This window comes from Pagrus pagrus (assembly GCF_965226575.1).
Source record: "Pagrus pagrus genome assembly, chromosome: 3".
NCBI lineage: Eukaryota > Metazoa > Chordata > Actinopteri > Spariformes > Sparidae > Pagrus > Pagrus pagrus.
In genome coordinates this window covers 4,004,025-4,125,920 of record NC_140187.1, presented here as the reverse complement: position 1 = coordinate 4,125,920, position 121,896 = coordinate 4,004,025, and the positions used below count along the sequence as shown (strand labels likewise).

Below are 121,896 nucleotides of genomic sequence, written 5' to 3'. Positions count from 1 at the left end.
CGACTTTGCAAGCAGCTTATTACTCCCCACATTTTTGTTTATTGTTAGGCAGCGACCTCTAGTGGCCTGAGTAATTATTACAGTAGCAAAGGAGGAAGTCACGTCACCTGGTACAAAGGGCAACAAAGTCTGCATGAGGGGTGGACTAAATGTCACTTATGTTACATACTTGAGGAGACTTATCTTACGTTCCTTACTTATGTTCTGCACCTCTTTAAAGAAGTAACGTACTTATTTCAACCTAAACCACAATGTTTTTCCTAAACCTAACCAAACTACAACAGTACAATGAAGGTCCAGTTCGCCTGGTGGGTGGCGGGTTCTGTTGTTTTAGGAGTCATTGCTCGTTGATCCTTTCAGTCGTTCAGGTATGAGGAAGTGTTGCATTTACTTCAGAGGATTTGTTGAGCTAGATTTCATTCAAATGTTCTGTTTATGAGTGATGTGTGAGAGATTAAAAACACAATTTTATCCTTCAGGATAAAACTTAAAAGTAGTTTTCATCAGTCTTTCATTTAAAATCCTGCTGGTGAGTCACGTGTCCTTCCACATATTGTAAGGGCTTTCAGGTTTGAGTGCAATGGACACGATGTTAGCTGCCGTTACACAGCAGTGCAGCGGCGAGTTAATAATATCTGTGTGTGTGTGTGTTTGTGACTCAAGGACTTGTTAGTGGGTCAGAGGCTCATCTCTGAGGAGCGGCGGCAGGACACACGGACATTAACTGGCTATTTGTCATGGTAATGTGTTCCTGCAAAGTCAAAGCCAAACGCTCAGAGGTGAACTCTGAAATAGAACCAGCGCACGGCCAATGACAACAGTCGGGGGGACAATACATCAGGCACATGTTCGTATTTCTATACTGTATATATAGCACTGACATCATGCATTCACTGACCACAAAGGCAAATGAACTAAACACATGTACAGTACATTCACACACTTCACAGATACGCGGACACATGCAGAGCCCTGTGTGGGTCAAAACATGTGCGGTGTCTCTTGTTACAATGAAAGCTCGTTATCCAGACCAATTAATATATCAGAGAGTCGGCCTGTGGAGCGACTCCTCGCAGCAGAGACCAAACAGTTATTGGCCAGGAGGGCGACACAATGAAAACTAATGGAGAGCAGCAGCACGTCTCCACGGAGCAACGACTCCGCTAACACGTTCATTCATCACCGAGCCTCAACCAGGCGCACGTGTCCTGATGAAGAAAAGATTAGTTATGAATCAGTTTATAAATACCGTCTCACCTTTTGAAAGACAAAGAGTTTTCTTTTTGTATTTGCCAAACATTGAGACCACCACAGTGTATGTTAGGATGAGGGTGGACGGGCTCTGATGGTAAACTAATAACAAGAAAACACATTCAGCACTGGAGGGTTCATAATTTGAGCTTGATGGGCAAAGTTCCTACGGAAACAACAGGCACAGAAAAGACTTGTTAAGACTGAAAAAGTGACACTAGTAATTCTGGGAATAACAACTTGTTTGCCTTTACTACAACCTTCCTCTCTCTATTTTCTACACCTTATTGTACCTTATGCTGCTTTTTTTTTTCAGATCCAGTTTTACTCGAGGAAAAATAAGCCAGTCTCAGGTCCGCTGAACGCTAGATTTTTGGTGCCTTTATTTTGAAACAAGAGTCTACAGCCATGCCTGCAGTTTTCAGCTAAATGCTCAGATCTGAACAACTGGATAGTTGTCAGCATCTCCCAAAACAACATGGCGCTTGAAGTGTTACAGCAGTAACAGCGACACACATGCCGGACTCGTTGTACGGCTGCTGTCTGGTCAGGTTTTGGAAAGAAAACTATACGATCAAGATTAGACAAGAACATTACAAAAATCATCATGGTATGGGCTTGAATCACTGCGTTACTTGTTTAACTTCGGTTATAAACGTTGCTAAGTAACTGAAACCACAGCTGAGGTTGATCAGAGTTTCATACGTTTCTTAGGTATACTGGGTCATAATCGTAATTGTTAATATTGGATAAAGTGATGAATTAAACTGATGATGGTCCGAGAGAAAACGTTAAACAATCGCCAAAGTTATTAACTTTCTTCCTGGTGGACTGGCCGCCTGACGCTGCCGTCCACAGAACCAAAACATGAGCGCGTCGTTAAACACGTGTTGGCTTTTCATCTGACAACAACCATTCATCAAACAAACGCACAACAGCAGCAGTATTTTAGTCCATTTATGTAAAAAACAAACAAATCATTTATCTCAGGTTGCGTCGGATAAAACCCACCAAAACAATGAGGACGGGCACTGATCCAGGAGACGTCTGACGTGAGAGCCCCTCATTAAAAACAGAGCGATGGTGTCCGATAAGCACCACAGAAGAAGAGGCTGCACATGGCTGTGCTGTAGCTGCACATGATGAATATATTAAAACCACATTTGACAGCAGCAATATTTTTCTGTGCAGTGGAGCTTGTTGCAGAATGAGAGGATCATTTATTACACAGCTTGTTAGACCAAGAGCTGTTGTTACTACCCGGCCTGCATGTAATCTGCATATATCGGGCTGTGTAGTGTACGCTGGGAGCCTCTGCAGACATCGTCCCCTGTGCATTAGGTCACACTCTCATTACAAGACGATGAGTTAGCAGTATGTCCTGCCTTTCTTTTCACAAGTTTTCACTCAGTTTTTCAAATAATATGCAATGGTCAGTTGTTTTTTAAAGAGCGGTAATAAAACTGAAATGTTATTGATGTTTTCTAGCCAATTAAAACTGAGTGTGGCCGTCCAGGAAATGTATCAAATCTATATATTCCACATTGTGTAAAGAAAATCGAGCTGAGGACGGCATTATCCCGCTCCATCACAATATTAGCTCCATTATCTAATGGGCTTGGATATGACTGCACTGCTGCACTTACAGCCAGTCTGCTTCAACACTGTGTGTCATCAAAAATATCTCCCACCATTACAGACTCACTTATTGGGTTGATTATTGCAAGAGAAGGAGGGAAGAAATGAGAGAGAGAGAGAGAGAGAGAGAAAAGAAAGGGGGAGGGAAGTGATAAATGTTGGCAATACTGTTTTCTAATATCATTTATTAATCTCCATTATAAGAATGCAGACTCATTTTCCTTGTTATCACAACAGCGAGACGGGAAATGGACGGAGCGACAGGGTGACGAGGAAGAGAGGAAATGGAAGACAAATGTTTGCTGGCAAACTGGTGCAAATGTCACTTAACTAACTGAATTTCATGGAAAAACACTGTTCAGACGTGTTATCATGGCTAGTGTGTGTGTGTGTGTGTGTGTGTGGTTGCACCCTTTAACCAGACAGGAAGCTGAGGTCGGACAATTCTGCAAAATCCTGGATAAAGTCTGTTAGTCTGGTGCCGACCAAAAGATCTCACCAACTGCTGGTTTGATTGCCCTGAACTTTAGTCCACACCTTCATGGTCTCAATAGGATGAATCTTTATGACTTTGTCCATCCTCTGACTTTTCATCTTGTGCCACCAAAAGGTCAAACTTTTCACCTATTCTGTTAAGTATTTCAAGATCTAGTTGATGGATTAGTTAGTAATTAATGGCCCTGTTTGCACGATATATGGTGCATGGCATAAAGTCTATTTCGCAAGTTGATTTAGGGCGTCGCCAAACTATAACTGCGTCTCTCCGATAAGAGAGATGATAGGCACATTTTTGCACGAGGCACAGCAGCTTAACTTCATTGATTATTTAGATCTCCGGACACGACGACGGGATCAATCAGGATCTAATGTTTGTTAATGTTTTATGTTCTCCTACAAATCCAAACACATACAGTGACATTTTTTTTGGGAGTAAAGCCGCTGTCCTCCTGATAATTTCCGAAGCTAAAAGTTTCTGCTTCCTCTGGTGAGTTTCCTCTGTCCCGTCCAGATAGAGGAAACATTTGTAATTATTTAAAGAAGCCAACAGTGATTGTTGTTCTGAGACAGGATGCAAACTCTGGTCCCTGGCGTCTTAGTAGAGCGTGAAGCTTAGTGTACGTTCACTGTGGCTCACTGTGTCCACTATTGCTTACGACCTTCGGCCTAAGATGGAAGCTCTTCAGAAAAGACGGAGAAAAGACCCCACAAATAAAAAAAAAATCACATATTGTCGGCACTGCAGTGAAATTCAGCACAAACAGCTCAGATGGTCCCCCCCAAAAACAAAAAAAAAAGCACATGTCCCGTGTGTGACTGCTAATACCCCTCACATAAGTCTTATCTGAGCCCTCTGCACAGCTGTTCACCTACTTTTCACCATCCTCCACAAAGGGCACAGGAACGAGGAGATAAATAGGAGACGAGGGAGAGGAGGAGAAAGATGGGGGGACATGTTGGGAAGATTGCCGGCGATAACGCACTTCATCACGGGCCGGGAAGTTTTTGCAACTGCATTACAAATATCTATCAGCCACAGCACGGAGGTCCAGCGGAGAGCAAGCTGTGCAGAAATAATGGCTAATGTATAAAAGAGCAAGAAAAAAAGACAGTCATGCAGAGAGCGTAAAGAGGCATACAAATCAGTTATATAGCGGTTTATTGTTGCACGCTGATAAGGAAGCATAAAAAAAACGAAAATAATGGAGAGAGAGGAGAAACGGGAGGAAGAGAAAGATGGGAAATTAATAAAATAGCAGAACAAATGTATTAGTCCGCTGTGCTGACGCTGCAACAGAAGAATTTAATAACAGTTGAATAAACAAGTCGAACAAATCACCGTCTGCATTGTCTGCTCCATCGCGTCAGTAGTTAGGTTGCATTGGAGACGACAATGGTGAGATGGTAAACCTCTTTAATCGGCTTTACTTCGCCTATAGCGGGAAGTGAGGACACGTGGCTGGGTTTTATTTCAACACACACATGCACACACACACACACACACATACACTTCAAAGAGAATCTGTGCGTAGGTGCGTTGGTGTATTATCAATCGACATAAGATTGAAGTTGACTGATCCTATTAGGTTTCTTTGACGCACCCGAGTGAATCCACACACACCTGAAAGCGCTTCACATACACAAACATGCATGCACACACATTAACTAACTCTCTCTGTGTCACACGCACGTCGTTGTGTGACTCAGCTGTGTCATATTCACAGTTGACGGGGAACAGAGCGAGGAGTGCAGAGCTAAAGAAACGCCTGTCAGGTTTATTTCTGTCTGTTTCTGCCTCTTTCCCGGGCGACGGTGCGGCTGTGAACGGAGCTTCGTGCTCTGATCTGCTGCTGTCCCACTTCCCCCGTCCCCCTCTCTCTCTGCTTTCCTGCATAATGGCAAAAATAAAAAAACTATTAACAATAGACGAGTGCTGCGGCATCCAGCGACGGGAAGCGTCAACTATTTTGTCCTGTTTGCACATTTCTTGACCTCTTGTAGGACTGAAGGCATTTAAGAGATAAGAGTCTGCTGTTAACCAAAAACAAATAATTTCCCTGCTGTATAAAGACAGAACGCAAATAAGTTCCTCCCTCGTCGCTCTCTGTTGACTTTGTATTGAGTGACGGTGCCTCCTTGACATTTCCATCTGCTAGCAAACAACAGAAAAAGGCCCCAAAAAGCTGCTACGCAGAGGTTTTTGCACTAGCAACAGGGTAAAGAACCCAGAGTAAAGTTTTTATATGCTGCCAAACTGAAAAACTGAGCTGTGAAGACAAAGGTGAAGTAGGCAAAAGGCATCAGCAGGAAGAATTGGAAAACAGAGGGGCATCACGACACTCAGCATGCGAACATTATGTGTCCAGGAGCGTGACGATATTTTTTAAATTACTTTAGAAGGTTTGCTTTTGTAGGTAAAAGTGTTATTTCTGCAGGAAATATGATATCAGATGCTTTTGCGATGATATTGGGTTGTTTGATATGTTGATGGATTCATTCGTTGAACTCAACACTTCATTGAAATCTCAAACACAAAGACCCTAACCCTTAAAACAAAAGCTTTAATCCAAAGTCCAATGATTCCAGATTACAAGAAACAGAAAGGCAGGCAGCAAAAAAACAAGAAGCAGGCGTCGGCAAATCCAGGAATTAAGAAGTACAAAAATACTGGACTATGGACCGATGTCAGGAAACAAACAAAGAGTAGGCTAATAGAAAAACACAGGCTTTAAATAACAGGGATTAATTAATGAAACACAGTCGAAGAGGGAAAAAGGTGGAAAAAGGGCAAAGGGAGGAAGTGAAAAGCAAAACATGACACAGAAGGAGAGAACTACAAAATAAAACAGGAAATAACTAAACCTCTGAAGTATTCAAACCACAACAGACTGTGAGAGACCTAACGAATATGTTTTGTCGCTGTGCTCAGGTTTAAAGTACGAAATCCACTTGGTTAGGGTGAGGAAGACATCATGGTTTGGTCGCCAAGATCCCGGATGGGGATGGTCCGACTTCCCAAGAAAAATAGCCAGTTTTGGTCGTCATAAAAACGGCTGGAAATTGTCCACAGGTCTTCTTAAAAATGTGAATGTGGTAACCTTGGACGTGTCCGGTGGTTTGCAGAAACCTCATCTACCTACAAGACCGAATAGAGATCTGTCGTTAGCAGAATAAACAGCTGTTTGGAGCCAGAAAGAGAGACATTGTACATTTTACCAGCATTTTGGTACTGATTCATTTTAATACGTTTGTGATATTGTGCTGCTGATTGTTTGACTCGCTGCAGTTAATATATTTGGTCCAAACCTCGACCAGTCTCTGTGGTTTAATACACAATACGCTGTACACATGCTCACAGTCACACTCACAGTTATTTCTTTACATGTTAGGTCGATGTAACTGTGTCTAAAGGGACCTTTTAACAAACAGAACTTACTCAGCAGTACAGTGAATTTCAACATAAAAGTCACTTATTGCAATAAAAAAGACAACAAAGGCAAGTTTTCAGTGTGTGAGCTGTTATTTTTGTTGCACGCTGTAGCAGTAACAGTTTCCTCTTCTGATCCAGCCTGCAGAGCGTCCAGAGCCAGAGACAGTTGCTCTTTTCCACCAGAGACAGATCACAAACACATTGTTCATCGCCGCGGCTGCGCGATGATGTCACCGTCATCACGGGCAGCCAGAAAAACGTCCTCTTCTCACACTGACTCCAATCTGTTTTCTCACAGTCGGACTTGGACAAGCACATAAGCGCGTGTGTGTGTGTGTGTTTGTGTTAACCTACTCCCTGCATGTATGTGTTGGTTCCTGTGTCTCTACACTGATTTAAAAACATTTTTGGGAAGCGACTTCACATCTATAAATGGTTATTTGAGGGTCAACGCTTACGTGTAGCACTGATATTAGAAGAGCTATAGGTTAACGTAAGGGGGTTAAATTTATCCGTGTATCTGTGGTGATCGAGCTTCGGGCGATGTGTGAGGGAACGCGTTGAGTCACCGACAGCCCTCACAAGTATAGAAGTGTAAATGTGTGTGAGAATGTGAGTGTGTCACAGGCTGTGCGGTCGCAGTGTGTGTGTGTGTGTCTCGCTCTGCCAGGACTGACACTTGGCCGGGCCAGAAGAACCAAAACCCAGTAATGAGATCTCACTCCTGGCTCTCCTTCCTGCAGCCGTGGCGTCAGCACACACAGAAAAAGACACTCTCCAATTAGACACAAAAATATCCATTATGCAAGAGAGAAACACGCAAGGCAAAAATATAGACACTGTGATCGGTGTGAAAATATGTTTTGTTAGTGAAAGAAACGCTCGTGGATGATGAGTTTTGAAAATGAACAGGTTTTTGGGGGGTAATAAAATCCTCCCTTACTGTTTTTCCTCCTGCTGAGGTGAGGACGGATAATCAGGTCAGGAGCGTAGAAGTGTCTGCAGCTTTTCAGCATTTTCAGTGTACAATAAAAACTGAACGAGGGCAACAAAAACTGACCACATAATAGATATTTAAGAATGGTAGAGACTAAAGAAGGTCTGTACAACTCACGTATTCTGAGTTGTAACCAGTAGAAATAGAGCAAATAAATAAATATTAAATGAATTATGTGTAGTAGATGAATTATACGCCTGTATATCGATCAGAGATGTGGAGTTTGTCCACTCAAGTCACTGATTTTGACAGAAAAGACTCTTGACTCTTTAAAAGTGAAGGGAAGGGAACATTTTTGTAGTGAGAGGAAATTTCAGTTTCTTTGTTTTATTACAATCGTTTCACTGAGTATCAGGAAATAAATTCAATTCTTAGTCACACCTTTTGAACAGGATGTATAAAGTGGTTAATAATATCATTATCATTAATCTTTTTCTGTATAAAGACCAGATGCTGCAGGTTAGACTGAAGTTTCTTGTGTAAGGAAAAAATGACTTGGGACTTCACATGTCTGTTGTTAGTACATCATGCACAAAATGCAGGACTTTTAATGACAATGAATGAATAAAAAACTGTATTTTAACTTTTTATTGACACTGTATGACTATTTCAACTTTTTATAATGTTGCAATAACCGTGATGTGATGTCATGAGTCCATGTTTTTCTCCATGTGTCACTCTATCTCTTTAGAAAGATGTGTCCAGTCACCAAAAATTAAGTTTCATGAAATTTTCTATTTCTATTATTGTTTATTTTATTATTTTATTAATGCAGGTAGCAGCTTGATTTTGTCTTCTATAACTGCCCTTATATTATCATCTTTCTCACACATTGCCTGACAAATACATTCAGATAGCTGAGTACAAAAGTTTTACAGTACTTTTAGTTTTTGCTCATTTTATTATTTAAAGTTATTGAATATGTCTCCGGTGTTAGTCATGGACCTGGACTGAGCCAGTGACTTTAAACTGGAGTACAGCAGGTACATGGGATATGTTTTTTTATCTCTACATTTCCTGGTGTGACACCTCCCACGTGAAGTATGTGTTGAGAAATAAACATAAATTCATGAAGGAGTGTCTGTGCAGCTAATAAGAGTTGTGAGGTATGAGGAGCTATTTCAGGCGACTCTGGAAATAAACCTCTCATTCATTTCGAGTCGTATGACTCACTGTTGGAGCGCCTCTTACGACTTGGATCAGCGTGAAACTCTCTGAGTGAAATCATCAATACAAATGATTAACAACGGTGTTAGAAAATATCTGTTTCGGGGGGGTGTGAGTCTGAGTACATAATAACTTTGATGTGGAACTTAACTCCGACTCCCGAGGAGCCATTTGGCAGGAAACCCTGAATCACTGAGCCACCTCTGGAGCTGGCTTCAGACATCAGATATCAATCTGTCTTGAATGCTTTAACGCTCAGCTTCTTTTTATTAAGGATCTGATTCACTCTAGAAACGTAAAGCAGCTGGGAGTGCTGCCTGTAGCTATGAAGTCAGCAACAATGACGCTGCGGCAGCCGATGAAGATCTCCCATCAGTCTTCACTGCAGCTTCAGGTTGTCATCGGTTCAGTCACGTTAAGGAATCTGACAAAAGAAACAATGAACTCCTGACGTCTGCCGAGAGAGACTGCAGATGGATTTCACACGCTCGCACTTTTCCAACACCGCAACATTTGAGTTCGGCTCATAAATCCTCTCCCTCAACTACAATAACACCGGATCAATCGGTCTCTGAAAACTTCAATCCGCGCAATACTCCAAAGAATGATTGATATTTTTAAAAGTTTGTTTTGCACATAAACGTCCTGACTTGTTATTCCAGCCTGTAAACCAACAGCTTATCATCATGAGTCTGAGCAGATGGAGGCCTGGCTCTGTGAGATTAGAGGAAAAGAAAGGAAAAGATTTGAAACCCCGTTTTTACGACCAAAAACTCCAGTCAGTGTTTTATCAAATACAGCGTGTACATATACGAGTATTGTGCTCCTACGGTGTGTAAGTTAGTAGCTTTAATACCAGTATTTTTGTGTTCTTTCACTTGATTTCTCACCTGAGGAGCTCGTCTCTCCAGCCCAACAGAATTTAGGTCTTATTTAATGCACAGTTTTCTGCCCTGAGCACTTGTGGACTCTAAAAATAAATTAAAATGGCACCAGCTACCACCTCAGAGGGCACTTCCTCATGTGTTGTCCGCTCAAAGGGCACCCCAGAGTGCACTTTATCACGTTTAATCTGCCATTGGGGCATCCAAGGGGACAATCTTCACCGCTTCTTTCCCAAACATGAGCGTTTTGTCCCCCCCCTGAGTCCACCAGTGGCCGTGAGGAGTCTGTCAATCAAAGCAACACAAAAGACACGAGATAAGCAGCTTGGGATCATGGGAGATGCTGTCTTCAAACCACCATTGCCAAGGAACATTTATCAACTTGAGTCAGACTGAAATGGTCATGAAGGAGGAAATGTTTTACAGTTTTCTTCACGTTACTTTTAGTCACGTCACCGACTTCCTCCAGACTCTCTCCCTAAAGTTGAATTAAATTACAAATTTCTCTGGTTTGAACATTGTTGGAAATATGAATGTCAAGTGTATTATTTAAAAAATCTGAGAGAGTGGTTTGTAAAGGTCTGTGAATCATAACATCTCAAGTTTCACCTTGTGACAGCTTCTTTGCTACAGAAAACACGGAGAAAACCTTCCTGTGCGAGATGCTCCCTTCAATGAAGCATATGTCAGGTTTAACACAAAGGGACCCACCTGCAGACAGGTAAGGAGCAGAAAGCGAGCTTTAATGTAACCAAAGCTGCAGGCCACGAAGTCCAAAAAGTCCAAAATGCAAAATCCAAAGCAAAAGCAGGAAGATGGGACAGGACGATGCAGGAAACACAGAGGCGAAACAGCCAAACCAACACCGGCTTAAATACACAGAGGGTGATTAACTAACGAGACACAGGTGTGCACTGAAGAAGGGGGGGAAAACAGACAAAGGGAGGAAGTGGAAAATGAAACATGACACATGAGGAGAGAACTACAGAATAAAACAGGAAATAACTAAACCGAAAACTCAAAAAAGACAGCGCTATATTTTGTTTCTGTGTGTGGATCCACGTAGAAAAACAACATGAACAGCTGTTGTGAAAAACGGGATCATATTTCAAAAAGATGAGACATTTTAAACGCCGTCACATAGTTTACAAAACTCTAAGAGATGCAGAACTGAAGAAACAGTTCCTACATTCAGTTCTAATTAAACATGAGCGAACACAGAGAGTTTTCCTGCAGGGACGGACCGAGTGTCCCACATTATTGTTATTCAGCCGGTGACTCGCTTGTTCACACGCGGCACAAAAAGCCACTTTTCCTCTGATGAAGTCACGTTTAAATACTCGTATCATTACACACGGCGCTCTCGCACCTTTCTCATTGCTTCCGAGCGCCAGGCACGTCTATTTCTGTGGGAGCCTGCCGTGCACAGTGGGGAGCGGTGGGAGCGTGCACGTGAGGCAGCTGCTGGCGTGGGACCAGGGAACCTGAAGCACACACACACACACACACACACACACATTTCTATGGCAGAAACCTGAGCTGGCGACGGCCCTTGGTTGGTTATTTTAGTCCGCAGAGACGCTCTTTCAGGCTTTGTCTGGCTGCACACGGATACAAATGTTTTATCGGTGCTGAAAGATATTTATTCTCATGATCCAACTATGCTTTGGTTTGTCAACTGCATCAGTGATACCTGAAGTGGCGTGTATTTACATTATATTTTGTGTATGACGCAACTAAATGTCGTGATCAACACCTAAAACAACTAAAAAAGCTTCTTCATGGCTTTTCAGACATGTTTCTGCTCTACAAGGTTTTATTAAGAACTATAAAATACGTGCATAAAGGTGACAGCAGCAGTAAAAAGAAAAGAATTAAAGCACGAATTAGAGCCGTAGTTGGACGTTAACTCAGATTTCTTTGGTGAAGTGTCTCATTTAATCCTGTTTAATGAACACTAAGGAGGATTCTGCTAATGAATCACTTAATCGCACGATAAATCTCTCAGTCATTCTGTCGCCCGATCGACAGTCGGTGCTGGTTTTTTTTAATACACCGTCCTCCGTGTTGACTGTCGCTAATGAGCTCTGCCGAGAAAGAAACTTACATCACACTTTTACATATTATGTAACGAGGCAATATGAGAGTAGATCAGTGGGGAATATGTGCTGAAAAATAAACAGGTTCATTAGTTTGTGGGAGAGACTCTTTGTTCCTAACAAACACAAACAGATAAAAATACAGAAGCAGTCAGTTTATGAGACTTACATATACTTGATATTTATATAACATAAATTAATTTGGTTCCAATCTAAGATGATTTATGGGGAAAAAACCTGATTATTTCATGTAAAACATAATTAAATGTAAGCCATGGCCTCTGTACATTTACTCCAGAGTGTTAGAGAGGAGAGTTTGTTCTGTTTCTTGAGTGAGACTTCAGGTTTTAATGGTCAGACCTAACATCTGTATTTTATCACTCAATGTCTAAACTGAGGGGGGGAAAGCAGAGTAGTTCAATGTCATCTTAATGATCTAGAAAATGGGTTTCATCTTATTTCCCATGTCCTTTTTATTTTATTTCATCTCTTTCACTGGGAGCTATTTCAGCTACTTGACTGAACAGAAACTGATTTTTGTGATTATGGAAGATGCACAGAGAGAGTTGGCTGTTGTACAAACAAAACATTTAAATTAGACAGTTACTTTGAGAAAAACACTAAGAAATTAGAAAAAAATGATAAATGTCTGGCTTTTTGCTAGTATTTATTTTCTTGTTTTTGGAATTCAGTGTCCAAATTATTGAATATTCCTGCAATACGGTTACTAATAAATGTGTCTGAGTACAACCTCACAGATGGTGCACAAGATACCACAACCACAGTTCAACAACACACAGTCAAACAAGCAACAATCAGTCAATGAAAAGAATAATTAAAAAGAAAACATAAAAAACATCAGCTGAGCGCAGAGAATAAGCAGTTAAACGCATTTCAAGCCGATATGGAAACAGCTGAATTACACACAGAGTATGAATCAATGATCCATCTATTATATATGACTGTTTATCTTTTTAGAGGGTTGTGGAGGGTTCAAGTCTAACCCAGCTGTTTTAGGACTGTTGGAGGAAACCGGAGCACCTGGAGCAAACCCACACAGACACAGTGACAACATGCAAACTCCACACTGAGACCCAGCTGGCCGGTGGTTATAAACATTGTTGCTGAGAGGCGACAGTTTCAACCCAACCGCCAGAATAAATGGTTAGCGTGAGGAAAACTTCATGGTTTGGCTTAAAATATCTGTTTTGGTTGCCACAAACATGGTTTGAAATTGTCCCGAGGTTTAGTGGTATACTGCGCACAAAATTTAAAACGTCACTTGTCCCTCGTCAAAGACATCCAGTTGGTTCGCATTTACAAAAATCGAAACGTAGACGCGAACTGCGCTGACCGGTTTGGCAGCCTTTTCACTTTCCACCACCTTCATCTGTGGACGTATCAGTAACATTTCATCCTGGCGAGCGGGCTGCAGTTCAAACCGTTGCACCACCGTGCTGCCCTACATGAATCATAGTCAGATTTCACACTTACATATTGACAAATATACACTGAGACGGAAATAGTTGCAGCTCTGCATGCACAGACACGCAGACAAACACACACTCCAGACGCCTGGTGTGTGACCCACAATGTAAGAACTCACACTCACACACATCGAAGTGATCACAGCATTACGGGTCGAGCCACAAAGGAAAGTTGTGTATTTGGATGATAACATCCCTATATATACACAATGAACACATACAGTACACACACACAGGTCCCTCAAGTATAGCAGGCTGACTCAGAGCGATGGCCTGTTTGTGTTTCAGAGTATTTGTGTGTAAGGACAGAAACCTCCGGGCTAAAAACACTGGACACCTGTTCCCTGGATCCCACTGGGAGAAATTCCACTCCTCAGTCACCGTGTGTGTGTGTGTGTGTGTGTGCGTGTGTGTGTGTGCATGAACCTGTGTCAGTAACAAGAATGTTGACACCGGACTTTTCTGTCTCACGTGGACGCCATGCGACATCACTTCCTTTACGACCCTTCCCTATTTAAAGGCCGGTGTGGAGCCAGAGGGGCTTCATCAGGGGGATTAAACCAAAGTCCTCTCACTCTTCACACCAGCCGCTCACCCACTGACCGACTGACGATCTGGAAGGCTCCGGATGTTTCTGTGAGGAGATGAACGGACTTGTTCGAGTGAGGAGTTCTTGAGATTCAAGTCCGGGACAAAAAGAATCGAAATATTCATTCAGACAAAAGTGTTTTTGCCTGAGCCAGTTTTAAACAGTCACAGTGTGACTTTGGACTTTTCGTACTTTGGAGACGTGGGAATACTTTGCAAGGTTTTATCAAAAACTTTCAACAAAGATATACATTTCTGGCGACTGTCCCTTCTAGTATCCCGTCACCATGAGCAGCGCTGGGACCACCACAGTTTCACCGAAGGAGCCGCAGGCTTTCAAACGAGCAGTGCGGAAGATAAAATGTGCAGCCATGGTGGCCAACTTGGCCAAGAGCTGGCAGGGCTGGGCCAACGATCACAGCAACAAACAGGAAACCATCCCGAGTGGCTGGATGCCTTCATCGGTTGAAGAGGAAAACAAAAAAGACCATGTGGTCAAACTTACCGTCACCCCGCGTGTCATCACAGTTGACGCCGACGACAACAGCGGGGGTAAGATCCGAGCCTGTTCTGTGACCAAGACCATCCAGCCCAAACGCAGCGAGTGCGGCAGCCTCGACTTGGTCAACGCCATCCGAGGCAAGATGGAGTCCGGGCCCGAGGAGAGCAAGCCGTTCCTTGGAAATGAGTCGCCAACAAGGCGGCGCCACATGAGGGCTCTACAGAGCGCAGGAGGTGTAGGGGTCATCCAAGACAGAAAGCTGATGCTCCAGGACAAGAAGCTGGGGTCAAGGAGCAGCAGTGTTGACACAGAGGACAGCGGGCTGGGAGAGGAGGTCGGGCTCAGCGACAACGGTGAACCGAAATCTGAGCAGGGCGACATCCAGCCCAAGAAACTGAGCAACAGGCCCAAGGTAGAGTGACAGAACCTCTCAGGAGCCCGTGTGTGCTTTGTCCATTTTGGGCTGTTGTAGAAACAAACATGGCCGTGCAACATGGTGGGAAGTGACGGCTCCCCCTGCAGATATAAAGTACTCATTCTATACAAGAACACAACAAATCTTAGTATCAGGTCATAAAACACTCATGAAAATATAATTATGAATATTATATCACATTTCTGCCAGTAGATCTCCCTTTAATCCTGCACAGTGGACCTTGCGCCAATCATATTTTTATACTAAAGGTACAATATGTAAGAACTGGTCCCCTGTCAAATTCACTCTCTCAAACGTACCAAGATATCACCAGAGTAACTGCTGACTCCTGTCAACTGTAGCTTCTAAGCTAAGCTTAGCTGGTTAGCCCAGTTAGCCATGCAGCTAGCAGTTCTGACTGGAAGCACTAGTGTTTACACCGCTAGCAAGAGAGCTTTAGACATGGACAACAAGATATCTCTGTTTTAATTCACATTCTGCTGATAATTTTATGATGTGATGTTTTTTAATGTTTTCGACTAAAATTCTTACATATTGCACCTTTAACAATGCGTAAAATAATTGTGGCTAATGCAAAAGAGGCCTCTCGATGATCCTACAGATAATTATAACCCAGTTTTTTAGCCTCTTTTAACTTATTGTTTTGTTTTTACAGTACAAGTCACTGTTGGCTTTGGTCTCTGCGCTCTTATCAACATGGCTTCCATCAACAAAAGACAAACATACCAGTTTAGCACAAAAACAGCAACTAGCTTCTGATCAGAGTGGAGAATGTAGCTGCTAAAGAAAAAAAAGGAGCTAAAACGAGAATGAATATTGGACACAACTTCGTATAAACAATGATATCAAACCTTAGCTGCTAGATTTAGTAAAAAATAGGCAACTTTGTAGCTGCTGATAAGTCAGTGTTGTACTCTCAGTTTGTTCCGCTGCAGCTTTAAATGAACTTAAAATAGCACTCATGAAAAAGTTATTTAATACTAGTGAATATGAGACAAGAAATTAACTAGCCGGCCTGACGAAGACACTCAAGCATGATTTATATTTGTTCTGTCCTTCAATTTCCAATTAGCATTTTCCACTTTTGTAGATGTGCCAGCATGTTCCAGTTATTTGTATTTAAAAATAACACTGATGACGTTAAAATGAAGTAAAATAGAGTAAAAAATATTCAACATCTGTCAGCATGCAGCTCATATCTGCTGCAGATTTCACTGATGTGCCTTTAAAATATCCAAGCAGTTAAAATAATAGCTGCAGAGGGTGAAAGCTGCTCGAGGCTCCTTTTTGCAATTTGTCCTTACAAAGAACAGAAAGACGAGTGGAGACACAGCGATGGCAGAAAAGGCCAAACACTTCATCTCTGGCTAACATCCAAACCTCTTATACTGTGATAGAGGTCGTTAGAGAATTGGTCCTTTGTACAGTTCAGTGTTGTTGATGACAGGCTTATAGACGACCTGAAGAGCACAGCTACAAAAGTCAAGCCTTATATAATTCCCCTTTCATTTTTTTTAAAAGTATGAAACAGTGTTTTGATCAGACACTGCCTGCTTTCTCTACAACCGTCATAAATAATGCTCCTGTCCCTGAGTCAAACACACACAGTGGAGGACAAATCCCTGAAATTAGAGCATAAATATTCACACAGTGTGAATAAACAAGTTTCAGCAGAAGTCTCTTTGATGTCACCTGAAGAAATCCGAAACCAAAGAGCAGAACAGTTTCATAACTCTGACTCTAAACCGTCTCCTAAAAAAGGCAGAGGAGTCCCGTACACAGGTTGAGGGGATCGCCAGAGTCCAACTCGTAAAAGCACGAGCTGGACCGAGCAGCAATGCAATATACGTAAATAAAAATAGTCACGCTCTCCAACGTGTCCTCCAACCTGACCTTCAGGTGGAACAGGGTGAGGGCAGAGAGGGACATGGACGAGAGACGTAATCCGAGAGACCGACACTGTGACGAGAATAATTCAGAGAAAGACGAGAAACCCTCGACAGAATCAAGACAGAATATAAAGACACCCAGAGATGAATTTTTATTCATTTACATTTACATTTACAACTGATGCATCAGAGGATGTTCTGACACGTGAAAACCGAGACAGTGAGATGCGGTGAAGTTGATGTATAAACAACCTTACGATGGAAATACCCAAGTAGAGTACCTCTGAACTGCACATGAGTACAGTACTTTAATATATGTTACTATCAGCAGAAAGATCACAGCAACAAATGCTGAGAACTAAAGATGGTGGCTAAATAGATCATTATCACGCTGAAGGGTTCACAGAGTTTCGACAAAGGTCTTCACTTTCACAGAGCAGATTCCAGAGAGGTACGGTGACACTGAGCTGAAGTCCTGGCAAGCTGTGGAAAATACCAGGAGAGGCGGGAGGAGGGGGGAGACCGGAGGAGGAGGTGGAGGACAGAGGGGGGTCGGGGTGGGAGAAAAGATTAAATAGGAAGGAGAAGAAGATTTTGATGAATGATGGCATGGAGACAGAACAGAGGACAGGGAAGACAAAAGCACACAGGGATGGGATCTGAGATCATTTAAAGTTACAACAGTGCATGAAAAAGGGGCTAACGAGCCCACAAACACCCCGCTTTGCTTTTTAAAAACCTATTAATGGACTCCAGAGGATGTAAATATGTTTGAGCTTGCTTGTGTGTATGAACATAGACAGTATTTTTCCATTACTGTATGTGGCTGGGTGCAAAGCAAAGGCCAACATGGGGATCAATTACAGCAACAAGTTTATTTAAAGATCGGGGGGTCATTTATCAATGTTTATACACAGGCAGAGGGGGCGCGGTCAATGCAGACTTTTTAAGATGATCTCAAAGAAATAAAAGCAAAATAGTAAGTAAAGTAGTTAAGTACAATTGTCAGAAAAAGATAATGTTGACGTTTTTGCAGCAGAGTCACAGATATCCTGAATGTTAAGTCTAATTTACGGCGGGGTGCTCGACACTTTCGATGAGAACCTCTCGGCAGAAATTGCATTTTTGCTGCGACAAAAGGTTTCAGCCGTCTCCAAGATTACCAGGCTGCTGGTTTGTTTAGTTGCATTATATCATCCTGATTGGTTTATATATCCGTTTGACAGCTGTGTTTGTAGTCCTATCACATGCCCGACAAAATATGGCGGTATTCGTGACATGACGAAATTCTTCAGATGCATGACTTGAAAGAAAACGTGGAAAGCGACACGCCTGGTGAAAAACCGCCATTTCCATCAAGCGAGCGCCCTACAATAATTTTCAATAAGTCCCTAGTATGGGTAAAGCCCCAGAAACACTGGAACCTACATTTCCCATGATGCAACTCTCTGTCCTTCATCAAACTCCCCCCGCTATGTAAATGCACTCTAAGAAAACACAAAGACAGGAAGTGGAAACACATGGGAAGAGAGCTCCAAAATAAAACAGGAGATAAACAAACCAAAAACCCCAAACCGTGACAAGACAAAATCCAGCTGTTTTCACAGGTTAAGTGATTCTCAAACTGATGTTTTCGCTTTGCAGGTTTGAACACAGTAATAATAAAATGATCAGCTGCTCTTTAAACTCTGATGTTAACCTTCCCGCCATCCTTTATCTGCAGATTAAGATTGCCACTACGGGTGACATCAAAAACCGCTGGCAGCAGTGGTCCGTGCAGCACATGGAGGGCCAGAAGCTCAACCCCTTCAGCGAGGAGTTCGACTACGACTTCTCCATGGCCCAGCGCCTCCGCAAGGGCGACTCCGGCTACGGTCGGCCCAAAGAGGGGTCCAGGACGGCGCAGAGGGGCGACAGGGCGCAGAAACACATCCACAGGGAGATGGAGGAGATGGTGTGGATCATCAGAGACATGGGCTTTAAGGACAAAGAGGGGAGGACCATCATAACCTTCGGCCGACTCTTCGATCGCTACGTGAAGATCTCGGACAAGGTGGTGGGCATCCTGCTGCGCTGCCGCAAGCACAAGATGCTGGACTTTGAAGGGGAGATGCTGTGGAAAGGACAGGACGATCACATCATCATCACACTGAGGGACTGAGGACGGACAGGATGTCTTACAAACACTTGCACGTGCAAACACGCCACACAAGCTCGTCTGCAGAAATACTGCTATCAGTGCTAACCACAATGATGCTACACAGGAGAAATGGGAGGAAGAGAGAGAAATCCTGAAGGAAATTGTAGTTTTATTAGCAGAAACAATGGAAACAAAATCTCTAAAACTAGTCATGCATTATTAAAAGGCATGTGAGCGTACACGTGGAGGCTACACACACACACACACAGACACACACACTCAGCAGACTCATTAGTTCTTCTCATATACCTGACAGGTCATCCGGTGAAGGGCAGCTATCTTTAGCATGCTAACCATGCTCGCCTTGCTAACCACGCTACATACTAGAAGCCACGACAATCCTCCACCATGTCGGTCACACTGGAGAGCTCGAGTCAGACCGTGACTGAAGAAACTCATAAATCACAGACAGACTTTAGCTACCGAGTCTCTGTTTTGTCCTCTATGCTAAAAAAAAAGTCCTTGTTACAGAATATCTAGACTTCCTGGTGTTTCAGATAGATGAAAAAATGAAGCAGCAATGTGACCAATGTTTTCTTTTTTCTTCCTCTTTTTCCTCCTTTTTGGTTATTTGTGAAAATTGGTAGAATAAATGAATGAATGATAAATTAACACTCAGTTACATTTTCATTTTTATTATTATTATTACATGCACATTTTGTGGGATTTAAATGTATGTTTACCAAATAAAAAATTTTTAAAAATCACCTTTTGCCAAAATATTGTTTGACTACACAATCTGAAGTGAAATCAAATCAGAGGGTTAAGCTCGCAGTCTTTGGAGTTATACTTTTTTTACGGGGGTTCGCAGTACATTTAGTTAAGTTAAATACTTAGATATATAATTTTTACATACTTGAGGATTCCCAATTTACCTCCATCACATTCAAACAATACTTTATTTTGCTGCATTTTCTTTGACAGGTGTTATTTTCTATTTACTTTCATTTAAACATTAGAAAGTGATGCATTATTAAGGGTTAAATCAAGGCGATGCATATCCACTCAGGTGTTTTCAGCTATGTGGCTGTTTGGACCGGTTCAGGTTGAAAACTGTGCACAGCTGTGGGAGTTATGGGATGTTTATGAGGTCAAGGATCAAGTTGCAATCCCTCTCACAACAAAACCAAAAAAACTTTTAGTGCTTTAACTACACTTTGCTCATAATATCTTTTACTCAAGTACAATTTTGTATGCAGGTATTGCTACTGAAGGATCTGTGTACTTCTTCCACCACTGACACTTCGTCTGGTACTGATGGTACTGATGAGAAGCTTGAGCTCAGTAACAGAAATCTTAACTGTTAATTTATATATGAAAACATTTTGTCTCTTGACTGTATGTGTGACATAAATGATGTATAGCGACATTTTATTTGACCTCATTTTAACATTTTGGACATGTATACACTGCATTATTGTTGGAATTGTGTTAAATTAAACTTAGAGGTGTCTTTAAATATCTTCTTCTTTCAAAGTGAAAGCCCCGCGCGTCTTCTTCAGAAGAACAAAAAACTGTAGCAATAATATACATGTGTCGTTTAGTATTGAGACTGTGAAGTCCTGTTATTTTGCTGTGGTTTTAACATAGGCTACATGTACATCAATAAAGAAATTTACATTAAAATTTAAATTCTGACATCCTGTTTTCCTTTTTGAGATTGCTTACAGACGGCTGCCCTCACAGGATCCATCGGCAGAGGAATAAAATACATATAAGATGCCTCATTAAGAGCTCTGACTTTACATTTCTACATGGTGGGCTTGATATATACTTCAGTGTCTTGGATGCGTCCCCGGTGTTCTCATTTACTGATGTCACTGTTGCAATGAAATACGGGGCTATACACTCTACAGAGAAGTCTACAGAGTTGTAAAAATCCTCAGGGAAGTCTCCAGAAGTTCGTGCCAGAGCCCTTAAGCGCTTGCTGATACTGCAGTGAGACGCTCTTAAGCCCTTGTGGACTCTGTGGCTGTCAGTCCAGACACTGTGAGCAAATCGCAGAGGTTTTTTCACCAACCGCCACCATCGCTACACTCCCCTCTGCTACCGGGGCGTCCCTTGGCGGAGACCGTGGGGAGGAAAAGGAGGTGGTGAGGGATAGTGGAGATCATGTGGGACAGTCCCGATGTGTGCTATTGACTGAGTGGCAACATCACACCTGCAGCAGAAAGTAGCAATGTTTAATTATGTTGTCGTAACATGTCTGCAAGTTTTTCACAGCTTAGAGTGCAGGTTTCATTAAATTTACATTTACACATTTCAACAGCAGCTCCAGCATCAGAGTCCACTTTACATCTGACACATTCAGGTCAAAGGTCAAAGTAGCATGTCGCTGTCATGCCGCAAAAAGTCCTTTTAATTTGATATGGTGAATTTGGCAAATGATTCCCTTTTTACACAGAAACACAGCAGCATTATCATTCATTAGAAGTTTTTTCTGGCCACCTGGCAGTTTTTTCTTTTTCGTCCTGAGGGAAATATTTGGCTCTTTAGCTGTTTAACGCTCCACCGTGTTCATCAGTGTGTCTGCCTGCTGTTAGGTGTGAGACTGGTAGTGTGAAGTTAGTGAAAAATCATATAATCCTAAAAACTAAGAAGAGCAAAAATACCCAAAATACAAAGTAGCAACACAAAAGCTTAAACAAAGTATCAACCGAGAGGGGCAAATAAAACTCAGGAAAAACAAGAGGAATAAAGCAGAAACATAAAGCCAGGAACAAAAAACAGAAAGACATCACGGGGAGACACAGGAACAGACTCAGGAAATAACACAGGTGAGTAACACAGGACGAACTGACTAAGACAACTACACACACTTAGGACTAGGCTAGTTAAGGCTGCTGTAAGCGTTGTCGTCGTTTGAGCTAACTTCCTGCCTGTTTTGCAGTTAACAATCCCCTCCCTTCTCTCTAAGTCACCACAGTAGCAGCGAACAGGAGGATCCCCTGATTGGATGGGGACACCAGAAAATGTATTTCCTCTTTTACTGCATCAGCAGGGGATAAAATAATTATAAAAAATATCACTTACAGCTGCTTTGAATCCCCCTACAAGTTGCTTGGATATGAAATAGGAGTGGTGAAAAAAAAGTAAAAGAGTGGAGGCGTGTGTAGAGGAGGAAGAGAAAGTGGATAAGAAGTATTTAATTTGCAGTATTTGTGCAAAGGAGCGGACACAGAGGGACGATGGCAGAAGAATCCTCCTCTTTTTTCTGTGTTCAAAACCTGTAAATGTCAAACTAAGCAGACAGTAATGCAGCAGGGGGCGCTACAGCGACAGCCTGTCGGGCAGAGGAGCGTGTGTGTCGAAGCACAACTCTTTCCTGTATGGTGTCGGTGTTCGAGCGAGGTGAAACATGCTGTTGTTTGGAATTGTAATTTCCCCCGTCGAGAAAATGATTTATGTCTCAATTTGCTTTTTGCACCATCTGAGGGGCCTCCTGCTGCTTCATCCAAATTTAGTGTGCGAATTTGTCTTTTCTAGCTTTGTGCATGCAAGTCACGCTAGCACTCGCGCATGTGTGTGCGCATACGTGTGTGTGTGTGTGTGCGAGTGTGTGATATGGTGTCTTCTTCGACTGTCAGTCTGCGCATGTGCATGCAAGTCATGCCTTTGCCTCGGTGAGTGTGTGTGTGTGCCTAGTGTGACCTGACTTGCTGTCACGCAATTGCTTTGTGTGTGTGTGTGTGTGTGTGTGTGTGTGTGTGTGTGTGTGTGTGTGTGTGTGTGTGTGAGAGAGAGAGAGAGAGAGAGAGAGACCTTAATACAAGCTGATCAGTTCGGTCGCCAGGGAGTCTGGACGTCTGCCAGAGAGCGAGAGAGACAGTGGGAGGGAAAATAGTGAGTGATGGGAGGAGAAAGATTGAGAGGCAGAGAGATACCATAGAAGAAGAAAAAAGAGATAGAGAACGAGCTAGAAAAGGAGAGAAAAGGAGGTGGAGAGCGACGGATGTGGAGACAGAGAGTCCTCCATCTATACAGACAGGCTAAAGCTTCACACTTCACGTCGTCCTTAGCTGCTGACTGTCAAACAAAATGAATCCCTCCTCTCCTCTGCTTCGCTCTCCAGCTCCCCGTCTCATTCTCTTCCTCCATCTTTGATATTATTGTGTTTTTCCTTTCTCCTCCCTGATGTCTGTCTTCTCTTTTTTTTTTCTTCCTTCCACTCTCATCCGTTCCCCACAGGAGGTTTGTAGCTTATTGAGGTTTCAGGAAAGTTTGCAGCCGTTGGTCAGTTAACTGTTCATTTATGAAGGCGGAGAATGTTTGACAGCACAAACACCAACAGTGGTGAAATGTTTTGAAAGGTTTTCAACGCTGCTGCATGACTAAAAAGTCATCTTACTCATGCGCAGTATATTTATAGACAGTTATTCTGATGTATAAGCAGTTCAGTGTGGTGTCTTCGACAACCTTTGTTTTCAGTTTTTACCAATTTTTGCTCATTAGTTTGATTAATGCCAGTCTTGCAATATACGCAGATGACGCTATAATATGCCCATCAGCACAAAAGGTCTTAAATGAGAAATAAAGACTGTGTAATGGTAAACAAATGAGTTTGTTAATGTAGAAAAGACTGTGTGGTGTTTGGAGCAAAACCTGCATTAAAATCCAACACGTTCTCGCTCCCAACTCGTCGAATACAGTGCTGTGGCCTTAAGCTTCAAACTATGACGCTCTACTTACCCCTCAGTGTCAGTTTGAAGGGCTCTGTGGTCACGTTAGCACTTGTATGTTATATGCAATGACTGGTTAAACTTTCCATATAAAGCGTGCTGACATATGGTTTTCGGGTTTTGTTATCAACCCTGCAGTTTGGTCAGGTTTAGGCACAAAAACTACTTGGTTAGGGACAGAAAAAGATCACTTTCGGTTTAAATAACTACAATCAGTCTCATAATGTGACGTAACTCTTAATCACAAACTGGATCCAAAGCCTGGTCTCTGAAGGGAAAGTCAACAATATGTAGCCAAAGACAGTCGATTGTTGACTCTCATTCCCAGGTTGTCAAATGCCACATTTTGGGTTGGTGTCAGACCCAGTTGACCCACATCAGCAATCAACTATCTTCTCTAGAAAGCCACATATTGTTACTTATATAGTCGGTAATACAGTCCAACAATATGAAGACATATTCATTGGTCTTGTGATTACTCGTGCTCGTACGTCGGATCTACGGCTTTGCTAGCTTCTGTAACTTACTGGATTTTCTCATGGAGGGGTTTTTATCAGCTTTTCAAAAGTGAAGGTTTCTTGAGCTTGGATGGCAAAATTTGGATATTTGTGTTTGCAAGCATTCAACAACAACATCTTCCATTAATCTCAGCCATGTCTCTGTTGTCTCTTTTGAAAAATAAGAAGAAAAACAAACATTTTAGCATCATGATGGAGTTAAACTATTTTATTGACAGCTGGAATAGAATAACAATACACCAAATTGTGCATTTACTCAACAATATAACAGTTTGCCAAAGAATCTGCAAATATACTTGTGTTTTTAAATGACAGTGCGGTGAATAAAACTAAAGTTACACCACTTTGTCACTCTTCTGATAACATTCAGGTTCCTCAAGGCAGTAATACATGAGCAACAAATGGAGAGCAATGCAGATGGGCATCTGCTGCTTAATGCTTTGCTAGTGCTGCTTAGTTTATGCTAACATTCCTAGACGCTAATCTACAGATGGACTGAAAAGATACTGAACACTCCAAGAATTAATTGAGATCCTTAAATGGCTCGGTGACTCTTAAAATGTGGAGTTTAAACGATGATGCCGAATACAGTTTGCTTATAAAACCAATTCCCTGGATGAATTCTTATCACTGACGGTTTTTCCATCAGCATTGCCTCCAACAGTTGCCCATATTGCATGTTCCTGACAGCATGAGAAGGCCTGTTAAACTGTCCCATCCAGTATCCCAAAACCAAAACATCACCTTCTTCTTAAGTAGTATTTAGGGGGGATTAGGAACATGTCATGTTTGGGAAAATTTGTCCTCCAAAGGCCTCAAATGAGGAGAATTTAAGGCTGTGAATGCTGTAGATAAATTACTAAACCAGAAATTAAAGGAGAATTTGTTCAAAAGATTTTAAATTAGGGACCAAATGAGTTGAAGCCAGTGATTCACAAAATGTGAACTCGTAGAGAAAGCAGAACGGTGCCGAGAAACACGAGTTATGAAACTCCACGGCACTCTGATTCACACTGGGGTCGCCCAACCTAAAAATGTATTCGCTCTATGTGGGACACCAGATGGCATGTTGGGGGGAGCACTTTCATGAGGGTTGGGTTGGGGGGGAACGGCCTCTGAGGGGGGAAAAAGTTTGGGAAGCGCTGCCTCTGCAGCACAGCAGACCGGAGGAGATGTGTTGCTTTTGGGATCCACCAGCCACCGTTTCATAACATCCGCAGAGGAGCTGCATCTTAGCCTTTCATCCTCCCACTCCTCCACCTCATCCCCCTCCTCCCCGGAGAGAATATGATATGATATGTGTCCTGAAATGTACACACTGTCACTCCAGAAAAGGAAAAAAAAGGACACAAACAGTGCTCTCCTTCTTACTAATTAGTTAAACCCGTGAAATTAAGAGGAAAATGATATGAACGATTTAAGCTCAGGTAACAGGTTTTCTTTGTAAAGAACTTCAAAGGGAATTCTACCCAGATTCACTTCTGAGGTCGATCTGCAAAAACAGACAGAAACTTTACAGCTCAGTCGCTGCAGCCTTTGTGTGAATAAATATAAATATACCATCCAAAACCCAACAAGATCAAAAAGGTAAGCTTTTCAGCCATTTTGCATCAATGAATCAATCAATACATGGGGACAAAAATGTGGTTTGCGGTGTAATGTGGGTGATGGATGTGAATTCATAGGAGAAGCAGCTAAACGTACTTGTATTTAGCTTATGTACTCGTAAAAACAAAAATTTGGATCCAATAAAATTTGAGAAGTCTCAACGAGCCACATCAAATCTTTCACGCCCCCCAAGACTTTATAGGTCCAATCATTTGGAGGCCAAAGGAAGCAACTTTCATTCACTTTCATTGGAATAATTGGGATGCCATCTTGGAACATGGTTTCCAGTTGTCTAAAGGAAATTAGTTTGGCGCTTTCAGTTACGGCTGTTTTACATCTGTTTGCCTGTTGATGAAGCTGCCTAGTCACCAGACTAAAATGTTGGCATTTTACGTCCCTGCACACCATGGATACACTCAAATGTTTCCGTGTCCATGTCATGTTGGGCGGTGGAGTAGATGGCAATGGCATTACAGCGGGACGAGAGACCACTGCTCGAGACTGCGTTTCAACACTGGTAAGCATGAAACCACTGGATATTTCTGATGAGATGTCTGCACATTTTTCAGCTTTGTTCGTGGCGACAATACGAAGTATTTTAAGCCAAAACATGATCTTTTCCTCACCCTAACCAAGGGGGTTTTGTGCCATATCTTAAAATTTTAAATTGAACCTAAAGAAATAAGGTTGCAACGTAATCAAAAAAGTATAAATTTGCAGTAACACTCAATGCCAATCTTCATTCTGGCGACTGAGTTGTGATTAGGTTGTCCCTAAAACTGTGGAAAGCCCATCTGTCAATGAAATGCCTTGACAGAGATGGCTGAGGGAAATCCTTCGGGACAGACATCTTACCATTGTTTCACATTTAGAAGCTATTAGCTAAACACAGAAGCTGTTCAATAAACGTAGCACGACTGTCCCCAAGAGTTTTCTCCTGTATCTCGGTCAATGGCTCTGTAGAGTTGAGAACAACTGATGAGGGAAAAGGGGAAAATGTCTGTTTTTGCAGAACGTCAACCTAAAAGGCAGTTTGGGTGGAAAAAGGACTCCAGTACATTTCTTACAGATGGCTAAATTGCGAATATCCTTTTTGTATTTATCATTTATTCTACTTGATTTAAACCACAAAGTACCATTATGTGCATTCAAACATCAATAAATAAACACTAGTGTGACATAGTGTTAGAATCTAAGTTTAGAAAATAAGTCTTGTTAAGAAACAGGTCAGAATGTTTCAATATCGACTCTGCAAAAATGTTTTTTTTTCTTTTTTGTTTTTTTGCTCAGTTTGTTCAATTAAGCCCACATGAAGGAGTGGGGGAGAATACACAAATAGTCAGTTGAAATATCAGAAATTCATTAAGAACATACGTAAATATAATTATTTCCTTAGATGACACTTAAATTAATAGTAATGGGGTTGAAATGGCGACACTGTAAAACTTTTTTTGCGTCATTTTGATTACTTTATGTGACATTTCTTAGTCCTTAGCCCTGACAAAATGTATATCGGTGTTTTTAAGGCCTCTACTTACATTACAATTGATAGTAGTACATAATTAAACATCCATGTGGCAGACACAATCAAAAACATGGGTGAATGCAAAAAAAAAACATACATTTTTTTGGTGCTGAACATGACGACTATAACATCTATATAGCTCATTCGTTTGCCTTCAAGGTTACAAAAAAAATGTCACAAACAGATTCAGACCGGTGAACAAGAAGCTTTTCGATGAGCGAAATTACACAATCAGTTTTTAATTAAACAAACATTAATTACTCTTATTCCTGCTAGCAATGTTGGCATATATTTTGTCTCTCTCCCGAACAATTAGAGCAGAACATTTTCTTGCGAGGTTCAGCTGTGTACATGTTTTACAACAAGACGCCTGAATCTGCACCTGTAGCCATCATAGAAAACCCATCGGTCGCTGCATGCACGCCTCACTGCTGCTGCCATGCTGCTCCACCCTCGAGAGGAACTGTAAGGAATGTTATTTTTTTATCTCTTAAATGCTACAATGAACAATAAGCTCTTTGTTAACATTAATTAATACTTAACGACACTTATGTTGCACAGGCAGCCGCTGCAGCTTAGATGGAAGTAGATGGGAAACTTCTATGATGGTTACCACTGCAACTTTATATTTCAAACTCACTCTGATCTCTCGTCGCTAAATCTAGATCATCATCATGCAATATTACTTCTGTCTCAGCCACAGAGTTCTTCTTCTTCTTCTTGGATGCAAAGTAATTTCTTGAGAACATGATGCACTCTGTTTGTGGGTCGCTGAAAGCAAATTTTATGCCAAGTGTGTAAACTTTCCTCTTTCATTGGTCCTCGGTTGGGAAATCAGCCCTCAAAATATGTTTAAATTTTGGCACAAAAGAACACTGACAAAACATTCCTCCGGTCACAGTAAGAGTTAATTATTTTTAAATAGATTTTTTTTATATTATATATGTATATATTTGATTTGTACAACTCGTCTAACATCACCTCATTTTTAAAAACAGTCTTCGTTTTGTTCTAACTACCAGGCAGTCGTCGTCATCGTTAGATTTAAATCCATGCGATTCAAGGAAAATTTTAAGGTCGTGAAAAATGATCCTGCATTTTTCACATCAGAATCTTAAATGTTACTCGGGCTTAAACTCCTGCTCCTTCTGTAAACAGAGATTCCTCAGAGACTACATGACACTCCCCTTGGAATAAGTGATGGAAAATAAACACAAACGCTGTGTTAAAATGACCTTAGAGATGTTACCAGTGATTTTCACTTCCTGTGTTCAGATGCTTGAGTTTTTTTTTTTTAAATCAGGACATGATGACTTGTGTCAAAATGAAAGGACGCCCCTTTCAGTATTTTGTTCGTCATCATTGGAAAAACGACCATATAGGTCGACTGCAAAAGCGACTTATTGAGACTCGTATTTTCGTTTCTTGTTAAGCGGCGATCTCTATTGGTCATAATAGTTATTACAACAGCAAAGGAGGAATTCAGGTGAAGTCCATGTTCTGTAGGGATGAGTTTGGGGGCGGACTTTCACCCAGGAGACTGCTGTAAATCAACGGTGAGTTATTTTAACTTACCAACGTAGGTATTTTAAGCCAAACCACAATGTTTTATTAACTTTACTGGTAGTTTTAGTGCCTAAACTTAACCAAACTGCAACCGTACAATGACGGTCCGGTATGCCTCTCCCAGGGTCATTGGCCGTTGTATTGGGAGTCACTGGCAATCGACCTATTTCGTCATTTAGGTATGAGGATGTGTTTGGGGTCAACAACCTTTCTAACTTTTTGTCTGTAAAATAATAAATTGGTGACATTAGTGAACTTTGTCCAGAAGATCTTCCATCATTACATCTTTTCTACGATCAATGTTGGAAATATCCAAAATATATTTCAAAAATTATGTTGAACTTTATGATCAATACATCTGACAGGAGTGAATAAATCACTGGCTCAGCTGGTCATTTCCCACAGTCTCCACTGAACAACATAAACTGCAATGACTGGATGTTTTTGTGATTATTGCTTTGCAGAATGTAGCTAATTTTATTTGGAAATAAATCCAGTATTAATATCCCTGCAACACTGCTACCGGCAAAACAGGGGCCTGTTTTGCTTTTAGTTTGTTTTTAGAGTAAAGTTACTCCAAATTGTCTGGTATATTTAAAATATTGATTTATTTAGTATAAGAGAAATTTGATTTTGTTCTGAAATCTTGTCTCAACATCAAAAAAAAGCAAACATAACATATCATAAGAGATCTCAGTTGCTGTATTCTGTGAAAGGAAAAGCCCAAAACGAAAATTCAGTAAACTCAGAATCTGAATTAATTTGCTACATATGTATCCGAACGCTCTGATTTTCACTTCTCCTCTTTCTTTCGTAGCGTATAGCTCATGCTTAGTCTTATCAAGTGGTCTGCTAATTAATTAGAAGTTTTTAATCAGTCATGCGGATGCTACCAGCTAATGCTACAATCTTACGGTAACTAGCAAAAGGTTTATCCCTTTTTCCTCCCTCAGATTTTAACATTAATCAACTAAGTCGTTATAGATTAACTTTGGCTCACTCCAAAAGACACTAACAACCATAATATTTACACATAAAAAAAGACATTAAGAATCATAAAGTGCCCAAATGAAATACATATTTCTTTAACAAACTATAAATTTCTCTACAGTGTGCACATTGTGTTCCCTTTTAAGTTCATCCTATTGTTGTGTCCTTTTATTTTTAAATCTGTGAAACCAGACGTCAAGTCCAGACAGATCCTTTGTTTGGATGATGCAAAGTACATTTCATGCTTCCTTCCTCTCTCTTTCCTCTTTCCTCCCTCTCTTCCCTTCTCTCCGTACTGAGTCGTGGCATGGCTAATCAGCAGGTGCCTCGGCGGTCTGTGGATTAGGGCTGTAATTTAGAATAAAAGGGACGCCTCTCTGCAAAGCCTGAACGCTGCTGTCAGATGTTTTGCGAGCGGTTGCTTCTTGTTCCTCCCTCACGATAGCGCATGCCGCAAAAGGTAATTGAAGAAGAGGAAGGAGAAGACACTTGCTGGTAGAAATTGGCACAGTAGAAACTGTTATTGTTAGCCAAAGCTTTTAAAAAAAAAAAAAAAAGAGAGAGGAGGAAATCTAAAAAAATCTACTTCTACAGTATCAGAGTGTTACGAACTACAATAAAACTGGGATATACAGCAAGTTTTCAGCCCTACACTGTCAGCCAGGCTACTCAGGCTTGTCCTCAATGCTTTTGGAAACGTTTTTTTTTTGTATTGGCATCATGTGTCAGTGCTACAGCACAGGTACAATAATCTCCCCCCCTGCACTTGATGTGACCTGCACTACCAGGTGGATGTGAACATTTAGAAAAACACACAACACAATCGAATGAGGTCAAAACACCCATTTTGACTTCAGACCCCAATCATACCTGCTTGTTTCATGCCAGATTCACCCCGATAAGGTTTTACTACATTACATTTAGACATAATAGTTACATGCATGTTTGATTAGCTGCTATGAACTCTGATCATGATCTAAAACAATATATTGGATGCATAAAATTCAATCAAGTTTGGTGGTGCCACGGATATCAGTGTGCTCAGCCCAGTCGCAAGAATAAAATATTGGCATTTTACATTTCTGCAAACCATCAGATATGTACGAGTCATAGTACCACATCAAAATCTTCACAGTAAGTCTAAGATCGCGCTCACATCATATGTATATGAGCTGACTTCAATTTGAGGAAGCCAGAGACCACTGTTCAAGACAGTGCTTCAAAATTTGTAAGCGTGAAACCGTTAAATATTTTTTAATGAGACTGGAAAATTTTCAAGAGTTTCCAGGTCTTTTAAGGGGAACTCTGGTATTTTAAAAGGCTAGGCCACATATTTACATGTTTTGATGTGTAAATGATTCATACTTTGAATTTTGGAGTGTTTTCAGATTGAAACCTTGAACAAGACTTGTGTTTCTGGTTATGTGTCACAGTGTATCTGAGTAGAAAGTGTTTCTGAAAGGTTGTCAGACATTTAGATGAACAACCTCAGTCTGTCAGCGACAAAAACAAGCAATTTTAGTTGTAGTAACTTTGACAGACATAGTTGTCCCAAAGGATTACATTGCAACCAAGTGGTTTTGTGCCTGAACCTAACCAGACCATAACCACAGTGTTGTCAGAACATCAAATTGAAAATTGATCCTAAAGAAAGTTGCGACATATAGAAATGTAAAGTTTCAACATCCGTGATTTGCAGAACAACATTGCCAACATTTATTGTGGTGATTGTGTCGCTAAACACCATGTTTCTATTTTAGGATGCATCTTCAGTAGTCTTGCAAGCTGAAAATCTTAATTTGGATTAAATCAAGTTGCGACAGATTCAAGAAACAAGCAGGTAAAATGGGTTCTTAGATCATTTTCCCTACCAAACACAACCATCGCTGATTTATCTGACAATCACCGTCCACAAGAGATGAAACAATCAGTAAAATGAGCTAATGTCATGATTGATAATACAAATGGCTCTTGGGTCGAACTGGCAAATGGTCTTTGGGAACTCAGAGCCTGCTGCTCTCCTTTTTAAACCATTTACATCCAACTTGGTGACTGATTGATACTTTGCACTGCAGATGGATGTAATTAACTGCAGTCTGCACTAACAGAAACGCAGCAGTGCTCTGGATTCCCAAGATCAGGTTGAGATCTAGATCCTTCCAGGGGACAGAACGGCTGTTTTCATTCATCCCTCCGTCTCTTCACATACACATAATACCAAATGAACTGAACACTGAAGGGCCAAATGTGTGACACAAAACGAAAAAAACAGCTCTACTCAGAGCGTTCGTAACCAAATAAGCTAAATATTTCTGTTAAAAGTCCTCTGCTGTCCCCCACGCTCCTGCAAAAATGGGAGGCTGGTGTCTCAAACAGTACGAGGGCAGTCCCACTCCTTTCTCCAGACTCGTGGATTGACAGATAACACTCAGGAGCTGTCCAGTCCCTTAATGAGGACACAGCGAGACAACAAGCAGTCCTGGGAATGAGAATCGAATGTAGGCTGTGAAGAAGGCGCGTAGCTGAAGCAAAGCTGAGCCCGCCGTGTATTGTGGTCCCCATAGGATGTGATCGATGTCGGCAACCGAGGCCTCCTTTGAAGTATCCTCATTAAGCAGGTTTTTTGTTTTTTCATCAGAGAGATCTGAAGAGAGCAAAATGTTCCTGCGAGTCTGAGGGGCGGTCGGTTGCAACAACAAAAGAAATGTGCTTCCCATGAGTCTCGGGGAAACAGTCTTATAAAATATCAAAAGAATTACAGTACGTTTCCAATGAGTGGAGTGGTTGTTGTCCCAGGAGTCGTTTGGACCTGTCAACGGGCCCTCGAGTGAGATACCAACGGGTATCTGCTCCAGGGGGCATTATCACCTGGCTGACCCGGGCGCGGGGCTACAGGATTTATAAAAATGTGTCTTAGGATTTGGTTGAGACGTGAATGAAATCTTAGTCGCAACAACAAAACTTTATATTCTTGCGCGAGTCTTAGGATCGCTCACAACACGGCCCGATGGTGCTCTCCAGGGACATCTGGGACGAGTGGCGGATGAGCGGCGCCATCGTTGGGTCCACCATGGAGGAGGTAGGGAAGAGCTTGTACCAGCCAATCACCATTGTGCTGAGGTCCAGCTCCTCCAGTAGGATTCGAGCTACGCCCATGAAGCATTTGCGGTCCATCCGTCCATAGTTTCCCCAAACGATCACCTACAGAAGAGCAAGATATAAACGGTGACTGGTCTTCATACCACATTAACAATCATTCAATCCATTTTGCATTTACACGCCTTTTTTACAAATGATGAGAGTCACTTCAGCTTGACCTCAAAACCATCTTCACATAAAGACATACCACAGTGTGCATTGATTTGAGTTACAAATACAATTTCCTACTGAAAACAGCCACAAAAAAATGTTAAACCCACGGCAGATTGATTCATAACAGGGTTTAAACACTTTTGGAGGAAACACAGTATCTGTATTACATTCACTGTCAGTGTTCATTTCAGATGTGTGACATATTGCAAGAGATGTTGGTGAGATCATTGAGGATGCTTGGGAAGCTCAGGACACTGACGATGAGAGACCAGAGTTCACACCATGTATCCAATGTGAGGTTACTGATATACTTGGTTATGGATAGAGAATATTGAAAAAACGTATCTTCGCTGGATCTTGAATATCTGTTGTAAAATTCCAGTTGTTGTCAAGATATTTCACTCTGATCACAGATGGAGCTACAGCAAAAGTCGAGGGGTCGCCAGAGTTGGTAGGATTCATCTTCGAGGGGCCGTGATTTTGAAAAATGTATAACAATCTTATACTTGTTTTGCAGATACATTCAATACATTTGGCGTCACAAGTTTTAGTAAATGTTTCCTCTTTCAGTTGATACAAAAGCATAATTTTTTATAGAAAATGTATTTGCTAACGAAATGTGTGTATGAATTATTGTTGTGGAGTCGTCCATTAACTGAAAAGATGCATAGATCATTGTGTTGTTTATATTTCCGCCAGAATTACTTTTCAAAAAAGTCTCATAATGAGCTGCCGAGTGAAATATTAGCGCTGGAAGTTTGTTTTTAATTAGATTTTGCAAACAATAGATGCATATTGAATGACTTCTGAGAGACCTGAAGGGAAGAAAAATGAGACCAAAGTCGGACTTTACAATCCATGTTAATATTCAGACTATTGTGATTAATGTGGAGGCTTTTGATGAGCACAGTTGTGTCTACAGGTAGATGTAATTAACGCTCCCCTCAGTGTTTCCTGCCCACTGAAGATCTATTTCAAGGGATTTAGTGCCTCAACGTGGCTTCAGAGGGACTCGAATCACGCACGTAAAACATTCTTGAGGGTAATCGAGGATCAGGAAGATTAATTGACAAAGTGATCGGGTTAAGAGTGTGGGGTTAATTAACATTAATCCGGATGGTTCGGGAAATCTGTTCTCAAGCAGCACTGGATCCTGACAGCTTCTCTCTCTCTGTGTTACAGCAGCACAGAGCAGGCTGAGGTTTCAATTAAAGTAAATGAAGAGGGATTGTGTGTGTGTGTGTGTGTGTGTGTGTGTGTGTGTGTGTGTGTGTGTGTGTGTGTGTGTGTGTGTGTTTGTGTGTGTGTGGGAGATGGTGGTGCTATGTGCTTAGAGACCTGTGTGTGTTTGTACGTTAGGCGCCCTCTGTCTCCTGACATCCTGATAACATCAGGGCTCATCTCAGACGAGGCCCTCCACATCTTGTCAAGCGGCGGACAAAATAATCAATATCCGTCTGCTCGTGTTGGTGGTCCTGTGTGTCTGTGCATGGCAGCATACCAATTTGTGTGTCTGTGTGTGTGTGTGTGTGTGTGTGCGTGTGTTCAAGTGAAGTGATTTCCACAGAGACACAAGAGGCCAAATCTGCTTCAATCTTTTCCCCTCCATCTTTAAAGACGGAGAACCTATCTCTCTTTCTGTCTGCGCACCGTCGCTTCGCCAAACAAGGTCCTGACCTCAAACACCACAGCTGAGCAGAGAGACAGAGCTGTGAGGCCGAACCAGAGAGAAACTGGATCAAGTGTTAAGTTTGGGAGATGGAAAAGCACGGTGTCCTAGATCCTCCTTTCTAGGAAGTGGATCTCACACACAAACACACACACAGGTGCTGATGGAAAGACAAAAAAAGCGATTTGTTGCATTGAAGTGAGGATGAGTGGGCTGCAGACTGACGGATGGATGAACTTGAATGGAAAAGAAAAAGAACTGCAAGTGCTCAGTTACACCAGAAAGTAGGACAGTGAAATTCATTTGGACACATGAGGCGGTCAAAAGTACTAATACTCCTCTCACACTGGACAAAGACGCCCCACAAATATTTCTCTTTTGTCTGAAACAATCAGCATTAAATAGTTTTCCATCTGTACGACATGTTTTTATGCCATATAGGACGTCATCAACCTCAGAAAACAAGCATTCCTGCTAGAAGAGAGTCTTTTTCCTCTTGCTGTCCTCAGGATTAGTAATTTCCTTCAACAATCATGTTTTTTTAAAGCCTTAAAGTTGGCAGGTAAGGATGAGGTCGAGGCAAATGTATTAGCACCGAAAACTCCTATTTGTTATTAGGGCCCGAGCACGAATCTCGTGCGAGGACCTATTGTATCTGCTCGGATTCTTTATTATTATTTTTTGTCCTTCCCCAAGATCGCATATTTGGCGGCCTGAACATACCCCAAAACTCACTAAACTTGGCAACGGGCAAACACACATCTGTGCGCACAGGCCTCCGACTCATGTAACTACACTGGCTGCATGAGATACGCCTCTTGTTTTTACGTTTTACATCTTTTCATATTTTTTATTAATTTTTATTATTTTTAATTAATTAATATATGTAATCAGACTTCAAACTCACTAAATATCATCTTCAGACCTTGATGATGACACCTTGTCAAAAGCTTTTGCCTCCGATATACATATGTGTCATGACCAGACGCACAAAATACCCCTCGGCACCGAAACCCTCAGTCCAACAGGAAGTTGGCCATTTTGGTTTACAGCGGCCATTTTGTCAAACTTGAAGCCCTGCCTCCTACATGCACATACACTAATGAATTTCGGCACGCATAAGTATCGTGACCAAACGCACAAAAAAGCCTCTTGGACCCATAACCTCAGTCCAACGGGAAGTTTGCCATTTTGGTTCAAAGTTGAGATGTTGCCGCCATTTCCACCCATTTCCATGGCTCGTACTTTAATGAACTTGCCCTACAGATTTACCGCCACAGACTTCACAGTCACTAAGACTCATCCTCATACCTTGATGATGAAAAGTGGTAAAAAGCTTTCACCTACGTTATTCCTGGTGGGCATGACAGTCTGAACTTTCAATGCTTGGCCACTGCAAGAGCCATGTCAATGTGTGGTGTGTGTTGGACACAAACGGTCCACTAGGTGGCTATGTTGTGTTGTGGGTCAGCCTGATATCAATCAATCAGACGTCATTTATATCGCACATTTAATACAAATACAATGTAGCACAAAGAGCTTCACACAATAAAAGCAAGCACAACAAAACAGAAGTGAAACCAAAAGACACACACACACACACTTTCTCTCACACATAACACATACATGCATTTCTGACAGAAGCTCACTGAGGCGCTATCTTTCGCTCAGCTATGTGCTGTGACGACAAACATCATCCAATTTACATGACATCCACAGGTTGTTTTCTCCAAATCATACAGTACAACATGACATATAATTGATGGGTGAGCTCTAGGGCCACATAGTGAACAAACTTCTGCCCTCCGACGGCGCCACGGCCCGACGTACGTGGGGGGGCGAGGGTCCGTTCATTAATTTTACTTTGTTACTGCTTAAAGTAGTCTAGTACTGCAGCTCAACACTGGTGGCAGTGATTCAAGGCTGGGTACGGATGTGTAGGAGGGGCTCTGTTGGAAGAGAACAGCTTTGAGCAGCTCAGAAAGTTTCAAAGTTTCAAGTTTTTCAAGCTCTCTGGTTTTTGTATTTTGCCGACTCGCTGCCTGGATTTGTTTGCTTCGAGTGGACTGATCACACGTGTGTCACTGTAAGACTTTTTAGCTAGTGTCCTGTGTCTATCTCTGAGTCTCTGATTCAAGTTTGGTGTTAAAAAACGTAACTGGCCTGCACATTACTTCAAATGCTCAGCGTGTCTCTATCTGAGCCCCTCACAGTCGACACCACACACACTCCCCTTTGGTTAGAAGAGACAGAATAATAAAGAATAATGAAGGAGGGACACAGTAGAGACACATTTTCTTCTACTGTTGGTCAGCACTGATTCTCCAGCCCTCTGTCATGTGATTAATTCAGCAAGAACGGCCATAACGTGACTATAAAACATGTTTGAGACTGAGTCTTTAGCATGTAGCAGAAATAAACCGACATTTAGCTCGCACTCACTCCAGAAAACACAAACCAAACACACAATGGCACATGGAAAACAAAACAACATAAAGGATTACACGCGAGTTGTCAGAGAGCACGAGATAAGAGAGAAAATGAGATGAGGGGAGAAAAAGACGCGCAGCCGATAATTAGAAAGGAGGCGTTTAGTGGCTAATTACTCAGCGATGGCAGCGGAGCAGCTTCAGGACGTTCTGAAGGCGTTTTCACTGAACACACTGAGGTTCAAACCTGAAACCTTCAGACACACACACACCTGGTCCCAAGTACTTAAAGCCCTGTTGCAAACAGTCATACAAAAATCAAACTGACTTCAGTCCAAATGATCAGATGATGAAGCAGATAATGGTCATGTTGCTCCCTCAGATTAGAAAACATGTGCCAAGAGATCTACCACACAAGATTGGCCCAGTGTCGGCAGATTCCTCGGGTCTCTTCTGGATCCTTTGTTAGTCAGACCGCATCAAAAAATACGGATTTAATGATAATGGAGATTCAGGAAAGTAAAATGGATTTTATGAAGCTGAGGATCGTTGTTTTTTTACTTTCCTTTTCCCCCCAAGTTTGTTGTTGAAAGCTGAAAGTTATCCTTTCAAAATAATCAAAATGTCTTTGTTTTTCAGCACACGACTGGTTCTCCAGGATCTGCTGGATCTGTGTGGATTTCTTGGAAAAAGCTCTTAAAAACTTGTTTTAGTTTCAGCTTTAGATCCTTGTCAATGTTTTCTTACACATTAGATAACTGACATATCAAATTATTTGCATTGTCACATTAAATGACTATTAAAAACATGTAATGGTGAGAGAATACTAAAAAAAATTGATACGTTATATATTTTAGGGAAAAAAAACACATCTAAAGTACACGTGGTGACAAAAAAGCAGTTTAGACATTTTAGTAAACACGTTCTCTGAGTGAACGTGTTGGTTTTCTCACGTGACGTTTGATCTAAAGCCTTAAAAAAAACCAGACTTAGTCACGGCGTCGTTATGAGGAAGGATCCTGAATGAATTCTCTGCGCTCTGCTTTGCTAAATCAGGAAGTGACAAATTGAAAAGCAGTGCTGATTTCAGCGATTTTCATTATCCAGTGTGAATGAGTTTGATGAAACTCGGAGGACAGCGCCGCAGACAGCAGATAATTAAGAGGGAGGCGTTTAGTGGCTAATTACACAGCGACAGGAGCAGCAGAGCAGCCCGAGGCAGAGCAGAGCTGCAGGCGTCTGAACATACGACTGTTCCCACCTGCTGATTACCCACGAAAACCTGCCACACGCCAGGTTCAAGCACACACGTGGGCCTGCCGGTGGTATGTGTCATCACAGGAGCATGAAGGCAACATGAAACATTTAAGTAACAGAGAGGAGAACGTAAAAGTGAGAGGGAGGGAGGGAGGAAGGACCGAAAGAAAGAAGGAAGGAAGAAAGACAGTAGGAGGGAAGGAGGGAAGGAAGGAAGGAAAGAGAAAGGAAGGAAGAAAAGGAAGTAAGAAAGGAAAAAAAGGAAATTAATTCCTTCCTCCCTTCCTTCCTTTCTTCCTTCCTTCCTTCCTCCCTCCCTTCTTTCTTTCTCTCCTTCCAAGGAAGAAAGAAAGAAAGAAAGAAAGAATAAAACATCATAACAGGGTCGTAACAGGAAGAATTAAGAAATGAAAGAAGAAGGAAATGATGGAAGGAGGCTCGAACGGCGTGAAGACGAGGATTGGGGAGCAGTTACCGGGTAGAAAAACAGAAAGAAGGTAAGAAAAATGAAGAAACCAAGGTGGCAGAAAGGGAAAAGGAGAAAAAGAAGCAATGAGAAAAAAAAATTAGTAGAAAAGACAAGAAGCAGAACGGCACTAAAAGGATAAAAATGAAAAGAGGAAGGAAGGAACGAGCGGTCGGAGCTCTGAATGTTATAATAAGTCTTTTCTTTTGTGACATTTTTGATCCGGAGAGCAGCTGAAGCTCAAACAAGTGAAAGACCGAGAATCAGCTCAAACAGCCCTCTGGTCCCTCAGGTCAGGTTCTCACTGTAAATGTCAAACTCTCCGTCCAAGCTTCTGACGGCCGGAGCTACTTCAAACCTAAATTCATCCATCCATTGGATTATAACTGAGCTGATGAACTGCTTCTCCACCAGCAGCCTGCTGTTCTTGTGTTGTAGTAACACAGCTCTGAGGAAGGCAGTATGGCGCTTGTGGGTCGGTCGTCTTCTTCTACTATTGGATGGATTGCTGTGACATTTTGTCCCGAACATTCATGGTCCCACGAGGATGAATCTTTCAGACTTGCTGTGAAATATCTCAGCGTTTATGAGACTGATTTGTCATTTTTCAGAGATTCCTGGCTCCTAGAAGATTAATGCTACTGACAAGTCAAATGTCTTAACAGGTGATCGATGGATCGCCATGAAATTTGGTACACACATTAATATCCCTCTCGGGGGTGACGTGCTAACATTTTGGTGATTGCCTGACATTTCATCTCGCACCACCATAGGGTTCGAAAAATTCAGTCTGTCCAGTATTTTTGTTTGTGGCAAAAAACTGAAGAAAAACAGTGTTTCTCACCTGCACCACTTTCCCCTGTGGGCTCTCTGAGAAGACCAGGACCTGGTTGTAGAGAGGGTCCAGAGACTTCCTCACTGACTTGGTCTTCTTCTTGGCCACACAGATGCCGTTCTCCAGGAGGTAAACTTTGATGTAGGCCGCTGAAACGACAACGGACAGGAAAAAGGTAAATCTATGGTTGGGAAGTTAGAGAAGACAAACCTTTAGCATCCAGACAGCAATCACTAAGTCAAATGTTCTGACAAATGAAAGGAATTAAAATAAAGCACACAGCCGCTGAGAGCCGTGGTGGCAGCGACAGGCGGCTGGTAGCTGGTCGCCCCTTGTAGCTTTTGAGGCAGTCCGACATCATGCCACGCAAGAAAAACCCAGTTTCCGACGCCGCGGAGGAGTCCAGGAGCTTGCACTGGAGCCGTAGCTGAAGCTAACGTTAGCTCATTTGAACCTGCACATCGTGAGGCGCTTAGCGAGATTACGGATAACATCTCCTAAGTCATTAAGGTAAAAAGCTTGGGCCAATTTCACAGCTTCTACAAGCGCACCGCGAGGAGCTAGACAGTCATGAAAAGCGCATAACGGAGGCACAGACGAGGATTTGGGCTTTGAAGGATGTTACGGAGCTTGTTGAGAGCAAGCTGAAATCACTGGAAAAGCAGGTTTACTTGAGTGAGAGCACTGATGACTTGGAGAACAGAGGGAGAAGGAAAAATATGGTTGGACTCCCCGAGGAGCCTGAAGGCGATGACCAGTGTTTTGAGACGTGGCTCCCTAAAACTCTGAGCATTGAAACAAGAATTAAGTGGACGGGAAACTTTCAAAGGGCCGATAAAACCTGCAGGCCGAGGCTCGTTAATAGAGATTATCTCTGTCGTATGTCAGCCGTCAGTCTGAGCGTCGTTGTCTGTTTTCATTTTCACACTGAAGCTCTGCACGGCGCTACGATGCAGCAGCTGTAAAAAAGAAAACACCCTACTCATAACCCGACATCGGTCATGTTGTTTTGATTTTATTTCCTGGAATGAAACTTTGTTGCCTGGTAACACAAGCCGAAACAATATTAGAGACGAGACTTTGACTGACACACACACACACACACACACACCGCAGCTTTCCATCCTGTGTGTTATATGACGAGATTAAAGATTCGACCCTGGCACACTGAAATGTGGAGCAAGGTTCTCCTCCTTTGTCGCTCGGCTATATGTGGATTTCCTCTCATCTCCGTATTCACTCACATGTTTTTCTTTCATTCACGTTGAATTGCTCTGCACTCATCTCCACTCTTGTTTGTGCCTCGCTCCAGTTTTTTATTATCCTCTCTGCTTTTATCTCTCTCTCGTAGTTTTTTCCAGATTATTCTTGTTTTGTTTCTCCTTATTTTGCTGACGCTGTTCTTGTTCTTATGCAATTAGGATCAATGGCTGCTTTAATATTATGCAACCACACAGGGGGAATACAATCAGAGTTAATAGTTTGTTGTTACACAATCTCACTTGCTGGAATAAATAAATAAATTAAAAGGCAGTGCAGTCATGTCGACGTTGTGCCAGTCCTGCTTCTGTTTCCTCTCAGCACTTCTGATCACTGATACAATAGATCCTCCGTCACGTTAAAGATCAAGGTAATTAATCTGATTAACGAGCTGATTCTTTGCTTGATGTTAAGTTAATTTATTGGTCTGTAAGTACATTTTGCCTTTAATATAGGCTACACTAAACAGAAATATAAAATGTATATAAATTCAAGTAAGATTTAAGACTTTTTTTTACTAACAAACACATAATTTCTCTCAGATTTTGAGCACAAGTTTGTTAAAATCCATATCAGTGAGCTGTTCTCCATGACCAGGTGATCCATCCAGCTGACAGGTGTGTCATTACAAGATGTTCCCAAACTGTTTCTCCAAAAAGACGCCATCAAAAGGTGAGAATTTGCCCACTCAAGTTGTGTAGTGAAGCGCAGCCATGGTTTCTGACAGTTTGTGCAGAAATTCTTTGGTTTTGCAAACCAACTGTCCAGGTGACCGGTCCCAGATGATCATGCAGGTGAAGAAGCCGGATGAGGAGGTCATGGCCTGGTGTGGTTACATGTGGTCTGCAGCTGTGAGGCAGGTTTGCAGGTGCATTTGTGGGAAAACAAGTGCTGAGTGCTGAGTGCTGAGTCCAAACTAACAATTTATTCAGTCCACAAGGGACGTTGAGTGGACTTTCTGCAGACCTGCTTGGGGTTCATACTTTCCCAAACTAATTACCCACAATCCATTGCAAAAGGAAAATAACTTCTCATGAATATGTAAAACAATTGATTTATTAAAACATTACCACAGCAGAATACACACATACGTCAAATACAGTGTATACAGAGCTCATTAATTATTAATGTAGTCCTTTGGCCAGTTTATCAGCGGCTTGTATTTGCCTTGCAGTCTCGCGCCCTCGCGGACTTGAAGTAATGACAGCGAACACGTCAAAGTACGTGCGGCTGAAGTCCGAGAGGGTTCAGACAGCAAGTCCAGAGGGACGTTTGGTTTCAGCTGCAAAATGTGCGTCCTCGTGACCATCCCAGAGCACACCTGTGCAGTGATCATGCCGTTTAATCAGCACCTTGATCTGCCACACCTGTCAGGTGGACGGATCATCTTGGCTCACTAACGAGGATTTAAAAAAATTTCTGCTCAAAATCCGACAGAAATTATTATTATGTGTGCAGGAAAAGTCTCAAATCTTTCACTTCAACTTGTAAACAATTAGAAAACAGTTGCTGGAAAAATCCTCGGGTTAGGTTTTTCCTTCTTCACAAAACAACTGCTGATTCTTCGTATTTAAAACCTGTAATCGTTTCTGTTTACCCGCCAGCAGTGTTCCTCTTCCTCCCTCCATGCTTTGATGGTGCATTGCTGCATTTCTTGGCTCATTTCCACCACCATTAGTAGGAGAAGTGTGAAATTATTGGCAGGAGTGTGCATCACGTCACACCCCTGCATGTGCATGTCTGTCCTGGTCCATGTGCGGAGTACCAACCAGCACAGGGACACACTCATGATAAACATTGTTCAATAGTGCTTCTGGTGGTTTAAAAGCTCCACATGGCGTCTTTAGATCAATGCAGAGCATGTGGCTGTTGAAACATTTCTCAGGGCTGTACTGCGGACTCATGACCTCAATGTTCCCAAAACGAGACGCAGAGTATTTCTGTCCGTCTGCGTTGATCACTGATTTTTCCATCTGATGACGTGACGGCGGCCGAAACAATTTCCTGATTGATCTAAAAAAAAAAAATCGGACAATCCAGTAATTGTGTTTTTTACTGTACAGATACAACGGAGCGTGCACGCTGCATGTTTCAAGTAACTGTAGACCTTCACTTATTTAGCAGATCTCTCTGCTGTGTGTGTGTACACTCCCCGAACACTGAAAACACCATTTCCTCTTCTTCACTCATGCATATTTCATATCTTCAAGGGACCATAATTGTTTTTTTGGAGAGATATATCCCATTAGGTTGCAAATGTCTGCTGCAGGCTGTTCTGTTTGTGTTTCTGTGGTGGATTCAAGTGCCGTGGGAAACTCCAACTTCTAAACTGCGGCAGCCTTTTTGATAAATAAATTAAAAGATCCGATGTTTAAGTTTTATTGCTCGACTCTGAACAACCCCGGAGAAAAAAACACGGCTTTGATTGTTTTGATGAGTCAACAGACCATCACACCACACCACACCACACTGACCTGGAGGTGTCTTTGAACCTGGTTTCATGGTGAGTCCTCTGGCCTGGACGACCTCCACCTCCAGGCCCCCGTTCCTCTCCATCAGCCCGATCTCTACGTCACCTGGGATTCATGACAACACACACATGCACTTTAACAATGAGACTGGAGGAGGTGTCATTCAGAAGTTATTCAAAATCTAAACTTTTATATGATGATACTTTTTTGTGTGGTTGCACCAACCAGATTTTTTCCTACTCATTACCTCCAACCTGTCTTTCTCCAACTCGTCCCCTCGTTAGTTCAGTTTGTGTTTAAGTCTTTTTGTTCAAGTTATTGTCGAATCATCTGTTGTGGTTCTGTTTCCCTGACGTTCCTTCGTGTTTGCTCGTCCTTGCACTGCCGTGATCCTGATTAAAACCTCATCCGCTGCACTTCCTGCCTGCTGTCTCATGCATTTTGGTCCGTCTCTCCTGCTCCAGCGTGACAATGTAAGAGAATATTTTCACTAATTTCTAATTTAGTATTTTCTCTGTAGGCCAGTCATCTGCACTCCCTCTGAAGGCTGCCCCAGGGGTCAGGGATCTGTCTGTTATCACCCTCAGTCAGACAGTGTAACATCACTTGAAGACTATAATATTCGTTCGTCTTAAATCTCTCGTTATCTTTTTGTCTGCTTTTGTACCAACAAGCCTCAGAAAAGTAAGAGCTGTTCAGGATAAGAATACAAGTTCTTGCTTGAGGCCCATTAAGTGCATTAAATGTCCAAGTGCTGAATGTCACCAAAAAAGTCTCTCTAAATGTAGATAACAGTCCTATAAGTCCTATATTTTGTTTCAAGAAGACTATACAGACTTAATAAAGTCTGATGTCCATCTGTTAAATGAAACAATGAATAATGGCTCTGCTGGCATCTCTTTTACCAATAAAACATGGCCGCAGAAACATTATGAGGCTCGTTTCTCTCAACTTCAGAATCCTTAATATAAATATTAGGAGCTTGACATCAAACCCAGTTTGCTCTTTACCTGTTTTAGCTCATTGTTTTTGGTTTTATGGCATCTTTATGTGACTATGTCACACAGTAAAGATGTGTTTCTATCAGCAGCAGGCAGCTGTTTTTAGCATGTAAGCTCGTATAAACCTGCTGTTCTTGCACCAAACTGCAGTAAATGACAAAGGAAAACAAAGTGGAACATCTACGGGCCAAATGTTGTTTTGTAAAGAGTTGATGGAAACCAAACTTAAGCCAAGAGTGTGAAAATTACACTTACACAACCCCAAAATGCTAAAGTTGCTCTGTCTGCTCGACATGTGTGTAGGTCAACTTTGTCAGTAAACTGCGTTCAGATCAAAACCTGTGTTCAGTTCCTGTTGTGATCCGGGAAATTAAACTTTTTCTTCATTCCACTCACTGAAAGTCAGGCTGGTTTCAGCTGAATGTCCCCAAAAATGACAAATGCATTCCTTTGAAAGTGACGGAGAGCAGATGACGGCCAAGTTATTCTGAGTTCTCTGATATTATATAATGTTGGAACTGGACAGCAGGTTTGGAGCGGAGTGGGTCCAGTCGGTGTCACTGTTGTCGGGCCAAGGACACCGTCTGGCTGCCAGCGAAGAAAACTGACCCACTTACAGTAGATCACTGCTGCGGAGGACGGGCTGCGTACAATATATCCAGCATATATACAGCCTGGGAAATGAGTAAGTGCAGGGGGACGAGGAAGAAACACTCTGCAGGAGGACGCGGCTCGATTTATGGGGCACTTTTTTGTTGCCAGTGTGAAATAATTTCAGCAGTTTGGTTCAGTTTTATGAGGAAATGAACAGTTTTCACCATTTTCAGGCCCATTATTCATGAGGAGAGTTTCATGTTGTCTGTTTTTAGGGCAAATTTATAAACAGACCCCCAAATCTTAATAACTTTCCTTCTCAGCTTGGAGATAATTAAGTAAGCAGGGACAGACTTTAGTGTTGCGTGAGCCATCTTTCTTAACATTTTCCAACCATGGTTGTGAAACTGAAGGCGTTTGTCGTCTCTCACCCATGGATGTCGTCGCCAGCGTCTGTCGCCCGACGAACTGGGCGGGTCCCATCCCGTCGAGGAAGTCGCTGAACTGAGCGTCGGACGCCAGACACATGCCGCTGTAGTTGAGGCTGCAGAGTGAAGGAGGCAGACACAGAGACAGATGGTTAAACACGACCAGGCAGTTCTCATTGTACTTCAATTAGAGAAAGTGAGTCAGAGTCTGGAAGATAAAGGCACCATGCAAGAGAAGGAGAGACGAGCCGAGACAAAAAACAGTCTGGAGGAATAAAATATAGGACAGAAATGAACCGATCGCTCCCTTTTCAACTTAGTTAAACTCCCCAAAATTCAAATTAGCCTCCTGAAACTAAACTCAGACTGCTGGTTTTTCGAGTTTGACCCTGTGTCCTCGTTTTGTGTGCGTCTGTGTGTGATTGTGCAAAGGAATCAGCTCAGAGTGCTTTGGTGGCAGCGAGCCAGGTATACTATAACGTGTCCGTGTGTGTTTAGTGGAAGGACAAATCCATCCGAACATGTTCTGATGCCGATGTATCATCAAGCTCTGAGTCTCAGTCTGAAGCAGGACGGCAGAGCGAAGTCTTGGACGGAGCAGCGGCTTCAGTTCCTGAGTTAACAGGCGACATAATGTAGGTTTTCACGGTTGACCAGCTTTTTGCTCGAGAGTCCTGCAACCATCGTCCACCCGCACAGTCTCCACTTACCCCGGTTCATTAAACCTCCTCTCAAGACGTGTGACTGTGACTGATTTGCATCCCCCAAACTCTCCTGGTTGTTTTATTGGGACCACAGCAAAGTCCTCCCCAGAGTCTGCCCATCTTTAAGTCTAATGCAGCCAGATTCAGTGAAACACCTGTGTAGGTGTGCAGACATGGCGATACAAGGTCTGCATGGGAAGCTTTAATTGTGTAAAAGTAGGCAAGTTTTATTGGTAAAATGCATGATGATGAGTTAAATCAATATATGAAGTATGCTATTATTTTGAAAGGTCTGAAAACTCACTGTCCTACTGGAGATAGGGCTGACACGTTAAAATTGTTATCTTAAACATCCTGACTCACCTGCATCAGGACTATGTGTGTTTATAACGTACAGTACTGTAAAACGGCAGCGCTCTTCTTCTTTCCTCCCTCTTCTTCTTAACCTTAATTTTTCTCTCCTGTCTCCACTTTAATATTTAATTTGTTTAACATTATCTTTGCTCGTCCCTGATCTGGTGAGAGTTGCCTCAGCTGCACACTTACGGAAAACAGGAAGCAGGTGACGTTATTTTGAAAACAACAACGGTCCCTCCACGAGGACCGCGACCTAAATTACCCAAACAGCTTTGTGTCTTCATCGTTAAATGAAGGAAAAAAATGTGTTCAAATATTTACGAGATTGTTTCCGACAAAGTTACACAGACTGACGTTTAATATGAACTTCAGAGCGACAAAATAATTCACAAGGAGTCATTAACACATAGAATCACTTAGCCTGGATTAGTCATTTATGCAGACGGAAGCAAACATTAAATCATCACAGGTCATTTTTAATATTTAATATCAATTATACTCCTGATGTTTAATGACTTTTTAGGTGATGTGTGTCTCTAAAAGTTTACATATTAGCTCGAGAGTAAATATAATGAGGTAAAATCCTGTGTGTGTGTGTGTGTGTGTGTGTGTGTGTGTGTGTGTGCGTGTGTGTGTGTGTGTGTGTGTGTGTGTGTGTGTGTGTGTGTGTGTGTGTGTGTGTGTGCTGACATGCAATAAGTCATAAGTCAGGGAACATTAGCCGAGTGGGTATTACTGGGTGATAAAATCCTGAGCTTTAGATTATAATATTGGTGTGTGTGTGAGGCACATCTGGGGATTACGCTGCCGGTTCACAGAAATATGACGCTCAATGTAAACCTGCGTGCTGCGGGCAGATGACACCAATGTTACAAATATTCAAGGTCCTGAATTGTATAATATATATCCTATATATCATATCGTGTTATATAAGACTGTTTGCAAATTAAGTTTGGAGTCTGGTTTGAGGTGACAGTGAATAAAAGTGAGGAATTTATGCTCCATTCAGGTGCCGTTCATCAACATGATGGTACAAGAACATACAAGAAGTCGAAGACAGAACAGTTTAATCAGTGTGCTTATTTTTCTTTATAACAGGCTGATTATGTTATATACAACTGCAACACTGGAAACCAGGGTTTGCATCCACTGTGACTTTATGAAAAATAAGCACACTAAGATTGTGAGTTTGGCTTAAGAGTTAAGTATAAATGCCATGTTTTGTCGACCCACCAACCCAAAGTGTTGCTATCTGTTGACCTGGAAATGAGACTCAACAGTCGACTCTCTTTCTCCAGAATCACTGAAGCACAGAAACGACCCAAACACAGCAAAATAGTGAGAAGATTAGAAAACACAGGCAGGGTCCCTGCAGACACCAACACACACACACACTTCTTACATAGCGGGGTCATAAGAGACGAATGAGAGGGATTATGTCTGTGACGGAGGAATATCCTGCATAGTATACGTTTAACAAAGGTGAAGATTGTTCCCTAACCCTTCATTGGGCCTGATTATAGTGCTTTTGTATCGACCACAGTACTACAACGAGCAGTTTTTATATACCTGCACCCACAGAATCAAGATCGGATAGAGAGATGCCACTGTGTCTTTCTCTTGTACTTTAATGTGAAATATAATTTAAGCAAAAGGTAAAGATCTTATTATTTTTCACCTAAAATGTTAAATGTTTAGCTGCAATAGAGAACGTTTGAACCGGAAGTGGTTGCCATGTTGTTCCCGTGTTGTGAAAACAAGGCAGTTCTGATCAAACATGAACAACGACGCTGTTTATTCTCTACGTTTCACCTGAAATGTCTAGATGACTGTTTAGATGTTTTACGCCTCGCTGCTTCCTGTTTTAAAAGCCAGAACCAAACACCGCCCAACTCGCAGTGCGTCACCCATCAGAGGGAGCGTTTGTTGGTTTTGTGTGTCGCAGTGCATTCTGGGAATTGGAGGTTTTCTGCCCTTATAGCAAAAGTATGAATACCACTGCCCTTTTTTTAATCTGTTTTCTCTGGTCATGTTGCACCAATTTCAAAAATATTTGCCTCTTTACTACTTAGACAGCCCAGTTTTATGTAAGGACCATCTTTGCAACAGACAAATCTGCCTTTCCTGACCTTGTATCATCGAGTCAGATGAACTATGTGTAATACTATGTGTATCATCCCGACACAAACCATTTCCCATTTGGCCACATCATCGCCTTCGCACACACACTCACACACACACACAGAGTTTGCAGAGTCCTGAATTGGCCGAACCATAAATCAATAAGCTCATAAGTGTGATTGGATGGTGTTAGCTAACAAAGTGCTTATTCATGGTCATGCATACGCAGGCACAGAGCTTTTTCAATCAGCGGGCCGAGCCAAACGGCCAAACAGCTGACGGAAACGCACACAGGCAGGAAGACAAGCAGCCGTTTGCTGCTGCTGATTTAAATAATGTGCTGCTGCAGCTCCGCTTAATGATTCAACAGAAGTTTCCCCCTCTGTGTAGTGGAGCCTGTAGCTTAGAGCATAAACACAACTTAACCATTCAGCTCCTCCATCTGAGAGAATCAGGAGATAATAAAAATTGTTATGTAACAATAGTCAGACATTTCCTTTGTGATGCTTCCAGGATGGCTGGAATAGATTAACCAACACTAGTTTCCTGTAGTTTTTCATCTATCAATCCATAATCTATACCAGCTTATTTAAGTGCAGGGTCACAGTGAGTGAACTCAAAGTTCAGGAACAGTTCACAGAAAACTCACTCATTATCTACTCAGCACCACTCCGATGGAAAGTCAGGTGAAGTTTCCTAGTGCACACAACATTTCTGGAGCTTCACAGCAAAACAGGGTTGCAGCATTCCCCAAAACATACTGAAGTAGAGGAGGACTTGTTTTAAGATGTAAAGAAATCAGGCAAAAAACAAGCGGCTGTTCAAGCTAATCCAAGAATCTCCAGAAGCAAACGAGATCTGGAAATTGATAATAAACCCTCGGCGCACAGTCAGGCTCGTGCACCCACGCGTGCTGAAACTTGTAGCTGCTTTGGTGAAGATTTTGAACAAAACGTCTTTACAGATCAATTTGGAATCCGGAGACTTGACTTGGACTTGGATCTGCATGGAGGCTGAGTAGATAATGACTGAATTTTCATTTTTGGGCAAACTGTTGGGTAAGTTTGTCGTGAAACGTTGGGTATATGGTCAATAATAAATTAAAGGGGTTGAAGCATGACAGGTTGAGAAGACGGTGCCTTAATTATGCATTTGTATTCCACTACAGGAGAGATTTTTGCAAAAATATATGTGTATACGTCTGTATCTGCATCAGGAAACAGCCAAAATGAGTTGTAAAATATCGGATTGGAGCAAAAATCCAATGTCATGCATCCCCTAACAAAGTCCCATCAAATTAACATTCAAGCTTTTTTTTGCTTCCATTTTATTTTCCTCCTGTTTGTGTTTCTATCATCCACCCAACAGGACCAGTCAGCAGGGGTGATGCAGAGAGAGAGAGAGAGCATATACAGTAAAGCCCAATGGAAAAGCAGCTATGACATCAGCGTTGCAAGTGTAGTACTACCGAACACACACACACACTCAGACACACACGGACACACACAGACACATGCTGATCAGTGCCAACCTGGCAACCAGCTTGAATTCCTGCAGTTGCGTAACAAGACGAGGCAGACAGACAGACAGGCAGGCAGGCAGACTGACTGACTGACTGACTGACTGACTGATGGGGGGCTGGGAGGGTTTAAAGACAAACAGACGAGGGAGGATAACAGGGAGAGGTGGAGACGCAGGGAGGTTTGATGATTGCATCATTCAGTGTGTTTGCATGCATATTAATATTCCATGTATATTTGGAACATGTAAATACTGCATGAAAATGTTGCAGCTCAAATATAATGATACCAGCTAATGTTTTAATGTTGTTGAACTGTTTGTGTTTGCTGCAGGCAGAGAGGCTGGACATAACATTCAGAATCAGGAAGGACGGGGGATAGAAAACTTTAATAAAAACATACAGGTTCACGATCAAAGTGCGTCTAAAAGAGGCGTATTTGTTGTGAGCTTGATCTTTATGTTTCAGCTGTTTCAGAGTCTTTTAGGATCTTTTCACTGTATTTTCATTACTCTGTGTAACAGTCTGAATGGTCCCAGTGTATGAAATGATCTACACAAAGTTGTTTTGCCTCAGCAGCCTACAGTAGGTGTCGGCAGCCGTGTTTCCATAGAAGCATTTTATGAAAAATGAGGTTAATTTTCAGAATATTAAAGGATAAGTACCGTTTTTTACAACCTGGACCTTATTTCTGGCAAAATATATGGTCATTTACTCACCCAGATAACTTTGGTGTCATTCGGCGTCGTTCGGACGAAATTAGATCCAGTGTAGCGGCGATATATCCATATAATGGGAGAGACGGGGCAGCGACACACAGCCTCTATATAACGCATTATCTGCCACGAAACTAGTTAATTTCATCAATATTTTGTTACGATATGCTAGCGCTATTAGCCTCTGAGTCCGGGCTCGTCCGTTATCAACATCCGGGGTCAAACTAGCAGCAGCAGCTACAGGTAAACAAGGCGCGCTGTCGCGGGTGCGCGCGCAGCTCAGAGACGACATCTTCCAGGTCAGAGGTAGTAGATCAGCCTACAGACCCCGGATGTTGACAATAGACGAGCCCGGACTCAGAGGCTAATAGCGCTAGCATTTCATAACAAAATATTGATGAAATGAACTAGTTTCGTGGCAGATAATGCGTTATATAGAGGCTGTGTGTCGATGCCCCGTTACTCCCATTATATGGATATATCGCCGCTACACTGGATCTAATTTCGTCCGAACGACGCCGAATGACACCAAAGTTATCTGGGTGAGTAAATGACCATATCTTTTGCCAGAAATAAGGTCCAGGTTGTAAAAAACGGTACTTATCCTTTAAAGTACACGTGAAGAAACGCAAAGAAAAAAACGAGGAAGTATCCAACAGAGAGGCCGCAAGAGCACAAGGAAGAGACGTATATATTTTCACACAGTTTACTCCTCCTCCTCTTCATCAAAAAAACACGAACCAATCACACACTTTGTCCGGCCACTGTCCTTTAACTTCCGCCCCGTCGTTTAAAAATGATGTTTACGGATTTGAAATTAATTTGAAACTGCAAATATGCTTTGAAAGAAAATTAACTGCGCACAGATAAAGTTTTTCTGTGAACATAATGAGGAAATGTTGTTAATTAACATATCTGGAAAGTCACAAATTGCTGATACTGAATGTTCCCTCCGCTCGTCACCACTGAAGCCTGATAAAACCTTTACCTTAACTGTTGTCGTCGTGTTGAGCTAAAACTGGGTTGTGTTTGTGCTGGGCGAGTTACTCACTTGCCCTCGGAGCCGTAGCTGTTCATGCTGTCCTCTATAGACTCGTGGCTCGCCTGGCGGACGGTCCGACTGGGCATCTCCACAGCCAGACCCGTCTCCGTGCTCCGCTGGATGCCTCCCTTGAGCTTCCTGCCCTCTGTGTCCACTATTGGGAAGAAAGACAAGACACGAATAAATCCAGCTGCTGTTGCACTCGGATCTTTATCCGACAGAAAACTGATAGTTTGAGAGCTTTACGTCCGTCTGCACGATGCACAGGGTACAGAACTGACACGACCAGCTGCTGATGTCATTTGCTTTTTACTGAAAATTAAAAACAAGATTTTTGAAGTCGTAGTCAAGTTAAGTTTGAATATATTTGCACTGCTATTTTATGTTTGAACAACTTAAAATCATTTGTGTCCTGCTTTCACAGGGCAAGACAAAGACTTCTGTGAATATAAGATCAAGATTTTCACTTTAACCTCGTGAAAATTCAACAAAACAACAAATTAAATCAGATTTTCTTTTTAAAAAATACCAAAGAATCCCTACGAAGAACATTTCTCCATCCGAACTGCTCAGCTGTGGCCGTTTATGTGTTCGTCCTGCTGCGACCTCATCAGTGTCAGTAAAAAAAGGACGACCACAGTGATGAGAAATCACTTTAACAAGGCCAAGGACAAAAGCACTCGATTCCCTCCTCAGAGCAGAGACATACATCTTGTTGCAAAATAGACCACAAAATCGATGCACGGCGCACTTTATGGGACCTATCTGTGGCTGCAAGGTGTCCTGAGTGTGTGTGTGTGTGTGTGTGTGTGTGTGTGTGTGTGTTGATGGAGGTTGATCATATAATGAAGTGCTCTTGCAGGAGGTCTTTGACCTTGTTTTTAGGACAGGACAGGAAAGTTGTTTTCCTTTAATAGGGAGGACACACAGGAACATAAAGACACACACACACACACACACGCACAAACCACACAAGCCTGAAATGACCTTAGACCATGTGACAGGGTTTGTTTCTTATGTAATCTGACTGAAAGAATGCTCAAATTCATCTAATGAGCGGATTAAAGTTCAAATCAATCAAATAAAAATTCTGAATTTTTTCCACATTAAAATGACATTTTGTTTCAGTGTCACAGCCACTCACACAGTACTGCCACAACAAAGACACAAAGACCTTTCACTACACAAAAACAGCGTTCATCTGGAAGCAAAAAGAGGCGTGAGGTTCAACAGCGTGACGTCTAACACGAGCGTCAGGCGGCGCTTTCTACACAACAACAATCGCACAACATGGATTAACAACCGTTTACCCTCTTTGTCATATAAGATGGCTGATCGCGTCCTCTTCTCGGAGGTTAAGGCGCTCCCGGACATCGCGTTGTCTCCCCAGTGTGCAAACATTTTCGGTTGCTCTTCTTCTTCTTCTTCTTCTTGGAGTTAGCCGCTAACTGCTGCTAGCTGTTTTTCTCCCAGTTGTGGGTCGCACACACAACACGTCGTCAAAACGTCACTGTTGGCTTTACGGGCTCACTCTTTTTTAAACACAGACGTCGGCTCTGTAACGTCCTCCACCGCCGGTTCAAAGGACGGCAAACAAACGTCCTCGATTCTGTCTTTGTGCCTTTCACACAAAAAAACGACGCAGCAGAAGAAACGGTGCGACGCTCCCGTCTCGAAACAGGCTGTAAATGACAAATCCAGACCACGTCGTGCTCTCTCGTTCTCCACAGACAGTTTCAATCACCTTAATGAAACGATACATGCTTTTAGAAAGACTGACACACATACGGCCTCACACACACACACACACACACATGAAGTTAGTTCTGCAGTTATTAAAGAGCGACCTAGAACGGTGCTATTTCTATCGTTCATGTGGGGATGGGTCGCTGGCAGATTTGGGTTAGTGCTTCTGCTTCGCGACTGGTTTCATATGATCAGTTACCTCCTGTGTTTTCAGTTGTCATGCATCGAGGCTACAGACGCTACAGCCCAGAACCAAGGTCACAACAACCATTATTTAACCACACAGGTATTCCTATTACACATGAATCTTCTAAGATCTCCTCAGTCTGACGCTCAGTGCTCTCCAGTGGTTTGTGAGTGTATTTGAAGGGATGTCTCTTCTACCTCCGTCTGTACTTTCCTATATTTCCCTATTTCCTAGAATAGCTTCGGCTCCGGAGAAGAGTTGTTTGAAATACCAGACACCCAAAACTGGTTTAAAGTCGTGTCCAACAGACAATGCAGCAGGGAGGGACGTGCAACAGAAGTCTTTTGGTGGAATTAAAACACGGATGTTGTGACTTCTGCGTGCACCTTTGACCGCTGGGCCACAGGGACCCCCCTGGGATAAATCTCTGATTGCAGCCACATCCCTTATCGCCCTTAATCCTGATGTGTTTTTTGGAGCATTCCAGTTTCAACTATACCAACTGTGGGTTTATAGACACTGGTGTCTGCGTTTACTGTCTGACTGATTTGCGCCCGGTGTGAAATGGATTCTGATTTTATTTTTATTTTTTTTATCTCAGAAAATGTTCTGCATTTAGGCTCAACTGCAGCTGCAGGAAATAAACTGTTCTGAGAGGAATTATCGTCTAAAATAAGGTTGATTAAGTTTGAACATAGTGAAACATCCCTGCTTCATTTGAGCGTGACACTGATTCAACTTCTTTACTCCAGTAAAAGTAATAGAGTACAGGCTCTGAAATGTACTCAGAGTATCAGAGTAAAAAGTCTCCCTCTGAAGGACATTTACATCTGCCATTTATTGACACAAAATAAAAATAATCCATAATCCCCTCAGATGCTTTCAGACTATAGTAACGAGCCTGTTTTGAAAGTGGAAAGGACGAGGAAGTTCAGATGTTTGTTTTCAAATGTAGGGAGTGAAAATGAAAAGCTGTCGGAAACATAAACACTCAAGTAAAGTACAGATACCTGAATAATCTACTGAGGTACAGTAACAAAGTATTTGTACTTCATTACTTCCAAACTCTGCTGGTGGACCAACATTAGATCAAAGCTAGCTCAAAGCGCTAAAGAACCAAATGAACTCAGGCAGCCAGATAATGACCCGCATCTGTCTCAACTCGACAAACCACCCGGGACACCATCACTCCGATGTTGTCAACATATACACTACATGAATATGTACACATCTGGTTTACATTGACTTCTAAAGAGGCGTAAGCCTCAAACTCCTGCAGGATTACGGCCGACAAAAATTGGGTCAGGATGCACTTTTTATTGCTTTTGAGCCCCGGTGAACAACCTGATCAGCCACAGTTTGTAAAACACAATTCCTAATCCTAATCTTGTCCTGCATCTGGATTTACAAGCATCCAAATCTGCTTCAGTCTCGGTCCGGCAGTCGCAGTGTGCACCATTGTGATAAGAACAGTCGTAGTTCATGCTCGTCTTTGCCAGGTCCACATGAAGTCACAGATTTCTTGTTAAACATCACATTTTTCTGTCAGATCCAGCCAGTATCAGAAGACCTTCACCAGCCTCTGAAACACACAAACATATATTTTTCTCTCTGCTCAGGCTCAAGTGAAACTCTGCAGACTGAGCCCCCCAGCAGAAGATACCAGTGGAAGATAAATTACTGCATCTAACAGAATGACATGCTTCACAGTCCGGAGACAGTAGAAGTCCGTACGATTACCACACCGAGGCTCAGACGTGTCTAGTTTGTTTGACTGCTAAAAACAGAAGATCACCTCAGGACAGTGACGCAGATATTATCACCGTTAACGGCTGCAATAATCCAGACGGTGTGACAGCGAGCCCCTTCACGCTCAGCAGAGTCGTTCATAACAGGGAACAAAACCACATAAATAGCCTCGATAAACTTTATTTGTAAAGCAGCTCTCATACAGACAACACGTATCATGTATTAGTGTATGAATTGTACTTTTTTATTGGCCACATGTGAGCAGATCGTAACATGATCCAGCCCGGCTGGAGGACAACTCTGGACTATATGAGCGACTGGCTGCAGCGAGGCTGTGTTTACTAGACAGACCTGAATACACAACACTTCAGATGGAGAGTTTTCAGGGATCATGGCGGGCACCACAGTGTCCACCAGGATCATACTTAGGCCCTGGAAAACATCCAGATCTCAGCTTCTTATGAGGACACACTCAACAGGATGAGTGACCAACAGAGAAGCACCAATGTGGGATCTTTTCTGGACTCATATCACATCATGGCTGATAAACCTGCCACATGCTGCTACATGTTTTTCCTACGTTGCCTTCGCACTTCTGTTTTGTATGTATTTACCTGACCATGTCTCTTTTCCACATTTAACCACTGATGCTATGTACATGTAAAGTGAATCGTTGTACTGCCATGCACCAAAGACAAAAACAATAAAAACCTTAATTACAAAAAAAATGGAGTCCGCTTACATAAACTAACGACTGACTTCCAGCATAACACAGAAGTTACACAGAGCCCCTTCAATTATGAAACAGATGGGGAGAAAGTTATGCCGAACAATTTTGCAACCGCTGAAATTTTATGTTTTGTGTGTGAACGAAAAGTCCAAGATGGTTCCTCAGTTCTAGTCCACTTGCCTCTGTACAGCACCTAACTTAACAGGAAGTGATGTCAGACACGGCTTGTGCCATCAGCGGTGACACAGACACTGTTGCCATGGACATGATGTTGTTTCTACGGAGACCACGCTGGAATCTAAATCTTCCCGAGAGCCTTTTAACACGGAGGCATGTTGTTTTCTACATTAGCTTGTCTTTGCGTGTGTGTGTGTGTGTGTGTGTGTGTGTGTGTGTGTGTGTGTGTGTGCAGCCCGCTGTCACCTCTTGTCACCGCTGGTGTATCGAGGCGGAGTACAGTTACATAAGTGAATCAGCAGGTGGATAATGGCTGGAGACACATCAACCACTCTGCTTCCCTGCGACCCTTCCAATGCGCTAATGGCTTCTTATTATCTCAGTTCAGTGCAAATCCTGCTCAACTGGCTTCATCCTGCAGCAGAGTGAGAGGCAATCTTCCCCGGCAATCAAGATGAAAGATTAAAATTAAGAAGACTGACAGTTTTTCTTATTTACAATATTCCTACGGTGATCGTCTCCGACACTAAAATTAGATTTCTCGTTTTTTCTTTGTCCATCTGCATCTTTCTTTTCCTGCAGTCAGCACTGTTTCACTCCGGTTAGTGCTAAAAGAAGTCTTAAACTTAACTGCATGTCTACCTTTGGTACAGTTACATGTTAGCCCTCAGTCAGAGGCGGCGCACACAGAGTATTAGAGATGATTACTTCAGGTTATGAGACTAGAAAAACATCTCCACTTTAACGTTTTCATTCAAGATGGCTGCGCACCTGTCCTCGCTGCATTAACACCGCAGTGGTCCTGCTTTTTCTTTCCGTCTTGATTTATCTTGATATGATTTTTTCTCAGAGGGTTAACAACTCTCTGTTTCCCTTTTCTCACATCAAAAAGCTCTGACTCAGATTACTGTTTCTCTCTAACTCATGATTAATTGTTACTTAAAGGTGCAGTCTGCAGCAGTTTACAAGTAAAGACATCATGTTAAAAAGTTACTTTGGTGAAAGTAAAAGTCACTCAAATGAATAGTACTTGAGTTAGTAAAAGTAAAGTATACAAATAGTTACATGAATGTTCTGTATACTGATCAGATATTCAGCATTTAGCTTATCTTTCTTTTTTTTTTGCATCTGAATGCTGATAAAATTAATTAATTAATTAATTAATTAATGAAAAATTAACAATATCTAATACTCAAGCACCTCAAAATTGTACTTTTTAAACAGTAATTGAGTAAATGTATTTAGTTACAAACTGCGAAATGAGAGTTTGTTGTTACTCTCGAATTGTAATCGTTCAGTACGAGGAACAACCTCAGAGAAGAAAGAAACACAGGTTATTAAACATTATTAATGTTTTCTAAATCTGAAGATAGTTTATGCATTACGTCTAAATATAGGAGCAGAATAGGCCAATATTTTGAATTATGAAATAAAATATATGTTAACTCAAGAATTAAGGAAAGATACTGTCATATATATGCAGTCAAAAAAAATATAATTAAACTGTGTCTACAACAAATCTTTAGAGCTATTTATTCCATTTTTACACTGGATTTAAAGCCACTATGTGGACTTTCTTCCAATAATCTCATCTTTGAAATAATCCTGATGACTTTGAAAGCTGCTGCAGTGTGAGTGATGCATTCATTCAGCAGAGTGAGCAGTCCACAGCAGCTACAGGTACTGACCCTGAAGCACAAGTGTTTACGGCTGGAAGGGGGGACAGATGTTCGGACCGTCAGCATCTGCTTGGAAAGCCGAGCTGCACCGCTTTCTCCCTCTGTGACCAGCTGTTGTTGTTTATTTGTTTCCAGATGTTTGGCATCTTAAGTCCGGTTTGTCAGTGTGTCAGAGGAATTGCACAGGATCTTCTGTCCACTCCGTCAACCTGATTTCTCTTCTCTTTTCTGTCGCCACACCCGCAACTCGGGTCCATGACAGTAAGTCCTCTGAGTGTCATATAAAGGTCAAACAACTGCAGGGAATTAAATCATTATAATAGTATTGTTAGATATGTTCGAATATGAGCACAAGCGTCTCCTCCAACCTGTTCTTTGTGCACTGAGTCACTAAAAAAGAGGAATAAAAGCAAAAAATCCCACTCCAGTCTGAAATAGACCACTGTTTGTAGCAAATGTAGCTCACAGCATGTGATGTGGAGCACCCACTGTGATGTAGCACAAAAAGTCTGATGTGACTCACAAAAAGTTGTGATGTAGCAATCAGAGAGCCAGGACTCATTAGTCGGTCTCCCAGCAGAGAGATATTAATGAAAGCAGAACAGACACCAGAAATAGCTGCTCCCCATTCAGCCGACGTCTGTGGCCAACACACTGACTGACAGACAGACAGACAGACAGACAGACTGGTGGAGAAGGTAGGTCATACCTGGTGGCCTAAATGACTCACAAGACAAATATATGGGACAGAAACAGAAGCCACACGCCGTGAAGAGACAATATTTTCAAGCAGCTTTTGCATAATTGTCCCCTTGAGAATTTGCAATATCCTAACAAGTTGTCTCAATGTCACAAACTGTGCTGGAGATTTGCATGTTAAAGCAGTTTACCTGAACAAACTCTTCAGAGAACAGCCAGCAGGAACGTTTTCACAAAATAATCAGGAAATAAATGATAAAAACTAGCGACCAACAACGCAGCGAGCCTTGAAATCTGGAGTATGTAAACTTTGCCCGGTGGACTTCAGTCTGTGATTTAAGCCATCTCAGTCTCCACAATATTATTAGTCTACAATGTGTGTTCTCTGTGCTGCTAATCATTGTGCATTTGAGCAGTTAGCATTCTGTAATTAGTATAAATTACATACCCAGCTCGCATAAATCATACGAGTTGTCTGTGAAGAGATATATGTTAGCCTTCTCGTGTTTAACAATAGATTCATGTGTGCATGATCGCACCGCTTAAGCGTTGGTTATAGATGTCATCGGAAATTAACGCATTCGGCGTGCAATGCACACACGAACAGTCGGAGCAGTGCAGGGGCAGTATGGGGACGTGGCTGGGTCAGAGGTCAGAGGTCAGTCGGCATGTCAGCAGCGACAGCAATGGAGAAAACTTTTAAAGGTCGAGCTAATAGACCCAAGTCCGCATCCGGACAATGTCACATCTGTGTAATTGCCACTGCACAATGACAAGCACGCTCGCCAAAATAGGTGGTAAAAGATCAGTATCAGTCCGAAGCTGTTATTTCCGTCCATGGTGGAAAATGTTTGAAAAGCCAGCCATCAGAGCTGAGCCAAGCCTCCCAGGACGAGCGCCAGGCTGTGAAGCCAACTTGACATAGAGGCCAAACTGTGTAATTACAATGTCACATGGTGCACACTGGCCCCAGAAAGACTTTTGCCCTTAAGCTTACATTGAGAAAGAAGTGGCTGCAGACACAGAATGACTCGTTTCACTATCTGATCCTTTCGGTTCAATAACATTCTGGAAAGTTGAGGAGAATCAAGTTACCGAAAGACTAAACCAGAAGTTAGCCGAGCTGGCTCTGGTACGCTCTCCTGCTCTACGGCCCATAATACAGAAGATTCAAGTAATTCTAGATGCAGTTAAACGTTTCTGGGTTCATGTGCCACTGAGCAGCTTTCATATGAACAGTGCTCTGCCTCTGCATCCAGTTGTTGTTATACATCCATGACCTCAGCTGGCTGAGCAATTGTATTAATCACCGCTCCACTGAGACCAATTTTCCACAAAATGATAGTGTTTTGGGGCGCACTCACACTAGACAATCCGCACCATGCCCAAGCATGTTTGACCCCCGAAGTCCAGTTTGCTTGACTAGCTAACTTAAGCATTTTCTCGGCCCTTGCATGGTTGGAAGAGGTTTACTTCGGCACAATACGTTTGCTCATGCAAGAGCACAAGCACAGGTGCGCAATGTGACATGAATGAAGTATAATCATGTGTATTACACCACTTTGCATAATCAAAGAAATCCAGGAATGTGAGAGGACCGTCTACGACCAATACAACACAAAATAAGCCACAAAAACGTCAGTAAAGTCATGTTGTAGTCTTGTTCTCCATTGTGCTACGACCACGCTACAACATAACGACAAAGCAGGTGTATTTCAGGCCTCAGTCTTACCTTTCCTTGCTTGTTCACAGTCTCATCTCATCGTAACGTGTCACTGAACCTTGGTTTTCATTGTTTTTTTATCTCATTTCTGTTTTCTTGTTAGTTTGTTAGTGAAATCAGCTGTACAACAGACGGTGGGGGGCGAAAAATCCAATAAACCTTTAACTCCCCTCACCATAAACAAATCCTGATTTATGGGGTGTCTAGACTACTTAAGCAATCAATGACATTTACATCCATCAACTCATGACTCACACCTTAGTCACATTAAGTACAGGAAGAGAGATAGTCTAATAGCATCCTGTCTGAGATGAGAGTTGCTGAAGGGGAAGAAAAAAAGGCAAGGCAAAGACAAAATATTTTTCAGGAAGGTGTGCAGATTGAGATGTTCTTCGGGATAGTTAAAAATGAGGTCATTTCTATATTTATTCCACCTCTCAACAACCTCTATCGCGGCGATCATTTGGTGCAGAACAGCCCTGCGACTACATCCTCTTCTCACACAAACACTGGGAATCAAACAAGTCTCGTCACATCGAAGGTTAACGCCACGCTATCCCATGAACCACAGCGTCGTGCCAGCTCCCTGCTCTCTCCTCACGACGCCTTTCCCTCTTGAAAGCCTTTGTAAAGTTTCAAAAACTCCCGACTTCAAACACATCTGAGGCTCTATCTGCCTCCCGTGCCATGCTGGGAGCTTGTGACGTATCCCTGCGCCCACCCACCCTCCTGTACCTCCACACTGAGTTTGTCACGAAAGCTAATGAAGACAGTCGGGGTACATCTGCTCCTCTGGGTGACGCATGAGGAAGATTAAACATCATGATGCATTTTAGCTTCTCGGGGTGAGATACCGATTACTCTGTCGACGTTGCCCTTCCTAAATTTTACTCTAGCCACCGTGAAACGCCTGCGTCTATCTATTCGTTCTGCAGACAAGTTTTTGAAAATTTTTTGTCTGTCATTTCTCAAAACCAGCAAGTCATTGTTCTGCTTCTTGTATCATCTTTGGCTCAAACCTTTTTGTTTTATCTATCCTTTTTCCCTGAGTTTCAAAATGAAGCAACACTGTGCCGGTAAAGGGCCCGGGCACCTCCGAAACCCCCCACGGATGAATGAATGGTTAAATAAAATAAAATGGATGTACTGCAATATCCAGTGAGTGAAATTGCTCTCTCACCATCAGCCCATTCATTACAGAAAAGAGAGAGACTCTGGCATGAGGTGGTGTCAGAGCAAGACAGAGGAGGAGGAGGATCCCGGGAGGCACTGAAAGAGTTGCATTTATTTGAAAGATGACTTTCCTGTAGAGGTGCTTCAGCCGATGACGAGCGATGACTAAGAAGCTGCTTTTTGAAACCTCTTGGCACCGCAAACGTCAGGCAAAGCAGAGCGTTTGCTGGGCCGGAAGACAGAGTCAGAGCTAATTACTTTATTGGTAGATAAGCATTTTTTAACCTTTCTCCAAATGAAGGCTTTTGCTGAGTACGACATGCTATTTTTGAACACCTGGGAGCCACCGGAACAATTACAGTCGCAGGCCCACGTTGTACAGTTGGCACAGGAGAGCCGGGGGTTTAAAGGCTTTTGTTCAAGGACACATCAAGTTAGATTTTTTTCAAGGTGTATGCTCGATGCTGAAATGGATAAAGATGGCAGCTTGTCAAGCAACAGTGAGAGCGTGAACCGAGTCTCCTGATCTGATCAAGTTTGATCTTTTCTCTGTTTGACACCAAACAGCGACTGCCGGTCCAGAACATGTGTGCCCAACGCACAAATATTTCTACGTTTCTGCAAACCACCGAAACATAAAAATGTGGGCGTTACATTACATGTCTATGAACTGACTTTCTTGTCAAGAGGTGGCCAAGCAGGTAGTGGCATGACACTGGATATTTAGGTGAGAGACTGCTGAGTTTCAATCTTTGTCAGCCTAAAAGCCACTGGATATTTTGAATTAGAGGACGGGACGTTTCCAGCCAAAACATGATTTTTTTCTTACCCTAGCCAAGTAGTTTTTGTGCCTAAACCTAACCAGACTATAAGTACAGCATAAAATTGAAACGGAAATTTGTGACGTAAAGAAACGTAACATTATCTGTGGTATGCATCACATAAGTTGCCAATATTTCGGTTGGAGTGGGGAGAAAAAGGCGGTGGATGAGGAAACAAAGGAAATACACAATTTTCATGTGCCATACGCCGGTCAAACAGCAACAACACACTACTAATCAAAGTGTGTGTGTGATGTGCATGCATTCCCATCACTTGATCACTTCCTTCTCGTCCCTCCCACAGAAACATTTCCCTGGCAGATTGAAGTGGATGTTTTCCCTCGTCTCTGCTCCACTCAGGGTAAATAGAGTTTGACGGTGACCTGTGGGAGGGTTATTGATCGGGGCCTGCAGCTGCCAATACTCTGGTTAAACCTTTGCATTGATTGTGTATTAATCTCTGTCATAAAACATCTTCATTCATCATTGGGTCATTAGTGACCTTTTGACCTGCTGCACTGAGTTTGACCTGCTGTACATTGATGCAAGGCACTTAAGACGGGTCATTAGTGGACACTGGAGATGTTTGTTCATCTTTAATGTGAAGGTAATGACACACAACATGCCTTTGTTTCCAATAAACCATTTAATTGATGCAGAGGAATGAAAACGCTGAGCTGGAAGAACTAAATTAAATCTATTACAATCAGCATAACCTGATTTTTTACACACAGCTGAGGCTGATGGGAATATCTTAAATCCAGTCATAATTCAAATTCTGACCTGTTGGAGGTTTTGGACAGTGATGATAAAGAAGTTAAGGGATCACCAAGGTCATTTTTAATGAATATTGAGGATGACACGAACGTTTGTGCCAAATTTTGTGGCCATTCAACCTCTAGATGTTGAGATATTTAATTCAAAACCACAAATGTGGTTTGTACTACAGAAATATTCCAGGGATTATTGAAGTTTTTAGGATACATCGTTGGAGAATCATGTCCCGTATCCATCTGGAAGATAATAACAGAGATGAGCGACGAATAAGTGGAAACTTTGACCTGCTCAGACAGACACTAATCGTCATAATAAATGTTGGTGTGTTACGTGTCTGTAAACTACAGATTTATTGAAACTTTACATCCCATTATGTTTCTTTAAATTGGAATTACATGTAGGCACAAAAACCAGTTGGTTAGGATCAGGAAGAGATCTTGTTTTGGCTTAAAATAACAAACACGGCTAGAAAACGTTACAAACCAGAATTTGTACTCACAATTTAGGACACATTCTGACTTTTGCGTTGTCAAACAGTGCAGTTTGGTTCGGTTGTAGGCCCGAAAAACTACTTGCAATGATACTTTGGGTGAAAATAACTATGTTCAGTCTTGTAACTTACGCAGCAGAAGTTACGTTTACGATGACGCTCACGCCACATAACATATGTGACCTAAACTTGCTAAAGTAACATCACTTTAGGAACAAACTTGACTCTTGGACACAAACGGGATGCAAACCCAGGTTTCTGGAGGGAGAGTCCGGTGTCTGACCCATCGAACTGCCACGTTGACTTTCCTCGCTCTTTAAACTACTGCACAACAGTTTGTTCTGGTGAGTGATCCACTATTATGTAAAGACAGGAGGGGTTGCCAAATGCAATCAAAATCCTCCTCCGGGCGACATGAATATCTGCACCAAATTTCAATTTCTCCAACAGTCCAGAGAGATATTTCAGTCTGGAACAAAGAGATTAACCAACAAACAAACTGCAAAGCAAACTATATGTTTTTATCTGTGTTGTTGTAAAATCCTGCTGACCCCCAACGGAGGTCGATAATGGCAGTAAATTAACTTAATGCGCTTTTAATCTACTTCGGTCGCTCTGCATCAGGGCAGCTAAACACTTTAAGGGGTTAAATATAAATGTAAGCACAGATTGTGAGCCAGCCATGAATCTGTAACACTGTGAGGACATTGGCTGAGCCTCAGTCAGCTGTCTGACTCCTTCCTCTGGGATCTGTTCAGCGTGGTGGCAGCAGGAAGGATCTGAGGACGCTCACGTCAGGGATGTTTATATATTATTTACAGACACAGACTTAAATATCTCCAGTGCGTATCAATCCCACACAAACCGGTGCGCTGTGATTTAAACACACTTTTTGGTCCGATGTGTGATGACTTTTATTGTGTTTGCCGAACAAACTTTGATACGTTTGGCGAAAGGCTGATGGAGAGACGAGGAGTGATTGAGAGGAAGCAGAGGAGAAAAAAAAGAGGGAGGGAAAAAATCTGTCAAGACACAAAAGGGAAGAAGACAGAATTAAAAATAACGAGAGAGAGTGTGAGTGACGGGAACGAGAGAGAAAGAAGAGATAAAAATGAGAAGCGACCATCATAACTGGAGACAGAAAGATGACATATTTCTGCTCCTCCAAACATTAAGTACTGTGTCGCTGAAGCAATAACAAACTGATAAACTATTTTCCAGTGGATTAAAAAACGCTGATATTTATCTTCATTGTGAGACAGACGAGACTCCACAAAATAAAGTGTGTTCCTCTGCTACTTGATAAAAGTCAAAGAGGTCTTAAATATGTTGTTTATAACAGAATAATACAGTTAAGAAGTTACATCACGCTCTGAATTACTATTAAACTAAATACTCAACCAGAATCAGATTATTTTCTGGGTTGTCTTATTATTTGTTCCCGTCAGTTCAGCTTATATTTTATGTCCTTCCCGATTTGCAGAAATGTAGATGTGCAGTAAATATCATTTTGTTTGTGTGCCTGCCAGAATAAAATCAGTAGATGGACATCAGTTTAATGTTTGCAGAAAGTATCCAGCACAGAGATGATAGGTCCAGGACATGTTTTGCCTAGCGTAGCATCAGGAACAAGTGGATCGAGATTGGCTCAACTCCAAAGAAAATAAATACACCTTCCTGCCATCCGTGAACTGATCTATTTATATATTTAGCAAGCAAGCAAGTTAAAGATGTATTCAAAACTAATCTGGCTTTTGTTCAGAGTTTTAAAAAGTCAACTTTAGCTGTACTTAGACACAGCAGCTTTGAGCTGAACGATAACATCAGCATGCTCAAAGTAATGACGTAACATTCACCATCTTTAGCATGTTAGCTAAGCTAGCTAGTTATACCTAGCACAAAACACCTAAAGTAAAACTAAGGCTGTCTTCACAAAATGTTGGAGCAATCCATCCCAGCCAGTCGTCACTGGTGGATTGTTGAAGGGGCTTAAAGTGACCAATGTTTACGTCTGCAGCGACCCCTAGTGGCTGCAGTAATTATGACAGGAGCAAAGAAGGAAGTCAGGCAACATCGTATAAAGAGGGAGAAAGTCTGAATATGGAAGAGGTTGGGGTGGATGGATGGTCGAACACAGGAATATCAGTGACACCAGAAGTATACGCTGACTTATTCTTAAGCACGTACGTAAATGTACTTCTTTTTTCCTCCTTTCTTTTAACCCTAACCCTGAACTTTTCATAAACCAAACCAAAATGAAAGCACATCACAAAATCACCAACGTATCGTACAAATTGTTTCCGAACAGTCATATGCCGTGTTGGGAGTCACTTTTGTGGTTTAGCTATGATTTTAAATGAAAAGGTCACTTCAGCCTCATTCAGCTATGAATGTCTGTACAGGATATTATGGCAATTCATCCAACAGTACCTCTGTATCAAGTAAGATTGCTTCAAAAATATACAAGCGTATTTCAGGAAGGCACCTTTGACAGAGGAACATGAACAGTTTCCTTCTGCTTTCAGTCTTCCTGCTAAGATAAGATAAACACGGACCAGAGCGTCAGCAAACGCACATAAAAGTCCAGTTATAATGCAGAGCTGTCCGATCAGAGTGGCGCTTCATACGTTCTGTAAATCAACTCAACAAATACTTTGTTATATTGCACTAACTCCCTAAAGTCTCAGAGGTTTAACCTAAGTGACACACGGACATGATCTTGATTTAACTTTTGGCGTTTGTGTCCTTCTTCTTCTTCTTCTTCTTCTTCTTCTTCTTCTTCTTCTTCTTCTTGTCGGGAGCAATGACTGGACAGTTTTATTGTGTTGCTGCAGGGAGAACAAATCACTTTAAGGGGACCGGTTCTGTTGGTGTTTCCAATGAAATAAATTTAAGATGATTTTGGCTGGATCCTTGACCGACAACACACACACGAAAAGCACTTGTGTTAGCACTCACTCACTCATTGCACACACACACACACACACACACAACAGAGTCCTTGATCCCATATTACAGTTGGCACTGTGGGGATTTCTTCCCGCCAAGGTCTGCATTGAGACGGCGGGGAAGAGGAGCGGACTAACGGGTCCAAAATGGGAGGAAGAGGCTCCAACAAGAACCTTTTTAAATGAGGAAAATGTCTGAGCAAGGACTTTTGGAAATGAAAAGACTACTCTGAAGACTCAACCATAACAAAGACTTGATTAAATTAGGAAAGAGCTCCTGAAGCCAAGTAAATATTAACAGTGAAATCCAAAGGACAGAATGTAATATTCTGGAGAAGTCATTTTTACTTTCAAAAAGCACATTTTCTTTATTACAAGCAATAACCATCACTGAAGTTATTTTCAAAGTTTAATTACCTGAGCTACCCTCCCCTCCCAGTGCTTTACACCCTCAGACGAACCAGCAGCTGCTGCAGTTTAAAATTTTTATTGTATCAGATGACAAGATGTCGCGTTGCTTTGGCTGTGATTCTTGTTAATTCACTGTGTGCTCCGCTGGAAAACTCCCTCTTAAAACGATCCCCCACATTTAAAAGAAGAAATCACACTCTGATGAAGGATGGCTCGTGTTACAGTTAGAGCCCAAACGACTGAATACACCGATTGCCAGTCACTCCCAAAGCGACATATAGTGCCAGCGAGAGACGAACCGAACCATCGTCATCACGGTCGCAGTTTGCTTCAGTTTAGGCACTAAAACTACCGAGTTAGGTTCAGGAAAAGATTGTGCAACTGTTTAAAATAAGTACATTACATAACTTAAGTCACATGACGTCAGTTCAGTCGTGTTATTTTATTTAAAATAAGTCAACGTTGACTTTGGTTTTACACGTGACATGAGCAGCAGTCTCGTGGATGAGTGTGTTTGACCCATTTCTCCTCTATATGTGGATCGTCCTCACAATAAACGTAATTGTGGATCACAATAAGCTCCCTGCACAGGTGTCACGAAGATAACGGGTGCTTCATCTCCAAGGTTACAGTAATAACCACCTGTCAAGGTCAGAAAAATAAAGTCAACTTTTTCTAAGAAACAAGAATCGAACAGCGGCCTCGCTTGTTTGAATCCCGTGTTTGATGTCACGTCCATGAACGTCAACTGTCAGCATCTCCCTCTACAGCAGCTAGAGCGCGTTATAACTTTAACACACAAAACATTTGGTGATTTGCCATCATTTTCCTAGAGATAACTGTGTTATAATTTTGTATAATGCAATGATGTAAAGATTTAGTTACACTTTTTTGCTACAGTACCAAAGAAGTCCTCTCTGAGGGCTGTTTCAGAGTTCAGAAAATGGTAATTTCTGTGTCCTTGTTTGATAAAACATGTACGCTGTAGCTCTATCCCAAAGAAATGATCGACCAGACATGAAAACAAGACACATAATGTCCTCGAAACATCAGTCATCAGTCATCTTATCACCTCTGCAAAGTGCAGACCACACACTACACTCCCCAAACGCGGAAACTACCCTGTGAACTTTTTTTGAATCTCGACGTTCAGCTGAGAGAAACTGTGGAGACTCTACTGAGAGCGATAACAGAATTAACAGAGTGAATGTTTAAACATAGTAACACTGGCAAATCTGTGTCTCAAACATCCCCCCAAACACTCGTAAGCACAGTGAGAAACAGCTTCAGACAGGACGAGGCAGCAGTCGGCTATAAAGCGCTGCATGTGGAGAGAAAAGTGCTTCTTTTACAGCTCGGGCCCCCTAGGCTCAGCCGGAGCAGCTTTATGCCTCGCCGTAAAGACACCTTCACACAGCGTCTCTATACGTCCTCACAGTCATTTAATTAACATACTGGAGCTACGTTATCTGCAGCGTGCAGGTGTCATTAGAGATTTTGTAACTCTATTAAGCGTAAGTGCACTTTCCTACATGATGATCACATCAAGAAATTACACAGAATATTAAATTAGAGCTAATGTGCAGCTTCACATTCAATTATTTTACGCAACGCTGCAGCGAAAGAGACGAAACATCTGACGAGGAACTCCGAGGTTCATCAGAAGGCATCAGCAGTGTGTTATGACTGTGTTAGATGAGATCAGCGAGACCTAATAGTCACATAAGATAATTACACAAACTTAATTCCATTAACACTTTTTCTGTATTTACAATTTAATCTAATTAGCAACACGACACCCAGAGAGGAACAAGTGCATTACTGCTGAATTACAAGAGAGGCGAGCTCGGTTTTCAAAAAGTGCAGAAATACAAACTTCATACCAGCAAGTGTGTTTACAGTGTCTGAATTCAACCCTGTCTGCTGCAAATCACATTTCTACACTGGAAGGAAGCGTGACACGTCCTTATACTGCCTCGGATTTACTCCCAAACGGGCGTGAATTGCGTGGTACTGGTTCTGTTTATACTTCTTCCTGGAGTCCAGTTGTGGGACAGATTCCACACATGCACAGACAAATTGTGTTGGTGTTGTAGTCAATAAACTGGAGGTAAGCAGATGTCCGCACAGAGGATGATGATGATGGTAAAGTGTTGGTTTAAGTCATCAGTCGTGGCTGCGACTTCACCGCACCGCAAAGTCCACCAAAAGGATTTGCTTGGGTTTTTTCTCCCAAGTGAACCGGAGGCGAATGTTGATTTCACGTGTGTGTTACAGCAACTTAAAGCAAAAGTTCAACATACACAATGTGTAAATAATGAGCTCTGGTAATGCAGGCTCGCTGTTTCCAGTCTCTATGCTAAGCTAAGCCCACGTCTGCTGGCTTTGGTTTCATATTTAATGGACAGATATGAGAGAATGGCTTTTCTGGTTTTATCTCGCCTTGCTTGTTTTTTTTTGGTCGTGACTTTTTGTATTTTTCTAATAATGCATATCGAGGCAGGGTTCCTTTTATAAGCCCTGCAGGGTTTTCTGAACCTCACCGGCACAAATTGCTTCTTTTCTTTTTGTTGTGTTTCTGCCGCTTTGTTCAAAAAGTTAAATAAAGAGTCGGATTATTTCATAAAGATTAAGAGAATTATGTTTTCGCTGAAACATTTTTAAAAGTTGGAGGATCCTCTGGGCACATTGTACACCATTTTATACTGCACACTGGTCAGACTATAAAAAAGCAAACTTATGGAGACTTCAAGCAGCTTATTAAAACGCCATCATAATATCACTTGTGAAATGTTTGCTGCCGCAGGAGTCGATACTTTCTACTTCCTATCTCATGTATAAATTTATGCGTGATTGTGACACATTCATGTGCGTTTGATGAACGTTTCTTTCTAGGCTCGACTTTAATCAAACTTTCAGAGGAGTACATTTCCTACCAAGTGCTTGAATCAAACAGAGCTGATGTTTTCAGTTTCATTTGGGCTTTTTCTTACGATGAAAAGTCCAAATGTGTTAGTGTAAGAAATGCTTTTCGTTCCCGCAAAATAACCGTGGTGAGTACGGTGTCACCGTAACTTAAAAATTACAGCCAGTCAACTGATGAAACCAAGATGTTGTAAAACATAATGCTGCGCAGAGAGAAAAGAGGAAGGCAGCAGAAGAAAGAGGAAAAAGAAGAGCGTGAGGAAAGATAAGTAGGAGAGATGAAGACGAGAGAGAGCGGGAGGTGAAGGAGAAGGCAGAAAATAAGAGGTGATGAGGGGTGAAGACCGAAGAGGAGAGAGGCGCAGTGGGAGAGACAGTGGAGACGATGAATGAAAAGGGGAGAAAAGGCAAATGGAAAACTGAAGAGAGAGAAAATAAACAGGCGTGAAGACGATGGGCGAAGACGAGAAGGAGGGAAGAGCTGATTAGAACGGAGAGGACGGACGAGGAGGAGGAAAGTAAAAGGTCAAAAAAGAAGGAAGTTGTGGGCAAAGAGACATTTTTAGGTCTTCTTTTCTTCCTCTTAACTAATGTTTCCATTTCCTTACTAACACACACTCGTTTCTGAACAATGTACGAGCTGCCGGAGCCGGATGGGAGGATTTAACCTGTCATCAGAAACAATGGGAGGTGGCTGTCAAAGCTCGACGGATCAACACATTCAAAATTGCCTCTCAGTGATTTCCTGTCATTACCACACAAAGCACGGCTGTTAGCCGGCCGCGGCATTAAGAATGAAATCACACTCTCATTCATTATGTAATGGTACGTTTGAAGAGCGGTCGTGGAGCTCGTCTCATGTGGGCTTTTGTCTGCACTTGAAGCCCACATGACAACTTGACTTCCTGCTCTCTGTCTGGTACAATGCAGCCTGTCAGGACGGTCGGGTCTGTTAGAAGAGCATCATTCAGACTGATCTTCATTTTTCTGCCTCTTTATCCTCCTCCATCTTCAAGTCCTTTTCTTTTACTCCTCGCCTCCATCTCTTTCTAGTGTCTGCACCTCTGTTTGGATCTTGCTTGGCAGCATCGTCAAATGATCATCACGTTACAACCTCCATCCATCCAAACACGGCTGCAGACCAAAATAAAAACATCTGTGACAAAGAGCTCAAGGTGTCACCCTGCTCGCCGAGTTTCTAAGATCCCAGTCTGATCGAGCATCTGTGGGTTGAGCCAGAACAAGTCAGATCCATGGTACCACCTCACAACTCGAGGGACTCAAAGGGTTTCCAACGCCCCGGTGCCTCGACAGGTCGTTCCAGGAGAGCGAGGGAACGGTGGTGGACCGATCGATATTTATTTGGCCGTTTGTGTTTAACAGTTTATACAAGTACAGCTCAAACGATTAGATATTCCCTGCAAATCATTTCATGGTTGCATCTGCGCCGATGTGAGGATTTGCTTTTAATTATTTTAATTAGCCTTTTAGCAGTTTTCAAGGTGCGGACAGCTGTTAGATCTCAGCTCTGTCCCACTCGCTCGATTGATGGATGGATGTCACAATGTCACTGGTTGGACAAGCTGCATAAGTACTCGTGACATTTTGTTCTGCAGGATGAAGACACGACTAGATTTTGCTATAAAATTACAAAGAAATGGATTTTTTGTAAAAGTATCTTGGCATATATTGTTAGATACTTGCACGACGAGACCACGGACGTGAATCCGCTGAATATTTTACTTTAGTGGATGAAACAATCAGCAGATTTATCCATGATGAAAATAATCGTCAGGTGTAGTCTTATACATGAGGAAAAATCTAATCAGATAATAAATAACAGTACAACATACACATGGGATATTTTTCAGCTTTGAGTACTTTTGATCCTTTATGGGGTTTTTTTAAATTCTACTTTTACTTAAGTAACATTTTCAATGCAGGATTTTTACTTGTAATAGAGTATTTTTAGATTTTTAATTAAAGGATGATTAACTCCACCATGGTCAGTTCTGATCGGCTCTGACTGTGTGTGTCTCATGGATTGGATCTCTCTTTAATTAATTTGTGCATGTCCAGCTTGGTTTTCCATTGGGTCCATTTTAACAAACTGCAAAAAGTCAATTTTACACTAATTAAGCAAAGTCTGAACGTCTGAATGTCCCGAACTCTTCGTCGTCTCACAGCTCTTTAGCTCTTCGTTTGGTGAAGATGAGCACAATGTCTGACGTCATATTACTTTATGAACTCTGGGTAGAAAATGCTCATTAATCAACCTCCTCCCGAACATGTAGTGCTGCTGATGTGCATGGCTGCCCACTTTTTCCTACTTCTTGTCCACGTCCACTGTATTAAACCACCAGCACAGCCATTGTTCCTGCTCCCACATAGCTCAGTATAACAAATGAACACCTGCAGCCTTCACCTCCTCCTCCTCCTCCTCCTCTTGCCTCCGCCTCCTCCCTATAGAATAGACCTCCTTTTCCTGGCAGTCCATTTTGTAGTCCTGACTTTTCTGGGTCATCTCTCCAGCTCAGAAGCACACCAGAGACCTCTCTCCTCCTCTCCGATCTCCCCTTCTTTCTCTTCCATCGCTCATATCGTTTGACGTCGCCCTCCATGCATCTCTACCGCCTCATCTTTTAGTATTAAACATTATTGTAGCCACGGTCGCAGCGGCACCCCTGCAGGTAGAAATCTTTTCACTACTGTCTTTTTTTTTTCATTTAGATTTTCATTAAAAACACAACTCATAAGATTTACATTGACTTTCTTTCCTTCGCCTCTCCTTTCGTCCTTCCTGTGCTTGGCCTCCGTCTGACTCCACAGCAGGAGTGAAGACAGCGAGATGGAGTGATGGTACGATGACGGGAAGGAGAGGAAGGAGGATAAAAGACGAGGGTAACGAGCGAGGAGGGGAAAAGAGTCCTACTGAGCCATTTTAATTTTTCAATCCTCGCTTCCTCCCTCCCTCCCCCTGCTGTCGTTTCACCTCCATCGCTCTTCTCTACGTCCCTTTTCTATCCCTCCATCTCCTCCTCCATGCATGTGACTCCTGGTTGATATATGATTGATGCTGCTTTTCTTCTCACCACATCTACTCCTTTCTCCTCCCTCCACCTTGGCTCCAACATCCATCATTTGCCCTCCTCTCATCCCTCCTTTTTCCCCATCCGTCCTCTGATTCGTCGAAGGGCTAATGTTCCCGGTCCGCCCACAATAACTGACATCTCATTACCATAGTGACTCATACTTCACACACATGATGCTCTCATTCATAAGTTTGAGAAACGATCACCTTACCTTCAACCTAAACGTAATCCTTGTTCTAATCTCGACCGCAAACGAAAAAAGGTTTTGTCCTAAATTAGACGCGAAAAAGGAAGCGAGGGGCTGAAAAAAAAAAAGAAATCATCACTTTGGAAGATTTTCCTCATTTTTCTCTTCCTGTGAGAACATTTGGTCCCTACAAGCAGAGAATTACAGCAGCAGAGTCTCACACAAAGAAATATAGACTCAATTAGTCTCCCTGAGCAGCAGCAGCGGCGCCTGTTCTGTTTCTATATTAGAGATTTTTTTTTTTTCTCCACCTGATTAATGGAAAGATCAGAACGAACAAGGAAAAAGAAAAAGCCTCTTCTTTAAGAACAGGTTGCTGGAAACGTACCTGTGCTTTCCATTCTGTATTTGTGTTCTGCCACGATGACATGCAGTTACAAGTTATTTCGAGAATTTGATTCTTGAAAAAGTGACCAAGGTGTAAAGGTGTAAAGTACGGCAACTACAGTAACTATGTTACAAGTAAGTATATCAGAATATATACCAAGGTATTTAGGTATAATTGTAAATGAAACTCAAAACATTATTATTTTACATGCAGCCCCGTCGCCAAAAAAGAAATATTGGCAGCGCACGTTGCTTTTTTTTTATAATGTTAGCAGTTAGCGTGTCTGCAAACCACAGATACGTCCAAGGTTGGTATTTGTACCGAACGCAGCATAACATGTTCACTTTATATGACAATAATCAAGGTATTGTAATAAAGAGAACACTTGACACTTGAAGTGTCACTGGGTCTGAGTAAATTAAGTTGGCTCACAGCATGAATGAAAGATTTTATTTCCGCTGAAAATAATTAAATTTTTAGAGTGAATATCCCCGAGGAATGATGCAGCTCTAAATCTCTAGCAAACTGTAACAAAACATGTGCACATTACCAACTTTTATGCTAATAAAGTGAATCAAAGCAAAATTAGAGAGGTTTTAGTGCAAGAGTGTGACAGAAAACATAAAGAAACGTCCAGGTTTAACTTATCTGTGGTTTTGCAAAAACGTACTTAGCACACATTTATTCTGGTGACCGGGTTGGTTTCATACATATCACATAAACATTTCAACAATACAAATCATATTACGTTCAGACGTGTATATAAGTTTCATTTCCACGGTTTGCAGAAAGGTGCAACTGGCAACATTTATTCTGCCGGCTGTGTCGATGCATGAAGTCTGAGGCAGCCGGCAGTACATGGGGGTTGATGAACCGCATCAATCACTGTGTAAACACTGTGAGAGGACCGACTCCTCAGCAAGTACGTTAAGTGACACAAATCAGTGCGTTGGCAGTCAATCTGAATGGGTCAACAGGTTCAGCTGAACTGAGACAATGACGCTCGTCTCAAAACAGCAGCACCAGTGAGCGGTGCCCTTCAAGGAATCCAATTGCCTTTTAGACCCCAGTGTGTCCAAAGATATTTCACTCTAATCATTTTATTATAAGTACCGACTGTGATACAGAACTGCAAAGTGTTCAATATTAAATACATAGTTTTTTCTTCTAATTTCAAAATCCAGAGTTTCTAATTTCTCACGTGCAGAACGATCTGAAACTTGGCTCATTTCTATCACCCCGCTTCAGCTTTTTGCTTTAAAGGACGGATGATTTGTCGTCTTAATTATGAAACTGTGGACCTAATAAACGGTTCATTGTGGTTACTGAACGGCAGTGAATTTATATTGTAAAGATAAATGTCCACCTTAAAGGGTAAGTAACCTTTTAAATCCAGAGGCAGGTGAGGTCAGCAGATTTTTACTCTTTACTGTCTGATTGGTAGAAAAAGCATTTCTCTCTCTTTGACCTGAATTTCAATCTTCTATTTTTTCCTCTCTGTTCTCATGTCTCCAGAGATGAAGCAGACAGGGCACACACACACACACACACACACACACACACACACACACACACTTATGTATGTGTTATCTAGCAGCTCAGGTGTCATATTCGCTGCTCTTGGTGACAGACTGACAGCTGAACGCTGATTCTTCTGCATTAAACAGCAAATGTAACACATGAAAAATAAGACGCTCGCTCGGCGACTCATCGATTCTTCCATCTTATCATTTGTCTTAAAGGAGCAAAAAGTCACAATGTTTACAGTTATATTGTCCTATGTTCTCATATCACAGCAATATCACTATTTCTTAATAAAATATTCAAGGAACACTGGACACAGTGTTGGAGGTGGAGCCCCGTTCAAAAGCTGCTCAGTGGTGTTTTGAAGCCCAAAAAGTTCGACTTCCCGGCTTTGAAAATACCTGGACCGCCAACCGAGCAGGCTAACTTCCAGTTTAGTGCCCGGCTAACTTGAATGGGGATAAAATAATGTAATCGTGCAACTCTGCTAGACCTTCCAAATGTTATGGGACCGAATGGCTCAAATTATGACGAGTCATTTTCACTACCCGTGTTTAAAAAAAACCCATGTAGACCCGCTAATTTTTGTTCTATTTTTATCGCTTCACTTGATGCCGTGCTTCCTCCCTGTCCTGTCAGTGAAACACACTGAATTAAACTGGAGGTGAGAGTGTGTGAAAGAATGAAACAAAGACAGTGAGGTGGGCGGGAAAAAGAAAGCGAGAACAAAACAGCAGGGAAAGCGATTAAAAGACAATTTAAGGTGGAAAGACAGAGTTAACCTGCAAACAGGATTGTAAAACGGCGGGGTCGGAGAGCGAGCGAGAGTCTGACGGAGAGACATTGAGACAAAAAGGGAGTGAGAGAGAGAATTAACCTGCAATCAGGCCTCTATTTAGCTGCAGTCAGCCACAATCAGCAGCCATATTAGCATTTAATTAGACTGAGAGCCACAAACCACGGCCTGCCGCTCCGCTCTGATTACCTCACACACTGCTTTCATATCTGTCAGCGTGTGTGTGGGGGTAAAAGTGCATGGGAAAAACCTATATTTCTGAATGCATGAGTGCTCACACAAATATTTTTTTCCGTGTGTGAAAGCGAGTGCACAGTAAAGTTCGCACTGCTGTTACAGGTGAATGTGGGATGGTGTGTGTTTTCTCACGGAGACGTCAAAGGAAATCTGTTTCTGGATGTAAACACATTCACACCATCACACAGGTGATGTTCCCAGCACGCTGCCCTTCATCACAATGTTCTTGGTTGGTGTCATTCACCACTCACACACATGTTGGAAGCAGGTGACAGTGTGAACTACCTTTGGTGAGGATCTGTATGCATTTCAAGTGGTTTGCCCCTAAGACGCCACTGGGATCAATTTAAAAAATATATATATATGACCTCATGGTGGAGGCAGTAGTTTTCCTGGTTTGTAAGTAAGAAGCAAGAGATAGAGAAGGTTTCATAGCTGAAAGACCTCATTCGGATCAAATGCACCTCCTACGAAACATTTGAATGAGAGCGGTACGTTTTAGCTGCAGCGCTGCTGAAAAAAACGAGAAACGCAACCCGACATCTCGTTGTGGTGGCCAGTTACATAAGCTGGCAACATAATGTGACATCAGTATTCGCTCAGTTTGGCTTTGTGCACCACTTTAAAACACTTGTAGGCCCGGCATGCTAAACCTACAGTACACTAGCAGAGGTAGAGTCGAGCGGGTGACGCGCGGGGGGCACCAGTATCATAGCAAAATGCTACAGAGGGAGCCCAACACTTGAAATCACTCAGTTTGGTCCTGTGCCCCAGTTTAAAACCGACATAATGATGTGCCTCATGTCCTGGTTGTTTACTTGTTATTTTTAATCTGTCGATGTGGAAGAACTAAAAGGAGCAGCATGCTAGACAGAGCAGCTTCCCCTTTTGCTACAACCCTGCGGCTAACTGCTGCAATGCATGATCCTGTCTAAATGCAACCTTAAGAACAGACACAAGTATCTACAGTGAATGAGCTGCAAACATGTAAAACAAACTCCATCAGAGCCGTAAGACTAATGAGAATCAGACCTTATAGGTCCAGTGAGCACCGCTTGCTGCTAAAAGCCATGAGGAATAATAATAATAATAATAACTGATGATCACTACACTTGTGGGCATTTTTATGACTTTCACACACACGTGCAGGAGAGAGGACAGAAAATGAGAGAAGACAGAGACGGGGAATGTCATGCAGCAAAGGTCCCTGGTGGGATGTGAACCAGGAGGCTGCTGTTCACGCCTGGTGATTAAACTCCTCGGCCACCAGAGCGCAGAAAGGACAACTCACTGAGAGCTGAAGATTACAGAGCAGTTGGCCTGTGGTTTTCAGGAGCACCTTAACCCTGAGGAAGTCCACATTGAGCTTTAATGGCACAGATAAGATATTGACGTTCACCAGGGTGATTCAAGCAGCAGTGTTATCTGTGATCGTTACAAGCAATCAGCCCCCGATGAGAGTACAGGGCAAATAATCTGTTAACACACGTCAATGTGTCAATTATAATGTCCTTAAGAACATGTCACACTCATCTTCAGTGTTTTCCTCTCAAAGTCACCCTTTTATTTAGCTTTTTGTCTGATTTCACAAAAGCAATTAATTTCTCACGACCGTGTGTGTAGCTGTGAAGCAGCAGGTGTAAATGGTGCGCAAGGTATTTCTAAAAATGAGGTGAATGAATGGCTGCAAGTATTGGATTGGACAATGCTATTATTTGCTGTAACAATAATTACAACAGGTTGTTTGTGCCAAGCAAACTACTTGGAGTTATCATGGTATCATGTCCCAGCTGTTCCAACAAGCTCCAACTGTGTGAGAAACATCCCAAGAGACACAACAGACCAAGCTGCAGCCGTTTGCTCTCTTTTTATACTGATAATAACGAAATGTTAGCGAAGCAACAGCCACATTTAAACCCCTGAAATCACAGTAAAAATATCCTTAAGGGTGAAGGATTTCTATTTAATCCAAGAAGACTTGGATTAATTTGGGCACAGGGTAAAAAAATGTTGGGCCAACCTCCCACCGACTGCACTGCCTGAAACGCCTGGTTTGGAGTCGAGCCTTTACTTCTGTAGCTTATGTGCTTCACCATGTAACAGGTGTTATATAAATACATGTTTTTATATATTTATTATAAAATATATACACTCCAGTCAGTCAGAAGACATACAGTTGCTACTGCTGTAGCAGCGTTATTTTAGATCACACTACCTTGCTCGGCATGACCCGCCCTACTTTGCCTCTGATTGGCTCCATCCTGCCCGTTAAGTAATGTGCAACTCTCACCAAAGATTGAACAGAGGCGAGATGTCTTACTCTGTAGCTAAAACGGAGCGTTCAAGACAAAATAAATAATAAAAATAATGTTTTTTTTGTGTGTTATTACCTGTACTGACATTTGTCATGTTAGCTTGCGACAGCCATCTGTTGTCTATCCATGTATCAATCTGTTTTAAGCAGAAGACTGTGACCTATTTAACACTAGCTAACACTTTCCAGAGATACTCTTATATATAGTCAGTTACCTTTATCATTCTAATAAACCTTCCTTTATACTTCAATTTGCATGGAAAAATCAATCCAGCGCTACAGTTTTCCAGACCGGATTAGTACGACGCATTAATGTGAATTACATCATCTCATGTACTCGATTTGAGGACGTACTCGATCCAACTGACAATCTCATCATACGAACACCTGACGTAACCACACAGGTGTGCACACGTACACATCACATATAAAAAACATGCAACAATCTCAGACTAACTTTACTTTAACGTGACGAGATGATTTGATTTAAAAATGAAATACGCTAAAATGGATTTTAACATGTCAAAGCTAAGTTTAAATGAAATGTATGAATATCATGCTACTGAAGGACACAGAGTGAACAAGACATGACAGAAAGTACTGTACTTAAGTATAATTATAAGTTATTTAAAATTCACTTAAGTATTTCCAATGTATGCCACCTCACACTTCCACTGCACAACATTTCAAGGGGAAATCTTGTAAGTCAGTGAAGTTGCTGATACCGACTCAGGTTAGAAATGTGCAAAGCTCCTCTTGGATTTTAAAGGAGGTCATCATGAACAGTGATATCATTGTAAAAACTAACAGGAGAGCCCCCGAAGTCATGGAAAAGATGTGATCTTGTTGCACATGATAATAACTTGTGTGTACAGGATTTAAAAAATAAAATAGGTCATCTTTCAGGAAGACAAGAAAGGCGCCATTACTTCACAAAATGTGTCCATTTTTGTAATAACGTGTACTTTTACTCTTTACTGTGGTAGTCAAGTCAGTTATTTCTACAGCAAATGTAAAACAACGTGAAGTCGAGCAAAGGTAGAAGAAAATAAGGTCAACAGAGCAGACAGTAGTTACTCACAGACTTACAGTAGGCGAGGTGGGAGGTGCAGTTTACCTTTTCAGAGTCAAGGTTTTTCAATGTTTGTCAAATTTAAATGCAGAATCAAAACTCATCCCAAGGTTTTTGGGTGGTAGTGTCAGTTTTTAGTTTATTGAGCATCATGAAGTTCTGGGACATCAGGTCTTTAATGGAGATGCTGTGGTCTCAGAAGAAAAAATGTTGTTTCAGATCTCATTCAATCCAAAACCAACTTTGTCCACTTTGTTTTAAAATAAGAATTAATGTGAAATGGACACTGGCATCAAATTAAAACTCTCTTCATGGACTGCTTATAACTAAAATCCCTAAGACATACAACAAATGCACTATATAATGGACTGGATGTATTTCATATGATTAAATGCCAACATTGTCAGCACAGTGGTCATCTGCCATTCAAGCATCAGCCCTGTGATGTTTATCAGAGATACATATATGTTGTCAGTGTTATCAAGGCTGCAGCTAGCAAATATTTCCACTATCATTTCATATGTCTAGTATCTTTTCAAATTCCGGATTAATCATTCGCTATAGAAAAATGTCAGAGGGCTGAAAAGGGCCATAACAATTCAACCAACAGTCTAAATACCAAGTATTTTCAATTTAAATGACATAAAGCAGCAAATCATCACATTTGAGAAGCTGGACCAAGAGAATATTTGGTATTCTAAGTTGATAAATTACTTTTACACCATTAATTGATTATGATAAACGTCGGCTGAATGGTAGAAGCATTTATTAGACGGACTATAACAATGTGTCTTGAGCTCAGTTAAACCACAGGATCAGACTGGAGCCAACATTTTATGATTCAACATATAATATGAATGAAAATGTGCATTTTTGATTTGGAAAAATCTGCCAAAATGATGACAATAATAACATAAAGAGTAAAGGAGGTTTGCACATGTTGAAAGGTGATTTAACTGAATGAGTCTGTCCTCTGTGCCAGGACAGATTTTACATAACACACTGACTGACTGACTGACTGACGTGTGGATGGAAACATCAGTTTCCCAGCAGACAGGTGACAAACAACATGTGTCCCATGTTTTATGTATGGCTCAATCAATCTTATTGTGGTTTGAAGTGTCTGTGTGTGTGTGTGTGTCATCCCCACTCACCTCCATCATCCTCATCGAAGGAGTTCATGCAGGGGAAGTAGATGGCGAGGGCCTCGAAGGACGCCGACAGGCTGATGCGGCTCTGCGATCTCTCCATGTACAGGCCCGCCGTCGGGCCCGGGTCGGCCGGCTTGGCCAAGCGCGGCTGGGCATTCTTCACGCGGAGTACGGCTCGCGGCGTCTTGGATGGCTGTCAGCTGCCCCCAAGGCAGATCCACCTCACCCCGAAAAAGAAGAGTAGAGCAAGAACCCCCGAGGTGCTCACACCGATGGAAATCGGTGCAAAAACTTACTTTAAGCAAGTGGCAGCAGGAGTGTTGCTTCGTCTCTGTTTGTTAGACAAAATGAAAGCTCCAGGGGTGCAAAATCATCCTCGTTTGCTCACGTTTGATGAGGTTAAGTGTTCTTATAAATAAAATCTTTGTTTATGCTTTCTTAATAACCGAACATCTATCTGTGGTGGTGCGTAGAAGAGTCGAATCCCTCTCTTCCTGTCATTTCTGCTCCTAGTTTTTGGATTCTTGTTTTGCTTCCGTTCCGAGGCAGAGGCTGGTGTACATCCTCCTCTTCATCCCCTTTTGTCCTCAGAAGTCCACGTGACGGTCTGATGGACTTGTTGTTGTCTGGTTGTGAGTCTTCACCCTGATAAAACTTGATCTTACACAGTTTGTTTCACAGAAAGATAGAAAGAAACTCCCTGAACTCTGCACTCTGCATGTCAATCTGACATCCTCCTCCTGCTGCTTGTGCATTCACAGCTCGGATTGCCTGGTCTTCTCCTTCTTCTTCTTCCGATGCCGGTGAAGGGAGGAAGATGGGAGGAGACGCTGGTGGTAGTGGTGATGTTGACGCCCAGCTTGAAACGTGTTGCTGAATCAAAGCTTTCCGTCTCTGCTGCTCAGCGTTGTCATTTCCCCCGTGCTTTGACAGAGCAAAAAAGCTCTCACCCACATAAACTGAGTTTCAAAACCCAGGAGACGTCGGCTGCAAAATCAGCTTCGTTTCCAAGATCCCCAGATCATCTGAGAGAGCATCAGTTGCAGCAGCAATTTCACAACTGGGGTGGGGGGGCAATCTGTTGCTTCTGCATTGATCTGAACTGTATCACTGTAAATGTTCTCAACGTTGTGATGCAAGGTTTGTGCCGTCTTCTTCTTGTCTCGTCCTCCGTCGGTCCTGTGTCCGCTCCGTTGCCGTGCAGATGCTCCACTGGCTGTCTGAGACGGGAGAGGACAGAGCGAGAGAGAGAGGGCGAGAGATGATGAGAGAGAAACACAGAGAGAGAGAGAGAGAGAGAGAGAGAGGGAGGCTGTGCTGTTTAACAGCTTGTGTCTGACTGAACTCATTCACTGACGAGCTGCATGGAGAGCGAGGGAGAGCGAGCAGGGGGGAAAGAGAGCGAGGAGGGGGAACAGAGAGGGGATGGAGAGCAGACTGTTGCTGGCAGCCCGGCCAATCATAACGCGGATGAGGGAATATGGGCGTGGCTTGGGGGGGACAGTGGAGGTAATGCAGCGCAGGATAAGTTTACAGTCTCTCTCCCTCTCTCTCCCTCTCTCTCTCTCTCTCTCTCTCTCTCTTCCTCCTTGTGTTTCTCGAAAATCGTCAACAACGATCAAAAAGATGGTCAGAAATACATGGATTGAAGTCAAGAAAGAGGGGTGAGGCAATGCTGGATGATGCCTTTTGGACTAATATTTGACTAAAGACAAAATGAGTGGCATTGTGTGAGAAAAGAGACATCTATAAAAGAGATCGGCGGTAAAAAGGTGAAAAATACTCTTTCATGTTGGCAGAGCAGTGCCGTGGCGTGCAAACAAGCTGCCATAGTCAAATTTTGGGACGCAGCATTACTGGTTGTTCATCCAACAACATGACGTTTACCCATTGATGACATAAATGAATGTCTGCTGGTTTAAACTAGCCGCATTTATGAGCATAAAGTGGTAGAAGTATTCAGATCCATTATAAATACAGGCCGTAAAAAAAATACGTAGTCGTGTACATATTATCCTAAATGTTTCCAACAATGGTCAAACCAAGAGAAATCTGTCATTTCATGTAAGGTAACAGTGAGTTTCGTGTGGTCGCCTGTCACGTTAACTTCCACAGAAACACCAGATGATGGATCGGAGAGTGAGGGAGGAAGTCGGCCAAAGTGACCAAAACATGACGTGAATGAAACTTTAGTACTCGACCGTGAAAGATGTTGCCTGATTTACGTGGTGATTGTTCAACTCCCATGATCCTACGCTGCTTCATGATGTCATCAAGCTACGTCTTTTGTTTTCATTGCTTTGATTGAGAGAGCCCTAGTTTTATTAAAGAAAAAGTAGTCATGCAGCACAATTGCCCCGTCACTGTTTTGTTATTTGATGATGATCACCGCAGCATTTTAATGTTGTAGCTGATGGCGAGGAGTCTTATTTTAAATCATTGACATGCATTTGGTAGTTATGTTCACAACAATGCATCATACTTTATCAACCACCTATTTATTTTGTATGTTAAATTGTAATCTGCAAAGTAACATCTACAGCTTTCAAGTAAAGTGGATTTAAAAGTACATTATTTCCTTTTGAGACGTAGTAGAAGTACCTCAAAGTAGTGGTGCAGTACTTGGGTCTCTTTACAGATCTGAGTGATGGCAGAGATTCAGTTGGCTAACGCTGTATTCACATGAGCTGCATGAGAAGTTTACTAAGACAAACATTATTTTTTGTGTATTGATTATTTCCCCCCACCTGCTGCAGCTCTGTATGCCCGCAGTGAAAACAGACATCCTGCTGTGAAACTGGGAGGTTTTCATCAATCTTTGCAGAAACTTCATAACATGTTTAAACAGCAGGATATTTGTGTTTTTCTGAACGGCTGCCTGTGGATGTTACACTTCACAGGAGCCCCAGAGGAAACGAAATATATAAATCAATTTTCACATTAAATCACTATGTAATGAAAACCACATACTGTATGTCCAAAAGTGTTGATTTAGATTTTTTTAAACTTAAGGATTAAGTGTTGTCTTACCTCTTATGTGTTTTTGGTTGAGTTATTTCCTGTTTTAATTTGTAGTCACTTTCCACTTCCTCCCTTTGTCTGTTTTCCCGCCCTTTTTCTGTGTACACCTGTGTCTCGCCCCCTGTGTATTTAAGCCACTGTTTTTCCCTCACTCTACGATGGTCCATCTTTGCTCCTGTTTTACTGTGTCTCACCTTTCCCGCTCACCTATCGTCTCCAGTTGTCTCTGTTTTACACTTTTTGTTGCCTGAGGTTTGGCTGCGATGCCTCTTGCACTTTTGTTGCTTGCCTTTTAGATTTTTTTATTTTAGATTTAGTAATTGGCTTCAGTTTTCATTAAAGCTCGCTGCAAGTTTTCAACCTGACTGACTCGGTGTCTGCATTTGGTTCCCTTTGTGTGAGACCTGACAGTTTTCAAAGGAAAGCTTTTTATCGTCAATATCTTGTTATGCACACAATAACTGATAATGGTTACTGGCACTGACCTCTGGTACTAATGCAATGCATCATTGCTGCTTCCCAATAAAAGCCTTCATTTGAGTTCACTGGAAAGCTTTTATAGCAAATGAAATGTGCCTGGAAGTGGTGTCACTTTCTCACGTGGAAAAAGCCAGTTACATATGGTTGTACGTAATTACAATGTGAAAATGGAATTTTTTTCTCACTAAAAATATTTGGAAATTATCATTATTACGTGAATTAGAGTGAATTACGTGAAGACCTGGTCCACAAGTACACGAGCATTTGTTAAAACAATTTTTTTTCCTTCTCCGGTTAAAAATAAAAATCCCGATTTCGCAAACGCAGTCTGTCAAGTACACGCTAAAGCAATGATGCACAGAGGGATGCCACTCACTCGGTGAAACCCTGCTGTCACGTCACCCTCTGACTCGCTTGCGCATGTTTCCAGACGGGTCAGGTGGGTTGCTGACATCGCCCCAGACCCGTTACGTGGGCCGGTCCCCACCCTGCCGATGCAACGCAGTTTGGCCGCACTGACGACAGTTGCACCGGGAGCGAGGGAGTCCCGGAGACAGGGTGTAGCGAGCACTCAGTCCACGGCCCCGGGAAGCGGCGAGGTCAGGGCGGGCCACAGCCACCTTCACCTCGAGCCTTTCCAAGTCGACCAAGACCCAGTTGTGGCGCACCACGATATGTATACGGAAGGCCAAAACGCACATTAAAGGCTTCATTTTAAGAAATACACGAGTATTTGTGGACTCGGTCTAAGTAGCCATTCAGCTACAGGAGATGATTCAGTTCTGACTGGTGAAAAATGACTTTGCACTTCATTTGAAGAGATTAAGAGATTCGCTATGAACCCATTGACAACACTCCCGTAGACTATTTTTTTCTTTTCACCTTTTATTCCAGCTCGTATGTACGCGTGTGATTTTGTTCTGTGTGCATTTACTCCCGTCTTCTCACCTCGTCCTCCTCGTGTCTCTTCCTGTCTTTGTCTCCATGTTGTGCTCTCTCTCCCTCTGTTCTTCTGTGTCTTGTTTTCTGTGAAGCAGAGAGGAGAAGCAGAGAGGAGATGGGCTGTGTAATCACCGGCGCTTCACAGGGCTCCATTCATCTCTCTGCTTCTATAGATAGAAGCCATAGGGGACACACACACACACACACACACACACACTAACACATAATCAAAACAAACACACTGCACAGGTTGAGACGCACATGTGCCGTATAAAGCTGCCTTATCACTGCGCTACCACGTTTAACAAGAGTCAATAGCCATGCGAGCAGCTCTGTGATGCTGCACAGAGGTGCTACGAGCTAAATGCTAACGTCATCATGCCGACATTATCAACATAACACAATAAACTGCTGATGTAATGTTGACCATGTTCACCATCTTGGAATAGTCTGCATGATAACAGATTGTTTTGCAGGCAACAAATTACCTTTTTTATCCTGTCAATGTTTAACAATTAACACCAATAACACAACCTGCAACTGGACTCTAACAATTTAGCTAATAAAACATCTCCTTGTCTAATAAAATGTTTGTCTGACTTACGTAGACTGTCACCGGGCATCGATTACCTCCTTTTTTTTGCACGGTATATGTAACAACAGCGCCTTGCGAACGGTCTAGTTACCGTAAGTAAAAATGGTCCATGACCCATGTTTTATTATGATAATGTAATAAACTGAGTTCAAGTTCAAGCTCTTTTTATTTGTGCCATGTTACGTCGAGCACAGTCTTCATCAGACAGCCACTATTCTCGTTGCATTTTTCTGACTTCACTTTGAATATAAATGAAAGTATTTGTTTCAGTTAAGCTGGCGGAGAAACACTTTACGTCAATATTACATAATAATCCTGCTTTGTCAGTAAGATTTGTATTTATTTTTGCATTATCAGCTATGACGCACTAAACGTAAATGTGGAAGCATCTTGCGTCATTGAACCACCGCCCTCCCTTCACTGTCAGTTGTCGTCTACGTTGTCCATTCAGCAAATACTGAAAAAAAACATATCGAGGCAACAATTTAGAAATATCAGCAGCAAATGAATCCTGTAATCGGTTATAAAACTACCTGATCAACCCTGTACAGACAGTCATTTTTGCTCTGGGACTGTAAAACCTTTTACTCACTGGCCTTTTTATATCATGGTTGTCTTATTTGGGGTCCCAGTGTTCGTGTTTGTGTAGCTTGCAGTCAGCAGCCTTTGTAAAAGGCTCTTTACACTGTGATGCTTCTGTCCTTGTGTGCTCTGCTGAGTCTACTGTGGCCAGTGAAGTGCACTGGTATCGTGTTGACAAGCGTTCGGCCGCTCGCTGTGAGCATGCTGTCCAAGCACACCTTATCACAGGAGCATTGACCTTTTACTACAAGTACCTGCCTGAGTCTCCGTCTCCGCCTTTTTCATGTCCCTGCCTGTCTCTCTGCCTCCCTGCCTTTTCCCTCCATCTGCTCCTCTGTCAGACTATCCGTCTTATTTTTTTGCATTTCCATTTGTCTTCTTTCCGCTATCATCAGCTGTCCTTGCGTGTCTTCTTGTGTTAATTTGTCTACTTGACAATCACGCTACAGTTTCCCCCTTCGCTGTCTGAATTTTATTTCCTGTCTGTTCCTACCATCACACTATAAGCAGATGGTGACACTGAGCCAGACGAAAGGCTGTCGTCTTGCTTGCAGGTCCCGTGGTACGTGGATACCACAACGTTTAAACAGTTGTAAGCGTTTGACCACTTAAGGAGACCTCAGGACAATTTCAGGCTGTAAAACTGGACATTTTTGACGAAACGTCGGAACATCTCCAGCCACAACAAATTTGTGTGTTTTGACAAAACATTGAGATATCTACAGCGGTGTTTGTAACAACATAACCAAGTATTTTAAGCCAAAACAGGATCTTTTCCTACCTTTACCAAGTGGTTTTTGTGCCTAAATCTAACCATTAGGTTGCAACAGAAATAAATGTGAGGTTTAAAGGTTTTATTGTTCTGTTAATTGGGTTGGCACCTTATCTTGTTGAACAAGCCACCAAACAAACGATACTAAGGAAAAGTGCACTGTTCGCATCAGTTTGCAGGCCATATAGCTAATTAGCTGCTCAGCTGCAGCTCATTAAACATGATGTAAACATACCTGCAAATGCCACTTTGGTCCATTTAGATGCCATTGTGCTCCTTACTCTTTAAAACGACTGCTAACACGGTTTGAAGGCTAAGCAGCAGAAGTTTGATGTTTTGTCTCTCCCTCCCCTGCAGGTGCTCAGCCTGCCAGCTGCTCTCGATTAAACACTGACACAGCCACGCCCCTCAAGCCAGCTGAGATGACAGGGAGCCTTCTGATATTTCCCAGTGGACATTTTTCTGCTCTCCGTTATAACAAAACTATTAATAATCAATTTGAAAAAAAAAATCATTCATACATATACCTTATTTTTGACTGTTGTAGGTTTAAGTTTGAGTTTCTGTTCAGTCATGATGGCTCAACAGTTACTCTTAGCACCTTTCCTGTTGAACTGAAGAAAAACATTTTGCAGAAATTACATAGAAGCATAGAAACAACAACAGGAGCAACATTTCCTTTAGGATAAAACACAGCTGGGCACAAAATCAAACTATGCCCAGAGTCTGAGAACAGTAGGTCAAAACAATGTTCTGCTTTATTAACTGCAGGTGTAGAGAGCAGCAAACCTGACATTTATTTATATGAAAATGTCACAGTATTACTTCAGGTCGTTAAAGGAGCTACTCCAGGCAGATTTCACTGAATTTATTCAGTAAAACAACTGACAACCCTGAAACCACATTACAAAACACATCCGTCCATGCACTGAGTTTATATGATTGCACCTTTCAAAGTGCATCTTTCACCTGGATGTCCATGTTTGTTTTGTCGTCTTTCAGTCTGCCACAATCAGATGTCTCTGATCCTGCAGAGAGCTCTAAATATATACCATGGGAATAAAAAATTAATCCTGACTGAACCTTGACCTGGAGAGTGTGATCAGGTTAGGGGCATAAAGGTCGCGTATGCCCGCCCTGCTCAGCTGCCTGCCCGCCCCGATCCTCAGGCGTTGCCAAGGCAACTGCAAGTTGCAGCAGCGACGTCAGGATCAGCTGACACTGATGTGAGATGACAAGACCACCCAGAGAGGAACAGAGAGTGGATGGGAAAGGGGAAAAGAAATAATTAAGGGAACAGACTGAGGACATGAGGACATTTCCTAATGACGGAGATTCAAAGTGACGCGCTGTGAGACAAAAAACTGATGGAGTGAAATGGAAATGTAGAGTTAGATGGACAGAAGAGGGGAGATGGAAGATAACGTGCAGAGGTGCTCGTCAGCGTTCAAATCAGGTTTTTTTCCCGAAATCACTCTAAGCTCACACACACACACACACACACACACAGCCGTGTAGTCCACTGAGATTATGCAACTGAATGTGTGTTATTCCATCATAATCCTGCCTGGCTGGGCATTAACATTGAAACTTTTACGAGTAGAGCAGGTCAAAAGTGTTCTCTCATTCTTTTTCTCATTTTCTTTATCTGCTTTATCTCCTACATCTTTTCTCTCTCACACACACAATCAGACGTTATCATTTTCCAAACCTAGAAACTTCATTTGTTCACCTGGTCACGAAAAAAAACTTTACTTTCCGTGGGATTAGCTTCAGTGGAAAAGCGAAAGCATTGGAGAACGCATTGATATCGCTTCAGGAAACATCCGAAAGAAGATTCTTGAGGTTGACTGCGACATTAATCCATAAAACTGACTCGTTCTGATAGCAACACAAAAGTAGGCCAACTTTAACATTACATCTGCATCCACATCTGTTATTATACCTCTTACTTTGGTTTACCTCTTTATAAATGTCAGTGTGCTGACTGCATGTTTTCTTTGTTTATTCCTTTAGTTTTTCAGTCTGTTCTCAGTGGACTGTGTTTGAGTTTAGTCCATAAATGGGTCAATGACGTGACGCAATTTTTTTTGTGTTCTTATGGTTCAGTTGAATTTAAAAAGGTTAAAATTTGAAAATAAACATACAAATTACTTGCATACATTCTCTTTTTGAAGACCTCATCTAAAATTTCTGGATTTAATCAATTTTCAGAGAATATTCAGGGGATAATGGCAAAAATGTCAATGTGTGTAACCATAAAAACTTCGTACCAAATAGTTTAACTTGTTCAAAAAAGGTGAAATGATCAATAAAACACCCTATCAACTAGTTTGGCATAATCTTACATTTGTGTTGTTTAATAATGAATTAAATAAATTGAACACCATTGTTCTGAATATTATAATTATTTTGGGGAATCGTGTCTGTCAAGTCAACTTCCTAAAGTGTCAAGGTGGTGTAACCAACATTCAAGGGGAATTGTTAATTTGTGCAAAAAGACCATGTGACAGGATATCATATCACAGAGAAGGACCCCTGATTAGCCAACTGCTGCATGACGAGGTTAGTAACTCTCTTTGAAATCTTGCTAATTTGACATTTTCAGGGTATGGTCAGGTGTGCTTAGGGTCACGTGTCGAATGGTATGACGCCAGGAAAACATTTATCATTCATAATAATTGTAAAAATGGAGGGATGGAGGGATTCACCTGCCCTCAAACAACTTCTGCCCTGACACCAGAAGGGGTTCACCTGCCCTCAAACAACTTCTGCCCTGAGACCAGGAGAGATTCACCCGCCCTCAGACAACTTCTGCCCTGAGACCAACTTCTGCCCTCAGACAACTTCTGCCCTGAGACCAGAAGGGGTTCACCTGCCCTCAAACAACTTCTGCCCTGAGACCAGGAGAGATTCACCTGCCCTCAGACAACTTCTGCCCTGAGACCAACTTCTGCCCTCAGACAACTTCTGCCCTGAGCCCAGAAGGGGTTCACCTGCCCTCAAACAACTTCTGCCCTGAGACCAGGAGAGATTCACCTGCCCTCAGACAACTTCTGCCCTCAGACAACTTCTGCCCTGAGACCAGGAAGGATTTACCTGCCCTCAGACAACTTCTGCCCTGAGACCTGGAGGGATTCACCTGCCCTCAGACAACTTCTGCCCTGAGACCAGGAGGGATTCACCTGCCCTCAGACAACTTCTGCCCTGAGACCAACTTCTGCCCTCAGACAACTTCTGCCCTCAGACAACTTCTGCCCTGGGACCAACTTCTGCCCTCAGACAACTTCTGCCCTGAGACCAGAAGGGGTTCACCTGCCCTCAAACAACTTCTGCCCTGAGACCAGGAGAGATTCACCTGCCCTCAGACAACTTCTGCCCTGAGACCAACTTCTGCCCTCAGACAACTTCTGCCCTGAGACCAGGAGGGATTCACCTGCCCTCAAACAACTTCTGCCCTGAGACCAGAAGGGGTTCACCTGCCCTCAAACAACTTCTGCCCTGAGACCAGGAGAGATTCACCTGCCCTCAGACAACTTCTGCCCTCAGACAACTTCTGCCCTGAGACCAGGAAGGATTTACCTGCCCTCAGACAACTTCTGCCCTGAGACCTGGAGGGATTCACCTGCCCTCAGACAACTTCTGACCTGAGACCAGGAGGGATTCACCTGCCCTCAGACAACTTCTGCCCTGAGACCAACTTCTGCCCTCAGACAACTTCTGCCCTCAGACAACTTCTGCCCTGAGACCAGGAGAGATTCACCTGCCCTCAGACAACTTCTGCCCTGAGACCAACTTCTGCCCTCAGACAACTTCTGCCCTGAGACCAGGAGGGATTCACCTGCCCTCAGACAACTTCTGCCCTCAGACAACTTCTGCCCTGAGCCCAGAAGGGGTTCACCTGCCCTCAGACCAACTTCTGCTCTCAGACAACTTCTGCCCTGAGACCAGAAGGGGTTCACCTGCCCTCAAAAAACTTCTGCCCTGAGACCAGGAGAGATTCACCTGCCCTCAGACAACTTCTGCCCTGAGACCAACTTCTGCCCTCAGACAACTTCTGCCCTGAGTCCAGGAAGGATTTACCTGCCCTCAGACAACTTCTGCCCTGAGACCTGGAGGGATTCACCTGCCCTCAGACAACTTCTGCCCTGAGACCAACTTCTGCCCTCAGACAACTTCTGCCATGAGACCAGGAGGGATTCACCTGCCCTCAGACAACTTCTGCCCTGAGACCAGGAGGGATTCACCTGCCCTCAGACAACTTCTGCCCTGAGACCAGAAGGGGTTCACCTACCCTCAAACAACTTCTGCCCTGAGACCAGGAGAGATTCACCTGCCCTCAGACAACTTCTGCCCTGAGACCAACTTCTGCCCTCAGACAACTTCTGCCCTGAGACCAGGAGGGATTCACCTGCCCTCAGACAACTTCTGCCCTCAGACAACTTCTGCCCTGAGCCCAGAAGGGGTTCACCTGCCCTCAGACCAACTTCTGCTCTCAGACAACTTCTGCCCTGAGACCAGAAGGGGTTCACCTGCCCTCAAAAAACTTCTGCCCTGAGACCAGGAGAGATTCACCTGCCCTCAGACAACTTCTGCCCTGAGACCAACTTCTGCCCTCAGACAACTTCTGCCCTGAGTCCAGGAAGGATTTACCTGCCCTCAGACAACTTCTGCCCTGAGACCTGGAGGGATTCACCTGCCCTCAGACAACTTCTGCCCTGAGACCAACTTCTGCCCTCAGACAACTTCTGCCATGAGACCAGGAGGGATTCACCTGCCCTCAGACAACTTCTGCCCTGAGACCAGGAGGGATTCACCTGCCCTCAGACAACTTCTGCCCTGAGACCAGAAGGGGTTCACCTACCCTCAAACAACTTCTGCCCTGAGACCAGGAGAGATTCACCTGCCCTCAGACAACTTCTGCCCTGAGACCAACTTCTGCCCTCAGACAACTTCTGCCCTGAGACCAGGAAGGATTTACCTGCCCTCAGACAACTTCTGCCCTGAGACCTGGAGGGATTCACCTGCCCTCAGACAACTTCTGCCCTGAGACCACTTCTGCCCTGAGACCTGGAGGGATTCACCTGCCCTCAGACAACTTCTGCCCTGAGACCAACTTCTGCCCTCAGACAACTTCTGCCCTGAGCCCAGAAGGGGTTCACCTGCCCTCAAACAACTTCTGCCCTGAGACCTGGAGGGATTCACCTGCCCTCAGACAACTTCTGCCCTGAGACCAGAAGGGGTTCACCTGCCCTCAAACAACTTCTGCCCTGAGACCAGGAGAGATTCATCTGCCCTGAGACCAACTTCTGCCCTCAGACAACTTCTGCCCTGAGACCAGAAGGGGTTCACCTGCCCTCAAACAACTTCTGCCCTGAGACCAGAAGGGGTTCACCTGCCCTCAAACAACTTCTGCCCTGAGACCAGGAGAGATTCACCTGCCCTCAGACAACTTCTGCCCTGAGACCAACTTCTGCCCTCAGACAACTTCTGCCCTGAGACCAACTTCTGCCCTCAGACAACTTCTGCCCTGAGCCCAGAAGGGGTTCACCTGCCCTCAAACAACTTCTGCCCTGAGACCAGAAGGGGTTCACCTGCCCTCAAACAACTTCTGCCCTGAGACCAGGAGAGATTCACCCGCCCTCAGACAACTTCTGCCCTGAGACCAACTTCTGCCCTCAGACAACTTCTGCCCTGAGACCAGAAGGGGTTCACCTGCCCTCAAACAACTTCTGCCCTGAGACCAGGAGAGATTCATCTGCCCTGAGACCAACTTCTGCCCTCAGACAACTTCTGCCCTGAGACCAGAAGGGGTTCACCTGCCCTCAAACAACTTCTGCCCTGATACCAGGAGGGATTCACCTGCCCTCAGACAACTTCTGCCCTGAGCCCAGAAGGGGTTCACCTGCCCTCAGACCAACTTCTGCTCTCAGACAACTTCTGCCCTGAGACCAGAAGGGGTTCACCTGCCCTCAAAAAACTTCTGCCCTGAGACCAGGAGAGATTCACCTGCCCTCAGACAACTTCTGCCCTGAGACCAACTTCTGCCCTCAGACAACTTCTGCCCTGAGTCCAGGAAGGATTTACCTGCCCTCAGACAACTTCTGCCCTGAGACCTGGAGGGATTCACCTGCCCTCAGACAACTTCTGCCCTGAGACCAACTTCTGCCCTCAGACAACTTCTGCCATGAGACCAGGAGGGATTCACCTGCCCTCAGACAACTTCTGCCCTGAGACCTGGAGGGGTTCACCTGCCCTCAGACAACTTCTGCCCTGAGACCACTTCTGCCCTGAGACCTGGAGGGATTCACCTGCCCTCAGACAACTTCTGCCCTGAGACCAACTTCTGCCCTCAGACAACTTCTGCCCTGAGCCCAGAAGGGGTTCACCTGCCCTCAAACAACTTCTGCCCTGAGACCAGAAGGGGTTCACTTGCCCTCAAACAACTTCTGCCCTGAGACCAGGAGAGATTCACCTCCCCTCAGACAACTTCTGCCCTGAGACCAACTTCTGCCCTCAGACAACTTCTGCCCTGAGACCAGGAAGGATTTACCTGCCCTCAGACAACTTCTGCCCTGAGACCTGGAGGGATTCACCTGCCCTCAGACAACTTCTGCCCTGAGACCAACTTCTGCCCTCAGACAACTTCTGCCATGAGACCAGGAGGGATTCACCTGCCCTCAGACAACTTCTGCCCTGAGACCAGGAGGGATTCACCTGCCCTCAGACAACTTCTGCCCTGAGACCAACTTCTGCCCTCAGACAACTTCTGCCCTGAGACCAGAAGGGGTTCACCTGCCCTCAAACAACTTCTGCCCTGAGACCAGGAGGGATTCACCTGCCCTCAGACAACTTCTGCCCTGAGACCAACTTCTGCCCTCAGACAACTTCTGCCCTGAGACCAGGAGGGATTCACCTGCCCTCAAACAACTTCTGCCCTGAGACCAGGAGAGATTCACCTGCCCTCAGACAACTTCTGCCCTCAGACAACTTCTGCCCTGAGACCAGGAAGGATGTACCTGCCCTCAGACAACTTCTGCCCTGAGACCTGGAGGGATTCACCTGCCCTCAGACAACTTCTGCCCTGAGACCAGGAGGGATTCACCTGCCCTCAGACAACTTCTGCCCTGAGACCAACTTCTGCCCTCAGACACCTTCTGCCCTGAGACCAGGAGGGATTCACCTGCCCTCAAACAACTTCTGCCCTGAGACCAGAAGGGGTTCACCTGCCCTCAAACAACTTCTGCCCTGAGACCAGGAGAGATTCACCTGCCCTCAGACAACTTCTGCCCTCAGACAACTTCTGCCCTGAGACCAGGAAGGATTTACCTGCCCTCAGACAACTTCTGCCCTGAGACCTGGAGGGATTCACCTGCCCTCAGACAACTTCTGACCTGAGACCAGGAGGGATTCACCTGCCCTCAGACAACTTCTGCCCTGAGACCAACTTCTGCCCTCAGACAACTTCTGCCCTCAGACAACTTCTGCCCTGAGACCAGGAGAGATTCACCTGCCCTCAGACAACTTCTGCCCTGAGACCAACTTCTGCCCTCAGACAACTTCTGCCCTGAGACCAGGAGGGATTCACCTGCCTTAAGACAACTTCTGCCCTCAGACAACTTCTGCCCTGAGCCCAGAAGGGGTTCACCTGCCCTCAGACCAACTTCTGCTCTCAGACAACTTCTGCCCTGAGACCAGAAGGGGTTCACCTGCCCTCAAAAAACTTCTGCCCTGAGACCAGGAGAGATTCACCTGCCCTCAGACAACTTCTGCCCTGAGACCAACTTCTGCCCTCAGACAACTTCTGCCCTGAGTCCAGGAAGGATTTACCTGCCCTCAGACAACTTCTGCCCTGAGACCTGGAGGGATTCACCTGCCCTCAGACAACTTCTGCCCTGAGACCAACTTCTGCCCTCAGACAACTTCTGCCATGAGACCAGGAGGGATTCACCTGCCCTCAGACAACTTCTGCCCTGAGACCAGGAGGGATTCACCTGCCCTCAGACAACTTCTGCCCTGAGACCAGAAGGGGTTCACCTACCCTCAAACAACTTCTGCCCTGAGACCAACTTCTGCCCTCAGACAACTTCTGCCCTGAGACCAGAAGGGGTTCACCTGCCCTCAAACAACTTCTGCCCTGAGACCAGGAGAGATTCATCTGCCCTGAGACCAACTTCTGCCCTCAGACAACTTCTGCCCTGAGACCAGAAGGGGTTCACCTGCCCTCAAACAACTTCTGCCCTGAGACCAGGAGGGATTCACCTGCCCTCAGACAAAAATCTGCCCTGAGCCCAGAAGGGGTTCACCTGCCCTCAGACCAACTTCTGCTCTCAGACAACTTCTGCCCTGAGACCAGAAGGGGTTCACCTGCCCTCAAAAAACTTCTGCCCTGAGACCAGGAGAGATTCACCTGCCCTCAGACAACTTCTGCCCTGAGACCAACTTCTGCCCTCAGACAACTTCTGCCCTGAGTCCAGGAAGGATTTACCTGCCCTCAGACAACTTCTGCCCTGAGACCTGGAGGGATTCACCTGCCCTCAGACAACTTCTGCCCTGAGACCAACTTCTGCCCTCAGACAACTTCTGCCATGAGACCAGGAGGGATTCACCTGCCCTCAGACAACTTCTGCCCTGAGACCTGGAGGGGTTCACCTGCCCTCAGACAACTTCTGCCCTGAGACCACTTCTGCCCTGAGACCTGGAGGGATTCACCTGCCCTCAGACAACTTCTGCCCTGAGACCAACTTCTGCCCTCAGACAACTTCTGCCCTGAGCCCAGAAGGGGTTCACCTGCCCTCAAACAACTTCTGCCCTGAGACCAGAAGGGGTTCACTTGCCCTCAAACAACTTCTGCCCTGAGACCAGGAGAGATTCACCTCCCCTCAGACAACTTCTGCCCTGAGACCAACTTCTGCCCTCAGACAACTTCTGCCCTGAGACCAGGAAGGATTTACCTGCCCTCAGACAACTTCTGCCCTGAGACCAGGAGGGATTCACCTGCCCTCAGACAACTTCTGCCCTGAGACCAACTTCTGCCCTCAGACAACTTCTGCCCTGAGACCAGAAGGGGTTCACCTGCCCTCAAACAACTTCTGCCCTGAGACCAGGAGAGATTCACCTGCCCTCAGACAACTTCTGCCCTGAGACCAACTTCTGCCCTCAGACAACTTCTGCCCTGAGACCAGGAGGGATTCACCTGCCCTCAAACAACTTCTGCCCTGAGACCAGGAGAGATTCACCTGCCCTCAGACAACTTCTGCCCTCAGACAACTTCTGCCCTGAGACCAGGAAGGATGTACCTGCCCTCAGACAACTTCTGCCCTGAGACCTGGAGGGATTCACCTGCCCTCAGACAACTTCTGCCCTGAGACCAGGAGGGATTCACCTGCCCTCAGACAACTTCTGCCCTGAGACCAACTTCTGCCCTCAGACACCTTCTGCCCTGAGACCAGGAGGGATTCACCTGCCCTCAAACAACTTCTGCCCTGAGACCAGAAGGGGTTCACCTGCCCTCAAACAACTTCTGCCCTGAGACCAGGAGAGATTCACCTGCCCTCAGACAACTTCTGCCCTCAGACAACTTCTGCCCTGAGACCAGGAAGGATTTACCTGCCCTCAGACAACTTCTGCCCTGAGACCTGGAGGGATTCACCTGCCCTCAGACAACTTCTGACCTGAGACCAGGAGGGATTCACCTGCCCTCAGACAACTTCTGCCCTGAGACCAGGAGGGATTCATCTGCCCTCAGACAACTTCTGCCCTGAGACCAACTTCTGCCCTCAGACAACTTCTGCCCTGAGACCAGAAGGGGTTCACCTGCCCTCAAACAACTTCTGCCCTGAGACCAGGAGGGATTCACCTGCCCTCAGACAACTTCTGCCCTGAGACCAACTTCTGCCCTCAGACAACTTCTGCCCTGAGACCAGGAGGGATTCACCTGCCCTCAAACAACTTCTGCCCTGAGACCAGGAGAGATTCACCTGCCCTCAGACAACTTCTGCCCTCAGACAACTTCTGCCCTGAGACCAGGAAGGATGTACCTGCCCTCAGACAACTTCTGCCCTGAGACCTGGAGGGATTCACCTGCCCTCAGACAACTTCTGCCCTGAGACCAGGAGGGATTCACCTGCCCTCAGACAACTTCTGCCCTGAGACCAACTTCTGCCCTCAGACACCTTCTGCCCTGAGACCAGGAGGGATTCACCTGCCCTCAAACAACTTCTGCCCTGAGACCAGAAGGGGTTCACCTGCCCTCAAACAACTTCTGCCCTGAGACCAGGAGAGATTCACCTGCCCTCAGACAACTTCTGCCCTCAGACAACTTCTGCCCTGAGACCAGGAAGGATTTACCTGCCCTCAGACAACTTCTGCCCTGAGACCTGGAGGGATTCACCTGCCCTCAGACAACTTCTGACCTGAGACCAGGAGGGATTCACCTGCCCTCAGACAACTTCTGCCCTGAGACCAACTTCTGCCCTCAGACAACTTCTGCCCTCAGACAACTTCTGCCCTGAGACCAGGAGAGATTCACCTGCCCTCAGACAACTTCTGCCCTGAGACCAACTTCTGCCCTCAGACAACTTCTGCCCTGAGACCAGGAGGGATTCACCTGCCTTAAGACAACTTCTGCCCTCAGACAACTTCTGCCCTGAGCCCAGAAGGGGTTCACCTGCCCTCAGACCAACTTCTGCTCTCAGACAACTTCTGCCCTGAGACCAGAAGGGGTTCACCTGCCCTCAAAAAACTTCTGCCCTGAGACCAGGAGAGATTCACCTGCCCTCAGACAACTTCTGCCCTGAGACCAACTTCTGCCCTCAGACAACTTCTGCCCTGAGTCCAGGAAGGATTTACCTGCCCTCAGACAACTTCTGCCCTGAGACCTGGAGGGATTCACCTGCCCTCAGACAACTTCTGCCCTGAGACCAACTTCTGCCCTCAGACAACTTCTGCCATGAGACCAGGAGGGATTCACCTGCCCTCAGACAACTTCTGCCCTGAGACCAGGAGGGATTCACCTGCCCTCAGACAACTTCTGCCCTGAGACCAGAAGGGGTTCACCTACCCTCAAACAACTTCTGCCCTGAGACCAACTTCTGCCCTCAGACAACTTCTGCCCTGAGACCAGGAGGGATTCACCTGCCTTAAGACAACTTCTGCCCTCAGACAACTTCTGCCCTGAGCCCAGAAGGGGTTCACCTGCCCTCAGACCAACTTCTGCTCTCAGACAACTTCTGCCCTGAGACCAGAAGGGGTTCACCTGCCCTCAAAAAACTTCTGCCCTGAGACCAGGAGAGATTCACCTGCCCTCAGACAACTTCTGCCCTGAGACCAACTTCTGCCCTCAGACAACTTCTGCCCTGAGTCCAGGAAGGATTTACCTGCCCTCAGACAACTTCTGCCCTGAGACCTGGAGGGATTCACCTGCCCTCAGACAACTTCTGCCCTGAGACCAACTTCTGCCCTCAGACAACTTCTGCCATGAGACCAGGAGGGATTCACCTGCCCTCAGACAACTTCTGCCCTGAGACCAACTTCTGCCCTCAGACAACTTCTGCCCTGAGCCCAGAAGGGGTTCACCTGCCCTCAAACAACTTCTGCCCTGAGACCAGAAGGGGTTCACTTGCCCTCAAACAACTTCTGCCCTGAGACCAGGAGAGATTCACCTCCCCTCAGACAACTTCTGCCCTGAGACCAACTTCTGCCCTCAGACAACTTCTGCCCTGAGACCAGGAAGGATTTACCTGCCCTCAGACAACTTCTGCCCTGAGACCTGGAGGGATTCACCTGCCCTCAGACAACTTCTGCCCTGAGACCAACTTCTGCCCTCAGACAACTTCTGCCATGAGACCAGGAGGGATTCACCTGCCCTCAGACAACTTCTGCCCTGAGACCAGGAGGGATTCACCTGCCCTCAGACAACTTCTGCCCTGAGACCAGGAGGGATTCACCTGCCCTCAGACAACTTCTGCCCTGAGACCAACTTCTGCCCTCAGACAACTTCTGCCCTGAGACCAGAAGGGGTTCACCTGCCCTCAAACAACTTCTGCCCTGAGACCAGGAGAGATTCACCTGCCCTCAGACAACTTCTGCCCTGAGACCAACTTCTGCCCTCAGACAACTTCTGCCCTGAGACCAGGAGGGATTCACCTGCCCTCAAACAACTTCTGCCCTGAGACCAGGAGAGATTCACCTGCCCTCAGACAACTTCTGCCCTCAGACAACTTCTGCCCTGAGACCAGGAAGGATGTACCTGCCCTCAGACAACTTCTGCCCTGAGACCTGGAGGGATTCACCTGCCCTCAGACAACTTCTGCCCTGAGACCAGGAGGGATTCACCTGCCCTCAGACAACTTCTGCCCTGAGACCAACTTCTGCCCTCAAACAACTTCTGCCCTGAGACCAGGAGGGATTCACCTGCCCTCAAACAACTTCTGCCCTGAGACCAGAAGGGGTTCACCTGCCCTCAAACAACTTCTGCCCTGAGACCAGGAGAGATTCACCTGCCCTCAGACAACTTCTGCCCTCAGACAACTTCTGCCCTGAGACCAGGAAGGATTTACCTGCCCTCAGACAACTTCTGCCCTGAGACCTGGAGGGATTCACCTGCCCTCAGACAACTTCTGACCTGAGACCAGGAGGGATTCACCTGCCCTCAGACAACTTCTGCCCTGAGACCAGGAGGGATTCACCTGCCCTCAGACAACTTCTGCCCTGAGACCAACTTCTGCCCTCAGACAACTTCTGCCCTGAGACCAGAAGGGGTTCACCTGCCCTCAAACAACTTCTGCCCTGAGACCAGGAGGGATTCACCTGCCCTCAGACAACTTCTGCCCTGAGACCAACTTCTGCCCTCAGACAACTTCTGCCCTGAGACCAGGAGGGATTCACCTGCCCTCAAACAACTTCTGCCCTGAGACCAGGAGAGATTCACCTGCCCTCAGACAACTTCTGCCCTCAGACAACTTCTGCCCTGAGACCAGGAAGGATGTACCTGCCCTCAGACAACTTCTGCCCTGAGACCTGGAGGGATTCACCTGCCCTCAGACAACTTCTGCCCTGAGACCAGGAGGGATTCACCTGCCCTCAGACAACTTCTGCCCTGAGACCAACTTCTGCCCTCAGACACCTTCTGCCCTGAGACCAGGAGGGATTCACCTGCCCTCAAACAACTTCTGCCCTGAGACCAGAAGGGGTTCACCTGCCCTCAAACAACTTCTGCCCTGAGACCAGGAGAGATTCACCTGCCCTCAGACAACTTCTGCCCTCAGACAACTTCTGCCCTGAGACCAGGAAGGATTTACCTGCCCTCAGACAACTTCTGCCCTGAGACCTGGAGGGATTCACCTGCCCTCAGACAACTTCTGACCTGAGACCAGGAGGGATTCACCTGCCCTCAGACAACTTCTGCCCTGAGACCAACTTCTGCCCTCAGACAACTTCTGCCCTCAGACAACTTCTGCCCTGAGACCAGGAGAGATTCACCTGCCCTCAGACAACTTCTGCCCTGAGACCAACTTCTGCCCTCAGACAACTTCTGCCCTGAGACCAGGAGGGATTCACCTGCCTTAAGACAACTTCTGCCCTCAGACAACTTCTGCCCTGAGCCCAGAAGGGGTTCACCTGCCCTCAGACCAACTTCTGCTCTCAGACAACTTCTGCCCTGAGACCAGAAGGGGTTCACCTGCCCTCAAAAAACTTCTGCCCTGAGACCAGGAGAGATTCACCTGCCCTCAGACAACTTCTGCCCTGAGACCAACTTCTGCCCTCAGACAACTTCTGCCCTGAGTCCAGGAAGGATTTACCTGCCCTCAGACAACTTCTGCCCTGAGACCTGGAGGGATTCACCTGCCCTCAGACAACTTCTGCCCTGAGACCAACTTCTGCCCTCAGACAACTTCTGCCATGAGACCAGGAGGGATTCACCTGCCCTCAGACAACTTCTGCCCTGAGACCAGGAGGGATTCACCTGCCCTCAGACAACTTCTGCCCTGAGACCAGAAGGGGTTCACCTACCCTCAAACAACTTCTGCCCTGAGACCAACTTCTGCCCTCAGACAACTTCTGCCCTGAGACCAGGAGGGATTCACCTGCCTTAAGACAACTTCTGCCCTCAGACAACTTCTGCCCTGAGCCCAGAAGGGGTTCACCTGCCCTCAGACCAACTTCTGCTCTCAGACAACTTCTGCCCTGAGACCAGAAGGGGTTCACCTGCCCTCAAAAAACTTCTGCCCTGAGACCAGGAGAGATTCACCTGCCCTCAGACAACTTCTGCCCTGAGACCAACTTCTGCCCTCAGACAACTTCTGCCCTGAGTCCAGGAAGGATTTACCTGCCCTCAGACAACTTCTGCCCTGAGACCTGGAGGGATTCACCTGCCCTCAGACAACTTCTGCCCTGAGACCAACTTCTGCCCTCAGACAACTTCTGCCATGAGACCAGGAGGGATTCACCTGCCCTCAGACAACTTCTGCCCTGAGACCAACTTCTGCCCTCAGACAACTTCTGCCCTGAGCCCAGAAGGGGTTCACCTGCCCTCAAACAACTTCTGCCCTGAGACCAGAAGGGGTTCACTTGCCCTCAAACAACTTCTGCCCTGAGACCAGGAGAGATTCACCTCCCCTCAGACAACTTCTGCCCTGAGACCAACTTCTGCCCTCAGACAACTTCTGCCCTGAGACCAGGAAGGATTTACCTGCCCTCAGACAACTTCTGCCCTGAGACCTGGAGGGATTCACCTGCCCTCAGACAACTTCTGCCCTGAGACCAACTTCTGCCCTCAGACAACTTCTGCCATGAGACCAGGAGGGATTCACCTGCCCTCAGACAACTTCTGCCCTGAGACCAGGAGGGATTCACCTGCCCTCAGACAACTTCTGCCCTGAGACCAACTTCTGCCCTCAGACAACTTCTGCCCTGAGACCAGAAGGGGTTCACCTGCCCTCAAACAACTTCTGCCCTGAGACCAGGAGAGATTCACCTGCCCTCAGACAACTTCTGCCCTGAGACCAACTTCTGCCCTCAGACAACTTCTGCCCTGAGACCAGGAGGGATTCACCTGCCCTCAAACAACTTCTGCCCTGAGACCAGGAGAGATTCACCTGCCCTCAGACAACTTCTGCCCTCAGACAACTTCTGCCCTGAGACCAGGAAGGATGTACCTGCCCTCAGACAACTTCTGCCCTGAGACCTGGAGGGATTCACCTGCCCTCAGACAACTTCTGCCCTGAGACCAGGAGGGATTCACCTGCCCTCAGACAACTTCTGCCCTGAGACCAACTTCTGCCCTCAGACACCTTCTGCCCTGAGACCAGGAGGGATTCACCTGCCCTCAAACAACTTCTGCCCTGAGACCAGAAGGGGTTCACCTGCCCTCAAACAACTTCTGCCCTGAGACCAGGAGAGATTCACCTGCCCTCAGACAACTTCTGCCCTCAGACAACTTCTGCCCTGAGACCAGGAAGGATTTACCTGCCCTCAGACAACTTCTGCCCTGAGACCTGGAGGGATTCACCTGCCCTCAGACAACTTCTGACCTGAGACCAGGAGGGATTCACCTGCCCTCAGACAACTTCTGCCCTGAGACCAGGAGGGATTCACCTGCCCTCAGACAACTTCTGCCCTGAGACCAACTTCTGCCCTCAGACAACTTCTGCCCTGAGACCAGAAGGGGTTCACCTGCCCTCAAACAACTTCTGCCCTGAGACCAGGAGGGATTCACCTGCCCTCAGACAACTTCTGCCCTGAGACCAACTTCTGCCCTCAGACAACTTCTGCCCTGAGACCAGGAGGGATTCACCTGCCCTCAAACAACTTCTGCCCTGAGACCAGGAGAGATTCACCTGCCCTCAGACAACTTCTGCCCTCAGACAACTTCTGCCCTGAGACCAGGAAGGATGTACCTGCCCTCAGACAACTTCTGCCCTGAGACCTGGAGGGATTCACCTGCCCTCAGACAACTTCTGCCCTGAGACCAGGAGGGATTCACCTGCCCTCAGACAACTTCTGCCCTGAGACCAACTTCTGCCCTCAGACACCTTCTGCCCTGAGACCAGGAGGGATTCACCTGCCCTCAAACAACTTCTGCCCTGAGACCAGAAGGGGTTCACCTGCCCTCAAACAACTTCTGCCCTGAGACCAGGAGAGATTCACCTGCCCTCAGACAACTTCTGCCCTCAGACAACTTCTGCCCTGAGACCAGGAAGGATTTACCTGCCCTCAGACAACTTCTGCCCTGAGACCTGGAGGGATTCACCTGCCCTCAGACAACTTCTGACCTGAGACCAGGAGGGATTCACCTGCCCTCAGACAACTTCTGCCCTGAGACCAACTTCTGCCCTCAGACAACTTCTGCCCTCAGACAACTTCTGCCCTGAGACCAGGAGAGATTCACCTGCCCTCAGACAACTTCTGCCCTGAGACCAACTTCTGCCCTCAGACAACTTCTGCCCTGAGACCAGGAGGGATTCACCTGCCTTAAGACAACTTCTGCCCTCAGACAACTTCTGCCCTGAGCCCAGAAGGGGTTCACCTGCCCTCAGACCAACTTCTGCTCTCAGACAACTTCTGCCCTGAGACCAGAAGGGGTTCACCTGCCCTCAAAAAACTTCTGCCCTGAGACCAGGAGAGATTCACCTGCCCTCAGACAACTTCTGCCCTGAGACCAACTTCTGCCCTCAGACAACTTCTGCCCTGAGTCCAGGAAGGATTTACCTGCCCTCAGACAACTTCTGCCCTGAGACCTGGAGGGATTCACCTGCCCTCAGACAACTTCTGCCCTGAGACCAACTTCTGCCCTCAGACAACTTCTGCCATGAGACCAGGAGGGATTCACCTGCCCTCAGACAACTTCTGCCCTGAGACCAGGAGGGATTCACCTGCCCTCAGACAACTTCTGCCCTGAGACCAGAAGGGGTTCACCTACCCTCAAACAACTTCTGCCCTGAGACCAACTTCTGCCCTCAGACAACTTCTGCCCTGAGACCAGGAAGGATTTACCTGCCCTCAGACAACTTCTGCCCTGAGACCTGGAGGGATTCACCTGCCCTCAGACAACTTCTGCCCTGAGACCACTTCTGCCCTGAGACCTGGAGGGATTCACCTGCCCTCAGACAACTTCTGCCCTGAGACCAACTTCTGCCCTCAGACAACTTCTGCCCTGAGCCCAGAAGGGGTTCACCTGCCCTCAAACAACTTCTGCCCTGAGACCTGGAGGGATTCACCTGCCCTCAGACAACTTCTGCCCTGAGACCAGAAGGGGTTCACCTGCCCTCAAACAACTTCTGCCCTGAGACCAGGAGAGATTCATCTGCCCTGAGACCAACTTCTGCCCTCAGACAACTTCTGCCCTGAGACCAACTTCTGCCCTCAGACAACTTCTGCCCTCAGACAACTTCTGCCCTGAGACCAGGAGAGATTCACCTGCCCTCAGACAACTTCTGCCCTGAGACCAACTTCTGCCCTCAGACAACTTCTGCCCTGAGTCCAGGAAGGATTTACCTGCCCTCAGACAACTTCTGCCCTGAGACCTGGAGGGATTCACCTGCCCTCAGACAACTTCTGCCCTGAGACCAACTTCTGCCCTCAGACAACTTCTGCCATGAGACCAGGAGGGATTCACCTGCCCTCAGACAACTTCTGCCCTGAGACCAGGAGGGATTCACCTGCCCTCAGACAACTTCTGCCCTGAGACCAGAAGGGGTTCACCTACCCTCAAACAACTTCTGCCCTGAGACCAACTTCTGCCCTCAGACAACTTCTGCCCTGAGACCAGGAAGGATTTACCTGCCCTCAGACAACTTCTGCCCTGAGACCTGGAGGGATTCACCTGCCCTCAGACAACTTCTGCCCTGAGACCACTTCTGCCCTGAGACCTGGAGGGATTCACCTGCCCTCAGACAACTTCTGCCCTGAGACCAACTTCTGCCCTCAGACAACTTCTGCCCTGAGCCCAGAAGGGGTTCACCTGCCCTCAAACAACTTCTGCCCTGAGACCTGGAGGGATTCACCTGCCCTCAGACAACTTCTGCCCTGAGACCAGAAGGGGTTCACCTGCCCTCAAACAACTTCTGCCCTGAGACCAGGAGAGATTCATCTGCCCTGAGACCAACTTCTGCCCTCAGACAACTTCTGCCCTGAGACCAGAAGGGGTTCACCTGCCCTCAAACAACTTCTGCCCTGAGACCAGAAGGGGTTCACCTGCCCTCAAACAACTTCTGCCCTGAGACCAGGAGAGATTCACCCGCCCTCAGACAACTTCTGCCCTGAGACCAACTTCTGCCCTCAGACAACTTCTGCCCTGAGACCAACTTCTGCCCTCAGACAACTTCTGCCATGAGACCAGGAGGGATTCACCTGCCCTCAGACAACTTCTGCCCTGAGACCAGGAGGGATTCACCTGCCCTCAGACAACTTCTGCCCTGAGACCAGAAGGGGTTCACCTACCCTCAAACAACTTCTGCCCTGAGACCAACTTCTGCCCTCAGACAACTTCTGCCCTGAGACCAGGAAGGATTTACCTGCCCTCAGACAACTTCTGCCCTGAGACCTGGAGGGATTCACCTGCCCTCAGACAACTTCTGCCCTGAGACCACTTCTGCCCTGAGACCTGGAGGGATTCACCTGCCCTCAGACAACTTCTGCCCTGAGACCAACTTCTGCCCTCAGACAACTTCTGCCCTGAGCCCAGAAGGGGTTCACCTGCCCTCAAACAACTTCTGCCCTGAGACCTGGAGGGATTCACCTGCCCTCAGACAACTTCTGCCCTGAGACCAGAAGGGGTTCACCTGCCCTCAAACAACTTCTGCCCTGAGACCAGGAGAGATTCATCTGCCCTGAGACCAACTTCTGCCCTCAGACAACTTCTGCCCTGAGACCAACTTCTGCCCTCAGACAACTTCTGCCCTCAGACAACTTCTGCCCTGAGACCAGGAGAGATTCACCTGCCCTCAGACAACTTCTGCCCTGAGACCAACTTCTGCCCTCAGACAACTTCTGCCCTGAGTCCAGGAAGGATTTACCTGCCCTCAGACAACTTCTGCCCTGAGACCTGGAGGGATTCACCTGCCCTCAGACAACTTCTGCCCTGAGACCAACTTCTGCCCTCAGACAACTTCTGCCATGAGACCAGGAGGGATTCACCTGCCCTCAGACAACTTCTGCCCTGAGACCAGGAGGGATTCACCTGCCCTCAGACAACTTCTGCCCTGAGACCAGAAGGGGTTCACCTACCCTCAAACAACTTCTGCCCTGAGACCAACTTCTGCCCTCAGACAACTTCTGCCCTGAGACCAGGAAGGATTTACCTGCCCTCAGACAACTTCTGCCCTGAGACCTGGAGGGATTCACCTGCCCTCAGACAACTTCTGCCCTGAGACCACTTCTGCCCTGAGACCTGGAGGGATTCACCTGCCCTCAGACAACTTCTGCCCTGAGACCAACTTCTGCCCTCAGACAACTTCTGCCCTGAGCCCAGAAGGGGTTCACCTGCCCTCAAACAACTTCTGCCCTGAGACCTGGAGGGATTCACCTGCCCTCAGACAACTTCTGCCCTGAGACCAGAAGGGGTTCACCTGCCCTCAAACAACTTCTGCCCTGAGACCAGGAGAGATTCATCTGCCCTGAGACCAACTTCTGCCCTCAGACAACTTCTGCCCTGAGACCAGAAGGGGTTCACCTGCCCTCAAACAACTTCTGCCCTGAGACCAGAAGGGGTTCACCTGCCCTCAAACAACTTCTGCCCTGAGACCAGGAGAGATTCACCCGCCCTCAGACAACTTCTGCCCTGAGACCAACTTCTGCCCTCAGACAACTTCTGCCCTGAGACCAACTTCTGCCCTCAGACAACTTCTGCCCTGAGCCCAGAAGGGGTTCACCTGCCCTCAAACAACTTCTGCCCTGAGACCAGAAGGGGTTCACCTGCCCTCAAACAACTTCTGCCCTGAGACCAGGAGAGATTCACCCGCCCTCAGACAACTTCTGCCCTGAGACCAACTTCTGCCCTCAGACAACTTCTGCCCTGAGACCAGAAGGGGTTCACCTGCCCTCAAACAACTTCTGCCCTGAGACCAGGAGAGATTCATCTGCCCTGAGACCAACTTCTGCCCTCAGACAACTTCTGCCCTGAGACCAGAAGGGGTTCACCTGCCCTCAAACAACTTCTGCCCTGAGACCAGGAGGGATTCACCTGCCCTCAGACAACTTCTGCCCTCAGACAACTTCTGCCCTGAGCCCAGAAGGGGTTCACCTGCCCTCAGACCAACTTCTGCTCTCAGACAACTTCTGCCCTGAGACCAGAAGGGGTTCACCTGCCCTCAAAAAACTTCTGCCCTGAGACCAGGAGAGATTCACCTGCCCTCAGACAACTTCTGCCCTGAGACCAACTTCTGCCCTCAGACAACTTCTGCCCTGAGTCCAGGAAGGATTTACCTGCCCTCAGACAACTTCTGCCCTGAGACCTGGAGGGATTCACCTGCCCTCAGACAACTTCTGCCCTGAGACCAACTTCTGCCCTCAGACAACTTCTGCCATGAGACCAGGAGGGATTCACCTGCCCTCAGACAACTTCTGCCCTGAGACCTGGAGGGGTTCACCTGCCCTCAGACAACTTCTGCCCTGAGACCACTTCTGCCCTGAGACCTGGAGGGATTCACCTGCCCTCAGACAACTTCTGCCCTGAGACCAACTTCTGCCCTCAGACAACTTCTGCCCTGAGCCCAGAAGGGGTTCACCTGCCCTCAAACAACTTCTGCCCTGAGACCAGAAGGGGTTCACTTGCCCTCAAACAACTTCTGCCCTGAGACCAGGAGAGATTCACCTCCCCTCAGACAACTTCTGCCCTGAGACCAACTTCTGCCCTCAGACAACTTCTGCCCTGAGACCAGGAAGGATTTACCTGCCCTCAGACAACTTCTGCCCTGAGACCTGGAGGGATTCACCTGCCCTCAGACAACTTCTGCCCTGAGACCAACTTCTGCCCTCAGACAACTTCTGCCATGAGACCAGGAGGGATTCACCTGCCCTCAGACAACTTCTGCCCTGAGACCAGGAGGGATTCACCTGCCCTCAGACAACTTCTGCCCTGAGACCAGGAGGGATTCACCTGCCCTCAGACAACTTCTGCCCTGAGACCAACTTCTGCCCTCAGACAACTTCTGCCCTGAGACCAGAAGGGGTTCACCTGCCCTCAAACAACTTCTGCCCTGAGACCAGGAGAGATTCACCTGCCCTCAGACAACTTCTGCCCTGAGACCAACTTCTGCCCTCAGACAACTTCTGCCCTGAGACCAGGAGGGATTCACCTGCCCTCAAACAACTTCTGCCCTGAGACCAGGAGAGATTCACCTGCCCTCAGACAACTTCTGCCCTCAGACAACTTCTGCCCTGAGACCAGGAAGGATGTACCTGCCCTCAGACAACTTCTGCCCTGAGACCTGGAGGGATTCACCTGCCCTCAGACAACTTCTGCCCTGAGACCAGGAGGGATTCACCTGCCCTCAGACAACTTCTGCCCTGAGACCAACTTCTGCCCTCAGACACCTTCTGCCCTGAGACCAGGAGGGATTCACCTGCCCTCAAACAACTTCTGCCCTGAGACCAGAAGGGGTTCACCTGCCCTCAAACAACTTCTGCCCTGAGACCAGGAGAGATTCACCTGCCCTCAGACAACTTCTGCCCTCAGACAACTTCTGCCCTGAGACCAGGAAGGATTTACCTGCCCTCAGACAACTTCTGCCCTGAGACCTGGAGGGATTCACCTGCCCTCAGACAACTTCTGACCTGAGACCAGGAGGGATTCACCTGCCCTCAGACAACTTCTGCCCTGAGACCAACTTCTGCCCTCAGACAACTTCTGCCCTCAGACAACTTCTGCCCTGAGACCAGGAGAGATTCACCTGCCCTCAGACAACTTCTGCCCTGAGACCAACTTCTGCCCTCAGACAACTTCTGCCCTGAGACCAGGAGGGATTCACCTGCCTTAAGACAACTTCTGCCCTCAGACAACTTCTGCCCTGAGCCCAGAAGGGGTTCACCTGCCCTCAGACCAACTTCTGCTCTCAGACAACTTCTGCCCTGAGACCAGAAGGGGTTCACCTGCCCTCAAAAAACTTCTGCCCTGAGACCAGGAGAGATTCACCTGCCCTGAGACCAACTTCTGCCCTCAGACAACTTCTGCCCTCAGACAACTTCTGCCCTGAGTCCAGGAAGGATTTACCTGCCCTCAGACAACTTCTGCCCTGAGACCTGGAGGGATTCACCTGCCCTCAGACAACTTCTGCCCTGAGACCAACTTCTGCCCTCAGACAACTTCTGCCATGAGACCAGGAGGGATTCACCTGCCCTCAGACAACTTCTGCCCTGAGACCAGGAGGGATTCACCTGCCCTCAGACAACTTCTGCCCTGAGACCAGAAGGGGTTCACCTACCCTCAAACAACTTCTGCCCTGAGACCAACTTCTGCCCTCAGACAACTTCTGCCCTGAGACCAGGAAGGATTTACCTGCCCTCAGACAACTTCTGCCCTGAGACCTGGAGGGATTCACCTGCCCTCAGACAACTTCTGCCCTGAGACCACTTCTGCCCTGAGACCTGGAGGGATTCACCTGCCCTCAGACAACTTCTGCCCTGAGACCAACTTCTGCCCTCAGACAACTTCTGCCCTGAGCCCAGAAGGGGTTCACCTGCCCTCAAACAACTTCTGCCCTGAGACCTGGAGGGATTCACCTGCCCTCAGACAACTTCTGCCCTGAGACCAGAAGGGGTTCACCTGCCCTCAAACAACTTCTGCCCTGAGACCAGGAGAGATTCATCTGCCCTGAGACCAACTTCTGCCCTCAGACAACTTCTGCCCTGAGACCAGAAGGGGTTCACCTGCCCTCAAACAACTTCTGCCCTGAGACCAGAAGGGGTTCACCTGCCCTCAAACAACTTCTGCCCTGAGACCAGGAGAGATTCACCCGCCCTCAGACAACTTCTGCCCTGAGACCAACTTCTGCCCTCAGACAACTTCTGCCCTGAGACCAACTTCTGCCCTCAGACAACTTCTGCCCTGAGCCCAGAAGGGGTTCACCTGCCCTCAAACAACTTCTGCCCTGAGACCAGAAGGGGTTCACCTGCCCTCAAACAACTTCTGCCCTGAGACCAGGAGAGATTCACCCGCCCTCAGACAACTTCTGCCCTGAGACCAACTTCTGCCCTCAGACAACTTCTGCCCTGAGACCAGAAGGGGTTCACCTGCCCTCAAACAACTTCTGCCCTGAGACCAGGAGAGATTCATCTGCCCTGAGACCAACTTCTGCCCTCAGACAACTTCTGCCCTGAGACCAGAAGGGGTTCACCTGCCCTCAAACAACTTCTGCCCTGAGACCAGGAGGGATTCACCTGCCCTCAGACAACTTCTGCCCTCAGACAACTTCTGCCCTGAGCCCAGAAGGGGTTCACCTGCCCTCAGACCAACTTCTGCTCTCAGACAACTTCTGCCCTGAGACCAGAAGGGGTTCACCTGCCCTCAAAAAACTTCTGCCCTGAGACCAGGAGAGATTCACCTGCCCTCAGACAACTTCTGCCCTGAGACCAACTTCTGCCCTCAGACAACTTCTGCCCTGAGTCCAGGAAGGATTTACCTGCCCTCAGACAACTTCTGCCCTGAGACCTGGAGGGATTCACCTGCCCTCAGACAACTTCTGCCCTGAGACCAACTTCTGCCCTCAGACAACTTCTGCCATGAGACCAGGAGGGATTCACCTGCCCTCAGACAACTTCTGCCCTGAGACCTGGAGGGATTCACCTGCCCTCAGACAACTTCTGCCCTGAGACCACTTCTGCCCTGAGACCTGGAGGGATTCACCTGCCCTCAGACAACTTCTGCCCTGAGACCAACTTCTGCCCTCAGACAACTTCTGCCCTGAGCCCAGAAGGGGTTCACCTGCCCTCAAACAACTTCTGCCCTGAGACCAGAAGGGGTTCACTTGCCCTCAAACAACTTCTGCCCTGAGACCAGGAGAGATTCACCTCCCCTCAGACAACTTCTGCCCTGAGACCAACTTCTGCCCTCAGACAACTTCTGCCCTGAGACCAGGAAGGATTTACCTGCCCTCAGACAACTTCTGCCCTGAGACCTGGAGGGATTCACCTGCCCTCAGACAACTTCTGCCCTGAGACCAACTTCTGCCCTCAGACAACTTCTGCCCTGAGACCAGAAGGGGTTCACCTGCCCTCAAACAACTTCTGCCCTGAGACCAGGAGAGATTCACCTGCCCTCAGACAACTTCTGCCCTGAGACCAACTTCTGCCCTCAGACAACTTCTGCCCTGAGACCAGGAGGGATTCACCTGCCCTCAAACAACTTCTGCCCTGAGACCAGGAGAGATTCACCTGCCCTCAGACAACTTCTGCCCTCAGACAACTTCTGCCCTGAGACCAGGAAGGATGTACCTGCCCTCAGACAACTTCTGCCCTGAGACCTGGAGGGATTCACCTGCCCTCAGACAACTTCTGCCCTGAGACCAGGAGGGATTCACCTGCCCTCAGACAACTTCTGCCCTGAGACCAACTTCTGCCCTCAGACACCTTCTGCCCTGAGACCAGGAGGGATTCACCTGCCCTCAAACAACTTCTGCCCTGAGACCAGGAGAGATTCACCTGCCCTCAGACAACTTCTGCCCTCAGACAACTTCTGCCCTGAGACCAGGAAGGATTTACCTGCCCTCAGACAACTTCTGCCCTGAGACCTGGAGGGATTCACCTGCCCTCAGACAACTTCTGCCCTGAGACCAGGAGGGATTCACCTGCCCTCAGACAACTTCTGCCCTGAGACCAACTTCTGCCCTCAGACAACTTCTGCCCTGAGACCAGGAGGGATTCACCTGCCCTCAGACAACTTCTGCCCTCAGACAACTTCTGCCCTGAGCCCAGAAGGGGTTCACCTGCCCTCAGACCAACTTCTGCTCTCAGACAACTTCTGCCCTGAGACCAGAAGGGGTTCACCTGCCCTCAAAAAACTTCTGCCCTGAGACCAGGAGAGATTCACCTGCCCTCAGACAACTTCTGCCCTGAGACCAACTTCTGCCCTCAGACAACTTCTGCCCTGAGTCCAGGAAGGATTTACCTGCCCTCAGACAACTTCTGCCCTGAGACCTGGAGGGATTCACCTGCCCTCAGACAACTTCTGCCCTGAGACCAACTTCTGCCCTCAGACAACTTCTGCCGTGAGACCAGGAGGGATTCACCTGCCCTCAGACAACTTCTGCCCTGAGACCAGGAGGGATTCACCTGCCCTCAGACAACTTCTGCCCTGAGACCAGAAGGGGTTCACCTACCCTCAAACAACTTCTGCCCTGAGACCAGGAGAGATTCACCTGCCCTCAGACAACTTCTGCCCTGAGACCAGAAGGGGTTCACCTGCCCTCAAACAACTTCTGCCCTGAGACCAGGAGAGATTCACCTGCCCTCAAACAACTTCTGCCCTGAGACCAACTTCTGCCCTCAGACAACTTCTGCCCTGAGACCTGGAGGGATTCACCTGCCCTCAGACAACTTCTGCCCTGAGACCACTTCTGCCCTGAGACCTGGAGGGATTCACCTGCCCTCAGACAACTTCTGCCCTGAGACCAACTTCTGCCCTCAGACAACTTCTGCCCTGAGCCCAGAAGGGGTTCACCTGCCCTCAAACAACTTCTGCCCTGAGACCAGAAGGGGTTCACTTGCCCTCAAACAACTTCTGCCCTGAGACCAGGAGAGATTCACCTGCCCTCAGACAACTTCTGCCCTGAGACCAACTTCTGCCCTCAGACAACTTCTGCCCTGAGACCAGGAAGGATTTACCTGCCCTCAGACAACTTCTGCCCTGAGACCTGGAGGGATTCACCTGCCCTCAGACAACTTCTGCCCTGAGACCCACTTCTGCCCTCAGACAACTTCTGCCATGAGACCAGGAGGGATTCACCTGCCCTCAGACAACTTCTGCCCTGAGACCAGGAGGGATTCACCTGCCCTCAGACAACTTCTGCCCTCAGACAACTTCTGCCCTGAGACCAGAAGGGGTTCACCTGCCCTCAAACAACTTCTGCCCTGAGACCAGGAGAGATTCACCTGCCCTCAAACAACTTCTGCCCTGAGACCAACTTCTGCCCTCAGACAACTTCTGCCCTGAGACCAGGAAGGATTTACCTGCCCTCAGACAACTTCTGCCCTGAGACCTGGAGGGATTCACCTGCCCTCAGACAACTTCTGCCCTGAGACCAACTTCTGCCCTCAGACAACTTCTGCCCTGAGACCAACTCCTGCCCTCAGACAACTTCTGCCATGAGACCAGAAGGGGTTCACCTACCCTCAAACAACTTCTGCCCTGAGACCAGGAGAGATTCACCTGCCCTCAGACAACTTCTGCCCTGAGACCAGAAGGGGTTCACCTGCCCTCAAACAACTTCTGCCCTGAGACCAGGAGAGATTCACTTGCCCTCAGACAACTTCTGCCCTCAGACAACTTCTGCCCTGAGACCAGGAAGGATTTACCTGCCCTCAGACAACTTCTGCCCTGAGACCAACTTCTGCCCTCAGACAACTTCTGCCCAGAGACCAACTTCTGCCCTCAGACAACTTCTGCCCTGAGCCCAGAAGGGGTTCACCTGCCCTCAAACAACTTCTGCCCTGAGACCAGAAGGGGTTCACCTGCCCTCAAACAACTTCTGCCCTGAGACCAGGAGAGATTCACCTGCCCTCAGACAACTTCTGCCCTGAGACCAACTTCTGCCCTCAGACAACTTCTGCCCTGAGACCAGAAGGGGTTCACCTGCCCTCAAACAACTTCTGCCCTGAGACCAGGAGAGATTCACCTGCCCTCAGACAACTTCTGCCCTGAGACCAACTTCTGCCCTCAGACAACTTCTGCCCTGAGACCAGGAGGGATTCACCTGCCCTCAAACAACTTCTGCCCTGAGACCAGGAGAGATTCACCTGCCCTCAGACAACTTCTGCCCTCAGACAACTTCTGCCCTGAGACCAGGAAGGATTTACCTGCCCTCAGACAACTTCTGCCCTGAGACCTGGAGGGATTCACCTGCCCTCTGACAACTTCTGACCTGAGACCAGGAGGGATTCACCTGCCCTCAGACAACTTCTGCCCTGAGACCAACTTCTGCCCTCAGACAACTTCTGCCCTGAGACCAGGAGGGATTCACCTGCCCTCAGACAACTTCTGCCCTCAGACAACTTCTGCCCTGAGCCCAGAAGGGGTTCACCTGCCCTCAGACCAACTTCTGCTCTCAGACAACTTCTGCCCTGAGACCAGAAGGGGTTCACCTGCCCTCAAAAAACTTCTGCCCTGAGACCAGGAGAGATTCACCTGCCCTCAGACAACTTCTGCCCTGAGACCAACTTCTGCCCTCAGACAACTTCTGCCCTGAGTCCAGGAAGGATTTACCTGCCCTCAGACAACTTCTGCCCTGAGACCTGGAGGGATTCACCTGCCCTCAGACAACTTCTGCCCTGAGACCAACTTCTGCCCTCAGACAACTTCTGCCATGAGACCAGGAGGGATTCACCTGCCCTCAGACAACTTCTGCCCTGAGACCAGGAGGGATTCACCTGCCCTCAGACAACTTCTGCCCTGAGACCAGAAGGGGTTCACCTACCCTCAAACAACTTCTGCCCTGAGACCAGGAGAGATTCACCTGCCCTCAGACAACTTCTGCCCTGAGACCAGAAGGGGTTCACCTACCCTCAAACAACTTCTGCCCTGAGACCAGGAGAGATTCACCTGCCCTCAGACAACTTCTGCCCTGAGACCAACTTCTTCCCTCAGACAACTTCTGCCCTGAGACCAGAAGGGGTTCACCTGCCCTCAAACAACTTCTGCCCTGAGACCAGGAGAGATTCACCTGCCCTCAAACAACTTCTGCCCTGAGACCAACTTCTGCCCTCAGACAACTTCTGCCCTGAGACCAGGAAGGATTTACCTGCCCTCAGACAACTTCTGCCCTGAGACCTGGAGGGATTCACCTGCCCTCAGACAACTTCTGCCCTGAGACCAACTTCTGCCCTCAGACAACTTCTGCCCTGAGACCAGGAGGGATTCACCTGCCCTCAGACAACTTCTGCCCTGAGACCAGAAGGGGTTCACCTACCCTCAGACAACTTCTGCCCTGAGACCAGGAGAGATTCACCTGCCCTCTGACAACTTCTGCCCTGAGACCAACTTCTGCCCTCAGACAACTTCTGCCCTGAGACCAGAAGGGGTTCACCTGCCCTCAAACAACTTCTGCCCTGAGACCAGGAGAGATTTACCTGCCCTCAGACAACTTCTGCCCTGAGACCAACTTCTGCCCTGAGACAACTTCTGCCCTTAGACCAGGAGGGATTCACCTGCCCTCAGACAACTTCTGCCCTGAGACCAACTTCTGCCCTCAGACAACTTCTGCCCTGAGACCAGGAGGGATTCACCTGCCCTCAGACAAAATTGTGGGAAACAATGGTCTCTGCCCTGGGACCAGATGAGACTACAGCCATGAGGAAAATCCTACAAAACAACTTCTGCCCTGAGACCAGAGGAGACAGTTGACTCCCTTTTGTCCAACTACGTTGCCTTAAAACAGAAAAACGTGAATTCTGTCCTGAGACCAATTTTTTCTTCATTGAAAACAAACAAACAAACAAACAATGGCCTTTGACTGTAGAAGCAACATAGTCAGGTGGTGTAACTGGTTTGTGTCAATTGGTGTAACCAGTATTATTCATAAAAATATTATAATATACAGGAAAATTAATGTGGAATAAGATGTAATCCTCTATTGCAATGTACTTACATGTTTTTTAACAGTTTATACATAATTTGTCAAATATTATTTAGAAAACACAAAGTGTTTTCAGCATTTGTCCTGCTCTATATTACAAAAACGCATACAATTTTAACTCAAAATAATCGCAATAAAATCTATTTTCGTGTGATATTTTAAAATTAAGTAACTGTTTTCATGTACACTTGCATACACTCTAGGTGGAAAGAAATATTTAATATTTCTCCTTTTGTTGTGGTTACACCACTTGACATTTTCAAGGGCAATCAGTTTTACCTTTCGTAAAAAAAATAGTTCAAATGCTATTTCAAATTACATGAAACCAACATAAATACAAAATATACATTTTAGCAAACCTGATGCAAGCTTTGAAAACAATTTTTTAAAACATTTTTGAATTGTTCATAATGCAAACCCTTATTTGTCACTGACCCAAATCTCTTTCTTAAAAGAACCAGTAACATCAGATACAGAACCATACTGGACATTAATATCACAGGTGGAGGAAACTGTTTTATAGTTAAGCTAGGCTAAGTGTGTGATAGATACGTGCAGGACATTAAATACATCGTTTTCATACAGTACGTATTTATCTTTTTTTTTTTGTTGAAATTCTTGTTTCCTTTTTCAATTTTATTCTCTAAAATTTGTCACAATTTCAGATTAGGTTTCTGACTAACTAGACAACTTGTATCTCTGCCAAGGAGGTTTATTTTTCACCCGTTTGCATTTGTTCGTTGGTTGGTTTGTCAGATTTCCACGACACTTGGATAGAGGACGGGTCTCAGCCCAAAATAGACCTTTAACTTTTGGGTCGGATCTTGATACAGGGTTGGATCCAGGAATTTATTCTCACTTTCTTTAACATTGTGAGATAGGGTCGTCATTTTTGTCAACTTCTCAGGGAGTAATGCACGTATATTAATTAAAAAAACAGCTGTATTTAGGAAGTTAGTATCTATGGGTGAGTACAAAAAGGGGACTGCTGGACCCTTGTGCAGGTATGCGCTCTGCTGAGTGCTGTTTTTCTGATAGGAATGTTTTTAATCCCTTATCCATCAAGTTTCGCTGTATTTTCGTTAAAAATATCTTACTAATATTCTCTATACTCTCTGTTTTACCAATGTTTTAAAATCATTCAATGATGTTTGCCACAAGTAATTCTCCACCGAACTCACCTGCTTGTCCAGGACTCATGTTGCCTATTAAGCAGGTGAGCATTGATGAAGTCAAGAATCAACAAGGTACGTCTGAATCAGTGTCATTCATCTGGGTGGCTCATTTTTCATTTTTGTTCACAGCTAATGTGAAGATTATTTTTATAAACGTATATAAATCATTTTTCAAAGTTATCTAAGCTGGCAGGGTGAGTTCATTAGCAGAATTACAGCCGTACGAGAGGTTTCCCCTTCAGCAGCTGCTCTTGAGAAAATGTTATGACCCCTTCAAAGATGATATTAGATTTCCGTCCTTGGGTGCAGACACGAGTTTCATGAAATACTTCAAATGATCAAAAAAAAAAAAGACCAGGTATTTGGTCTGAAGACTAGCAGACAGTGGAGTATGCTTCAGATCATGCATCGGGCAGGAATCTTGTGCTTCTCAGTTATGCTGTCGCACGCACACACACACACACACACACTCACACACACACACACGCACACACACGAACACTGACGTCAGTCTGTCAGTCTTGCTGTGTCTCTGGGGTCCATCCAGGAAGAGACAGAAGGCTGAGCAGCCAGAGGTAAAGACCTCCACTGAGCAACCACAGTGTGTGGGTGGGTGTGTGGGTGTGCGCGTGTGCATGTGTGTGTGTGTGTGTGTTTGATAAAGACACACAAAGAGCTTTACTTTATTTATGCTTGTCCTTCTGTGACACCATGATTTTCTCTCTGTGTGTTCATGTGCAGTCGTAGGGAGGGGACAGATAAATGTCTTATATAACCGTGTCAGGATGGATCACCAGGTAGCCGTGTGTGTGTGTGTGTGTGTGTGTGTGTGTGTGTGTGTGTGTCATTGTAGGCTCAGTCAGGGCAAATCTATCTACACACACACACACACACAAAGAGCAAATCTCTTCGTTACATCAGAAAGCCGGTGCTCGTTATTTTTTAAGTTTTATTAGAGGCAGTAGTTGTGTTGTGTTGACATTTGGTTAATGTGGTTAATCTGCAGTCTTACCAGCAGCCTTTGTGTGTTTTCTCTCACAAGTGCGTCTGCAAGTGGAAGCAAATTCTTAATCCTCGTCTTTGCGAGACAATCCTGTCGACTGTGAGTGGTTTGATAATGATCCTGCCCGCACCGGCAGCTATAAATGTAGAATAATTTTTTAAAAATGTGACTTTTCTTCAGATTTTTCTTTGAGATTAGTCTAAACCAAGATACTTGGATGCAATTCATTCACATTTGTACAATAGGAAATAAATGTACATGTTATTCAGTCTAAAGGACTCATGCACAAATAGAGAATACTCAGACAACTGTATTAATGCTTTTGGGAGGTTCCCTCAAGGAAATTGAAGAATAAAAGGAAGCCTCTGCAATGGCTGGGAATCGAACCCAGGTCAACTGCTTGGAAGGCAGCTATGCTCACCACTATACCACCATTGCTGTTCGTACAATAAAAATGCAACAGTAACTTTCAAACTGAGTGACTTCTATGTTTTGTTTTTTATTGTAAGTGATCTGTTTATTGGCTGTTTGTAAAATACCAATCCATTAGTCTCTTTATTTTACCCCAAAACCCTAAAAAACAAACAAACATTTGGACCAGAGAAGCTGTTCTCCCTCTCATGTTTCCACAACTCAAACTGGTCCCTCAACAAGACAGAAGTAATTAGTGTTGAGATTGCTTGATGAAGTAATTATGTTAAAAACATTGATTAAGAGTACTCGAGTATCGATTTAGCATTGCATTCTGGGAGTTGTAGCTATGTTCCCCAGTTCAATATTCTGTTAACACACATTAACCCTCCTGTTGTGTCCTTCAGAACCTTAACCCTGGGTTTACTGGACCTTACGAGAGGACATATGTAGATCTGGGGGAACATACTACTGTTGGTGATGGTTGGATGGAGATTCAGGTTTGTGAGGAGGCTACAGACGTCTCGTAACCTCACGTCCACTTGAGTTTTTTCATTTTCAGACACTGACTCGAGTGACGTCATCTGAGGCAATTTATCAGTGCTACAAAAGCACGAGTCCCCCCGAAAAGATCTGCTCAAAGAGTTTGATGTGTGGAGTCAGAGTTTCCCTCAAAATTATAAAATAATTGTACAGAAAACATAAAGTAGATCCTCCGACACGTTACAGGCGGCGGTCAGAACAAACCCGCTTGGATATTTGTACATGCACATATACACAAATACACAAATACACACAGGAAACAGGAATGTTTTTATAATCGTGATAATGAAACAGAAATGAGTGCAAAGAAAGCAGACAGAAAACAGAGAGTGTGAGTGACCTATTGAGAAACTGTGTGTGTCTGATTGAGTGTTCAACCACAGGAGGTGAGCAGGTTTGCACCAGCACGTGATGTGTGCAGCTGTTTGTCTAACAGTGTGTGTGTGTGTGTGTGTGTGTGTGCGTGTGTGTGTCCCGTTGGGCGTGCAAACACAGAGGTGACATTGATTTGTCTTTGAGGATCAGGCGTTCCTTCCTGTGTGGCTCTGTGTCTTTATTTCTCGCCTCCTCCATCTCAAACCTCTAACCTCCTCCTCGCCTTCCTTTCTTTTCCCTGTTGCTCTCCATTTTCACCCCTCTCCTTTCACTCTGTCCATCCTCATTTCCTCTCATCTCTAATCATAATGCGTTGCGCCCTTGCTGAAACATTAGACGAGTAATTTGCTTTCAGTCCTATAAAACAGCTCTTCCTCAGTGGGTCGAGTTTCCTGCTGAAACGGGGGATGGAAGGAGGATGAAGCGGCAGCAGGAGAGTAAATCAGTTGTGTTCAGTCAGATGGAGGGAGGCGGTTTTATTTAACGGGGCTGGGATTGTTTAGGAAAGTGTAATTATTCTGCTGATTTGGTTTGATGATGGGAATTATGTTTGACTATTGATGACTTGATCTGCTCTCACAGTCGCACACTGTGATGTTGGTGAAACGAGTCCTAGATTTCAGACAGAGTTCAGGTTGACAAAAGTAGGCTTCCAGTTTTAAACAAGACACAGACAGACAGACAGAGTGAAAATGTAGGTAGTTTGCATTTTCTATATAATCTATAATTACTCTTGCAATTGGATTATTATTGCCAATGTTCAAACTCAGCCTTAATTTTTATATGAACTACACGTTACGTTTCTTGACTGCATCTTGCACAGTTGTGATGCTTTCATGCTGACTCAAAACTTCTTCTGTGGTAGCTCCCGCTACAGTAGGTATCCACTTCTTGCTAACAGGCCCCCAGGAAGAGCGCCAGGCTTTGAGGCCAATTTACATAGTGGCCAAACCGTGTAATTACATCTTCACGTGATGCACCAGGGCCCAAAAAGCGTCTCTAAAATGGTGGATACATTTTTTTGAGCATCACAACCCCTGAGAAATGTCTCGTTTTACTGTCGTAATTTGAGCCATTCAGTCCAATAACATTTGGAAAGTCGAGAAGAGCCACACGATTAAATTATTTTATCCCCATTCGAGTATGCAGGTTACTGAACCGCAAGTTAGCCGGCTCGGTCAGCAGAAGTCGCTACTGCACACTCTCCATGAGCCGCACAATGCAGAAGCTATGCAGAAGACAGTCATTTTGGCTTCATGTGCCACTGAGCAGCTTTCATAGAAATGACTGTGTTATAACGTCCTTGTTTGCTACGACCCAATCGCCAGAATAAATGTTAGCTCAGTACATTTGTGCAAAACCCAAGATAACTTAAAGCATTTGTTTATGTTGCCACTTCACATTTGTTCAGGTCAAATTTTTATTTTCTGTCACAACACTGAGTTTATCCTCAGCCTAGGTTTAGGCACAAAAAACCACTTGGTTGGGGTTATGAAGCCATCATGGTTTGGCTTAAAACAGCCAGCTGGTTTTGGTTAGTGAGCAAATCCATTAAGACCCTCAGCATCCTCTCAGTCCGCACCGTGACAGAGTGCGGATGAGTTGAACAGTTTGTTTCTCCTGGTGCTGGAACATCTGAGTAATACATCTTTGGCCATGTTGTGGAGGAGGCGGGAGACGTTGTGGAGGATGCTAATCAACTTAGACAGCAACCTGTCCTCCATCACCATCTCCAGAGAGTCCAGCATAACTCCTCCTCTAATCCCCTGTCCAATTAGGTTTAATAAATCAGTTCACTGGAGAAAGACGACTGTATCTGTACTGGACATCGACTCCTTCTCTCCGTTCGCCCTCCCTCTCTGACCCAGAAACTGCAAAGGAACAGATTTTTTTCCTTCAGCATCTCTAATGTGCTCTACAAACACTGTTACACACACACCTCATGTGCTATATGCCGTGTGTGTGTGTGTGTATTGGAAAGTGTTGGCTAATGGTCCTGGTCTCTCTGAGCTGCAGACTGAATCCCAATAACATGTTGGGAGCGTCCCAGGAGAGCGCAGGTTCAATTCCTCGTTCCTACCCTT

General features: G+C 44.9%; 2 protein-coding genes across 2 annotated transcripts; one reads left to right on the top strand and one right to left on the bottom strand.

Annotated features, from left to right (window-relative positions):
* The first annotated feature begins 14,004 nt into the window (after positions 1 to 14,004).
* abraa (actin binding Rho activating protein a) lies at positions 14,005 to 19,786 on the top strand. Its single transcript, XM_084348210.1, has 2 exons — positions 14,005 to 14,953; positions 18,590 to 19,786. The coding sequence occupies exons 1-2, from the start codon at positions 14,327 to 14,329 to the stop codon at positions 19,025 to 19,027; spliced, it is 1,065 nt and encodes a 354-aa protein (XP_084204336.1). The 5' UTR covers positions 14,005 to 14,326; the 3' UTR covers positions 19,028 to 19,786.
* A 4,670-nt stretch (positions 19,787 to 24,456) lies between these two features.
* On the bottom strand, positions 24,457 to 82,476 carry rims4 (regulating synaptic membrane exocytosis 4). Its single transcript, XM_084349713.1, has 6 exons — positions 81,133 to 82,476; positions 52,143 to 52,287; positions 45,678 to 45,790; positions 43,655 to 43,756; positions 39,930 to 40,069; positions 24,457 to 33,153 (listed from the first exon to the last, which is right to left on the bottom strand). The coding sequence occupies exons 1-6, from the start codon at positions 81,227 to 81,229 to the stop codon at positions 32,935 to 32,937; spliced, it is 816 nt and encodes a 271-aa protein (XP_084205839.1). The 5' UTR covers positions 81,230 to 82,476; the 3' UTR covers positions 24,457 to 32,934.
* Positions 82,477 to 121,896: the final 39,420 nt, after the last annotated feature.

Bases quoted from the DNA above. Each gene is read 5' to 3' on its own strand.
- abraa (XM_084348210.1), top strand. From the start codon at position 14,327: ATGAGCAGCGCTGGGACCACCACAGTTTCACCGAAGGAGCCGCAGGCT. The intron at 14,954-18,589 runs GTAGAGTGACAG...CTTTATCTGCAG, and splicing joins AACTGAGCAACAGGCCCAAG to ATTAAGATTGCCACTACGGG.
- rims4 (XM_084349713.1), bottom strand. From the start codon at position 81,229: ATGGAGAGATCGCAGAGCCGCATCAGCCTGTCGGCGTCCTTCGAGGCC. The intron at 52,288-81,132 runs GTGAGTGGGGAT...TCTTCCCAATAG, and splicing joins CTTCGATGAGGATGATGGAG to TGGACACAGAGGGCAGGAAG. The intron at 40,070-43,654 runs GTCAGTGTGGTG...TTGTCGTTTCAG, and splicing joins AGGTTCAAAGACACCTCCAG to CGGCCTACATCAAAGTTTAC.